General features: G+C 43.8%; 2 protein-coding genes across 2 annotated transcripts; both read left to right on the top strand.

The window, feature by feature from the left end:
* Positions 1 to 10,881: 10,881 nt before the first annotated feature.
* On the top strand, positions 10,882 to 12,064 carry LOC128297403 (uncharacterized). The gene is made up of 2 exons (XM_053033033.1): positions 10,882 to 10,973; positions 11,062 to 12,064. The coding sequence occupies exons 1-2, from the start codon at positions 10,923 to 10,925 to the stop codon at positions 11,434 to 11,436; spliced, it is 426 nt and encodes a 141-aa protein (XP_052888993.1). The 5' UTR covers positions 10,882 to 10,922; the 3' UTR covers positions 11,437 to 12,064.
* Positions 12,065 to 74,075: 62,011 nt separating this feature from the next.
* LOC128310747 (serine-rich adhesin for platelets) lies at positions 74,076 to 141,333 on the top strand. Its single transcript, XM_053047462.1, has 5 exons — positions 74,076 to 74,544; positions 74,607 to 75,005; positions 84,526 to 84,642; positions 135,195 to 135,944; positions 139,637 to 141,333. Exons 1-5 carry the CDS (start codon positions 74,076 to 74,078, stop codon positions 141,331 to 141,333), a joined length of 3,432 nt encoding a protein of 1,143 aa, XP_052903422.1.
* Positions 141,334 to 144,179: the final 2,846 nt, after the last annotated feature.

Genomic DNA, 144,179 nt, shown 5'->3' with positions numbered 1-144,179 from the left:
GGAACTATGCTCCAGTCGAATTCATTGCCTCACGAGAGGCACACCCATGTAGCATGGAAAGGCAACGCTTGTCTTCGGTCGAGCCATTATATCAACCGGAAATTGTTGTCAAATCAAATTACAATATTTTATGTCTGATATTCCATTCGGTTTCGTTCCACCGACCGTACGGGCGAAACAAAGATCGTAGACACCGGGACCGTCGAACTGATAGCGGAGGATGACGACGGTGATGATGATGACGACGGGAATAAATGGGACGCGCAGCGTGCGAATCAAATAAAATGTCCAACAGCAATGGTAATACGTTGAGGCGCAGTTAGCGTGAAAGAGAAGAAGGAAGAAATGGAGGGGGGGGGGTCAGGAAGAGATGCAAAGAACAAATAAAGAAGGAGAAAAATATGTGTGAACAAAAGTCACAATATTCACAGTCTCCGTATCACACCGACCAAGCGAACGCTACGCCAGCATAAGCTGGTGCTGTGTGGTTATGTTTTTTTTTTTGGAGACCGGTGAATTATTAATGATTTTTCCATCCTCTAACTTCAATCCGTTTGGCAGGATCCGAAATTGGCAGCACACGGGTTCGTCGCCTGCTGCCACGTTCGAGAATGTGCTGAGTCTTTCGTTTCCATCGATGAGTCAGCGCGTTACGGGTATACGGTATTGGCCGCCCTACCTATCTTGATCGATCGTCAGTCGATCACTCGGTATCACGGTCCATCTTGCACGGTTCCGCGAGTCCATTACCGTGCGTACGCGGTGATCGCAATCATTAAGATCTTTTAAACCGTAGAACTGAACCGATTTTAAATGCGATCTTTGAACGATCCTGTTGTTGTCGGCTACCAATATAAGGAGGCGTGGTAGCCGCAGACAGTGGCTTCCTGTCGACGAGCTATGGCAAACGGAAGGCTATCGAGCGGTTGCTAGCATTGTACGTAGCTGCATCGTTCACTATGCAAACGGCACCGAGAATGCAGCTGAAAATGCGAAGTAATGCTGCCAATTAGCGATTGTTGTTGGTAGCATTGTACGCAACAAGGTTTTCCCTGTACGTACGTATCTCCTCACGATCATTAAGCCATTTGCATTTGCAACTGCAGCTGGAGTTTGCAAGCATTCGAGCGTGCGTTGCATCTGGTTGAGATCGTTATCGCTAAATCTCTCCATCATGTGCAGGGGTGTGAACGAGATTTGACGTATTTTCCGATCGCTTGGAGATCCTGTTTCCCTGCGATCGATTAGCGCACGCAGTTGCGTTTCGGGATAAAGATCTTAAAAACGCTCATTAGGAAATCAATCAATCAATTATCGCAATTATGATATTTCAACAAACGGCTCGAATGAATAATTACCGGTGTTCGCTTTTTCGTCCGTCGACAACACCGCCTAATGCTTGCCGTGATGGAAAACTACAAACACAGTTTTTTTTTTAGAAGAACCGTGGAAAGGGTTCCACGCTGCTGATGAGCGTACCCTAATGGACTTGTTTCGAGCGAGCTCGTCAATTCCCACACCCTGTCCGGCAGGTCGCACGGTATGTTGCGTTCATGTGTCTCGGCACCCTTCCGGGCACCAGAAGAAAGAACATCAATCTATCCATCGGTGGTTTTTGACGGTTTCTACTTAGAGCGGTACGTTTTGTTTTCACTGTTTTGTGGTCCGATCGTACGCCGGTGAGCTGATCAGCTGAAATTTCTAGGCAAAAGCGAGATGATACAGGCTATCGTTTCTGGGGGGGTTGAGATGATAACTTAAATACATACGCGAGATGAAATCCGATAGGGAGTAGCTGAAAGCGTGAGCCAGCTAACACTCCCGACACGGGTTCATGCATAACGAGACGGACAGGTTCTCTCGCGGGGGTTCGCTCGCAACTTCTGAATCGATCACCTGCTGCCTAGAAGAGGCTTAGGATCGGAGGCCTTCTCTGTTCCCCCGAGCACGCTAATTAGCGTACCGTGGTGGATCGTTTTGAAAGGCATCAATCATCGTTTTGGGGTGTATGAAGCCCAACCAACGGCGGATGACAACGAGGGCAGGGTGAGGGTGAGTGAAAAAAAAAACCGCTTTGGCCCGTGGCAACATTTTGGAAGCCTCCCGCTCGATGGCACGACCGGCCGGCTGAGATTTGTGCGCGAACGGTTCGGACAGAAGGTGGTGCGCTGTTCGATGAAAAATTTTAATTAATTTCCTACCGGCACCGGTGCCTTGCGTTTTCCACACGACACCGGGCGTGCCGGGTGGACCCGTCGTGCAGGCACAAATCGCGAGAACCGGATTACATGCTGGACAAGGGCATTAGAAAGCTTTATCTGATTTGTGCATAATGTTACAGCTCATACGCCCGTACCCGGATGGATGGATTAGTGACCGGTGGAGCGTAACTGACACCACGATTTAGAGCAAATTCAATCTCCTGCTTGAATGCCCTCCGTTTGCAAGCAATTAGTCCCGAAGGGATAGCTGGTAAATTGGTTGTGGTTTGAGTGTGTAAGAGTGTCACTGGGCCACTGGGAGATTTTTATGTGTTTCAAATAAACCTCAGTTTTGTGTTCAAATCGTCCTTTTTTATAACACAACAAGTGTTTTATAAATAGCGTATAATTTAGCTTCATTAAAACAATGAATGCATCCATTGCCAAAGGACAGCACTGAAAACTGGAATGTAAAGAATGCTTTCGTTCGTCGCTTTACGATCAAGGTTCCAGCACGTTCCACCTCTCGTATGTGAAACCGGGAGCCAAACATAGTATTCTAATCTACTCGCAATCAGGCTCGGGTTTGGAAATCGGCACAATAAATCATCCGCACTCTCCCGTTCCGGGAGCATTGGCTGGCAATAAATTCAGCCTGCAACAGTTTTGTTGCCTTCCTACCTACTAGTAAGGCGCACCGTACTCTGGGCTACTCAACGCCCGTTGCACCGCTGCTGGCAGCGAGATAAACCACCCGGACCGGCTCATCTCACACTCTTGCTTCATTTTAGAATCGCGATCGGGTCCAGATTGGGACGCTGCATTCATTAATATGCACCCGGTTAATGACGGTCCAGCCGGTACACACGCGGATGACAACTTTGTAGCTTCGTGTGTAAATCTATCAACCTGTCAATATTCATAACGAACTGTTCAATCTTTTCGGGTATGCCCCTTACGCCTCGGATGACACTTTTACGCCGCTGGAACACGGCCGTACGGCGAAACGCAGTAGCGTCGGAATGTTGGTCCGTTTTGTGCAGGCTGTTACTGTTACGATGACTTTCCTGGCCGACGACCGCGGTAGAAGATTGATTACCGCATGCCTTGGAGAAATGCGGTGGAAAACAAATTTCGAATCCGACTCGCATCGATTTGAGTGTGTGTCACCGGTCCATGCGGGAAGATGCTCATCGGCGCAGCCGGTCACCAGTTAAAAGAGTGAAATAAACCCGAGCGCAGAGCTGAAGCGGTTGAGATGCATCTTGTGGCTGATCTGGCCGAAGGCTACGCTGGGACCATCATGCTCAACTCCCTGTTCAACTTTCTGCTCGTACGATGCAACCAGGCAAAAGGTAAAGGTTTGTCTTAATTCCAGCGCCTCCGTTGCACACACACCGCGGACGTGCGCGCTTTGGATGTCAATTACTTTTCATTTCGGACACGTGGATACGCCGGCAACGCTTAACGGTGGATCCTGTGTAAACCCAGCCCGGTACCGACGGGCAATGGGGGCATGTGTGTTAAAATTTGTCCCCCGGGCGACACTTGCGAGCGGATCGTTTCGAACTGGTTTCGTCTGCACATGAGATGTAAATTAAGGGAATGTGGAGAAAGGGTGACACGACGGTGAGGGGAGCGCCGTTCAGGCGAACACATGAGCGAACAAGCATCATAAAACGGTGACACTTAAGAGCTTATTACGGGCTCCGGTGATGTCAGAAGGATGTAATTTCCTCGTATTATTGAATATTATATAGCTAATAAAAAATGTGAATATTTCGACCACGGTACACCAGGGTAAGGGAAAATTATGGTACCACAATGTTTGTTTGAACGTTTATGAGGCTTCAATTGGTGCAAGAGAATTATATTAATAAAATAATTATAATACCCTTGCAAAACAAGATTTATTTTGGCAACGTAAAACCCTTCAATAGCTGATGATGATGTCCTAATTATTTTACGAAACTGGTGCCTGGAGATGTTATAAGCTAGAATCGATCCAAAAGTTCAATTCGTCTTTCGTAAAACATTCCATTAGTCCTTGCTTTTTCTCCATTCTTTTCTTTCTTTCTAAATGTTTAAACTTCTAAGGAACAGATCCTCCAGAATTGTAGACTCGTGTGCACATTAAACTACTTCTTAGAATGTTTCGCAATTATCGACTACTCAGAACTGACCAAACAAGACGTGTATATAACGATTGTGATGGTATTTCGATGTATTCTTCATAATGTTAGATAGAAGTAACAACATGCGAGAATTTAATTAAGAATGAACTCTTGACCTGTTGTGATTGTATCTCATAGCCTGAAAAATATTTAAACGTTTAAATGTAAACATTAAACAAGTTGATTAAAATGTAAACCGCAAGCAAAACGGCCTGCTTGGCAGTAGTGTTGTACTGTCGGCATTAAATTCAGGAAGAACAAAAGAATAATATATTTTGAGGACAGTTTGGTCATGCTATACCTGATGGAGAAAGGGAAAATTAGATCTAAACATTCAGCCACAACGTGATGGTACGAATGACGTCCAGAATAATGAGCTTTATATGTTCACTTGCTCACTCTACTCATCGTTGACCTGGAACCAACAAATAGTGAGACCAATGACGCTGACATTCGCTATTAATACTTAAACTCAATTACACAAATTACATCCCGCTCGTAATGCTATTTGAATATATGCCACTCGTCTCCCCAAAACTTCGCCAAAGTCACGTTTTAGGCTTGCCGGTTTCATGCGTTTATTTTTGGTTCACTTTTACGGCACGGCTTAGACACTTGCCGGCAACGTCGCGTTCGTCGTCAGCATGCCAAGGACGGATAGGTACGGTTTGTTTTCCACATCCACATCCGGTGCCAATAAAAATAAAAGCGGAACGATAAGCAGGTAAAAACGTGCACGATGTCCAAGCCAACGAGACCGTTCCGCATTACACGGCACGAGTCCTTTCGCTCCTTATGACGTCAATCGGGCACGCTACACGCACCGACCAGCCCGTTTGCTCGCGTGTAAGGATCTCGTTGCATCGTGCGACACGTTCCCCGGAAGCAGCCGTCCTGGTGTGGCCGGGTAAGGACGCTGAAGGTGAGCACTTTGTAAATTGCATCCTTTCCGGCGATGGATGCCGTGTGGCGAAGGCGTGCAACGTTTGGACCGAGTCTTCGTCACGGTCAGGGTTTCGGGCATGTCAAGTGCAAATGTGTGCCACCATTTTTTTTTTTCGTCGTGTGGTCGTCTAACCGAGGGGAGCAGCAAGAGGGGCAGCGTACATGCGAGCTGCCGAGTGTGACCGGATGCCTTTGCCCGGCCGGTTATCGTAGTGTGTGGGTTTCATTCATAAAATTGATACTCCCATGCCGGAGCGTTCGCCGTACTTGGGTGTTGTGTGCGAGTTGGTTTTTTGCAGCGTATGTGTGAACTGTACCGTAGTGTGAACCAACACTGAATTTACCCCTCCGAAAAAAGCGAATTCATGTACGAGAGCACAAACATACGCACACCAAATCGCCCTGTTTACCGTCCGACGGAATGACGTCAATAAAATGGCCGACCCGCAATTGGATGTATTGCATGAGCAGCAACACGCAACAGGGGCGCACATCTAGAACGTACTCGGTGTCCCCACTTGCACTACCACGCTCCGTCGCGTTCCGCTAACCAAAAACCCATCGACGTAAAATTGAAGAATGAAATATCGATTTATGCTGCGTTCACCAGCCAGGTCCTTCTTCGTACCGACGGAACCACGGGTGTGGTGGGTCTCATAGTACCCACACAAGCGTTTTATCAAGGTCATTGCTACTTGTTGATATGTACAGCTAGAATACGGACAAATACACGCACAGCAACAAAAACCCTGGCCTAACTGGCACAGGGCCAACGGCGAGACTGCGCAAAAGGGCTCAAGTTCAGGGATACAGCCAGGAATTCCTGTCCGGCTGGTCCAGATAACCCTGGACTCTGTGTGTATATTTACGTTTATGAGTGTGCGTGTGAAATTACTTAAAAAAAAAAATATTGCAATTGCAACCTGTGACGCAAGCCGTGCCTACCTCGAGGAATTTCCGAGGAGAGCCGTATAGATTAGGAACAACTATTAGTATACCAGGTGACTTTATCTAACAGCCGGAAGCACGTCACAGTCGGAATCGACTGTGGAAGCTAAAAATAAGCGATGGGATGCTTATTCATCGAATTAGCTAAATTGGTCAGGATAAGGTGCTATTTTATAAGTCCGGCGGAAGGCTAAAGATAGCTACTTTGTAATGCATGTGTATAATCGTGAACTGAGCTTACACAATTCAGAAGCACAAAAGAACCAAAGTTGACATAAATTTAATGTAATACAAGAGATAAAAAATACCAATATAAATATATGATTTAGCCGAAGAATGCATCAGTACTACCCACCAAATTCACAATTTAATAATAAATTCTATCCCTGATCATCAAAAAAAAAAAAAACAAGGAACTTGTCAAACAACCGTTTATGAACTTCCTGTGGAGCGGCTAACGACCAAACCAATGCCACATGCCACAGCTAAATTGTATCGCTGCGGTTAAATGCATTTGGGCAATAAAAATGGTCACAATTCCAGGCGAGGAAACAAAAACCCGCACACAAACGCTTTGCCGCCAGTGATCGTAGCTGTCCAGCCGAGTCCCTCGACGTGCATCGAGCGGATTTTGATTAAAGGAAGGCAGCGAAAAACAAAGATTCGACAAATTAATGCACACTATTCCCCGAACGAGCGGAAACATCCTACCGAGCACAAAAACGGTTGGTTCCGGCTGTGTAATCGGGTCCGACTGTACGCTTATTTAAAATCATTTTATACCCGTTGACTGTCCGGGACATACAGCGTTTTATTGTTGTGTATGATTTTCTTTTGAGTGACTGCAGCATTTATTTCTGGAGAGACCACGAACGAGGCTGCATTCAAAGGCTTTTATTGGTTTATGACGGTTTAGCATAGTGTTGACAATTTTTAAAAACTGTATCAATATCGGAAATACCAAATCTGAAACATTTTCACCAAAAGCTGGTGTACCACAAGGTAGCATATTATCTCCCCTGCTATTCAACATTTATATATCAGATCTACCACCTATGAAGAATTATAAACAATACCTATACGCTGACGACTTTGTTATCACATCGTCATCAAAACAACCAAAAGCAATAATAAAATCGCTAAACAACGCGTTAAAATAGTTTAGTAAATTTTGCAATAAATGGAAACTGAAAGTAAACGGAAAATAAATACACCCGTAAACGAAAACTTCCCCAACGTTGTGTAAAAATAAATAATACTGACATTCCATGGAAAAATCATGTAAAATTCTTAAGAATTACCTTGGATCAACGCATTACATTTAAATCACATTTAGAAAATTTTGTAAGTAAAACTGAAAAAAACCTTGAAATGTCTTTACTCTCTGGTAAATAGGAAATCAAAACTGCATCTGAAAAATAAATTGCATCCTTACAACGCTTGCTTCAGGCCTCTATTAATGTACGCTGCTCCTGTATGGAAGAGTTGCGCCAAAACTAACTTAAAGAAATTGCAAATTTGTCAAAACAACTTAATAAAAAAATATTTTAAACTTTCCACCATGGTACCGCACTATTGATCTGCACAAAAGAACAAACTCCCATATCATTACAAATTATATCGATCTGATTGCGCGAAAATGTTACAATAAATGTCAAATGAGTGCAAACTCATTTGTACAGCAATTAGCTGGATAATCTAGGGAATTTAGTAGATAATTTAATTTAGGTAGATTAGGTGTTTCTCTAGATAGTTGTTTGTTTTTTTTATTTTCTACACGTGAGTTTTTTTGGAAATAATTTTTCTCGCATCATTAACTCCAACGACCAGTATAAAAATTCAACACCGGTTACGCTATAGAAAAGCATGTATCATTGCGGAAAGATTATTAATCGAACCCACTACTCTAAATTACCATTGTGACGCCAAATCTAGAAATTGTAAACAATAAAGATATACTTTAACTAACTAACTAACAAACATCGGCAGACAATGTTACACATGTTACAGCTTTTATAATTCCTTATTTTAGATTTCACGTGAAGTTTTGATAACAACTTCATCATCAATACTCCAATACCGCTTTGCAATCAAACCGAACAAACAAACTGGGAAGGTCCTGTGCTATTTTTGTGACCCCCATAGCACATCAATGGCAATAAACAGCTAGACGCCTTGAAACAATTCGTTAGCACCACAGGTAGCTCGTATAATAAAAGGCAAGAAAAACAAATGTTGCGACATAAAACCAATAGCTGAGCAACAAAGGTACCAAAAAAAAAAAAAAAAACACCCAAACTCGATCGACATCCGTTCCGATGGGGTCCGATTGGATGGCACCGATTGGCACTGGAACTGTTGGACCCCATGGGGCTTACGAAGCCGTACACTAACCCAAAACCCAGCAAGTCGAACGCGCTTATCACGCGGTTTTGTCTTTTCTCTATCTTCACGGCGCAGTGCGATCGTTGCCGATTACGTGGCGAGTGCCAGAATCAGCAGTTTTATGAAAAATTTCAGCTCATTTAAAGCCAATTAAAAACAGTCAAATTGTGTTATTAGCCGGGCTGATTCACGAGTGAAACGCCAGAAGCAGAAAGGGAGTGCAACGAGATACGGATCGCGTGACGGCATGGGGACTTATCGTGATCGAGCGATCTTGGACCGATGTCGACAACGTCGGCATAAATATGGATTTATCTGACAAATGTTGGGGTTGTCTTCACGATATTAAGCTCTATTTTTCGAGCAGCTAACAGAAAGATGAAAGAAATTCAAAGCGCACCCGCTCCGAAAGGGTTTTGTTAGGTTACAGTTGTCACACGAGCGCACTCGACTAGCGAAGGGCCATCTATCTCGAAAGATCAATGAGAGATCTAAGCGATCGATCCGAATCCACCCTAAATCCCGACAACACGCGGTTGTGTTTGATGATCTCGGGCGTGTTACAAGATAACCTCCGATTATCTTCGAGGAAAAAACACCCTTTTTTAAAAGCCTCCATGCCTGCAACGGTCCACAAAAACCGTTCCCGGGAAGGAAAAAGGAAGGCTCTCGAAGGTGAGAGCTGTTTTAATTTGTGCGCAACAAGCTTCGGTAAGACGCGTTCCGGTGTGTGATAGCGCGGTGTTGAGCGCGTTATGCACGTCCCAGGCTAATTATGACATAATTTACGGCTTGTTGCGGTTTGCAGCTAACGATCGGGATGTCATTTTTTTTTCGTTCGTTTGGTTCATATTCCACGTCTTCGTTACACACGGCTCTTTATGGCCTTCTGGTTGGGAGTGTCTTCTAGAGGGACACAGGGTAAAACAGAAATAATCAATATTTTCAAATAATCAACACACCTGCCCAGACAGGCCGGGCGGTGCGTCTGGAACGTTTTCTTCGTGCTCGTTCGTTTGATGTGTCTCTCGGACGTAACAAGCTGCCAAATAGCTGTCGAATGGTCGTCAAACGATCGCAGTTGACAGACACGGTTCCGCCCGGTACGTGTGGAGCCTTACAGTTTCTGGAGCAGGTTCCATTTCACCACCGGTGTGCGGTTGTGCGGGTGCCAGAGTTCCCCGACGTGCAGGGTTGGCCGATCGTAAGGTAAAACATCACCCAAATTTGCATACTAATCGTCAGCGTAATTAGATGACGAAATGTTAATGAACCCCGCGGGATGCCTTCCCTCCCCGGTGCGGCCAAACTCGTACCGGGGCCGCGTTATCGGTTGTTACCGGCGATAACTGCCGTTGTTGTCTGTTGTTTTATTGGGATTTCGATGATCATCGAAAATATTTCGATCGATTCCGGCTCCTTCAGCCATGCGGCGGTGTGTGCGCCCGTCAAGAATGCGCCCCAGCACATGCAGGGCTGAGTTCGGTTCGTTTTCTTTTATTTCGTTATAATTACGCAAAATCGACCAGAAATGCATGTTTTTAGCCGTGCTTCATGGTTGGAAGCTATCGTTATCGTTTGTTCGCCAGGTCTTTAGCGTGGATTCCATATGTCCTTCAAGCCGGAGTGCCTGTTGTGTGTGTATTGATGTTTATGCATGTTCCAATTGGGACGTTTTTGAAGAGGTTTTATTTGTGGTATCATTTAACCTCCAAACCGGTGCCAAGCCATTAGATTCGTTAGTTTAGGGTATCATTCCTAGGGCGATGACAGGGGACGGCTGTAGTTCGCCGCTTCGGTTTGTACGTTGTCGCAGCGTGGTTGATTAAATTTACGATGCACTTTGTTTGTTTTAGTGGCGGAAAATGGCAGCGAACTTTATGGAACGTTGGCGTGCATCCGTATATATGCCTGCTGCAGTAAAAGTGATAGTAGCTTTCGCTCCAATGACGGTAAAATTGCAGTTTGAACTGCTGCTTAAGTTGACCGTATGGTCACATTTCGATAAACGTGACATAGAATATATATTTTTTTAAATTTTATTTGTTTGGCTCTTCCTATTTGTTAACAAGCATTATTAACACAGAGTAACTAACCATTTGGAAATATTAACATACGATTAGCGAAAGCAATTTTATTTTTGCGAATTCAAGAGCGCTGTTTATTCAGCTGCAATTGTGAGCGATCTATAAAAAGGTTTCAACCGTTTTAGAGCCAGTTCAGTGATATTTCCAGAGCTGCATTATAAAGTGCACTATTCTTCAGAGAAATGCATCGGCATAATGCAACATTTACTGTGGTTTTGGCGTTGTCCTGCTTGGTAAATATTAACAGTCATTCAAAAGAATGTTTGTTCTTCAAAAAAATACTGTACTTCAAACATGAAAAACATTGCCCCTCTCTTCCAGTTGGTGGCAGTGAATTGCCTTACAATACAAGAACTGCGAGCGCAAATTGCACAACAGCGCATTCAACAACGGTACGGCATTACTACAACTAGTGAACCCACTACCACCTCGAGTAGTAGCTCGAATTCGAGTACATCTACTTCGGAAACTACTACAACCACTGCGACAACAACCTCAACCACAGAGTCAACGACACAAAGTGAAGCTTCCACCAACAGCACTGATACGACAACGACTGCTAGCGAATCTACAACCACCGAATCGTCAAGCACCGGTACAACGAGTGTTGAGGATGGGTTGATAGCACAGTACCGTGACCAAGTGCGACAGCAAGCTATTCAGCGTGCGTTGGCCAGGGCAAGTGCGTTAGGGTAATTTGTTTGTGATCTTCCTGATCGACATCATTTTCAGTGTTTCCAAAAAAAAAATATGCAAAAAGGTATAGCAAATTAGTTTAAATATTATTTACGAAGTTACTTGAATCGACTCAACAGAACAGGATAAATTGTGTTCCCAAATGAAACGGAAGCCCGTAGCAAAGAACGTTCATAATCAAATCTAAATAAAACACAGCATGAAATCGTCCGTACTGCGGAACTCGCACAGAACAAGATGGCGATGGGATGGGGCAATAGCCCATTTCGAGCCGTAAACGTTTAGCAGTGGCTGGTGAAAACGAAATCGAAATATTGCTCCGAGCGGAAGGACACTTGTTGAACGATACGGCTAAGATTGGTTTTACCTGCGGGACGGCGGAAACGCAAATGTGGTGCGGAAAAGCGCTCTCTGCAGCGAATCATAAAAAAAAGCGAGTTGAATCTTATTTCCCCTTATACACCCCAAAAGCCTGGCTGTGTAACTGGGCAGAACGAGTGGAGTGGAACCGAGTGCTCGGTTCCGCGATACATGATGATACCGCCGCAGCCTCGCAAAAAAACACGATGAAGTGAATTTTAATGAATATTATTTATGTACGTTGTTTTTATTTATACACATTTTAAACACAGAAATCAACATCGTATATGCAAATAATAAATAATCATAAAACTGAGTAAACGAAAATTGTTCCCGTTTCAGCAACATTTGCTGTCCGTAACCACCCGGAACCCGGGCTGCAGTGTAAAACCATCATTTCCTTTCGGGCGCTCCACCGTACAATGGTTTCCTTTTTCTTCCGCCACCGGTACAAAACCGCTCATTTTGAGGCTTTTTTGTATGCAGGTACCACAGATTTTGCGCTGAAATCGCTGGTTTAATCTTCGTTTCTTATTTTTCGGGCTGGGTTAACATTCGATTTTCGCTTTCGATGCAAACCGAAGACTGCATCGCATCGGATGTCGTTTGTTCGTCGTTGCGGTGCCGATTTGCCCGGCTGCGACCATCTGACACGGCCCAAGGGAATGATCAGACTGTAATGGTGTTTTTTTTTGTCTCTGTTTCTTAGTTTTGCCGCTCAAAACATAACTGCATGCGATGGCTTTGAAGTTGCTGAAGGGAGCAATGGGATGCACCGTTCGTTATGAAACGATACAAATAATAGTACAAATAACGTGACAGTGCAGCGCCGGAAATGCAATAAATCATTGTTGGAGGGAAATTTCGGTTGGGAGTGAAAATTTGCTTTAGAATGTGATACAATAATAAGTTTTCATTCTTCAATAAATTTTAGATCTTCCATAACCTTTTATGCCTTGATTAAGCATCTGAAAAATTAAACTTACTTGCTTTTTTAAGCAAATGAGCTGCATGCATACAATTTACCACCTTCAATTTGTTTTGCCCGGTTCGTTTCCCCATTTCACGAACCGTTTAACCGTTTCGGATCGAATGTGAATTGAATTAAGCAACGGCAAACAATTGTATGCAAATTAATTAGCATCTCCTTTGCCGCGCTCCATTGCACCGCAAGCCAAAACACATTTGACGTACACACTACATACATTCACTCACGTTACAAAACACCTCGATCAATTCAGCCACACATTCGGTATTCGGAGCCGTGAAGTGTACACTTTTGTTTTTCCTTCGTGTGGCTCCGTTGTGGCTTGCTTTGATGCTTTGATGCAGCTTTAACCTCGTGTCTGTGTCTTTTCCCTCCTGATCCGTTTCACTCAAAGGGGAAGGCATTTATGTCGTAAGAAAAATTTATGACATCACGTAAAAAGGATCAACGGGAATGTGTTCAGAGTGTTATATGCAGGCGTGTTAAACGAAATCCCATCCCCGCCCGTAACCATGTCAGCCACATTCTTTGACGACCGTGATTGAGATGTTGTATGTTTGTTTTTGGATCGGGAGTTCATCGGTTACCTTTCGTCGAACACGGGGCCGAATAAAAAGCATTGGAATTGGAATGTCAGAATTTTGGGACCGATACACGGAAGCAATTACGTATAATCTTCCATTAGAGCTTTTTTAAAACACGTTTAATTTTTTTAATGTAAAACATGTTCGTTGAATTAGCTAGGGGTTTTTGTGAATGAATTAATTATATTTCATTCATTCTTGAAGCATATTCTGTACCGTACCAAACCTGGTTGTAGTCGATGGATATTCGATCGGCTTTCAAAATGTTCTTAAATCGTTTCCCTTCTCAAGAGTTGGTCAATCAAAAGCACGACAACCCGAAAACTAAAGACAAATGGCGACGCATGGCGACGGATCGGGATTGAGCGAACAAACAAATAAGAACCGAAAGCTAATCGAATGTTCGAGCCGTTGGGAAATGGGAAAGACCGTTAGTAGCCGAAAGTGGTCGGTAAAGATTGGCCAATAAAATGATTACCTTAAGACAAGGATTAGTGACGGATGTCACTCCGGTCGGTCTGATTGCTCTCGTCACAATCGGTTCAGTTATCGATGGAACCGAAGAGGGTGCACGAATGCACCGTACCATCAAGGCGGCTTAACTTTCATTCCAATACCAAATTTCCAAACGGTAGGGAACATTTCTTCATTTACTTTCATGTTATTAGTGTTCGGGGAGAGTTTGCGTGATGTGCTGCATTCTTGGCGAGTGCATGTTCTGCTATAATACAAGATTAAGCAAGAATAACTACATGAAAAGATCAATAACATGGCTTGAAGTATATTTTAAAATTCTTTAAAAAATGGCCAAGCCTCATCATTTATAAACCCTCAAAACATATTACACAGAAGCGTTAGCAAAATATTCTAGTTAAGACTAACTGGACTATAATTAGTGCTAACAACTGCCAATTAACTAGATAAGACTAGACCAGTGGTCGTCAAACTTTTTGGAGTAACGAGCCTAATAATTTAACAATACACCTAAAATGAGTTTAGCCTGAATATGAACGGAAACGGTAACGTTATCCTAATGGAAACTAAACTGTTGATGGTTCGGAAGGAATGGATGTCTGTGTCTTTAAACCAATTTTCCATGTAGTACATTGTAAAGGAAGGCCTACACTTTTTAGACAAAATTCAACTAAAAACCTTGGTGAGACTTTTCATCAGTTTAGAACTTTTTTTTCAGTACAAATTTTAATGAAAAATATCTATTCAAAGCACAAAAACATAAAAATGGTGAACATGTTAAATGATTTGCGCTGCTTTTGTTTTGGCCGATGGTTAATCTTGGTTCTAGGTACAAAAAATCAATATGAGGCTAATTTCAGATGATTTGAAGCCAAATAAAATTGTAGGAATTTTTAACTGCTCGTGAAAGAGAGGGATCTTGTGATATAGCGCAGGTGATCCATATCAATCCGTATACGTGCATGGCCTTTGGTGTGATATTATTTATTCTCTGGTTATTTTAGTGCATTTCTCAAATTCATTAGGTTACATGCGCAGTGTAGTGTGGCACCAACCTCGAGTACTCGAGACATGCGTACGCAAAGGAATATAGAAAGATCTCAATTTCTCATCGTTCTCGAAGAAAGTTTCAACAATGTCTGGATTGTTTTCCAATATTCTCATGAATCACCAATAAGGTTTAAATGCAGGCACAAATTTAGGATTTGTTCATCAAAGTGGGATGGATGTTCAACAAACAACCATATAGAAAATTCTAAAGAGTTGAATGCGGCTACCAAGCTGTTCTTTAATAAATAAATAAAAAATACTAGAATGATCACTGAGTGCTATCGCTATCTTTAACGAAGTCGTAGAAAACGCATGCGAATTCATTCATTTTGGCCTCTGGCTTCCGACCCAGAATGTCACGGATCGACTGAGTCCTATTTCCAAAGTCTCTCCTCAAAGATCAAAGCCCTCCTATTTTCTATGTGATCAGAGACATGCAATGTTCTGCTACCGGTTAAAAACATCTGTAATGCTGGTATCACCAAAACTTTTTTTAATTCACCACCACTCATGGATTGCAACAAACTTTAATGTTTTGCTCCAACCTGTAAGTTAGACGGAGTAAAAGAAAAAAAAAACACCAACAAGCAATTAATGAAGCGCCACTTGTTTTCCATTCGATTAGCTACTTACAACATAATTACGCGAAACTGCATACCACCACCAAACAAAACTTCCCGTACAGCAATCAGAAGCAGCAGTACAAATGGGTGCAAAAATCTGTACCGTTCGTATTATGGGTTTGAATTCTTCCCCACCCGTTTTAAAATGTGACCCATTTGCTACCGGTTGCCTGGTGACCGGGACAGCTACCGTAGCGGGCCGGTGAAATGTATGCCCTTCGGCAGCCAATTAAAATCACCGCCATAACCGTTTCGGGGTGAACGCTAGAACTAGAAATAAATTTTTGTAATCAACGCGCAACTGTCCCTGCCCCCCCCCCCCCCTCCCGCCTCTCCATGCCGTCTGCTTCCACGCCCTGCTGCGACAGACCAAATCACCGGTGGCGGGATCTAGTTTGTAACATAAATTAATGAACCGATTTCCGAGCCCGGGAGAGTAACGAGCAAACGAGCAGGCAGCAGATCGCATTCTCCTGTGCGATCGATTCGCGCCAACCCGTATTGCTGATAAATGCAGCTTAATTTAATCGAATTACTTGACCGCGCCTCCCTTGGCGGGCAGCGTCACGAATGCAGCGAAGGCGCTGCCAGCGGGCAGTGCAAATGTATCGCTGGTTGACGGGGTTGTTGCGTTTTTTTTCCATTTGCTACTCGTGCTTCATTTAATCGATTGCGTCGCCAAAGGACCCTGTGCCTTTTTGCACGGCATAATTCTTTCGTGAGGTTGATCCTGCTTATGTGTATGATGCAGCTTTATAACATAAATAGAAGTTTTAATTCGAAGGGATATACCAGAAAAAAAAATTAAGCCAATTGATAGAATTCGGAACCATTCTCACCTGTGGCGTCGTACTCTTGCGTTCATCCAGTTCGACGCATTTCTATTTGCATGAAACTAGCGCGTTAATCTTGTCTGGTGCCACAAACGCCATGTCGCGTAACGGAAGCACCTTAAACGTCTGCTCGGCTTGCGACTGTCCCCAAAAGTGTCGCAGCTGTACGTGGCCCAGCGCAACGGTGGTGTTTAAAAATGCACTACTGCACGCTTTTTTTCTTACCAGCAGCCCGGGTGTGCAATGATTTATGGCGGGATGTACGAGACCCGACACCTGACCAGGGGCGATGAGGTTTCGGTTTGGTAATAATTCATCACCGAGTAGAATGTAACCAGTGCACTTGCTCGTGCGGCATGCAATCGAGACTGCTGTTGTTGCGTAGACCTTTGGGGTAAAGTAGTGTTAATAGGAGCGAGTTAGGAATAAAATACACTACATTAAAACGATCGGTGGGTAAAATATACATTCCTACTGGAGGATCAATAATTGTGCATTGTTTTTGCCGAATTATTGCTAAACTGTAATGAAAAATCGTATTCTCTTCGGTTGTTTAGAACATATCACAGAGCAGCAAGTCACGTTGCATGCAAGGGTTGATTCTGAGGGTTGAAAGAAATAAAAGCAAACAAAAAAAACCCAGGCACTCTGCATGTCGATAGGAAATTTGTTTTGTTCTGTCCTGTCGCGAAACTTTTCAACTTTTATTGCGCTGATCATTATTTGCAACACTTGCGGTTGCGATGGCTCGGAACGCCAAACGCTGCCCAGCTACTACTGTACGCATCGGAACGCATCGGCAAAACAATCCGAAATGGTGAGCTTTCACAGGCTCACCCGGTCGCTGCATCGCCACTGCAAATGTGCATTTGCATTTGGAAACAGTTCCCGCTAGCGTGGTTCCGTTGAGCTTGCATTGACCGTTTTGAAGAATGATTCGCTTCAGTTTTGAATGTGCATGGGGGTTTTTTTTTGCTCCGTACCTACAGCCCAGTAATAAATATGTCCAGAACTGTAGCAGTCATTGGCACTACGTTTTCACTTTGCTAGTCTCGGCTGGAGGCCACTCGGAGTTGGTTTCATTTTTTCTTACGTTACATTCTTATCGTTTTCCTTCGCTTCATTATAATCATATATGAAAGCAACAGCGACCAGACACGTTGGTCAAGATCGAACTCGCTGTCCGGATGCTATTCTTTCGCGAGATCTTTCTGGTTTTGGCTTGGCTCGAATGCATTGAGAACACATCGACCGGAGCGAACGAATTCCAGCGCTCGAGAGGACGCTACCGGTAGCGTTAACTTCTTATGGAGGAACGGTATCCACAAGAAGGGCCAGGCAGTAAAACAAATAGCAACTCGCCAAACATACCTCACAGACCAGTTCGCAAGCAAGGACCTCGGCGAACGGTTGGGTCGGATGTTTAGTCGGAAGATCGTAGAGAGAAACGCAGCGGGGGAAGAGCATCGCAAGTGGAGTGAAACGAAAATTCAAAGATTAAACGAAGGTGCAAAAGGCTTACGAGGTGAAGCTGATTCGCAAATGCAATAAATTTAGCATATTTCCGCTTCGATTGTACATCACCCGTTGCCTTAACGATTGCCTGCAAAGGGTATTTTTGTTTTTTTTTTGCATTCGTTGTTGTTCCTCCGACTTCTGGTTCGGTTTTATGTTTTGGTCGGTGGCTCAAATCAAAGTGCTGCTGTCTTTTTCCACCCATCTCTCGGGGGCCTTCAGCCAACACATCAGCGTGGCTCGTTTAATTTGCGACTTCTGTTTCATTGCCCCGAACCAGGATGGGGTTTCTGCCTTCGCATCAGACCCGATCGTCCACAATCCATCCAGCTTCTTGCCGTTTGGCCGACCCATTGCAGACAGATGGAAGATCGATCGATCGATCGAACTACGGTGTAAGTATGTTTTGGCGTGTGGCGGCAAATTGGTTACACGTCTTACACCCAACAGCTCTCTGGAACAGGGGTGGAAAAATCGTCCGAAAGGTAGGAAAGTGATGGCTCCCGTTTCTTTTTCGCTACCGGCAGAAAGTGGTGGGGCAATATTTTCATTGTGTATGTGTCATGGGGGCTTTTTCCCTGCTGTTGTTCTTATGTTGCTTGTGTAGCAAAGATAAAAGCCGTTTTGTGTTTATTTTTGAGCTACAAGGAACTTCACGTGACAAGCCAATTATTGGCTGCAGCAAGGCCGGTGCGTATGTGTGTGACGTCTGGCGAATGTTATTAAAACATAGAGGTATGAAACTTGTTCTTACTTAGACCGGCTTCGATTCAAATGCGTGTAAAGATTAAGAGCAATCAGCCAAGTCTATCATTCCCGACGACGACCCTCATGGATGGGCAGCAAGGAAAAGCAAAATCCTGTTTCTTTTTTTAAAAAAAGACGAAGATTCTTAAACATGTTTCACATAAAACATATTCCTAATTGGAAAGTAAAAATGTTCACTCGGAACCAGCTTTGGGGGAAGCGTCCGTACATAACACCGACCAAACCAAACAATAGCTTATCAAAGCTTTATACGAAGCATCCCCCCCCCCCCCCCCCCCCTGCACCCATCAAATCCACCCTCTCCTTCCCACTCGGCCATGCTCAGGTCAGATCATAAATTTTCGCTCATTTAAGTCGGGCTTTCGAGAAACCGGCTTGAATCGGTATAGTTGGGACCGCTCTTAAAGGAGCGGCATTAGGTGCATTATTATGCTGCAGGCCACCAAAGGAGTGCGTGTGGCGTTCGAGGCCATACCAGGGCCGTTAATTTGTGCGTCCTCGTAATCCTGCTATTGCTTTCCCGGCTGGGCAAATGGGTGACAAAAACGACTCCTCTATTCTGCTGGACCCACATAGCACGGCTGATCCCGCCGGGGATCTCTCATGGTCCCATTGCCACTGCACCGCATGGGACCGCATTTTATTGACCGTTTGTTTGAGTATGGTACATGAAGGTAAAGAATGCTCTCTTTTAACACCTCAACGTACAAACCGCGTATGATGGAAGGTTTCGTTGGAGAATTAAGATCAAGACCGAGCCGTGTTTTGGTAGTGTGAGCATTAAGTGTAAATAATTGAAAGCAACACCACCATCGCAAGCGGACCTCAAATATGACATTTATGATTGCTGTAAATTATATCGACTTTACCGAATGGAGGGCATTTCATTGTTATGTGCTTATGTCTCCTCTTCAAATATTTAAAAGCAAAAATTCAAGCATGTGTTTTGTTTTGTAGAAACGTTTTGATTTTTCGGGTGAAATGCGAGTTTTCGGTAGGTAACGTTGCTTGAATTGCTGTGTTTAGCCTGCTCGCGGCAGTTTATCGTGAGAATGAATAGTTTGAAAGTGAAACATCGTGGGGTGACACCTTTGAGAGTAAAAAAATATCGGTTTATTTAAACATGTTGAGGGGAATGCTTACGTTCTAGCAAGATTTCTATAGCAGAGCAACAACAAAAAACTAGAATGATCGCGGAAGAACGTTTCGTTTTCTGGTTCCTTCAACACACAGGATATGAACACCATAGTTGTGCTCTTATGATTGAACGTAAATTTTGATTATAGCTTCGCATTCGGGCAAATGAATATAAATCCAAAAGGAGAAAAAAAACAAACAAATGCACCATACCGTGCATGGTACCTCTTTTCTTAGACGATCTTTGCATTTGGGTGTCTTTATCCCTTTCTCTCTAAGACGCACGGGCTAAACCCTCCCGTAGAGTTAAGCGCTATCCCGTACGATCGATTGTTATTTTTTTGTTTGACCAGCTATACCATCGTTTCCATTTTTTTCACACCTACAGTACGAATCTTTCGGTTCCAAATTTTCTCATACAAAACGTTGGTTTCGAATTCGCTCGTACGTCGTTTCCGATTGTTGCCATTGCCGAATGGTGCTACACACCGTCTGGCACATACATCGGAGCTTTGGACTTGGGGGTGCTATCAAATAGTTTGGAACAACGCAACAACAAAAACACACAAAAAAAGCCTCATCCGACGTGGCGCGATGCGACCACACGCGCGACAAAACGTTCGCCGATCCCAGCCGCATCATCAAACAGTACAGTCGTGGGTGATCGATGAGGGCAATGTAGTGAAGAGAGACGAGGGAGGGTGGGGGGAGGGGGGGGATCAAAAGGCCAGCATAATGGCGAGGTGAGACGGTGGTCAACATAATACCGCTAATGCCCATAGCGCGCCGCTCATGAGAACCACTTTCCGAAACGGCGAAACAACAAATTATTATCATCTGAATATGTTTGTATGCGCTGGGTGCACACCTCTCGCCGAGCGAGATCTTTTTTTTACCCCGTCTTTCTCCTTTCGGATCTTCTTTCTATCGTCTATTGTTCAAGTACGGTGTCGGTCGCCCGGTCCGGTACAGAAATCAAATGATGTAAGCTGGCATTTGTGGCAAACCATAAATTTAATTGGTCTAAGAGCGTAGCATAATAAAAACGCGGGATATAGGGTTGGGAAGCGAAAACTACGACAAGAGCCCACCGAAGAGCATTTAGGCCTATATTAGCTCGCGCAATGCCACCCGCGCGCATCGATGGTGCATCATTATGCGGCGAAAACAATGCAGCGTTATCCCGGCCTGCTTAGGTGTGGTGTGATGCTTTGACCTTAAAATTAATTTAGATGTGCACGCTAACACGATCGCATAATCGGGTGTTTTGTTTTAAACGATTCATTTAATTGATTTTTTTTCCAAAACCTTCCAAAAAAGGTAATTGTGATGTTTGGAGCAAAGCAATCAAAACAAACTCAAGTGAAGATAAATTATTTGGGGTTAGTTTTTTTTACGCTATCAGCTGCAGCGAACAAACATTTACGAAAAGAATCAACACGCGTGTTAATCCGGCCACATTATTGATTTTTCCCCCCCTGCATCAAACACGAGGTGATTTAAATTCTCGAACAAGATTATAACGTAAATATGCAGCAGTAATGCGGAATGTGGCAACGTCGTGACCTACAACAAGCGATGCAACCAGCGCCACACGCGTCAAATAAAAAAGGAAACTTATCAGAAAACATCCCGGCACCATTTGCATCCGAATGGTTGGACCTTTGAGTCGCGGGAGGATGATGGCATTGAGCGCTGTACGGAACCGAACGAACGATCGGTACGGAACGTGACTAAGCAAAGCTTGGGGGTAGATTTTGTTTCAAACAAACGAACAAAAAAAAAACGAGCAAACCCCAAAACAAGCCCCGTAAATCGATCCCGTTCGATGTCATCGTGTTAGCCGATATCTGAAATCTACGTCGATGTCGCGGGTGATAATGTGGATGAAGGTGATAATCTGATCGGTTCGGTTCGGTCCGGGTTGCTATTCGCTGAGTGGAAGGTATTTCCTCCAAACCGGACGAACCCGCGGTTAAGTGCGAAGAAATATATGTTAAACATATAATTTAAGAGCCGGAAAGCATGCGACAGCAGTAAAAGTGTCCCTAAATTCCGAAGATCAGCAAAACTGCTGCACGCCAGGACGGAGGGGAATTTAAATATTACGATGCTATTGTACATTGGAGAACGGTCATTGACGATACGGATACGGGTGGAGTTTTGATTTGCACATCGGTCAAGAGATGATTCAGCATGTAAAGAGTAAAAGCGTTATAGCTTAATATAAATGTTCAAGACGTTGTCTAAAGTATGATTAATTTATTGTTTCATATCGAACAAATGTCATAAGAAGAATGCAATTACAATAACAATATTATTATTTGTTTTTTTATGTAGTATTTGTTAAACACTAAAATTGCCATAGTTTTTTATAGGTACGGCTAAGGTTTGGCAGTCCACTTTGACAAAATGTCGGAACATTACAGCAGTATGGATGTGGTGGAATTACACTACTTGTGTAGCTTCAAAACTCAATTCATTTCGAAGAATGGTTATGAGGATCGGGTTAAATAAAAGATGCGAAATTAAAGAAACTCGAAGTTTGTGTTAGCGAGAATGGAAAAGGGTTTGATTACTCATCAAACTTAGTATGTAAACCCATGGTAAGTCAACGGCACCGGCTTCCCACGACAGGATCCGTCCACAATCTTTGCTAAATCAATCCCCACGTCTATCTCTCTTGATTATCTAGTCTATGAGTAAATAAAGCCAAAGAATGCCAGAAATGACAAGTCGTAGAACCCTTGAGGTTGTAATGCCGCTAAAGAAAAAGATCACTTCTTTTAAAGTCGGCCATAACTGCAAATATCTTGGGTTATAATTCAGAATCGACAGCTTCACTGTTAAGATACACGTTTGGGTTCTCGTTGCCAATCTGTCATTCTGAATTCGTAAGGCACTCCTCAACTCAAAGCACAAGTCGGAACAGTTGAATCTGTGATCATATAAAACTTTTATAGCACCAGTACCTCTTTTGCTTGTTGAAGTGGAAATGATTTTAAAGAAAATGTTTCAATACGTTTGAAATTTGTAATTTTGTAATTGAAATTTTTGTAATCATCAATTTTGTCTCCCGTTTTTTCCAAAATTCATTCCATTGATTTTTTGCCTCCAGAGCGTATCTCATATGAGTAAAAGGATAATGCACGAATACTGCGAGTTGTACGAGTAGTTCACTATCTGACAAGATATTAGACTCGATTTTAATAGTTTTGATAGGTTGGACAAGTCATTATAATGATACCGGACTACCCTGTACATACAATCTTGTAAAGACCGCATGGACGATCTATGAATATTATAGGAAATGAGATCGAATGATGGTGTTGATTTACCCGCCAGACCAGCCAGAATAATAGATTAGTTGACGACGCTTTTCGACCGTGAGCGATCTAGAGGACTCCTGCAGCCGAGGAAAAATGCATGATTTAGAGACAAAGCTTGGCGGAAACCGCTTAAAATAAAATGTAAAAAAAAAATGTTAAAATAAAATCAAATGCATGCATTATCCCAAATAACCAAACGGAAAACCGAATTTAAACGAAACGAACGCTGCTTTTCTTAATGCGCTTCATGCCATACAAAAGGAAACACATTTTTCGCATTCCTTTCGAGCGTGCACGAAGCTTCCGTACTGCTGCCTGCATGTGTGTTTCCGTTTCGATAGTGCTGATGCATCAATTAAGACATCGACCGTCACATGAATTCGCATTAAGAACACACTTTACCACCCGTCGCAGACACACGGTTCCTTGCCCCACACCGTTTGATTGCACACACACACCCTCGGTACAGAAAGATGTAGGTGCCAGACGTTCCCGATCGCAAATGGATCCGTGCGCGGCAGATGCAAAATATTATCTTTCCATGTATAATTAATCTCCGGTGAGATAAATTAATTTATATCAATTACATGGAACTCCACCGAGCACCACCGTAGCTGAGGGCGAATGAGGGTGAAAAGAGAGAGAGAGAAAGAGATGCAGAGGGAGTGAGATTTAAAAGCGTGTGCGGGGTCACGCACTCGTACATATGTTATGTTTTGGGGTGATGTGTCGGTATTACCGACCCGACCGAGTGGATAGTTCCGTAGAGCCGATCTTTAAAGTGTCGTGCTGTCCGGCTGCACTGGAATGGGTGCCCCCCAATGTCAAACATACCAAGCAAATCCGTGGTTTAGAGTGCTTCTGTAAAACGGTTTGCAGCAGGAACGAATCGAATTCAACCGACATCTTGACCGTCCGAGACATGTCCTGCTCAGTCTGTGCCGGGTTCATGCAAGTTGCTCGAAAGCGCGATCAATTATTTTGCCTTCTCGCTCATTATATTTCACACCGCTGTTTTAAGATATGAATTATAGATAAGCAATCGCGACGATGCGAATTTATCGCACCCCGTCGTCGGCCGTTGGATGCGTCTGGTGTCGTTCGTGGTGATCCTGCGTGTCTGCGATGCGTAAATGCGGGCGTGGTAAGCAGTGATCGAGGTGGGTTTTTTTAGACCCTGTTGAACAGTGGGATAATTTTTGATTCTATTTGTTTCAAATGCGAGTTTTGTTTTTTAAAATTTCAAATAAAATTATTTTCAAGTTTGCTAATGAACGTTTCACTACCAACTGCAAAATACACCTAATGCTGTTTACCCATCGATATAAATGGATGAATGGACATAAATGAATGTTAAAAAATTAATGAAAACCGATGTCCAATCTTTGCCAGAGCTCCCTACTACTGTGCTAGACTTACCAAAAAACAACACGATCAGCAGGCGTATAGTAATATGAAGTGAAAAACACATTCAAGAACCGGCGATCGTTTTTTGCACCGCATGACCACAGGTAGCAGGCGATTCATTTTCGCGTGACAAAATTTATTTAATTTTAATAGCTTCTGTTTCGTTCCAAATCAAATAATGATTATCGTGAAGCGATCGTGCTCCATCTCAAGGAGCCACCGGAAAGGTAAGAACCGGGTAGAGGACGCTACCATCGTATCGAACAGCACACGATCAGTGTCGATTGGAACTGAACTTGAACGTTGAACAGCGCATTGACGATTCGCCAACCACACACTTAATGGGTGCGGAAACAGCGATCGCGACCAGCGGCGTAGCTCGCAGGACCGTCCATCGACGCACCGCAATCGCAGTAGTAATCTTGACAGCTGCGAGCGGGCACGGCCGATTTCCGAGTGCGATCTCCGGGATGAGTTTGGAGGGCGCGATCGCGATAGTCATCGATAGGGGTTTAATCGTTCCGCCCGTGCGTGGCTCGAGGGTGGACCTTTATTTTTCAATTTAATTGCGTTAATGAATTGCTCCACCATGGGTTTTATAGGTTTCGATCGCGATTGGATGTACGCAGTCTGGCGTTTGTGGTTCGGTACAAGTGCATCCCGTGCTGAACGCCTGCAAAACCTTTGCAAACCATCCAAATGGCTTAGGTACGATCGTGATCGCGCAAAAATCGATCGTGAACTCAACTGATCGGGCGGTATTGTTGAATCGAAATGAATGACACACACGCAACCAACCGACGCTTTGCATTCATTTTTAGATCACGTAGATAAAGCTGGTATTAGACCAATTCGGAACGATTTTAAGCCAATAATTGCAAATTAATCCATTCTATTCTAAAAACAATGTTAAAGTTACCGTTGTTGTTTTAAGACAAATTTTGGTACAATTACTTAAACTGTGTTTTAAAGTAATGTTTTTTTAAAGTTTTTCTAATTTTAATTCACAATATAAATCTTTTGTAATTTCCTCCTGGTTATATCAACAAAGATAAATGATGCTTTAAACAAAGCCCAATCAAAAAATCAAACATAATACCCGCACCGGATACGCACCGACCCTCCCGCAGGCTTACGAGGCACTTTTTCCGACCTGATCGAATGCTACGATTAAGGTCAATTGGGTACGGGATCTGTTCATACTCATTTATCATTTCCTAACAACCCCTTTAACGAAGGGTTGAAACATTTGGGTAAAAAAGGGGAAACGGTTTCATTTTCGATTTCATCGGGTAGATCGTTCATTGATTTGGGCCGTAGCATGTGTGGACGGCACTTTTCGATGGATGGACGATAATTGTTGAGCATTCACGCGCATTAGCTCACTGGCGTGAGCATTAATGTGGCTAATTGAATTTATGCTTCGACACTCTGACACTTTCGGTGGCATTAAAGCTAGTGAGTGTGTTGGGGAAAACCATCGGTCTAACAATGCACTTAGCACATGGTCCCATGTGCTGGCCGGATTGAAGAGGTAGAGATCATCGATGATTGAGACATTTTTTGTTTGGATATTTTCAGACGCGATTGTTCGAACACATTCGATTGAAGGCCTTGAAGGCGGTAATCAATAATGTTTAAAATGCCTAGTCTATTTTCATTGGGCAATGTAGCAATGTTAGCGGACGTTGAAGACACATTGTCGTTTGATCGTTTCTATTCGTCAGCTTGGCTTCGAGCGACTGAACATTGACTCGTTTTGTGGCAAATCCAAACACAATACATAGATTGGTACTGTGTTTGGTGAACAAACTATTGTTTGTCTGTCGCTCAGATCAAATGAAACGTTATATCTATTTCTTGCTGTTTTTATAAAGCATTCAATGCTTTATTTGGAGGATCGTATATCTTTCGCAGTTTATGTAAGTGTCATGTTAGATAGCGAATTAAAATTGCGTGTTCATTATCAAATGATTACAAACATACCTCTGAAATTGTTTGAAGTTGTTCACTTAGCTCGAATAACTGACGTTAATTCTATCTGAAAATTCAGTAATTATCGTTTGTCATACATTTACTGAAGCATTGTTCTGTTGTATGGTTTTTTTGACACTATTATTCGCAGCGGCGGATCAAACGGTAGGCGGAGTAGGCGGTCGCCTAGGGCCTCGCCGTGTGGGGGGCCCCACAAAATTTGTGCCGATTGTGCGATTTTTGAAAATTTTACAACAAAGTTAATTTACAGCAAAAAAATTAATTTACAAGATAAATAAAATTATCAAAAATATCTTCCTTGGTTATATAAAACATTTGTTTCTATGTGATAAATTAAATACAGAGAAGAATATCGACTTAGTGACTTCAAAGTATAAACGAAATTGTACCAGGACCAGGACACTAATTTTCCCGTTGGTCGAGAAAAATTTCTTCGAAAACTACATGTTTGCGAATGTGTAATACCAGGAGAGCATCCACGGAAGAGGTAGCACCTAGTACAGCAATTTTGCTCGAAAACCGCCGAAAGGTATGCAATGTTTAAACACTAACTTTCCCGTTGGTCGTGAAAAATTTCTTCGAAAACTACCAGTTTCCGAATTTAAAGTACCAGGAGAGCATGCACGGAAGAGGTAGCTCCTGGTACTGCGCCGTAAGGTATGCAATGTTTATACACTAACCTTGCAACCAACTTGCAATGCAAGTTTGGTGCATGCAAGAAACTTGCAGCAAGATGGCGCGCAAGATGGCGCCCAACTTCGTACTTGCATGCAAACTTGCATGCAAGAACTTGCATGCAAGAACTTGCATACAAGAAATTGCATACAAACTTGCATGCAAACTTGCATGCAAACTTGCATGCAAGTTTGCATGCAAGAATTTGCTTGCAAGAACTTGCAAGCTTCTTGCATGCACCAAACTTGCATTGCAAGTTGGTTGCAAGGTTAGTGTATAAACATTGCATACCTTACGGCGCATTGCATTGCAAGTTGGTTGCAAGGTTAGTGTATAAACATTGCATACCTTACGGCGCATTGCATTGCAAGTTGGTTGCAAGGTTAGTGTATAAACATTGCATACCTTACGGCGCAGTACCAGGAGCTACCTCTTCCGTGCATGCTCTCCTGGTACTTTAAATTCGGAAACTGGTAGTTTTCGAAGAAATTTTTCACGAAAAACGGGAAAGTTAGTGTTTTAACATTGCATACCTTTCGGCGGTTTTCGAGCAAAATTGCTGTACTAGGTGCTACCTCTTCCGTGGATGCTCTCCTGGTATCGGGAATCTGAAAACAGCTGGTTTTGTATGGAATTTCGTACCAGCCGACGGGAAGTTTGAGCGAGATGAAGGATGCTTTCCGTTTCATCCATCTTCCTCACACTAGCGATCGCTCTCACGGGTTGGATAGTATGCAATGCAATAGTGATGGGAAAATTTATTCCACACTGCAGGTGTCACCTCTTGAAAAACATGCTTTCCTGGTTTCGCAAATCTGAAAACAATTGTGTTGTTCATCGCCTAAAACATCAACATGAGCGAAACAGGTTTCTAAGAAATTTCTCTGATTGTTTCCGTAAAGTAAACCGATTGAAAACTGTACCTTAGGCGAAAAATCGTAGCAGGCGCTGGACTAATCAGGAATCGTAAATGTACGTAAATCGTACAAAATGTGATCCAAGTAGTGGCGTTATGGTTCTCCTTAGCGCATACAAACAATTATATATAGAATAGCTTACTAGGCCCGTTTACAGGGCTACGCAACAGAACTCTGAGATGTACGCAAGGGAGCTTTCTTTCCGAGACTTTGCTGGTGTTGTTAAATCATGTTTGAAGTACATCTCCCTAACACCGATAATGCCGTAGCAAAATTATAGGCCCCCCTTTAAAAATTCCGCCCTGGGCCTCCAAAAGGATTGATCCTCCACTGATTATTCGAATTATTGAACTTGAATCTGTTCATAGAAAATACACTCGTTTTTTAAAAAAAATTCTTGGATTGCTCTTTGTTTATTGTTAGTATTATAGTGCTTGAAACTTCGACAAACAGTCGCTCGTACTGTTTGACCAAACTTGATACTAATATATTATTATTAGTATTAGCCACGATACTGAGACACTACGAGCACTGCAGTATTGATTTTTGCAATTGACAATAAATCACTCATGTACCCCTATTGACTACGCCACATAGGTTCATAGTTTCGTCCCATAAGTACTTTGACTACCGACACTACTTCTATCGATACTGTAGAAAATCCTTTTTTATTTTATTCAACTGCCTTGACGCCAGTTTAAGAGAACGCACCATACAGTTTAAGACAGATTTATGTTGCGTCGGCCATATTAAGGGTCATGCAATTATTACTGTTGAATAAAATAAAATAAATATGGTCCAATCCAATCGTAATACATATATTTTAGCATGTATCACCATAATGGAACATAGCACCAATCTCACAGGCGGAGCAGAAAGATTTATAGCTTTATTTAAATGATTCTATTTCGATTTGATTAATTAATTTATAATTAAAAGCATACATGGGCCACGTGCGGCATGGCACGATTCACTCATAATGAACAGCGACTATAGCACCTTTTTGGATCCCGGTTCGGTCCGCCAGTCGTAAAAGAGCATGATAAGAAAACGAGAGAGAAAAAAAGCACACTCGGCGCACAAGCGAATAACGCTGGACGAATCACTCGCTGGCCTAGCAGCGACCGGGGTGGATGTTGTTAACAATGTTCCATACATTTGTTACCATTTTCAAAGCGATCACAGTCGCGCGCGCGTCCACTAGCGCGGTGTGGCATGCCATGTTTTGCGGCACACCTTCCGGAAAGCTCCCGCAGATTTCGAACCGTGGTGAAGCGAGCATAAATGGAAGCGTTAACGGAAAAGAAGCGGACCACTGCGTCCGATTCCAGTCACCACGGCATTCCATCCGTAGCTTGCATCGCGCGGCCACTCAACCGGGCGGATGTCGTTTGGATTCGTTTGTTTTTGATTTGTTTCGGTTTTTTTTTGCACCCGCTTGGAGACGTAGAACCCGTCCATTCCCGGATGGGGACTGCAAGGCTCCTTTTCTCTTTATGGGTTTATATTTTTACACACGCGTATATTGGTATTTGTTATTCAAAACGCAATTCGAAAGATTTACGAGCGCTAATAGAGCAATAAATTGTCCCGCTGTGCATAATTCAAATTTTAGACTACTCTGTTTCTCTCACCGCGATCGAGGGGTTAGGGAGCAAGTGAGCGAGTAAGACGCTGTTCCGCTTGCTGACAGTCGGGGATAGCCATCCTGAGACGACTGGGCACAAAGGGAGTCGAAGGATAAGAGCTGGAGTGGATAATTGCAAGCCTGAATACAATGTGGAAGCAACATTGTACCTCATGTTTTTGCAACAGTTGGAATTGCATTAGATAAACGTATGCAACACAGCGAAGCATAAAGTAACATCAAATCATATCCAACTGCATTTTCAGCACTTTCTTTTCTAATTGAGAGAGCTCTTGGCGTAATTGATACCCATTAAAGATAGATTACTACTTAAGTAACTGCCCGTAAAGCGTTTTCACTTCACATGGAACGTGTTCAAACAGCACTGATCGCGTACCCTTTCATATGCCTCAGCCTGTGCCGGAAAAGTTATGTTGGAGCACAATCAATTTTGTCACATGTTTCGAAACCTTGTGCACGCTTGCATGTACGACAATTTATCTACTTGTTCCAATGGTCGGTGACACCGCCTTCCTTAACCCAGACGATCGACATGAGGAAAACAAACCAGTCAGTGCACGATACATACACACACACACACACACACACACCTAAAATTCAGGCCACCGGGACGGTGGAAGTAAAAAAAAAACGAGGCACAGCCAAGCATGCTGACAATCTTTAATAAAGCGAGCTTTGCAACGTTCGAAATTCCATCAATTCTATCGAAATCGGGATCATTATCCCGTGCCCGAAATGAGTTCCTCCCTATCCCCGTTCAGACGGTGGTACAGCAAGGAAGCGGGAGTGGCGTAAATGGGAAAATATTTAGCCACAATAACAATAAATTTATTGACTCCAATAATTAATTGACAACATAAATTCTTACAACTCCTTTATTCTCGCCCATGCGAGTATGAGCGCCGGGTCCCTGGCCGGGCCGATGACAACGAGGTGAGGAGTGTTTTTATTTTTGCTGCCCATAACAACTGTTGAACGTAGAGCGTTTATGCTCGAATTCCAGAGGGGCGATCGGACCGGTTTTTTTCTGTATTTAGGTTCGACTAGACGATCATCGCGGAAGGTAAGGGAATGGGTAGGGACAAAAAAAACAACCAAAGACGCTATTGGAATTCAAGCGGAATCTTGTAAAACGTGTGATATCGCACCGGTCACGTAATGCGTCCACTGTAGAGGGTGTGTGAAGAAGGTGAAAATTCCGTCCTATTCTGAAAATCAGCGACTTTAGACGTTGAACACTGCGAGCGTTGTAATCGCACCGCTTTCAGACCGCTGGAAGATTGATGTGCTTTTCGAAAGGCTCCGATATGGTGCGGTTCGATTTTCCGTACACACAACATTCGTTCACATAGATGCACGAGTTATTTAGCACCATAAATCGAATTGCGATCGAGATTGAATACAGGTTCTAGATTCCTTTAGCGTCGGGTGTATGCTCGTTTCTCATCGCTTCGTCTTGCACGCTTGTTACGGTTCTGCGTTGGGGTCTAGCCTTATCAGTTCGCCGGTACGAGGTTCGTCGCTTTTACCATCGCCAGACTTGTTCTATCGAAACGGCGAATAGGAAAGATAGCTGGAAACGCACACACACACACACACACGCCTGCAACATACAATGAATGGTCTGTCCTTCTTTCCAAACCTCTGACTCCCGAATGTCGAACACTTTCAAAATATTTTGATGATACCGCAACCGAGTGCCGTACGCATATTTATGGATGTTTGTTTGTCGCCGACATAAATCCTAAATTATGAAAATTGGCTCACAGCCGTTGCGGAGTTGTGTGTGAGTATGCCCCAAGAAGAAAGAAACAAGATGGACGAATATCATCAAAACTAAAAACAGGGCATCGATTTAGAAGGGTAGAATTCGATTTCGGCATCTATATGCTGTGCTTTATGTCGCGTGTGGTTTGCCGCGGAAGAAAGCCACGGTATGCGCTCACCGCGTGCCCTATAGGTTATTTATTATTTTAATACTTCAATTTTATGATCCCCGAGCGGTATCCAAATCGAAAGTCCCCCGAACGGCGGAGGTGAGTAAGGAAACAAACAAAAAATTCGCTTTGAAGCTTTCGGGCTCGTAAAGTTCGTCAAACGCCCGAAAAGTCCCTTTTGAGCGCAGCCCATCGATCGTCTGCGGGACTGGTCTAGCACGATCGTAAAAGAAAGACGTTGTCTTCGACAACTGCGGTTGCGCCGCTAGCCGATGCCGGGACATCAATCTCCGTGTTTCTCTGTGCAATCGAGCAAGGTGAGTGGAGCTGCGAAGGAAGGGATGGTTTTAATTTAGTTTTGGACGATCTTGTTTTTTATTTATAATTTTCTTCTCGCTAGCTCATCATCCGCAGCTGCTAAACGAAATGCACAATTTAACACATTCACGCGGTGCGGTTGATATCTTGCTCACCAGTGTCAATGTCGGGGGAGAAACACTACAATCACACCCTAGCCTAGACGAAATCCACACGAACGCTGGTGATACAGACAATTTAGGCGCGCGCATCCTATCAGGGGGACAGGCTTGCGACAAATGGTGGCAGCGCCCCTAGGGATGATCATAAATACGAAAGACGAAAAATAAATCGTCCCCCTTTTTTGGGGGGTTCGGTGGACAGGGCTTTGCCCGGCAGCAAAAAAATCCAGGCCCGTGTCAATCGTTTTCCATGTTTCGGTCAAGCTTTTATGTTCCGTGTTGTACGCTCGCGAACGTGACGATGCTGTTAGAGGATTAATTAGTGAATTTTAACTGTGTGCTTTTAAAGTTATTTTTATTTTTAATGACGAATTGGATGTTTTTTTGTTGTTGTTGCTCTCGCTTACTCGTGTTCGGCTACGGAGCGAACTAGCAAAACCGTTGAAATAGTTTGAAAGGTTTAGGACGGGTTCACAGAGTAAAAATCACAGGGAGCTTAGCGATTAATTATCACCAAGCACAGATAAACGGGGGCACGATTAAAAACTCTTTTAACCGATAAATTTGAACATTGGACGGCACGGTATTGTGGAGCAGCTTCAGACCCATTTAGGTTCAAGCTAAATCGATCAGACATCAGGGAAGAAATCGCATCAATCCTCGTTTTTTTTGAGGGGTGCGTAACGTTTATAATCTCTTCAGACAGGATCCCGCACTGTTTAAACGGTCAAGCTCCAAATTCGATCTCATAAAAAGAGACGAAGCGTTTGATAAGGAATAGACAAACCTAGCCTAAACCCAACGCTCTACTGCCACGTCCAGACGTCAGCAGGTTATTTATAGCTTATTCGTTACTTTGTAGCTTTGAGATCGGTAACGCTAGGGTAAGAAATTGATAGATTTGGGCTTTTGCATTAACGATTGGAGAACGCAAATAAAAATGAAACATCATTTGGGTTGAAGTCTAAAGACGTATTGGCTGATACTTTGTCTTCAAATCGACGTTTAGAGTTAATGATTATATTTCGCAGAAATTTTCGATGGGGCACTTTTTTCTAAGCTGATTCGTAGAACGTTATTAAAAGCGGTGAAAATTGATTTATTGTTGGGATTTATTATTCACAAATACTGGCAAGGATTGAATGGGAAAATATCGCTGAAGAACCTAGCAATAAAATTTTGATTGTAAATCCGCAACAAAGTATTACAAGAAACACCAAAAAGTTAACGGTCAAACTATGCGCATAACGCTTGAATACTTGTTGCTTTAGACTGCCTTAAAAAAAACTAGAACGGACGTACTGTAAAACCTACTACTCATTATTATGTGTATAATTTTAAAGAACACCGTTTCAACACCCCAACCCTAAAAATGGCTACGGAAGCTGATTGGATAACTGACGCCAATCAGGTAGCGTAAAACATTCTCATCAAACATGTTTCCAGCGTAAAGTGTCGCAACTGCTGCCCAACTTGATATCCCCAAGCATGGAGACAAGAACCGATCGATCGAACGAACCTCTCGAGCGAGTGCAAAATGGCCATACACACTTGGGACGCTTCGTGCGGAACCTTGGACTGGCGGAAACGAGCGTTTCAATGATGTATGTGTTGTCGGTTTGTTTTTGTCTTGTTATTGCTTCCTGATGATTGGTAGCTCGTTCAGACACCTAGTACGCCTGTCAAGCGTCTGCAGAGGCTGGGTGTCTTCGATAGAGTGTCCGTTGCGATGGTGTGCACGCTGCACTTTCGCTGCCCGCGTCACTTGACCATTGCGGTGCACATTTCTGCGACATCGCGAATTGTGTTGGACACATTTATCTTTCGTGCGCCGTGCCGTTGCTACGGTTGATCGTGAGATGTTTCATTCGAGTAAATGTCCTATCCTTTCTTTTTCGTTACGATTCCACCACGATTGTGTATATGGAAACCGACGTGCACTCAAAGTTCCTTCTTTAGTGAAGAGCTCTTTCTCAGCTGGTTGAACAGGATGATAGTTCATTGATAATAGAGATTTGAATTTACATCATATCCCTAACACCAAAATTCGTCCTAACCGTCCTTACCTAATTTAAAAAAAAATGCAGATTAGTGAAATTAAACATCGTATTTTAGCGTGTATAACGACCCCCTAGATGAGTTATCCAAAATTTTAGGAAAAAAATGTTTTTCTTTTTTTTTAACAATTGGAAGTTTATTATTACATTTAATTTCAAACATTACAATTCAAAATACCCTTTCATATCGTCCTCACTGGTGTTTTCATACACATTTTCATTGTCATTATCCCCGTCATCACTATCTTCATAAATTGCATGATCCTCAGTCCCATCAAGATTGTTACTGATTTCGCATTTTTGAAAGGATTTGACGACAATCGCTTCGCTGACTCCTGACTATGCAGTAATGACCCATTGTAAGATCGCTGGAATGGTGAGTCTTTCTTATTCTTCCTGAAGGAGTCAGATTCGAATCGGCCCCTTTTATCCACTTACTCCATTCTTCTCTTATCATACCCTTAAAGGGTTGTGGTTGCAGCTGACTGGTTAAACCTCCAGGAATAACTTCCAGAAAAGTTTTGTTTTGAGGAAGAATTTGTTTAACTTTTGCTGCTCCAGGTCTTCAGGTTTTTTAAGAGCTCCAGGTCTCTTGTTCCAAACATTATTGAACCACAGATTCATCCTTGTCTTATCCATCCATCCTTTTATTTCAACAAAAGGACCTTCCATCCATCGGAAAAAAGGTAAGGAAAAAAGGTAAAACGGAAAGATTACTACCCTTGTATAACGACCCCTTTAATTGAACTTTAGCCATTTTTGACCAAAAAGGGGTTCGTTATACACGCTAAAATACGGTACATCGGAACATTACCTAATTTCAGAGAATATACTCTGTAGTATATAAATATAAGCCATGTATACAAGCTTGCTCGCCCCGATTCTACCAGTAATTTAGTCAGCATTTAGGAAAATGATTAAATATGTTGCTGCATCATCAAATCATGTCAAAGAGTTTGCTGCTTCCGCCGCTCCAAAATGAAAGCAACTAAATGCCACCGTACGATATGACTGACCGGCCAGGGTCGGAAAAGGACAAGCCAGAAACCGCACGAGAACTGAGATGCTCTTGAGATGCTGTGTACTTGAGCGCACAACTATCTACTTGATCGGTCCGTGCCCCGATGTAGACCACCGTTCGGTAGCGATAGCCTAAAGTTGAGCTGCAGGCTCATCACTGCTGGCCCTCATCAACATCATCGTCGGTTTGCTTCCGCACGGTCATCACAACAAGCAGCCCCAGCTCTTTTATCATCCTGTTCACCACCACCATAACACAGTCACGCACTATTCTACCCCGGGCACCGGAGTTTGTGGTCAGTGTGCGTTGCCTTAGTTCGGTAGCTTATGTAAACAGCGGCTCGATGCGGGAGCAAACTTCTCGTAACCAAATGATGACTTCGCTGCTTTTTGAAACACTCTTGTCGTCCCTGTTATGGAGCCAACTGGTGAGGTGATCGGAGCACGGGAGCACCGTACAAACGTGCTAGACTTCATGACGATGCAGTTGTCCAATATCTTCCAGCATCTCGGTCCAGTACTGTACGGGTCATTTCAGCCACACCTAAGAAGAAGGGCAAACTCACGATGTCGTTGTTGTACGTTCTTCTCCCAAAAAAAAAAAAAAAGAAAAACGCATAACATCATCCGTCATCGCGCCAAACAGACCCGGACACCCTTAGTCACCCGTTTCCCATGTCGCCCAGTCGGTGTTGCACCGGTGGAAGTCGCACCGACCGAGGAGGGTGGCGTGTCTTGTCGCGTAACACTCGAGATGAAGAATTTCGAATGTAAACAGGGATTCACCGGACCACGGGGCACCAGACCGAGATATTTTCGTTTTCTACGTGCGTCGTTGCGGTCGTTTCTTTTTCGGAAGCTTCCCTTTTGTGAGTGCATGTCAGTGGATTATTTCCTACGTGACGTACCCTGTATTTAGTGTCCGGGGGATGACCTGTGCCGGGAGCGCTAAAAGGGATGCAATTTCGGTATGAACCGTGACTGCTCAAGATATTTTGTGACGGCGATTGTGGAAGTGAAGGTATATTTTGGGTTCGTGTTTGTGTTTTGTGTAAACTTTTCTTATGCCACACCGCTAAATTGAGGAAAGATCACCTAATGAAATGGGTACGGTTTTTAAGGGAAAATCTCTTTTCTGCTGCATTTCTTCGGCCCTACATTTTCTGTCAAACGTTGCTGGCAGCTGTTCACGACTCGACTGCTTGCATGGGTGAAACATGCAGTACAATACACCCGGTTCGCTAAACATAGGCTCGATCATATCAGAAAGGTGTCGGATTTCATAATGTAAAAGCGGTTCAAGCTGCCTGATCGGTATGATTTATTGTCGTTTCCATTCACGTTGATATGGTACAATTTCGGATGGAAAGAGTTCTTCACAACTATTATTGTGCGACACCAAAAAAACGGCCGTCTCCCCTACGGTTCGCAGTGACCGTCTTAATTTCATCCAATGTTCTGGTTGATTAAACCATTTAAAAAGTCTTCCGTCGGGCTATGCCCATCGCAACTCACCCATTTAATTTCCGATTACCGATTCCGGGTGGTGCAGTCGAACGGGTTAAAATACGACACCCGAGGCACCTCGCTACGCCGCATTGGCGAAGAAAACTACGAACAAATATTTATATCTTCCCGGCTCGAAGATATTATTAGACCGCTAATGTGACGTGACAAGAGGACATAATTCATCTTCTGTGTCTGGTGCCTTCCGGAAATAAATCTTTTTTTTCTCTCCAATCCGAATGTAAAGTCGGTATCCTATTTACATTTCTTTAGTTTGCAATGAAGCAATGATGCTCTTGTCGCATCTCAGACGCTGGTGATCGTTACACGGCAACAGGATAGAACACAGAAAGGGAGAATGCGAATGTTCATAAATCTGCACGCTTCATGCCGTAAATTTACATCTCTCAAACAAATCACCTTTCTGATGACCACTGATGTTTTAGTATCCCACCCTGAAGGGTTAGCATTCGCTGAGCGCTGCGTACGATTTGCCAGCCGCAGGAGTCAATTATTACGCTTCGCGGTAACTCTTGACCGTGATGTGCAATTGAAAACCCATGCTCATTTACCGATTCATTTACTCACTCACCGAGCGACAGGGTAAGATGCACATACACTCACAGCCACTGCATCCAGTTAATATGCGTAAGGTTATCTTTTAATAAAAGCAATAACTCAAAGAGTTCTATCATAATCATAACTTCAACAAAATACGATACCACTCGCGACCTGACGGAACACCCGAGCCGTACGACCGTTTGATCATCCAGGGCAGGGAATCATGCTGTTGCCGGTGATCATGCTTGCATCCAACAGAGCAAACTAAAAGGTGCCGACAAAACATAACGAAACCATGGACCCCACGAACCGTAAAACAAGATCAGAGCTGTAGTTTACAGAAGAAACCCTACGAAGAAGGACGTGATCTTCATACGCGGGCTGCGTGCGATCGTACAGAACAGATCTCTCGAACCGGTACACCGCCGAAACGGAACCGCATCAAACTCGATGCCGCTGGCTTAAATCTTTGCCTAAAGCTTTTAATTAATTTAAAATAAATACGAGCATTATTAAAAATCATTTAATTTATTTATCTCCAACAGACAGGGTTTGTTTTGTGTGTGAGTCTGTCGCGACCAGCAGACGAGCTTGGTTGTGATACGCATTCAAATGGGTAGAGCATCAAGTCATAACGGATTGTGCTGACAGATTGGAGGAAAGCTTTCGTTGGCCGTGCACCGACCGGAAGGCTTTATTTCCAGATCATTTTCGATCGGTCAACGTATGAGGCTGTTGGATGATAAGGGTACATGGCAGGAGATGTTCTGAGCTTCTTATTTCGTGCCCAAACTGTACGCCCCATTTGGAATTTTAAACGAGTGACTAATTTAATGGATGACTTTAATTTCTTCATCGCGACCAAATTCCATTGACACCACCTGCATCGATTAAAAACTCGGGAGCTATCGAAAAAACACTCCAGGGAAATATTTTCGGGGTTATTTGCTTAACGTGAGTTCCAATTTCCAATCTATGGGCACCGGTCGACTGATTGTTTGTCGGTAGAACGGGCATGGTTAAGGCTACCGAAACACACTGCCTCCCCAAATGACACACCGTTTCCAAGGTAGGTCGATACGATAGGGGCTTAATTGTTTTAATCTTTAACTTTATTGATAATGAATGCGTCTAAGTGATTCCGTGTCCTTCACCACAGATGGCGATGGTCTATTAACTGGGGGATGTGTGTTTTTATTTTTGACTTTTATTCCGAAAAAAAGAAGCATCGGCCACAGTAAGCTCGAACCGATCGAAACTAATCGTGGTCAAATTAGTTCTCGGTCGGCACAGTCTTACAAATCTGACTGAAATTCGGTACGGTGTGCGACGGAAAGCCTTTTTTTTTTGGAGGGACCCCCTAAAGCTTGGACCAAACACATTAAGTGAAGCGCTACCGCTAGTGCGACAGCCTCAACCAGGCGGCTCCGTAATCGGTTTGTGGCGCCTTAGCACTAATAAAGTCATTGAAGTTGTTTCTTCTGGATGATGGGCCAGACTGTTCAAGTGACTTGGAGCAACGACAGCAAGCGTAAAATTAACCATTTTTCAGATAACTGGCCGCATGTTTTGGGTGATTTGTTTTCACTGAACGAATCTTATTTTTGTATTGAGCGAAATTTGAGTAGAATTTGTGATTGAAAAAATGCAAATATTAGAACTCAATTTTAAAGAATTTAATTTAAAATTTTTACTTTTGTTTGATTATTTGATCAAACTCATGCAACAAAAGCTACAAATATGTTTATTCATTTTTAGTAATTTTAAAAATTATTGTCAAAATTTTTGGTAGCTTAAATGGGATTGTTTTCACATATTTTACAATTATTCAGGCATTTAAACTCGGCTTTCCAGAGCTGTTCTGCTGACGCTATCACTTACAATGGTTCATTATTTGCTCATGGACAAGAGCGATGATTCATCAGCAACAGTAAGGCTTGAACTTCTTCGTCGATTACCTCTTACCACATATTTCGGTCTGCGACACAACAAACAGAAACATGTTGCACTTCTTGATTGTTATTTTCTTCGCAATTTACGCACCACATCCGGGCCGTAAAGGACATAATCGTTGGGCGAAGGGGGCACCAACTGACAAAACTCTTTGAGCCGTAGCAGCAGCAGCAGCAACGAGACTAATATCTTTCCCCCATCCGAGCAGGCCGGTAACGAATCTGACAGCTCGTGTAAAGTGTCACCATTTCCACCCTCCAGCATGCGGAACCGTTCGCGATGGTGGCTTCGAATTCGATCGACAGACTTCTGGACTGCTGCGATGAGCTGCTAACGAACTGCAGTAGAGATTTTTGCCACCATCACTTAAGCCAGACACAGGATAAAAGGGTCTACCATCTTCCCTTCCCGGCCGCTTGATCTCGTTGGTCCAAACGTGCTGCCGGGCCCGGTGTCGGTGTGCGACGAATCGCAAAACGTGACGATAGGACGAGCGCGACAGCATCCTGAAAGGGATTTCATGCCACCGGTTTTCGAGATCGTACCTTCTTCTACGGGGCCGGCTACTCGATCGTGCACCGGAACACAAACTGACGGTATAAATTGCGTGTGATGACAAACGACATCTCGTTGGGTTTGGGGTACGTGCTGCAAACGATTGTTAGCGGCCAGATTGCGTTTTGTAAGGGTGATTTTAAAACCGTCTCATCGTCACCCATCGTCACACCAAGGGAGTGATCGTTTCTGGCAACATTAATCACAAAGGAACTTTAGGGATGCAGCGGAATCCGCGATGCTGGAAGGTGTATTGAAATTTTAATCTTAAATAATCTGCCGAATGTTGCTTCTGTCTGCTAAATAGAAATAAAATTATGTTTAATTTAAATGAAATGGATTTTTTTAAGACTTTATCTTTTAATTTATTTCGAAAAATCAATTGTATAACATTTATTGAGCATAGAATCTTTTACGCAAGTGAATGTATATCACATGTGCTCATGTTTCATGAGCAAGTGGCATACCAGTACAAGTTTTGTTAGTAAACTCTGGTCAGACTTCGCACAGCTTCACACGAGATCTTAATGTATCACCCACACAAAACGTCAATGCAAGCTTTCTGCTGTTGTAGTTTCCAATTTCCAGCCACTTGGCGATCGAATACATTCCCGGTCGGGCTCTGCACACCTGGCGCATGAGTAGAAATAGTTAACGTGTCCGTTGACGTGTGGCACCACATGACAAATAGTACATGTCTACGTATGGCCGAGTCCGTTCGATAGCTAAACCAAAAGGCTATCAATTAACTAATAACAAATTACAAGTCGGCATCAATACGGGGTCGGGTGACGTGATCGAATTTTGACCAAACCGCTCCACGCGAGTAGCAGTGATGCCATGTTTACACTACCCTACCCGTCAGGCGGAAAATTGCTAATGCGAAAAACCTGCTGCAGTGTCCAATGTTTTGGTTCCAGTCACGCAACGGTCTAGTGGAAATAGACAAGCGACATTGGAATACAATTACAGGGTCATGCGATCGTGAAATTTGCAAGCTTGCTGAAACAATCTTACACGTACTGAGTTCTTTAAAAGCTTCAATGGTTGAAATATTCGCATCTTTTAATTAGTCGATTTATGTACATAAAGAATAACGTAACATTATAAACCAGCAATCACCTCCTTAAATGCTAAATAATATAACAACATCTGCTAGCTATCTCATCTCAATCATTCACACGCGGAAATAGAGCAATGTCAGTCAATTCTGATAAATGGTCGAAATTCATCTTCATTTAGGTAAACTTGGCACACGCTCGTGTTCGGTACATTACAACTATAAAAAAAAACATATTCAATCTCCGTGCATAGAGAGAATCAGACACAGTCTCGGGTTCACTCAGTGTCGCCCCAAATTCCGACCTCGCTGCGGAATGTGTGATCTTAAAGGAAAGAGGAACTTTTAAGTCGTATCTTACGCTCGAAACAGCTCTCTTATCTAAGCGTACGGCTATGGAATGTTTTTGCATGCCTGCATAAAAAAGAACAGTTAAAACTTCATTCCCATTCGGTTGAAATAACAGCACGATCGTTACTAAAACGCTGTGCTAGTTTTAAAGAAAGAGCACCATTTTGATGACGATTAAGCTCAGCTTGACGATAACGTAATATTGGTTATAAAATGGACAGACATTTAGCTGCAAAATGAACAAAAACTAATCGCCGAAAAAGGTCAATATATGAGGTCGACCAAAAAAGGAAACTTGACCGATAATGTTTGTGCAAAGCAAACAAAATTCCTCCTCCTTCGAGCCCAGAAAATTGCCCCCGCTGTTTAAAATATTTTGTTAAGTGATGAACAAACACGACTGAAAGGGACAAGTTCATCGAACCACCAATTAAGAATGGCGGGATGGCAATTGCAAATGTGCCGATAACGCGTGTCTAAACACAACGTAACAAATTAGCCTCGGGCAGCCCGGCGCATTTATGACACATTGGTGATGGGATCGATAAGACGCGCAACGCATTATCTTACCGTTCCCCCGGCGTCAAAAGGCAGTGAATGGGGGACGCAGAACGATCGCTTACTCCCCAATGCCGGTGCCTGTTACGGGTGAACTGTGAGATGTCTTCGTTTTCTTGGAAATCTACTGCTCCCATCGCATCGTTGGCCTCGAATGTAAACCCGCTGTAAGATTGAAGCCGTTCCGTGAGCTGCCAAAGTCTCCCGAGGGCTCATAACGATCGGACCACATATGATAGCTCTGCTGAAACGTGTAGCCATCAATTATTCGTGATTAAATATCAATTTATCATTATTTTTACCTACGCTTCGGTGTTCGATCTCAACCGTCTGGTGGTGACCGCGCACGAGTGATGTCTAATGAATAACAGTAATCCCTGCGGTTCGAGGATCGAGCTCAGTTGTCCATCAGTGGGCTAGCGAGTTGAGTGAGTATGCGGACATGCTGAGCAATCGGTTGTGTTCATCAAACAACATTTTGCCGGTCCCGGTTCCACCGCGAATGGCCTTCAGCTAGCCTTTGCCAAAAGGGCGGATCCCTCGAAGGATGACGGTGGTGCGGAAGGGACCACAAGGCGGAAGCGTGCACGGTACGACCCACCAGCATTTGGGGCGGGCGTCGAAAGGCAAATTATACGGGTTAATGCAGGGAGCGATAGCTTATTAGCTGGCACGCGTACACCATACCGAACCGATCGACGACGGAACGCACGTCGAGTAATCGATGATCATCGCCAAGTGTCAAGAAGCTGCGCCGGACCAGTGGCGGTCTCACGGGATTACCTTTTACGGCAGTGCCTGGAACGGCAATTATTATTTGGTTCACCCCTACGACGGGAGCGATTCGCGTAATGGACGGATTAAGGTGTGTGCGAACTTTAGAGGTACCGCTGCGGCAAATTGGTGAATCGCAGAAGCAATAAACAATAATGTACTGAAGGGATGCTGAGGGGTGTTAAACACTTCATTAACCTTCCGCGCAGAGTACATATGGTCGAGGCTGTTGGTGGGAAAGCGACCATCGTTTGATCATACAGGAGGCGGCTTTGTGTGCTTATGTCCATAAGTTTTACCGACCGGCGAAGCAAAGAGTAGCAATTACGTGGACACCCGAGACAGCAGCAGAATACTGTAGTACAGGTTTGAGGATTAAGACAGGTAGGGTCATAAAATTATCCTTGATGTACCATTTGCTAATCTTGATCATATTAGGTTTGTTTGAAAATGTTAAAACTAGTCAAATAAGTGATGTTGGCTTTAAGAAATAAAGTGTTGGATATGGAATATGAAATAGATAATCATTCGTTTAACTAAATGAGTTCAGTTTGCTAAAGGATTTCTTTATATTAATGAATTTTAGTGAAAGTTTGAATCCATCTGACCAACATTTGCAATACACGTAACGTAGTGTCTAGTATACTAATACTGAATGTTGAATATTGATCAACTAAAGTGCAGCATTTAATATCGCTCATAAAATCTTCGCTGCCTCCGTTCTTGTACAGCCAGCAAAGTAATGGATTGCATATTCAATTATTATCAGGGACGGATAGATTATCATAAATTTTGCAACTTTCTGATCGTTACCGATAGCTTTACGATCATCTTGGTCTCAAATTTATGACCTGTTTTACTTCAATCATGACGATATGTCTTTGTGTGGCAACTGTTTTTTCTATGAATAAAATCGTAAAAATAAGTGTATGTATATTTAAACTTTTGTTAAACTTTACATGTATGGTTTCAGTTAATTATATATAACAACGACATTACTAGGATGGATTAGCAGCGCAATAACCAAATATTTAAAAACGTTGTTTTAAACCAATACTTTTAATTTTTCACTTTGTTGAACAAATAATAATTTAATCAAACGATTTATGTTATTAAAATACAAGGTTCATCTTTCTTACAAACTATTTCAAACGATAGATAACCCTTCAAAACTACATATGAAAACTAATTTTTCATTTACAATGTCTCTTGTCAAATAAAACTGTAATTGTTAACAGTCACATGAAATATAATTCGAAGTTTCGCGTACCTGTAAAATAACCCCATGGGCAGTACCGGTTCAACTAACAAACATGAGAAGCAAAGCAAGAAAGCTACAAAATGCTTTACGAAACCGGTCAGCCTGCAATCAGGCTTAGAACGTTTAATCGCTGATCATCTGCCGAAGGGCAGGTTTGTGTAACACATTAGTGCTTAATAATCGGAAAAGCTGTGCACGCAATAAAACCCCAACAGGCGAATTGCATTGAATGACCACCCAGGTTTCGTGCAATTAAACGCCACTGTGCCACTCGAGAGTTCGCTGCGGAATGTGATTAGGATTAAAACATAAAGTTTAATAATAGCCCGACTGTTACACAATTCAATTTATTTCCTTTTGTTCGTTCATATCTATTAAACATATATGTTATTATTTATTTCTTTAAATTTCACGAATCTCACGATATATTCTACAGATATTTTTTGTGTTTATACACCTGAAGGATAACACCCTTGTGCTAACGACGCTAGAAGCAACATCGCTAGAGCCGTACAACAAATAAATTGCCCAATATCCAAAAACAAGCCAAAACATACCGATAAATCATATGGTGGGTAATTTTTCACTAATTTACTGCTGCACCGACGTCGTGACGTGAACCGCCCGGATTTATGCATATAAACGAAGGGAAAAAGTCACCAGAGTCACGGACACAGGTTGAGCTGTGCTTGAATTTATTTTTGTCACCAATTTCGTTTCTGCGCCTTTGCGCTATCTCGTTAGGGGAAGCGACGGAAGTAGAAGATAGCTTACTGAATCGACGACTCATCCGGGAAGGGTCAAACGGGTCTAAAGAATGAAGTGGTGGAACCCGCGAGAACCGCTTTTCATTTTCATTTCCTTCCAACATTGATCGGAGTGATCGCTCATTTCGATGTTGTTGTTGTGTTTTTCAACACACTTTGTCGACAGTAGCGACAGCAAATCAAAAATACCCAAAAAGCCGTCCAAAAAATTACGAAACATCTGAAATCAGATAATTGGGTGACTTTTCTGGATTGGGAGCACGGCGAGCTGGTTTCTGTCCCCGATCCCCGATCCCGTGTAGTGGTACATGATAAATGGCAAACCTATCCCAAAAACAAACCCCCTTATGTGAAGAGGGAACATCGCGACAAGCGCAACATACGGGGAAATAAAAATAAATAATAAGACAGGTTCCAACAAGTGGCCCTTCGCTCTGGACCGGCGTAGTCAATCCGTCATCCGAAATCCCTCCCGAGTCACACTCGACAACACGCGACACTGCGGCACGTGCTACGTTCGGTGCCGATGAGCTACAGGAACCAGTACAATTTTAGTGCAGCCAAAGGGCAACGCCGGAGCGCGCCTGGAGGGCTTGCGCGGGACAACAAATTGAGATTGGAGCACATTGGAGTACCGGTTTAACCGTCAAGCTTGCAAACTCCATCCGAGCCGAGGGCAAAACTCGAAGAAAAAGGGCTTCTCCCGGTTGTTGTAGTTGTTTTGTGTTGAGAAAACGGGGACGGTGGGGAGACTTTCATCATCAATCAACTGTCACGAAGGAAATTAGAATACAATGCGCATTATTTCCACGGAGCTAAAGTAATGCACACACAGCATCCCGACGGCCGAGGCACGAGCCCGACGATCACCTGGTAGAGCAGGCTGCAGGAAACCGAGGAGTTAACTTCTAAAAACACGGCGCTGACAGTTGGTGCGACGCAGCGTGTTCAGGAGAAATTCAAAGTAGATGGTACAGCACAGTACGCTAAGCTAATTTGTTATGTGATTAATTTGTAGCTGCTCTGACCTGGCCCTACCCTACCTGCTACGGGAGGTGTACGGTTGCGACGGCGGTGAAATAATGTGCAGCATGTAGGAAACCACGCAGTAGGTGCTCCAGAAGATGCGCACCAATTGTTGAGAATGGGACATTGTGTCTACCGCCGGTGAACGGGGTTTTTTTTCTGGGGCTGGTAACAATAGGACAGATGACATGGAATGGGCACATGATTTTGGAACCTGCAGTGCGCACAAAAGAAATCACTCGGTTGAAGGTGAGTTTTGTTAAAGAAAATCCGTTCGTGGTTGATCCGTAAATTTCAATGCACTCGAGAGAGTGGTGATAAATTGCGCAGGTTCGGACTCTCGCAATCAGTATTTTGGGTAACACAATACGCTTGTGTCACTAATGATACTTTGTCTTGAAAATAAAAAGTTATTTATACTGTACAAAGCGTGAAGTTTTGTATTTTATACTGTCTAAAGTTTTTTGGAGGATACATCTGGATAAATGAAAAAAAGCTCCTTATTCTATTATAAAAACGATGTAGATTTTTTTTAAACAAATTGAAAATAAATCCAATATTGAATGCTCAATTTGGCTCAGCCTTCTAGCAATTCAAAACAAAATATTTCTACAGCCTCTTGTGTGATTTACTGTAAGGAATTGTTACTTCCTGAATCATCAAACAGACAGAAAACAGACAGAAATGCAATGAACTGCACGAAGATGTAGCCATGACTGATCAAAGCGTTTGCACGTGCCTCTGCGAAGGATTGAATGCAACTCGTAATTTCAGGCTCGTCTGCTAAAGCTGAATGGGAGTACAATCCAAAAAAAAAAAAATCTCCCTCTCAAGATGATCTGCAAGTGTGCAATCGCGATCTAAAAGCATACACGGCCACGGGTAGAACACAGCCCCGAACGCTGAAGAACCTTCCTTTCCCAGAACACCGCAGAATCGGCAACAACAGCTCCGGCAGCAACATGGAAAGCGGTAAAATGGTAGATAAATCTTCTGATTGACTGATTGCACGCTATGTTTACCATATTATGGGTCCTTTCTCTCCCGGGGTTCAGTGCGTAGCCTCGTGTCGTACCGGATGAGCTCGGAACACTTAACGAACGGAACGGAACGGTTGTGCGAGCGTGTTTTATGCTTTTCAAAATTTATAATTCATAATAACAATAATTGTTTCCAAAGTGTAATGCACATGGCAAACAAAAAGAAAATGCTCAAGAAACACACCGCACAGCCACAGCTTTCCTCGGTTAGGATGGCATTATATAAGCACGGCTTTGGCTGGAAACAGCGAATGCTGTACGTACGACGATGTGCCTTAACAAACCAAACGATTAACGGTTGTGAAAATTGAATTAAAGCACCGTACCGGTCGGACAGGAAGCGAGCATCGGGTTGTATCGCGGGTAGAGTGTCATCAGCGTTCCAATGAACCATGGTGAGCGTGTGGATGCTTGAAACAAAGGACAGAACGTAAGGAAAAGATGTACTGCAAACCTTTGATAAAGCTTTGGGAAAGAAGAACATGCACGTATGAAAGAAATGTTGTTAATCGGTTTCTTGTTAAATCATCTGTATTTAACGTTTTGTTATGCCTGATGCTTGATTTAATATTTCACGTTGTTTTGTATTATACGATTCCATGCTTTAAAAGTAAATAATTCGAATAATTCGGTACCCACACTTAAAAGCATGTTTGCACAACAAAGTAAGAAATAAACTGAAAAGATTGAAGTTTGAAATTGAATTCCTTCTAATATTTCGTATAAGTTAAAGTATTAAGGTCAATAGGTGCAGGGCCACGAGAATTGACAAAATGCTGACAAATTTGTCAAGTGACAAAATCAGCTTGTCAACTGCGAAAAATCACATTACCGTTGCCGCGCACACAATTGTACTCTTTGACAAAATTAATTAAAGAGAACATGATCGAAGCAGCTTTGGACAGTTGTGACCAAAAAAATAACTGATTTCATATTTTTATTTTTAGTGTAAATATTAAGAGATATGAGGAATAATGAAAAAATAAAAGTTATCATAAAATATCACAATAAATATAGTTCATTCAAAAATCAATTCAAATGCAAAATGAAATATATAATTCCGATAAAAAATAATATTAACATAATGCCTTCATTAGCAAGCGTTGCAATATTTTGTCAGCATTTTGTTAGGATTTTGTCAACTTTTTGTCGTGGATTTTCTACAAAATAAAGTTTGACAAATTTGTTAGCATTTTGTCAGCTCCCGTGGCCCTGCACCAAATGATTTTAAATTTAATCCCCGAAACACCTTACAGTATCAATTCTTTTGTTGTGCAAAAAGGCTAACAATACTAAAATTATTACACACATTTTTAAAATATCAACAAAGGCCTTATTTGAACTGTACTCCCTACCGATTGAGACAAACCGAAGAATCGTATGAACCGTTCCTGAATCCAGTTTCTCCTTCAACAAATCGCAAACCTCAACCTTCGCTACCCACCGGTGGTAGTATGAAATTAAATTAAATAGCGCTATTACCTTAAATAAACTTCAACCCGACCGCGCGTGTCGGTGGGTCGGTCACCCGGCGGGAAAACACTTACGGATGCCGCCCTCCACCAGATCGCAGATCGCACCGGCTGAATGGTTTGGCGCGTATCGCGGCGGCTTCATCGCTTTGCATCGCGGGATTTTCTTTCAAGTGACCATAGTGACCATTAGGACCCGGGCTGGCCGAGCGAGAGCGCTGGAACAAAGAGAGAGAAAGGGGCACCTTAATAGAGCGCAGACAATTTAAAATTGCAGTCGATGGTACCGATACCATCCGGTGCTCGGTATGCAATCGCTGCTATCATCGGATGCGGGAGCCTAGACTTTGTATGTCGTTGGACGTTAGTTCCCCTTTTCTCCCTCGGACCGTGCGCCAGTGCCAGATTTCCTCCTGCAGGTGTTTGAACGCAAGTACCGGGCAAAAGAGCTGCGATGATTGTGAGCACTATTTTGCATCCACGCGTATAGAAACGCGACGGTGCAGTTCTTCAAGTCACCCGAACGCAGCATTCTGGAGCACTCCCGGCTGTTACAGTGGTGCATTTTGATACAAAACGGTTGCGGTTCGCTTCAATCGGAGTGTGATTGGGAAACAAATATACGAGCGCAAACCACTCGGATAGCCCTCACAATTCCGGACAAACGAATGCCGCCAGCCCGTGGTGTCTTATTGTGTTGGCAAGCGACGGGGGCTACCAGAATCAACCGGTCCCCGGGCAGCATTTGCCGTTACACCGTATCGACTGAGTAAATTATCATCCCCCTTTTGGTCAAAGACAAAACCTTTTCACCCTTAAACTGGAGCGCTCGGCCACACAATGGGACATTATTTACCGCGCTTCGTCCTGACAGTGGTTCTATCGGTTTCGGCGTCCAGCTAGATTAAGTCAGTTAAGCATCGTTTGAGTGCATTCATTTTCCGCATATTCCGGCACACAATGCCACGGCAACATTAGCACGCGTAGTGAAAGAAAATGGGACGATGCATGGTGCTTGCGTTAATTGACACTGTAATGAGTGCTAATGCAAGTGCGTTTACGATGGCAGCTCAGGGGGCCAATTAGGGTACGGCAGATAAACATGTGTTTGTTTCCTTGCGATAGTTATGTACAAGGGAAAATTGTTAGGCGGTATTCTAAACTGGGACAAATATCTGCTCGTTTTTTTTTTGGTAGAGAAATTAGATCATCCTATAGCTGGACCAATTATCTCAAGCGGCTTTTTACGATGTAGCTTTACCTTTTCTTTAATTTGCGGTGGTAGCCGGATAAGCTTCCCGTATAATTTGTTTTAAAATAAAAAATGTTCACATATTGAAAGATTTTCTCTAAAGACTTCTACTAAAATTTATTACTTTCTTTTGAATAAAATCTCTTCATTTTTACTGTTATTTTAACATCCAAACACGTTTTTCATTGTATAAGACAATATATTTTAATATAATATTCCATTTATACATATTGGAAGAGTTAATCATATTAGAATCGAAACCGGTAATAAAACTTAACAAACAAACCAGCTCGATGGATCTTAAAGATGCAGAAAACAGTAAATCGAATTAAAAATAAATAATCACGTTGGCGCCATCTCGCGCGCTCTTTCCCCTCAACCGAAGAACCCGTTCCCCAATTGACTGCAACTACAAGAGTCAGGTGTCGCGCGACCACACGACAGGTGTCAAAGTGTCCCGGGGCCAGCGTACGTCCATCTGGAAAGTCTGGCGCCGGTGGCCTACACGGCGCTGGCGCTACCTCGATTGCCGAGGATCAGATGTGTCCTACCCAAGCAGCAACAACCTTCGGCGGAGTCCACGGAAAGTCAACGAATTTGTAAAGTGTCACCAGGGCGCTAGCGTTGTGGTAAATTTGAGGCTGAACGGGGGCCTGCGTTAACGTGACAGAGGCGTACGTTTGGACACCGGTTTGTCCACCGGAGGGAGCTGGAACGAGCGTGGAGAAAGCTTTTAAGCCGCAAATTAATCATTCTACTGTTCGGTTGGGTTGCGGTTGCGGCTAATGCACGGTGGCAAATGGTCAGTGTAAAACAAGGCCATATTATGAAATGCAATACGCCGGCACACGGTGACGCCGTTGCAGGTCCAGGATTAAACGCACGCCACTACATTACCCGTAGGTCTTGAACTGCACCATAGCCATGCTAGCAGAGCTATGGAAGTAGCACTTATTTGGTTCATTAGATGGGTTTTGATGATGATTTCTTCCCATTCCTATTCGCGGTATGGGTTTCAGAAAGTAACTACCATGAAATTCTTCCCATCTCCAGCTGCATCTAACCGAAAACCATTCCTGTTGTTCCAGAAATTCCTCTAGCTAATCCATTACATGGATAATGGCATTGCTTTACGATCGCCACACCAAAACGCTCCATCCACTGGCGTGAAAAAAACTGTTTACTGGGCAAAAGTATACAAAAACACCCTTCGACGAACCGAAACTTCTCGCACATGCGAGACTTAACACATTCCCTTTGCGAAGGCACGCGAGGCACGCAGCTTCATTCCCCCTACGCCGCATTCCGCTATTTTCATCAGCAACGAATGATGACCATCCCATCACTACACTCGGCCTATCTCATCTATCATGAAATCAAAGTTATTCGCTATTTAACACTCCGTTCGCCTCCATTCCACCGTCGGTCGTCGGACGAAGAAAGAGTTTCATCGTTTCAAGTTCCCCTCTTGGCCGTTTAATAGACTGTCGAAACGTGCGAGTCAAGCGCTCGCGCACATTAAGACTGTCCTCATATGGGTGATCGTCTCACTTTGGGCAGCCCAAATGCCCACCGAAAGGGGGAAGTAGGTTGAAGATTCCGCGAAAGTGTAATAAAAACGCGGTACCGTCAAAGGCTTGCATGGAAAAATAAAAGCAATCCACACGCTCGATTCAACCGTTTAGCAGAAGGCATATTTTTCGGCCCGAATGATCTGAGAAGGGCTGGTTGAAAGGGGGGAGGATTGGTTTTGGGGGGCCGAATAGAGCTTTCATGGGTTTGCTGTGTGCAGTAGCTGTTCGTGAATAGTTCGTAGGCAAAGCGTCCATAAATAAGCTTCTTGTGTTGGCCCATTACATGAGTGAGGCGTTTAAGAGCCTTACAGCTGGCCAACCAAAGCCGATTCCGACAGCAGACAGGGTTGTTTCTACAATCTGCTTCATGATGCGGGAATCAAAAAATTATTTCATACTGTAGACAGTTGCTGACCAGATGAGATGTTTTACTAGTAAAACACCGAGAGGCACTAATGTTTACATCGTTAATTAGAAATTACGATATTTTTGCAGTTTTGTTATCTTGAACTTTGTAATTGTGCTAGATGAAGCTGATGCAGATGTCAAACAAATATTTTTTTTTCCAACGACTAAATGTCATCATGACATTTCATAAATCTTTTCACATTGGTATTCGATATTCTCGACGGTTTTGCTTCAGAAAGTTCAGATTCATTAAAGAGTATGATTCTGCACACAGCTTACTCTGAAGATTTATGATAATGTACTGTAATTGTTTTTTGACAGTGTCATGTGCCTCTATATTTTGTTTTCGTTTATATATTTATATATTTATATATTTTTTGGAATCCTAAGCTTTTTTTATTTAATCAGAACGGCCAGGCCGTATTGCTTAAAACTATAGGTAACTTAAATTAGTATTTTAATCACATTAGTTTGAAGACATTACCTTCTCCAAACAGTGGAAGGTCACCTAGAACTGGGTACTGGGTAGATTCCAGTAGAATCAGTTAGTAATTGTAATTTTCTTTCCCAAAGTTTAATTATATAGTTCATTTTATTGTACTCAATCTCATCAAATCCGCTTTTAATCAATTCAACTATTTTTTTTTATTTAAATTGGCCAAGAAAGGTCATAATTAATTAATCAGGATATATTTATTTTGTATTTAAATTTAAATACTTTTTTATGCCATTATATCGACTGCTGCTTTGCTGAAAATTTTTATAGCTAAAACAGTAATACTTCAATGATTTATTTTCGCAAAATATTTTAATAACTCTCTACCAACGAATTATCTATTACTTCATGCTCTCTCCCGATTTTTTATCATCCGAACTCTTTCTCTCAAACATTCTCGCACCGTCACGATGCATTTCGCGGGCGATGGAGGTGATGGAGCCAAAAATTTATGGGCAAAGATCATAAATGCTATAAATCTCAATTGATGTCGATTAAGGCACACATGTACATCCGATTTGGATTAAGCATTGCGCGTGTCTCGTTGAGACGAAAGGCAAGAAAAGAAACAGCCACAACACACATTCAGAACTACCACATCATCCACATTGATGCCACACGGTACGCGGACACTGTTATGACGCGTGCACACCCAACAAAGAGCACGGCCCAACGATGAAACGAAGCGCAGAAACAATGGCCAGAACGCGTGCGGACCCCCGGACGATTGTTTTTAACTCAATCCTTCCGTTTTCCGCTTCCAGCGTTTCCGGTTCAACCTTACGCGCGGAATCAACATGTTTCGCTCGTGCGCATGCCGTACGGCGGGGCACGAGCCTCGGCTAGTCCGCGGGTATTGGCCGCACCGATGCACCGATGCGAGTGATCCGGTTCGCTTGCAATCGTTTACTGTTTTTTTTTCTCCTTAGCTGCTGTTCTCACTTTCACGATAGAGGGATGATGTTGTCAAGTGGCTGCCGGCCAAGTACCAGGACAGATCGCGCCAGCTGAACGGGTGAAAGTGAGTGAGAAAATTAATATTTATGGCTCACTTGTCATTCGACTACGGTTTTATGGACACTTCTTAACAAGGTGCATGATTATGTGAATTGTCGCTGTGCGTTCAATGTTTATTCTAGATTTCTTTCCTTTTAATGTCGTTTGATTTTATCATTTGTTTTGACAATGTTTTTTATGAAATATATTTTCTTAGGCTTTAGTTTTCATGTTGCAAAGTACAAAAGTAAGCTTTCCCCTTGTGTGTTGGTAGAATATTGAGAAGAGAATTCTTACATCTTCTTCGGAAATTTATTTGAGCAAAAGTGTATGTTTACACGCCTCATTCAAGAAGAAATCTAAATAAAAGCGTAAAAATAAAAAGCAACGTTAAAAAAGAAATGATAAACATAAACAAACACAAAGTAAAATATCAAAAGCAAGGAATCAAACAAGGTATAGGAGGAGATTGTATAAACAGCAAGATATGGTTGTTACATGAGCTGGCCCAAGCGCGAAGAGCTGTTAGGCATGTGGTGATCGTTTTCTTATAATTTCTCATTTAATATCTTGTTAATGAGATTATTATTTAAGATAAAGTCAACGATAATGAAGCATGGGGCGAATGGAGTCGCGCAAACCTGGCCGTTCCCGTGTTTTGCCGTAGAAAAGGGTTTCAAAAAGGCTAATGAATATTATGAGCATTTTATTGCACTTTGTTGCATCTTCTCGACGTTGGACACCGGGGTCGGTAAGAACGGTACGGCAAAGGCGCATACATTAGCGTGCATAAGCGGAGCAGAAAATGATCACTCATTACCCACCTAATGGGCATATGTTAATACGCTATCCAGCGGTCCGGTGCATTGTTGGTCGGTAATTGTAGTGCCCCACTGGATCCTGTTTCCATGTGGCGAACGAGAACCACCAGAACTGTGCGCAAACATTAGCACGATAATCTCGGCCAGGTGCGTTCTTGGGGTGCTAGTTGGACGCTGTTTTTAATCTTCCTGTCAGACGGGGAATGAATGCGACCGTTCGGCGTTAGGGGGGCTTAAGGCTCACCACGGAGCATAATTTTGAAAACGAATCAAGCGCTGTTTTCACGAACAAAGCTCAGATGTCTCCGGCGGCGCATTGAAGGTTTTGTGCGTGGGGAGCGCTCATCGGGCAAACGCGCTTTCATCTCGACCGCCCGGCCCGGCTTCAAATCCCAAAGTCCGAATATCTATTTATGGGTTCGATAACATTTTAATTGGGACGAATTAATGTCCCACCAACGCCACCATCCTGTGGCCATCCCAAAAGGGCAGCCATTTATCGATTAGCGTTCAAAAGCGTGCCCATACGCATAATTCCAATATGCAAGGCACGTGCAACGGTGCTTCCACTACCATCCGCCAGGACACCCCCACCGTACGCCACGGACCGGGAAGATGCCTTTGTCAGTTTGATTTGTGCTGCACCATGCCGTCGAATCCGTCGCGATCGCAGGGCTGGATGTATACCTCGCCACGCGCATAGGCCGCAGTTCGGTTTCGGCATCACTTTCCATGAGCGGTTCCTTTTATGCCAGGCTCCAAACCGGGCTCGTTCGAGGGAGGCCACATGCCGTTGTTTCCCTGCTTGGATTGTTTGCATTTCTGTCAAACATCAAACGCCGTTGACAGGTTGAAGATTTATGCAAAAATGATGTTCCGTTTCGTGTGTTTTCCTCGGGCGCAGCTGAGGATCATCGGAAGATACAAACGCGTTTGCTCCATGTTCGGTTACGGACGGCATTTTGAAACTGGGCATGTTTCCATCCAAAATCAGCGTACATCTGCATATGCATACATCGAATATGGATCATTCGTTTGAGGATTCTTTTTTTTTATTTACATGTCCACAGTGCAGTTCGTTTCCAGTCCAGAAGTCGCGGAAAGCTTCCCGAATGTGTGGAACAGTGGAAAAAAGGAGCGATGGAGTGGACTATTAAGAGAAGAATAATTTTCGATTGTGCCCCGTCGGTATTGATAGCTCCCGGTGAACTTTATGGCTCTGGGTGCGCTTTTCATACCCAGGGGCGCCCTAGCGCCCCATTCTCCCGCAATGCCGAAAAGCCCAGTGGGGAGTGTTGAATTTCGCATCTTGCGATCATCGGTTTCGCTCGCAATTTGGCATCGATTGCGGCCAATTAATGTGATGCGCGGCTCTGGACGCGAGTTGATGTTGGCCGCCCGTCGAGGTGTGCTACTGGAATTTCGCCGTGGCACTGTTGCATCCCGATGGCGGGAAGGTGGAATGCGATGAATGTGATTTATTGAGCCGCGATCGGTTTGGCCCGCGAATTGCGAACCATCGCCGGAGGGTTCTTTCAGTTTTTTTTTCTTCTTTTCCATTTCGATGTAGTCCATCGACTTCCAATGGACTTTCAAGATCGTTGATTAAAATATTTCACCGACGCTAAAAGACCGGCGGTACGCGTGCGCTGTCCAAACATACAAATCGGTTTGCAGCCAAGGAATGGAGCTTACGGCCTGTAGGCCTCCCGTGTGCCCAACGTTGCGGTTGATTCACTGATTAGTTGTTGAAACTGGAAATTACGGTTCCGATCGGGTATTGAGAGTCTCGTTCCCTGCTTAAACATCGGTAAGGAGCATGTCTTTTGGTTAGATAGTTCAAAGGTGCCATTCTATTGCGGAATGTGGATGGAAGATAAATAATCATTGTGTAACTTGATGTGTAAATCATGGATTTAGTTATGTTTATTGTTTTACTTCTTTAATAGCAAAAATAAAATGATATGAAATAAATAAGCCAAAATATTAATGTCAAATAAACTAAGATAATATAATATATTAACAATTAAATTAAACATCTGTTCACATAAGTATATAATAAATATATTTTGTTGACAATTCTTTAACATTATTCATAAGCTCTCCAGTTACAATGCGGTAGAAGTGTCCCTTATTCCATAACAGCTCCCGAATCACAGAATGCACTTCACAAATCTTTCGATCGATTTAACTGCAACTGCACCTACGGACACACTCCGCGGGACACCGTACAGTCCATTGGTTTGCTAGGGGTTTGAGTAATTGCTTAGCCACATGGGTCCAGCGCGACTACTTGGACCCGGGGCGAACCATTCGCAGTACCGGGAGCACCGACAACGGGATCACATTAACGTTCACTTTGCCACAGCCTTCGACTCCTTCAGGGCAGGGTCAGCGTTAAGCAAACAAATGCGTAACAAGCGACCTGCACACAAAACATTCAAATATTACTTTGCGAATGCGAATTGCCGGTGCCGTGCTTCTGGACAACTAAACTTGGTAGAAACAGGCAAAAGCAGCGGCTGGAATTAAACCTTCTGATGTGGAAGCAATCACAGACGAACGAAATTAAATGTATAAAAAGTAATGATTTAATCGACTGTAAAATAACGGTCCATGGGTAATTTTGGAAACAGTTAAAAGACGAGGGTGGGCGAATGGTATAAACTCTTGATCGATGATACTAATTATTGCTGGAATTAAATGGTTTTGCAGAACCGTCGTTCATTGGGTTCAATTGATTTATGATCTTCAACACTTAATCAATAAATATGGCTCAGAGCTTAAGGAATAGAAATGTCAAACTGAACTACTTTGCAATAAACTGGGTTGAGCTGAAGTAGGTGGTAGAACATAAAAATAGGCATACACACTTTTTTTTACATTCAAATGTTCTGCCTGACTTGTACAAAAATAAACAATAAACTAATCAATAAAAAAACTTTATTTTGAATGCTATTAAACGGCCCACATATAACGGGTACTAAAATGTGTGTACAGGGCAGGACACCCCGTGGCTACACCCCCAACATAGAAAGAACACCGAAAAAAACACATTCAGAGGCTTTTCTGGATCATTTGCTAATCAAAGATGCTTTCGTTTTCATGCATTCGTTTCAGCAGTACAGACAGACAGAGAAAACAAACAGATACTGTGAAATTAAATGACACGTTGTAATTGATCAATTCACAACAGAGCAAAACATTCGAAAGAATTACTCCTACCAGGAATTTCCTGCTTATTTTGTAGTCGTTAGATAGATTTTGAAATAATCATTTCGTGTGCAAAAAAAAAAAGAAACAGATTGAATGATTGACTGGATTGAAGAATCTTTGCAAAAGAGCCATTAACAATATACTTTCAGCTAAAAATAACCAACAACATCCAATTCTATTTTCGCAGTAAGAGGATATGCTTTGGGTTTGTCCATTTTATCCATTCCGCACACGATGCCATCTCGTGTGTCCTTTATATTGTGTATCTTTCCGTTCCATAAGCAAAGAAAAGGGATTGGAACCTTACCATTCAAGCCTTCGATAGTGGCGCACCAATCAGTGTTTGACTATCTTAATCACACCTATTGCGTCCATCTATTATCCTGTCAACGTATGCCCTCCTTCCTGGCACATAATCATCGATGGATGTTTTCTGTTCGTTGATAGGATCAAATATAATGGTGTAGCTGTTGTTTTCGATTCATTTGCTTCATTATTCTCTCTTTTTTTGTGCTGTATACATTCGATTGAGGAATATAGCCTGCACTAGTGATTTGTCGCAATGCGATTGAAGATGGGGCTATAAATTCTTCGAATACTTTACGAATGCTGGTCGTTAGATGAGGTATGATAGCAAATAAAATAAACAGCGCACTAAGGTAACCAATGATAGCATGGCATAGCACAGTAAAGTTGAGCGAAAATAAGTCAATGAACTCGTAAATCTCATGGCAAGTGCCGTCGGTAAATGCAAGGTATTTTATTGGTCATCAGAAACTGATGCGAATGGAATTAACATTTAAGAAAAAGCTAAAAGTTATAAAAAATTATTAATAAGTTAGTAATTTCAGTAAAAAGAAATTAATTTGTAAATAAATAAGAACCAACAGTAAATATTTCCATCATAACAATTATAAAAACACTGTTTATCAGAAACCCTTGGAATATTATAAAAACTAATCGGATTCCAGATAATTTAAAGGTATTGTAAGAAGATAGTTAAATCTGGAACAGGATGAACCTGCTGAAATGAGGTTGAAAATGTGTCACTAATTTTCCAAACATCAGAAATCGATGGAGAGAGCATCTAGTATAGATTAGATTAATTGATTAATCGATTAGAATTAATCGAGTAAGTCGGATTTCCAGGATTTTAATACCAAACGCTTAGACAAATTGTTACTTGCATATTGTTGGTACAAGCTCATTGTAAATCTTGTCTTGGCAAAACACTTCGGGTGATACTATGCAAGGCTGTCACTAGCAGCATAAATATGCACCACAATCGTATGCAACGCATGTTAATTTTGTGCTATATGTGTTCCCCATACAATCATTCATGTCTTCGGGGACGCTGCACCAACCACAGCGTTTCGCGTCTTCACCGAAACCGGCGATAGTTGGCTGCAATAGGTGCTAAGGGCATTCGGAAGAATTGTACGCCAGAATGGTAGAGATTCGCCTGACGCTGACCATAACGAACGCTCGCCAGTTTGGAAACGGGCCAGTTCCATATTGCCCGCAAGCGAAACGATTGTTGTCGGTTGCAAATTTGCACGCCAGCCAAACACCATCTAGACCCGTTCGCTATCCATCTGCATCGGTGCATTTTTCATTTGTTTTTCTCCCAGTTCAATGCTATAGATTCCACCGGTTTTGTGCCCTTCGGGTGGGGAGGAATTATAAAAGATAAAAACAGTAAAATACGTTCACGGTCCTCCAAATCGCGGGGGCACCGGTTGTGTACCGTGCGGATCGTCCTGTCCTGCCTCTCGGGGTCAGGCTAGAAAAGCCGTCTGGCACTTACACGTTCATTATTGATTTAGTGCCCTCGGGCGAAATTATGCAAATTATTAAAGATTTTATTACGCTCTTTCTGCTGCATCCACCACAAGCCTCCAACATTCCCGACTCCGTCACCATCTGCCCGATAGATCTTTCTTTTGCCTGCTCTGCCGCGTCCACGCGTCCCGCTGCTATCGAGCACCCGGTGAAAACTTTTATCTGATTTTGAGTCTAATAACTTAACCCCCACCGAAATGGATTCCGACACGAGACGCGCGCGCGCATGTAAACATGTTCCCAGTGCATCGAGCGCACTGCCAGCCCTTTCGGGGAGAGAAATCGGGTACGCTCCATCTGGCCGATGACCGGACTACACACATGGTCACCGTGGCAGGCTAGGCTCGGTACGCTTCCCGCCGGGACTATTTGCATGTGGCCGGTCGTACCAGTTCATACGCTTCCCGCGCGAGTAGTCCAAAGCTGTAACGACCGAGCCTGAACATCCAGTGCAACGGCTACCGGCCTTGGGTTGGTTGGGATTGTGTACAGTAGCGTTGTCTGCAAGATTGTCGACAATTTCAAGCTTGTCTGCGTGGCGGAAAATGGACTCAGCAGTTGAGGTGGACAGACCGGGCGGAAGGCTCGACAATGTTGATTGCAATTTGCATGCAGTGGCTGATTTCGAGGAATTTAATTGCTTGTAATGGACATGCTAGCGATCCATTTGCTGCGCATTGTCGAACGCATCGTATTGCTGCGATAAGGCATTAAACGGAGTTGGAAACGAAGAAAGCAGTTCCACGTGGTAATTTAAAACTGTTTTGGGGAGAAGATTGATTTCTGCAACATTTTGATAATATGCTCAACACAATGACGTTTTGAATTGAAAAGTTATGCTATAAATGAAGAAGTTTATTTGATGTTAACATTGTTATGAAATAAATTAATGTCATTATAAGTTTATATTTAAATTAATCGAGACGCAATGAAGCTTTAATCATTCTGATCATGAAAATTAATCATTAACTTAAGTTTTCACTATTGGCAATCGTGGTATGCAAATTTTCAAAATTCACATAACTTAATCGTTAATGAAATAAACGTCATATGCTTTTTGCTATTTTCATCAATACATTTTTTGAAGCTTTCTACCGCATACGGACAATGACTTCGATCAGAAAAAAATAAATAAAACGCATCGCCTACTTTGGCCACAAGAACGTATGCGACCTCCCCCGTAGCTGGTCAACTGCTTGCGGCATCAGAGAAATGCCGCCTTCAAAATGGGGCTGGTCCCGGGCTGACCTGCATTTAACACCTTCGGGTCGATGTTACCGAGACCCAACGGGAAGGTTATCGCTGTACCATGCATTCTTCATTTTTATTCGTACATTTTCTCACCCAAACACACGCACACACACACATACACGCCCGCCACACTCTTTGCCCATTTGTTTCGTTTTGATCGTTTCCAGCTGGAAGCTCACGACAAACACTCAAGCCTAATGTGCACCTGAAGAGTTGAACGTGCGAGCAAACGACACGAAGCAGTAATAATAAGGGGAGAAAAAAAAACTTAACTATCTCAAGAAATCTCCGCTCAAAAGTGTTGTATGCACGCGTGTAACAACTATGTAATTATTTATAAATTTACCTGTCATTTCGAGTTTTATTGAAAACCAACCATGCAAAGAAGGCCCTGTACGGGACGGATGCCAAGTGTACAGCGGAGCGGGTTCTTTTTCTGCAGCCAATTGCACCGGGAACCTCGTGCACAATCTGCCGAAACGGCTTCTGCTGCTGCTGCTGCTGCTCTGTTGCGGCACCGGCTCCGTTGACTGTCAAACCGTTCGTTCGCCAGGGTTTCGTAGGGCCCAGAGAGCCCGGTGGTGGCGACACGGAGCTACACAGACTACTATGCTGGTGGCCAGGATCCAGAGGAAGCAGAACGGGTCGATCGAATAAAAAGTCATAAATCATAATGATTTATTAATCAATGATTAATTTATTGGCAAGAAAGCTTTTGTAATATTTAGTTTCATTAAACACTTTTTGGTTTATTTTTTTTTTCGTCGATCTCAATTTTGCGTTTTCGAGTGGGATCTGGATGTGGCTTTGTTAATGCCTTTTCCATTGACACCCAGCCAGTGCTGTGTGCCTTTTAGGCATCAGTTGAAGCATTATATCGCTAATGAATTGTGCAAGGATTTTAGCAGCTTTTGAGGGATTTTTAAACTATTGTACTGTGTTAAGGGAAATTTACATTATTTTACAGCAAATTATGCAACAATCCCTGTGTTTGCTGTTCTCCGAAGTGTTGAAATGCATTGGAAAAACACAGTGTGGTTCTAGAATGCGAGTCTTTACCAGATCCGGGTGTGTAAACAGATTTATAGATCTGCTTTTACTCCACAGACCAAGCCAGAAACGATTAAGCTGAACATTGTGCGAACAATTTGTACCGTGTTGTATGGTTCTATCTGTTCGGCATGCCGATCGAATAACTTTGTACCACCCACTGGTAAATCCTCACCAATCGAATCTTTAGCGCGAGCTTCTATATACACTCACGCACACTCACACATATATCATCATCTCGTGGGTGGAATCGATCCGGGCCGATAATTAGTTCGATGAGCCAAAAAAGGTAAAATCCTGTTCCTCGCCGGCGGTTGGTCGGGGTGGCACTGCCTAAAATGGATATTTGCTGGCTGAGTGCTGTTTGTATTGTTAAGTTGCTACTTCGAAGGTGTTGCCTCGATCTGCCGGAGTCTGCTATGGTGTGCGAGCGTATTCCACCGATGTTTGGTGTGGTAGAGAACGACAGAGCATGTCGCACATTCTTAGTATCCGAGATTTGTGCAATCGAGACGCGATTTAATCGGATTTATTCGATGCACAGCAAACGAAACGTTGTGTGCGGTGTTAGTAGTTGGTAGTAGGATGTGTTTGTGCCTTTTTGCTGCTTTCAGCGAATCATGGTTCAGCCATGCTGCGACTGCTATTTACCGAGCACGATGCAAACATTTGCTTTTCTATAACATAGATCCTTTGCATTGCAGTTGGGTGGGAGGTTCTAATTGAATGCTGTGGGATGCAGCCAACCTGAACCATTTGATTAAAAAGCGAATGTCATTGTTTTGATGATCACGCTGTATCATTACAGGTTGCTTTGATTTGTTTGCGAAAAAAAAGAAATATTGATCAAATCCCTTGTGTAGGTACAATTTTAAGACTCCTCCCTTTTTATCGATACATCTGACAAGAGTACGCTTTTCAAGTTGTCATAGAAACGGACTGAGTCGTGCGGTGATATGTTTAAACAAGGGCCAGCCCTTCGTGGCTCAACGATCCCAATTTGTCGTCCAATAGTGCGACTAATAGTCAAATGTGCGACAGAAGATTGAAAGTGTTTTTAACCAAGCTTTTTTAAGTAATACAATTTTTTAAAAATCACCCGTTGATGGTGTTTTTTTTTTTAATTTATATCAGAGTAAGGTGGCATATTTAGAGGAACGGGTAATTTGATCTCAGGTTGAAAATCATTTAGCGGTTAAAACATATTCTTTACTTCTTCGACAGTACTTATTTTTCCGGCGCACCTACTGTTATGGAGACCGTTTTTGTAGTCTTTTGCAGTAATTCGCTTAGCTGTTGCTAACGGTCGAGTGTCGTCGTCTGCCAATCCATTTTCCCAGTCGGTGCCAAGTAACAATTTGAAGCAATCGTGTCTTTTATTTACATGTGTACGGTCTTGAGTAGTTTAATCAGATTGTAAAAAAATCGGTTGGCTGCCAGCATCCTAGCGCGTATCACAATATCAATGCTGTTGCTAGTATTAATCTTTGATTCTCGAATGGCGAAACTTTGGACGGCTCCAAAGGGCCTCTCTCAGCGGCGGAGCAAACGGTAAGCGGAGTAGGCGGTCGGCTAGCGCCTCGCCGTGTTGGGGGCCCCAAAAAATTTGTGCCGATTGTGCGATTTTTGAAAATTTAACAGCAGAATTAATTTATAGCAACAAATAATAATTTAAAAGGTAAAAAATTGATCATAAATATCTTCCTTGGTTATATAAAACATTTGTTTCTATGTGATAATTAAATGCAGAGAAGAATATCGACTTTGTGACTTTAAAGTATAAACGAAATTGCACCAGGATTTCCGAAAGTATAGTACCAGGAGAGCATCCACGGAAGAGGTAGCACCTTGTACAGCAATTTTGCTCGAAAACCGCCGTAAGGTATGCAATATTTAAACACTAACTTTCCCGTTGGTGGAGAAAAATTTCTTCGAAAACTACCAGTTTCCGAATGTATAGTACCAGGAGAGCATCCACGGAAGAGGTAGCACCTAGTACAGTAATTTTGGTCGAAAACCGCCGAAAGGTATGCAATATTGAAACACTAACTTTCCCGTTAATCGAGAAAAATTCTTTGAAAACTACCAATTTCCGAATGTATAGTACCAGGAGAGCATCCACGGAAGAGGTAGCTCCTGGTACTGCGCCATAAGGTATGCAATGTTTATACACGAACTTTGCAACCAACTTGCAATGCAATGCGCCGTAAGGTATGCAATGTTTATACACTATCTTTGCAACCAACTTGCAATGCAAGATTGGTGCATGCAAGAAACTTGCAAGATGGCGCCCAACTTCGTACTTGCATGCAACAAACTTGCATGCAACAAACTTGCATGCAACAAACTTGCATGCAAACTTGCATGCAAGTTTTCGCATGCAATTTCTTGCATGCAAACTTGCATACAAGATTGTATGCAAGTTCTTGCATGCAAACTTGCATACAAGATTGTATGCAAGTTCTTGCATGCAAACTTGCATACAATCTTGTATGCAAGTTCTTGCATGCAAACTTGCATACAATCTTGTATGCAAGTTTGCCTTAATTTGCATGCAAGTTTGTTGCATGCAAGTACGAAGTTGGGCGCCATCTTGCAAGTTTCTTGCATGCACCAATCTTGCATTGCAAGTTGGTTGCAAAGATAGTGTATAAACATTGCATACCTTACGGCGCATTGCATTGCAAGTTGGTTGCAAAGTTCGTGTATAAACATTGCATACCTTACGGCGCAGTACCAGGAGCTACCTCTTCCGTGCATGCTCTCCTGGTACTTTAAATTCGGAAAATGGTAGTTTTCGAAGAAATTTTTCACGAAAAACGGGAAAGTTAGTGTTTAAACATTGCATACCTTTCGGCGGTTTTCGACCAAAATTGCTGTACAAGGTGCTACCTCTTCCGTGGATGCTCTCCTGGTATCGGCAATCTGAAAACAGCTGGTTTTGTATGGAATTTCGTACCAGCTAATGGCGATCCAAGTAGTGGCGTTATGGTTCTCCTTAGCGCATACAAACAATTATATATAGAATAGCTTACTAGGCCCGTTTACAAGGCTACGCAACAGAACTCTGAGATGTACGCAAGGGAGCTTTCTTTCCGAGACTTTGCTGGTGTTGTTAAATCATGTTTGAAGTACATCTCCCTAACACCGATAATGCCGTATCAAAATTATGGGCCCCCCTTTAAAAATTCCGCCCTGGGCCTCCAAAAGGATTGATCCTCCACGGCCTCTCTGTATAAATCCCGTCCGTGGGCTGAATTTGTTAGCAAAGCAAGTTGCAAGTTGAAGCAAATTGGATAGGATTTCATAGCACTGCCGCCTGTTGTGGCACCAACATTTTCGCTGTTGTCAGTTAACCTACACTTTGCAGTTTACACTGATCAACTTATACTTTTTCTTTATCGGCCAACATTCTCAAGAGATCTAGGCCTGCTATTCCTGACTTTCTGTTATTTAATATACCCATAGCTGGATAGTCAAAGCCTGCGTCTGGGGGATTGACCTAGATGAAATTTTAGACTGATTTGCAACGGGATCTATACACCACCAGACCGGAAATAACATATATCCAATACTTGGAAATAATGGAAGATCTTTACTATATACTTTGAAAATGATTTTCAGTATAACAAAATAGAAATTTCACCAAATTCTCACAAAGTGCAATAAAAAAACGAAGATAAATTCTTGATGATGAGATTGCATCCAATGATATAGTAATTAGCATGGTAGTAATATAGCATAAACACATCATGTTGTGTTTCATTTCATTTCATTTCATTAACGTGAACGCTAATCTGCTGATTCAACATTAACAAATGCATTTTTTCATTCCATCCTTTGCGTGACCAGGTCATGGTTTGATCCGTTACCAATATTTAGTACACAATCTTTTCATACAGTCTTTTCGTATGATCAGTAATGGGATATGCCATAACATGTACTGATATTGATCGATTTTTGTTTCGGTTTTTGTATTTGCAACTTGAAAGCAAATATTTGTTAAATAGAATTTCAAATGAAAATATAGTTTAAACATACTGCAAAAACTTGTATATAAATATCAAATCATCTGTAAACACACCTGAAACACATAGGGCATGTAATGTTTCACGTGCTTAAAACCCCTTATCGCAATGAAACGTATTTATAATTCCTCACTAGTCAAATGCGTTTCAAAGCACATGCTCGTACAGACTCCGCACTCGCGTTGACGTCAAACAAAATTTTATTTCAATTTACAAATCGCTTTCGAGATGGCAACACTGTGGCAGCTATTAAAAGCCGCTCATCCATGTCCGCAAAAGCTCGACCGGCGTACAAATTCCGAAAGCACGAAACAAAACATCCATCTCACGCACCAGCGAGCAAACATTCGCAAAAGAAGCGTACCTTCGGAAACCACCTTGCCTGTCACGTGTTGCTCATTCGGCCACTTGTTGCCACCAGTGAAAAATAGAAAAGGACCGCCGAAGCAAACGTTTGAATGCTATTTTTAGCCAAAAAGCACTACTATTTCCAGACACTCCTCCTGCGCCGGGCCACATCATTTTACATCAAGGACAGTCGGTCCCTAAACGTCACGCTAATGACGTCCGAAACGACAGTCACGCAAACTGGAATAAAAAACAAATGCCATCCAGTGGTGCTCACATTCGCTTCGTCACACGGCATTCCACCGCAGCAACAGTGTGCCGAGTGTGCCGTTGGTGAAATCCGCGGGAAATCGCCTGGGAAAACTCACGGGCATCGTGCGAGCAACCATGTGCGCCCTTTCGGTGGTGTACGCCTGATTGAGTTCCACGTGATTGGGTCCAGGAGTGATAGAGAAAGTAAAAGGTTATCTAGTCGCATGGATCACCGGAATCACGCGTGGAGCCGTGAACTGCCGACAAAATGCCTTCCAAGGAGCGTCGAAGCACGCCGTTCACCGCAACGTGTGGTGGCTTTTTTCCGGAACAGCCACCGAAGCGGATGCCAGACATGTGCGGTAAAAGTTTATTTCCGAATGAAATTGGTTTAAAAATAAATCCATACATCCGCAATTGAAGTTTACTTCGGTTGTGTTGTCGTGACCCGGTGTAAATTCGATTCTAAAATTCTTTGCTCAGTAAGTGCATTTGAATTCACATTTGTCTAAAATGCTAAAATATTTTATAACTCTCCGGATGGAGCAGTTGAACAATTAACTTATAAACCTTAATTTCTTTATATAATCTTTACATCTTTGTAAATCAATACATTTGAAACGTTATGGTTACGATTATGTCTAGATTATTTTGGATGTTGCATATGTTATGTTTGAAACTGCAATTTAACAGCAGTATGTCATTGCAATTAAGAAATATTAGGCGCTCTATATTAGAAATATTATTGCTATAAATATGTTAGTATTTTTGGAATCAGTCTACTAGGTTGTAACGTCACCCGTAAACTTAGCTTCGAACGATCGCAACGAGCCATCGGGTGACAGTTGCCTCGTTACTATTCTCGGGTATCAGACCCATTTACACCCACCGGCTCTACCGGAACACATCTTGCCGACGTCACGCGTTTGTAACAAATTTGCGCGCGACACTAACCGACTCAATGGCGACACTCAATGTTTCCCCCTCGAACCGATAGTTCAACCTAAACAGAAACCAAAAAAAAAGTTAAGTTAAAAACAGTTGATGGTTGTGGTAGTGTCAAACGCTTTGCATCCCACCGTAGGCCGGGACCTGGGTGGCAGTGTAGGCCGCTTACATGACCGAAAAACCGGGGCCCACTTTGCCGCAGCGATAGCCGGTGCCGCCGGGTGAGAGTATTTCCATCCTCCGCCCGCGTGGACGGGTTGATCAAATTTGGTTCGTCCGTTGGTGGAGGATTTTTGTGTCGTGCTCCGGTTTCCGTCCACCGAGCAATGCGGTGCGCTGTCTTCACACTTTCGTTTGACGCTTCAGTACGGTTCGGAATTGCGCCTGTAGACGCGGTCAATCTGCCGCGACCCGCGTAACGTTTTGCAGATGGTCCGGCGACCCGGCACGGGCACGATTCTAGCAATGGTCGCGCGTAATTGGTGTGACCACGCATACACACGTCTCAAATCTTGTGCCGGTCAGCTGCTCTGGAGGTCACGATATTTTCCCGCCGAGTGCAATTAATTGTGTGTCGTTTCGTCGCACGAGTACGAGTACAGCTGTGAGTGATAAGAACAGTGAAGCAAAGCGGTGGAATTTAAGCGACCAGTCAGTTCATAGCCAGCGTGTACTGCACAGCTCTGCAGTACATCCAATCAAAGCATTGCAGTGATGACAGCCATCAAATGTGGCTAAGAGTTCCATTAATTGTTCCTCTCGCAGTACACCGTTTTCCGAAGTTTTGCCCAGTTTATTCGTGAATTACAGTTTAAAGAACCGGCGTGAGTGCTAAATCCTGCTGGAAGTGGAAAAACCCACCATTTTCGGTGTTACGTGCTGGTTTTCCGAGCGTTTTCTCAGTTATCAACCATGCATCTGAACCGTGCCACAATTCTCAACGTTTGCATCGAAAAAATACCTTTCATAGTGCAATGCTTTAGATGTTCAGACATGTGTTCTCAGCACATATCAAAAGTGTACGTAAAGTCACGATTTTGTTCGCTCGTTCGCTAGCCGATCCGTTCAAGTCCGTAGGTTTCATCAAGCGGTCGCCTATTCCGTCCGGTTCGCATGGTAGTAGTTAATCATAGTCGCACATCCGGTCGTTGCGCACTGTGGTGCGGTTTCGCTGTGATGGCGATTATTCATCGTCCATTCTAAGCAGATTCGTTTGTACCGAAGGAATTGAAGTTATCTGCATGATTTTTGCCGCTTGGCATTTGCCGGTTTGTGTCAAATTTGTGGCCTACTATTTGCCAAAGTGATAATGATTCAACGAGTGACGAAGTGTTGTATGTTTTCGTGTGATCCTACGTTGGATAGTGAATCGAGGTGAAAATGATATTGCTATCAAATAATACACCGAATATTGCGTGTGTATTGCACCTACTCAGTGTTTGTGTAAATAATGATATAAAGTAAATGAAGGAAAGAGGTGGAAGGTGTTAAAATTCAATCAAATATTGATATTAGTAGCACTCAAAATGGAGCTTTCCGTTAAATGCCTCACCGTATAAGATGTGGTGAAAAGGCTAAGATGGGTCGAGATAAGGAGAAGGAAGCCAGCGATAGAAAGTAATCCGTGGATTATATCGAGAATGAATTCCTGATATACGGTAAGCTTGAAATAGGAAAAATATATTTATTTAGAAACAAATAATTAAACCAATTATTAAGAATGATAATTGAAAAAAGGAAAGAAATTAGCATTTAATTTTACTACGAATTAAAATGATTTTGTGCATCATCTAACTATTTACGTCTACAGCACATTTTGTTGAAATTTAATTAAAATCATGTAGACATTGGATTTAAAAATAACAGCATTAAAAATAAGACATGTACAAAAGGATCGCCAACATCGTCCTGTAAACCTGTCTGGGGTTTCTTGTTTAACATTTATTCCATTAGCGGGCATCCTACAAGCCAATGTATCAATATTTTTTTAATTGATAAAAAGCTCACACTCCTACGATATTATTATTATTAGAATACGTCTCCCTACGCATGGTGTACCTCATGGAACCATGAACCCATTTGCTATGTTTACACCGGTAGGAGTAATTATTACGCCTTCTAGGAGAAACAAATCACCAAAAATAAAAGGCAATACGGAAAATTTTACCAAAAATTTTATAAACCAACAATCGCAGTGGTGTATCTAAGTATTGCTGTGTGATAAAAGCAATCTCCGCACGACTGCAGGCCGCATGCTCATCGATTGGAAAATAAAACCTGACCATCTTCTCCATGCGACCAAGGCAATCCTTTTTTTCAATACAGCTCCCACCACAATCGTTACCCATATCGGCCCCTATACTGGGCGTTCTCTTCGACAAGGCGCCATACGTTTCGTATAAACTGCACCAAACTGCACTAATGCGGCAACGATCCCCCGGTCAGATAAATGGCCCAAACTCCTACACGCATGTGTTGCACGCGTGGCTACCAACGGCCCACGCATCTTTCGTGTGCCGAAATTTCGCCCACTCGCAACACCGATGGCACCCCGTCCCGTAAGAGAAGGCAAATAATACTATAATAACACCCCAATAATCGCATCCATCGCGGGCATATCGAAATTGCACTACGGTCTACTCGGCCCGCGATAAGGATGCGTGAAAATGTTTGTTTTATTATGAGCTTCCCGACCCGGTCGATGAAGGCAGATTTTCATGTGTATTTGCATTTGGTCGACACCGGGAGGAGTTCTTTTATGCTATGGGGGGTTTTTTTTATTTATTTTATTACATTTTTAACATTTTATTACTCTGTTAAGCTTGTTTTCTTATTGTTCTTTTGGGTTGTTTGATCGTATTCGACTTATTGATGTGTTTTGGCTCTCTTTTTTTACGTTATCCTTTCGGACTCTTGCTCGTACCTGAATTTGTAAGGTGGCTGCTACCCTTCCTAGCGAGTATTATTTACTTCCCGATGCAGTTCCTCCGCGTAGTAAAACGCCCTTAGTGTATGTGCATCTCCGTGTGTAGGCCTATTCATATACGCCTGGACACTACGAATACGCTCACGGTGTGTGGGCAGCCATTTGCCGGGTCGTACGTGTGCCCTGTTTGTGACGACCCACCTAATATCGTCCCACTTGCTGTACAGCCTCCCACTGTACTGCCACCCACCAGTGTAAGCAAACTAAAACGATGGCCGGATCTTTTGTCGCCCGTTCTTTACCTTATTTTATATACTGCTTTGCCTTTTTTTTTGTTTGCCCTGCTGCTGCTTGTTGTTGTTCGACTCCATGCTCCACACGTTCGCACCTTTCGTTCACGCATACGGGAAGTGTCTTCGATTGCTCGCAGTTGTTCGCCTGCTCTCGTACGGGCCAGGCATACTTGTCGCCCCGGTTATATTGGCCACCTACACACAAACCATACGTTTCCCTTCGTACGTCAGCTACCCACTCGGCGCAACTTTGTCTCTCGTTCTAACACTCTCGAACATTCAGCCAAGGGGTCTCGCTTACACGTTTGTCCGTTTCGGTAGTACATTTCGGGCGGGATTCGCCATGATTGCGGGTCCTGGCATCTTCCTTCCGCCACCCCGAGTGGCACACACTCACATACGCGTTGCTACCTACTCAATATCAGGGTACATATTGTATTGTATTACCTTTTCAGCAAACAACCGCTCTCGCTCTAGTGCTCGCCGTTCCAACTCTCGTCCGTATCATCTAGTTCCGCTCACGCTTCTGGCACGCAATTGATTCCCTGGTTTCAGCGCGTAAAGCGGCACGTTTTTCCACCGGAACGTCGTTTCATTCACAATTTTTTCGTACATCCGCTCGACGCTTGGTTCACGCTCTCGCTCGGTGCAGTCCTTGTGCACCTTGGAAGACAGTACGCGGGGTAAAAGCGCCAAAGCTTAGCGTGGTTTTCCCCTTTTCATCTCGCACTGCCACATCTAAGGTTAATTAAAACAACCGTGTCCTGCAAGTTTCCCACAGGAAAAGTGAACGATAGTGTTGGTGTTGAGCAAATACAAGGTTGGCAAAATAGTTTAGTTGGACTATCGTGTAAATGACCACCAAGTGATAACGTTGTATCGTATTTTGAAATCGGAAGGAATCTCCCACGGGTTGTTTGGTATGTAGCTTTATATCGTTTTAAAGTATCTAACAATTAATAAGATTTGAATAGTAAATTTTCAAAAATATGCACAAAAATCTAACGGGTGATGATGAACGATTTTTTTAAACTTCACTTTTATTAATAAAAAGGTTTAAACTGAAGTAAAAAAATTATTCGCATTATGAATATCTCAAGAGCACGAATTCCACTCCATCTCAATTTTAAAATAAAATCTAAAGATTTTTTTTAAATAAAAAATACCTGTATGTCCTAGTAACAACTGCCTGTAAAATCAATTACTTATGACCGCGCTTTATAGCCGAAAAATTGAGCTTAAAAGGAGCAAAATTTCCTGCATCCCACACGCACACACACACACAAGCGCGATTCATTCATAAATTGTGTTGAAATTCTTCGAGCTGTAGTTGCCCGCATTTTTACGAGCTACCAGGCGCCTCCAGCAACCTCTTATACGTAGAAGGCTCTCGACCAATCCACAGAAATGAGCTGCGGTTAGAATGGTGCAGTGAAGAACTTTTGAGCCTGCTCCAAAGACAACATACCGGCAACTCACAACACAATAACCGCCCATTGTTACCAAGGAGTAACGACGTAACGCCCACACGTACCAACTAACCTCTGCACATCATCATCGAAAGTCCTCGAAGGACGAGAGAGAAAAACTAGCCAAAAGAAAATTGTGTTAGCCATGTCTGAGGTGGTTTTCAATTACTTTGTTTTTGCTACTCCTTTTCATTCCATTCAAATTCTGCCGCTGAATTCGTGCTGCAAACATCGCTTGGTCCTGCTTTCACGCGTTTGCTAATGGCCGTGCGCGCGGTTACTTTCGGTAGCGTCTTCATCAACCGGGAGCACCTGTTGCTCACTTTCTCCATTCGTTCGCTCACTGCATCCTACATTACCATTACTCTCACCGCCGGCAGCATCTAATGCTCAACATGTTTCAACCCTCCGCAGCCCACTCATGTTCGCGTTCGACCGGCGGCCCTTATCGGTAGTGGCCCACTACTGCTCTTCTCTTTTGCGGCTGTCGGCTAGTTGTCGCTCTCATGCCTGTGCACATTTTATCACATGGCGCTGCTCCTCGGAAGCATGTCGTCCAAATCGTTGCGCATCGATAATACACACGATCTGCTGATAGCGTGTCGATTTGGCCGCATGAATGGAGCACGGTTCGAACTTCATTCATTAATCGTTCGATTGCGTTCCCGTCGGCAGGACGCAGTTTGATGGGTGCGAGTAATACAATGAAAGGATTTCGTGATTAGTGTTAGGCATTAACAGTGGAAAGCGTGGCCCTCTGCACAGAGTGTTACTTAGTGAAATTACCGCATTAATCGTAGTAAGCATAGAAATGTTGTTCCTTGTTCAATTTTGTTGTAACAAGCATGCATGGTTGTGTATGTGCGCGCAAAAGCAAAATTTAAAAGTGTGACGCAGTGTTCTTTTAGTAGCATTCTTGCTCTACGTTGGCAGCCAACAAACAAAGATCAATCTGGCAACACGCACACCCCGAGAGATTGAACTTGAGAACACCAGCACAAAATATGATTGCAAAATGTTGTTGTTTGGTGACGAAATTAACTCAAACACACGACGACACATGCGAGGGAGATGTCACACACTGTCAGACAATGCGCGAACAAGTGTTTAGTGTGCCGGGCCGGATGTGTTGGTTTGAATTGTGAACGTGTTCGAAGATCGCGGTCTTGTGTGTGTACGTCGTGGGTGAATTTTTGCAAAGTTATGATCGTGAATAAACACCCCCACAGAGCACCTTTCCGCGATCATCACCATTTTCTTGCTTTCGTTACTTATCGTACAAAACCCATACACTCAAGCCGGCTTCGTTTGACATTTTAAGTTTTGGCAGCACGGCCGCTCGCGTGCGTGGTTGTGTGCGCGCATGCATGGCATGATCAACCCACAATACACACCACCGCACCAAAATCGGATACTAACGTCGGATACTAATAAACCCACCAACGTGCTACGTGCTCCCCTTAAACACCCACCGGGCGCGGCACATTTCCCCTTTCCGTTTGCGCGGCACGAGCAAAAGAAAATTCGTCACCGCGCCATGAGCTGTGCCGCGATCTCATACTTTTCTTCGGTGTGATGTGTTTTTCTTCCTGCCCCCTCCTCCACCCCCGGGGGTCGCATTTCCTGTTCGGCAACCTACGGAGCGTTGCCGATGCGCGCACGGTGCGCAGCTGCTTTTGCGTTCGCGGCCAGCGCAACGTGTCCGGGAAGTTGCCACACTTTCATTCGACGATCTCGATCGGTGGTTCAGTTTGCGAAACGATCCGATTTGAAACACCTGAGTCCGGTCGCGTCTGCCGTCCACGGTGCGAGACAGTTTAGTGCGGGAAAAAAACGGTGGATTGTCCGTGCGATTTGGCGAACACCGTCCGAACTTCGGTGCAAAAGTATTAACGAATTATTAACGAACCCTTTTACGAGCTGACGGTTTCGATCGAATGGTCACAAGTGCCCGTGAAATAAATAGTGCGAAAAGGTTTAAAAGCTGTGAGTAAGTTTTAACGGCATGCAACACCCTGTTTACATGGGTTTGTAAATAATGTTTAATTTCGTAAATAAAACTGGAGAAAAATAATATCTCTACCACGAATTGTGACATGAAAAAGTGCGAAAAGAATTCTTTGCGATTCAAGTTGTTGTTTTGCCGACGGTAAATCTCAATTCTCAAAATAAAACATCTGTTTAGCAGACTTTTTATTACGATTTCGTTAATTTATTCTAACGTTATTTTAATGTGTGATCACCCTAGTGAAGTTACTAAGTCTTTGTTTGTTATTATTTTGTCTCTTTACAGGTTTTATTTTGTGTGACGATAGTGTAAACGAAGAAATTTGCCAAGTGCTTTAATATCGACCATGTAAAAGTGTTCTGCGTAAGGCTACCTCATCGAATTGCACCAATATAACGATCATACACCATTTTCAGTGCTTTAAACGAATGTTGCTTTGCAAATGATATGTGAGCTTATGCAAATGAAGTGAAATTGTACGACATAGTGAAGTTGTAGTCCGGTGTCTCAAACCAACAAACACCAAACCGTGCATCGTGCAGTGAATGATGGTGATTATTTCATGAAAGTTATCCAACTGTTGCAAGTGTTTTTTTTTTATGTTATCACCATGAATACGTGCAGTTCCTTCGTGTGCCGGTATTTAATCGTGCTTTTGCGCTAATGGAGTGTTTATCATTTAATATCGTTTGGTTTTGTTTAGTTTCGTTCCGTTCCTCCGCCCATTTTGTGCATCGCTTTCCATTGTGCCGTGCGTGTCAGTGCATTGACGGCAGAGAAAATGTTAGCTATGCGTCGGGAAAGTGAACCCATCTACGGTAGTGTAAGTGCAACAACTAACCTCAATCTGCTGCATCACCACGCGCATCATCATAACCATCACCATAGCCACCACCAGCAGGTGCACTCACCGTCCGAACATTCGCATCCTTCCAACGGTGTTGCGGCAACGGAATCATCCCCTAGCGCACGTCCGTCCGACAGCGGTACGCAGGGTGGTTCGGCTGCCATTGCCGGGGCGCCGGATCACACCGGACAGGGAGCGTACCACGGTCACACCCTTGCGCAGCAACAGCAGTTGCAGGATCACCAGGAAACGGTTCAGCTTCACCATCACCATCACCACAGTCATCGCACGGCGTTGTCCCCGGTAACGGCGGCCAGCTTCGGACACGGTGGATTCGCAACGCTTTGCAACGGCGCGTCGGCGAACGGGCTGTATCCCGGGTTCAACAGCTTCGGACTGAACCGTACGTATTCTACCGTGGAACCATCCGTCGGCTGTGTCTTATCGTGCCCCCCTCTTCAACAGCACCCAACGGTAGTTCCGTGTCGTCCGGCCGCACCACACACCCGGCAGCGTCCAGCCTCGACGAGTACGTCGACATACTGCAGGTCCAGCAGCTGCTGCTGGAGAACTCTACATCCGCCGCCGCATCAGCGAGCAGCACGACGGTGGCGAGCATAACAACGGCCTCCTGTACCTCCACCACCGCCACTACCACCTCCTCATCCCCTTCCCACCCACCCACCTGCGTTCCCGCGTCCCTGTCGCACCACATCCCAACCGTGTCCACCGCGGCCTTCTTCTCCCCAGCACCCGTGCCGTCCACCTCCACGCTAGCGTCCTCGGCTAAAAACCGTCCAAAGGTGAATCTACAGAAAGCGGCCGACTTTTCAGCAGCGACAGCCACCGCTAACCAGCTTCAAGGTAAGTGTTTAACGCCCTTCTACATCCGAATCCGGAGCATTGCGTGCTGGCACCAACTCGCTGGTGACGGAAGATACACCACCACACAGCACACGTGTGTAAAAGCGTCCAGACAATCCAGGTTTCCCCCTGCGGTAAAGGTCGTTTTTCTTTTCCCGGGTCCCGGTTTTTCCCCGGCTTGGTGCGCACTCGCGCCCCTCGAATGCTGTTTTGCGCACGCAAGCAAACACAGCTCCAGTCAGGCCCCGTCAGGCCTAAGTCAGAGGTCCGGCCGCTCCATCCGAGCCGAGGTGCGGCTGCAAAACGCGCTCCGGTCGCATCGTCACGTCAATTTGTGCTAAATTTATTAATAAAACTAGACACTTTTATCATTAAGTCCATTAGCGTTATCGTTTAATTAAAGCTGTCGTCTTGGTCACTCGGGGCTCGGGCGGCCAAAGTTTTCAGCTGTTGCTACAGTTCTTGCACGAGGTGGGATGGGGGAGGCTTTTACGCCTTACCCGCCACGCACTCTAGGCCGAATGTCTGTTACTCGGTTGACTTTTTGGTTGTTGTCGTTGTCGTTGCATGTTCTTTGCTTAATCGGACGCGTCGCGGAGAGCAATTTTTCGCCGATTTGTTACACGCAAGATTGGTGGACCTGAAACTGGGCCGTTGATCGTGGTGGTGATGGGTACTGCTACACGACAGCGTACACGGGGACTCGACTGGGATTTAGGCAGTGCCGTTCGATTGCAACATAATTCCAACGGACCGAAAACAAATGTTGTAGCAGCTGCCGTAGGACGGTATGGTGGAATAAAAATTATTTCGAAAGCAATTGATTGGAAACGCAGAGTTGCCGTATGCGCTGTCTATTCGTATTGCATGCAGAACGAGAGTAATTTGATATTTGCTTGCTGCGGTAATGAGCAAGTCAACGAACGTGAGATACTTTTAGTGGACACGATCAAGTAGTGCGACTCAAAGTGATACTTAGTAGCTCGTCAGTCTTCGCTCCCTGCCATCAATACCGTATTTTGGCGTGTATAGCGACCCCCCGTGTATAACGACCCCCTAGATGTATTATCCAAGATTTTTGCAAAAAAAAGAATTTATTTCTTTTTTTTTTAAACAATTGGAACAATTTTATTGTTACATTTAATTTTGAATATTACAATTCATAATACTCTTTCGTATCGTCCTCACTGGTGTTTTCAAACACATTTTTATTTTGTCATCATCCCCGTGATTACATGATCCTCAGTCCTCGCTGAGGATCAATCGCTTCGCTGACTCCTGACTATGCAGTAATGACCCATTGACAGATCGCTGGAATGGTGGGTTTTTCTTATTCTTCCTGCAGGAGTCCTTTTATCCACTTACTCCATTCTTCTCTTATCATATTCTTAAACGGTTGTGGTTGCAGCTAACTGGTTAGACCTTCAGGAATGACATCCAGAAACGTTTTGTTTTGAGGAAGAATTTGTTTAACTTTTGCTGCTCCAGGTCTTCAGGTTTTTTAAGAGCTCCAGGTCTCTTGTTCTAAGCATTTTGAAACCGCAGATTCATCCCTGTCTTATCCATCCATCCTTTTATTTCAACAAAACGACCTTTAATCCATAAAGCTAGAACGGAAAAGTTACTACCCTTGTATAACGACCCCCTTAATTAGACTTTGGTCAGTTTTTGACCTAAAAGGGGGTCGTTATACACGCTAAAGTACGGTACATTTGTGAGTAAGTGTGCTTTTTCAGACACCGCAAATCGGTTGCCCAAAGATGACGCGAAACTCTTGATCGATCTATTCCATTTGAACGGTTGCCATGCACGCGATGATCATCGCTCCGGATGATCCCACTGTCTGCAGCAGAGTGTCACAAACTCTTTTTTTTGCTTGTGATCACTTACGACACAATTATCTAGGCAAGCGAGCGACTCTTCCCGATACGACCGGCACCGGTGGTTGTTGTGTCCGGTATATCGGGAGCATACGGAGCGTTTCGAAACGCTAGGTTGAAGAAATGCATTATCTCTGCCCACGACTTTGTCTATATAATTTAATGTAATTTCAATGTTTTTCGACTTCGGTGCACCTTCTTCTGGTCGTTGAAAATTTGTCCTGGCACTGGCGCTGTCAGGTAACCTGTGCTGCAAGCCTGTTTCCTGCTTTCGTGCCACTCCATCAGCATGTGTGTGTGTGGCAGAGTCGCCACCACTCTGCCGACCATCGGTGCCGGAGACACCACGCCAGAACACGGGGCTACGCCAGACACTCGTCACCTGTTGAATGCGTTGGCATCCTTGGCGCTGATTGCATGTCGCGTCGAATGTTTTATTTCTTCGCTGCACCGTGTGTGTTATTTCAGATTTTTTTTGTTGCTGTTATTTGCTTAATACGCTCTCCTTTGCCTAACTGCTGGGTGTTCGTTTTTCTTATTTTTCGTTGTTATTAAACCTACAGTTGCTCTTTGTCCCTTGCTTTGCCTCCACCATGCCGGTACCGGTGGCAGTGCATCGTCATGCGGACACACGAAGCCACTAAGATTCGACCGAGTGGTGTTCGATTTTTATTATTTATTAGCAATCTGCAGACAGCCACGAGTCGTTTGGCACGGGACACTCCAAACCGAAGCCCTGGCCACGGCCTGGCCAAAGCCTACACACAAACACAGACGTCGCACACAGACACACAGATTTATCCGCACAAGATGAGGCTTGCGCGAATTTTCCGGCCCGCTTAATACGCTCTGTAGGGCTCTCACTTGATATCGGCGGGAATTGCTCATAGATGGTATTTGATTTATTACCGCAGAGGCAGTCAGGCAGCCAGTCACCCGAACAACCTTGCAAGCCTCACGCGTATATGTGTAGGATCACTGCCCGATAACTGGAATGTTTCAGCTGAGCAGCAGATGAACTTTTTTTTCTGCTGACCGTGCGTTAATACTCAAGTTGAACCGTTTTACAAATATAACAATTGATGCAAACCTGCGGAGTTGTTAAAAACAAATCATACTTTATAGCATTTGAGTAGTACTGGTTTTAAAACACGCTTACATGTTTAACAGTTTATTCGTTCATTTGTTTGCATTTTTTTTCACTTAGATGCACCCAAAGTGCATCATTTCATTTCATCAGCATCACAAGCGGTACCGTTCCGCGGCGTTCGTTTCGGTGGGTTGCGGTTGCTATTAAACCATAAATTATGCACGGTACAAAAATCACGCACCAAAAATATGCATCCTTTAGCTAAAAATGTATCGGCTAAAATGCGCAGCATAAGCACCCCGAACGGAGCTGAAAGCAATGAAATTAAAAGAGACAAATTAAAGAATCACAGTGCACAAGCTGAACGATAGGCAAACGGTTTCTTTGCCACACGTTTATTCATTCACTCGCGTCTGGCAGCGTGTTTAAGGTTCGGCAGAAGCGAGCAGAAAGTGTGACAAAAACGCATAAAATACGCGTTTCCTCTTCACTGGTTCATGGTTTGTTTTTTTTTCACCGTGCGTTGCACGACATAGGCCTAGCTGTGGGCCAAAATTTCGCAGTAATTTATTTTCACGCACGTTAAACTGTCCACCTTGTTTGTCAATTGGTCTCGTAAAACAGCAGCATTTTAAAAGACTATAAAGAATACATTGATGCAATGTCGCGTGTAAGCAAAGAACAAAAAAAAACAATCCTGCTGCTTTGGCGATCATTCTTCAACCTGAATTGTTAGCAATGATCCCATCGTACCAAAAATGCATTAATTGTAAATGTATAGGTAGCTGGTGCAATTCGCGAATGGAAGATCGTGAAAGAGTGACATTTCTTTTGAAATGGATTTGGCAAAATATGAACAAAGCATTATACAGATTGCAGCGAGTTGAAGCCGTTACTCGATCAGCTGATTAATCACTTAAATTACAAGTCATTAATCAATCTGTTGTGTTAACATATTTAAATAAATTTATTGTTAGTTATTTTTCTTCTTTATGAATAAAATGTTATTATGGTAGGTAGCAATAATTAGGCAACAAGCTTCTTAAACCTGAAACAGATCTATTGCATAAGGATCACTCTCACGAGATAGTTAGAGTATATGAACCCAAGTATGAACAAAATTGGTATTTAATAGTTGGCTTGTTATTAATTATTATTGATTTTATCAATAATTGTATTTTATTACTTGCCAATATTACAACATTTCAAAAATTTATAATATCACTTATCCTATACGCATGTTTTTTGGGAACGCTATTATATAAAGAAGAGGAAAAAAAACAAACGTTAACGTTAACATTAAAAAAAACATTTCAAATTGGAAAAATTATGATATAAAAGAAAAAAAGATGTCTACATCTTAATTGACGCGAGCGAGTTTTAACAATTCGACTCACGACAAAATTATGCAAGTTTAACAAACAAAAATTGTAATGTTTAAATAATAAATAATTACATTGAATAAAACATTTTCAAAGGAAATCTAACAGCAGTTTGAATCGAAAAGGACTTAAATTCCAGAAAACACTCTAATGAAGAGTTTATATGGGTATGAGCTTACTATTTGGGCTAAGCATACTAAAACTATGAATCATTTTATTATTGAAATGTATAAAAAAATGTATTGAAAAATGGAATGTATATAAAATGTTTTTTTTTTTAAGATAACAGAGAGTTATAGTTAGCCAAGACCAATAGAAAAGTTTAACTATCGCCAAAAATTTGGAAAACCAATAATCCCCAGTACCAAAGTATAACAAAAATTTTCTTGTTACTCCAGTATCTAAATACGAGTACAATAAAAACAACATGCCTCAAAGAGCCAATGTAAATATGTCAAGAATGCTCGAAAGGGTACATAAATTTTCAATTACCTGTTAAATAAAGGGTGATTTAAGGGTAAATTAACAATATTTTGCTGGCTGGGCGGTTCACCGAACAGCGAAAAATTCTTAGCATAAATTTGCAAAGCGTTGTTTTAGGAAAAAGCGCTTTTCTACATTAAACATTGGACATGAGCGAATGGTGAAGCATTAATTAACTCCTGCGACAGTAGCTTCGTCATTTGTCGGTATGTTCAATAGAAGTTTTACCAAACAATATAACCTCTATGTGGAAATTTCTTCGCTGCGAGGAAGCTAGAATTTTGGTAACTTATTTGAACTAGCTGACTGTATTTCTCCTTTTAAAAAATACGAAAACAAATATTTGTTTTATGTTTTATCAGCATCTACCTGAATGTTCTCTAAAACCAACAAAAATGATCATATTAATGTTAAATAGTTGCAATAGGTTGATTGTGAATACGCAACTCAACATTGCAGATAGATCTACAGAATGAAACAGAAGCGAAAGTCAACGAAACGGAAGCAAAAGCATATGTAAAAAGTCTCTTTCCGCATCGCGTGTTAACTTTTTTTTCCCCGTTCATGCACAATTTACGCAGGGAGTTTGCGTTTTCACCCTTTTACCAAGGGTTTGACTTAAACGAATATTCCGGGCGAAACGGGGCCGGGTGTGCTTCCAGGTCCGTGATTTTAAATTATTGGCGACAACGCACGACAACGGCATTGACTCGCGCGACGACAAGAAAAGTGACAAATAAATGTTAATAAATTTTAAGCACAAATAACGTGGCGTGCCGCTGGCATGTGCCGGGGACCGTGGCGCGTACCATCTTCTTACCGTAACAGTTTTCGCCTGCCTACAGCGCGACAATTTGAGCGGATCAACTCTCGCGGCTGGCGAGAGCTGATCTGTTCTCCATTACCCTTGCCGTTGCGATCCTGATCGATCCTGGCCGTGTAACGACCGTGCACCGTGAAGATGAAGCAACAGTCCGCTGGTCAAACGTCTGCTTATGTTTTGTGCTGCTTTGCACTCTTCGCTCGGCATCATCGCGACATCGGGCGCCGTAACGCGTCCACGGGTGCGCGATGGTGTGGAGGATTTTGCTCCGATTTTGATTGCCTGTCGTCTGGCGTTTGCGACTGCAGCGGTCTGGCGAGGCGGTTTCGCCATCATTACAACCGCACCACTTAATGCAGCGCGGGGACAACAACGCTGACGTTTGGGTTTGACTCGTAACTCGTCTCGGGACTGTTTGCGCTCGTTCGGTTTAAACCACGCCACGCAACGACCACTTGATGCGCGACGCAAACGCGATAATGGTGAACGCCAGGTTCTGGCAAAGGTGCGATTTCTGCTGGACATAAGTAAATGAAAATTTGAAACGAAATTCGATCAGTGGGGAGAAAAAAAACTGTGAAGTTACGTAGACGCTGCAGCACACAGCGCTGAAATCAGGCACGAGCTCGTGGGCTTCTCGTCGCCATAAGATGGCGACAAGTGTGTGGTCAATCTGTTATCCCGCGTGTCGTGTCGATTCGCGGTGCAAGGTGTCAACCGTCTTGCTAGCCGGTGGACGACAACGGGCTGGCTGACGTTGGATGATGATGTCGCGTTTGTCGTTGATGCCAAACGAAACGGCACCGGTCGTCGAAAATGTGTGCTGATAGTGGAAATGGGATTTCCATCATATCGCGGATGCATTGACCGCGTCCACGTCAGTGCTAAGCTGCATCGAAAGGGAATATACCTTCAACCAGCGAATCAAAACTTACCTTCCTTGCTCAAGGGAGGGAACAAGAACATATAAACACACACACACGCACGCACGCACTCACGGGGCAGCGCGCAACAGGCACCGAACCAAAGTACCATTAAGCTGACGGCAATCAGCACGATGGCACTAATAAATTAATACAGCGAACAAGTGTATTAATTAGGATAATCACCGACACGCGGAAAGCCCGTGCCGATTGCTTAAGTGTGTTTTAATTTATTTATTACGAATTATCGGTGCGCCGAGGGCTGACCTTGCCGCCTCTGTGCGTGCATACCAGCAGGATTGGAGCCCTTACCACGGGCTGCAACTGGGCAATGGCTATAAGAATTGGAGGGTTTGTGGAGGGTTTCGCTTAAAATGAGTTAATTTTGATGCTTTTAAGGTTATCGGTTATCTTTCGACTGGTGATTACTTTTTAACGATTAGTGTTTTCTGCTATGGATATTGCAAAGTGATCATTATGGAATACAAGTAATCGGTGCTAGCTTACATCGTTTTGCTCCTTCAACTAAATTGAAGGACAAATCTCCGTTTTTGCCTCAAACAACTCCTTTTGAGGCTCTCACTCTTTTGATAACAACAGAGTTTTTTTTGTTTTACTCTGGTTAAGATCTACAAAATATGTGCTATTTTTGCAAACAAACAAAGTTCAATACAAATCTTGAAAACAAAATATTTAAATTTCCAGTAACTCAACTTGAGATATACAAATTGAAATGGTAACATATAAAGGTATGTGAAGGATAGAGGTCAAATAATAGCGAAGATAGGGGTTCGCCATTTTGGATTTCATTTGACGTTTGGTCGCTCGTGTAAGATTCCCTGCGTCTAGCCTACTTTGTTTACTATATCGCAAAGTTTCACAATTAGCTTGGTCGTTAAAGTTTTCCTTCCTTTTGAATGCCTTTAGTTAAAACAGCAAACTGTTGATGGTTTTATAAAGTGGTGTGTGGTCATCACCTATTAGTGTTCTGAAGCAAGGGTTGATCACACGGTACCGGACTTTCACGTCGTACTATGAACCGGGAGATATGATGAGCCTCATCCTCTTCCTCATATGTGAAGAGCCTCACCTACTCGTCTCTCTTGTTTCTATGACCGACCCGATTAATCAACAAAACTACACACAAAACATTTGAATGGGAAAGGACGTCCAAACGTCAAATCACGTGTAACGAACTTTTGGCTACTTGTCAAATTGCTCTACATTACTCGACCTCTATCCTACACAGAACTTGGTAACATATTATATTTAGTACACTTAATGAGTAGTCACATATAAATACGCTTTTTTATGTTTTTGTAGAAAATATTTCCTCGGTGATTGTCAAAATAAAATACAATTTGTTGCATTCCGAGTACAATCGGTTCGCGATTGTAGCGTTTAATGTTCGTTCTAATTGCGCCTGAAGTTTATGCTATTTGCGTTAATTGTTTATTACAGTTCTTGTTCTAATATCTTGATAGAGGAGCATGCGGTGAATATCAACATAAATAGATTTTGGAATGTTTTTAAGACTGTATAGCAGATATGCTGCAGGGCTAAGATATGCTTTCACTGCACGTAGAAGGAATTGTTTTTTTAAACTAATGTTAATTGTACCATAAATTGAGTGCCAAACAGCCGTTAGTGACCGTTGTTCAAGAATAACAAAGAATATTACAATCTAATCCATTGTGCATATTAGAGATCGTAAAAATATGACAAGTGCTTTTGAGTTTTTTCCATTCTTCTTCGACGTGATTGAATTCCTTATGTAAATGTATAACGATCTTAAGCAAGCGCTCATAATTATAAGTACCCGATATAGTGATTTTCTTTCAAATAATGGCATGGAAATCATTTAAGAGTCTAAGAATCACTCCACTTAAGTGAGCATACGACGCCATCCGCAAGGGTAAACAAAATAAATCCATCATCCAGCAAGCTCAGAGCGATCCCATAAGAAGCAAACGAGCTGGAAATAGAACTAAATAGAAGTAGTGTAGCGCATTATCAACGACCACTTCCTAAAACGGAACTCTGGCCAAATCGGACCACGTACCGGTGCTCCCGAAGCCATAGGAGGAACGAATGGTACCACAGTGCTGCAAGATTTGAAGTTCACTGTCTTGAGCTGTCGTTAGTAGAAGGAAGAAATGGTACCTCCTTTCGAAAATACAGCATCAGAAACAGATTGAAAACAACAGAAAACATCACGGGAAAACCCACGCTCAACTGTCAGGCTGCTGTTTTAGGAAAGACGAGTATTACCTTGAAATTTACTCCTTGGCAGCAGCAGCCAGCCCTCACTGCGGATCGGGGAATCTTTACCACGGGTTCGAATGGTCCTAAAGTTGTCTTGACCATCAGAACCGAATTTGGGATCCTGCTTCACAGCAGCCGGACGCCGCCAATGGCGATTCAAACCCGGACACAGCTCTTAATGACGTGGCGATGGGAAAGAAAAACTATTCAAAAACCAGATTTGCTGGGAATACGCTGTTCGCTATCGGGTTAGTAACCTTGTCTGTGAAAAAAAGACGGATCCAATTTTCTTGGGGTATATAATCTGGATAAGAGTTGAATGTACCCTGGTTCCAGAAACTGTGCTGCTTCTTGAAAATTCTTCGCTATCAGTCGCGAGATCAAAACAAGATGGTAGAATTTTTCGAACGGCGCCATTTTGCTTGAGCTTATAGCTGCTGTTTCGAAATTGTGTCTTCCTAATTCGATCACATACAAACACACACAGAGTGGCCATAAACCGACAAATACCGTGGCGTAAGGTATCATGGACTACTGTAACACATAGTATCCTATCCACACTTTTCCCTTGAGAACAAATCACGCCGAATCATCACTCCAATCTCCTTTCCTTTCTCTCTTTCTTTCTTTCTTTCTCTCTCTCTCTCTCTTTCTTTCTATATCTTTACTTCCAGGCGAATCGCCCTCCAAAAGACTGCTCTTTGATTACCCGAGCCCATATTTGTATGGTAATTATCATCCGTCGCCGAGTGACGATCTGGTCGCTTTATGGTTTGGAAGTAACGGAACAGGTTAGTGCGAATCCATTACATCCCGTGGGTGCCATTTTGTTGGCACTGCTTGGCAATAATAACCGATTCTGTTTGCTTGCTTCGTTACTGACACAACGTGACGCCAAAAAGAGCTACGAATTGAGCCCGGGAGTAAAAATACATTGCCAATTGAACGTGAAGCGGGAATAAGTGTATGTGAGTTTATTTTTGTATACGTCACAGTACTTTAAATTGAACTCATCAAATTGAAATCTTAGAAATGATTAAGTAAACAATTATGGAATGTCAAGCATAATGCGCCTCCATTACACCCCGAACGCGAAACTTTCCTATTAACTGGTTTTCAGAGCAAACGTGTAAAGTTCACTGAATTATGTTTCAATTGAAACGTGACTTTTTTCCACCTCATTTGAAAATAAAAACAATGATTTTATTGCTTCGCTCAATAACCTATAACTTTCTAGTGTATGAAAATTCACATTCAAAAATATTCTTATTTAAAAAGGTGAATTTATCAAATTGAATTGTTTAACCAGTTTAAAATGATGCCAGATGATAGTTTCAGAGTTCTTTTAGAGCCATTACATTTTCAAATGACGATTATAATCGTTAATATTTTATTTTGCAGTATGCAAAGTTTTGGTAAAATCGTTTCGAAAAAGTGAATTTAAAAAAATGTCAATTGTTCAGCATTTGAAAGGAATCTAAATTGTTTTATTTTGAGATACAATAATTTTAAAAAAACATGCGAACTTGTGTATGCTCAAAATTTGAGGAAAGTAACGACAAAGCGGAGCGGACACGAACGGACCGGACCAAAATCCTATCCGCTCGAATCCCCCGTACGCAGAAATGACTTTCCAGCTCCGGGTAAATACAGCCATAGAAAGCTAGCAATGGCAGGCCTAGTCCTCTTGTTTTTGTTGTGCCGATAAAGAAGAACGACAAAGCCAAACTTTTGTATGAAAAAATTTGAAATTTAATTCTTCAGATATTTCAACTTCGGAAGATATTCGAATAATAAATATTATCGTAGCCTCGTAGCGTTTCTGGTTGTTCGTAGATGAATTGCATTGTTATTTGTTGAAATTGCTGTGGATTTATGGAAAATGAGGAGCACTGTTGCGTTCAAAACATCATCGTTACGTTCATCACAGCAGATTTCTAGATGTATGTGATTAATTTTGCAATTTCTTGCAATCGTTTCGCCACCGTGCCAACCGTGGTCGTAGAAATTGCGCATTTAATAGCAAACGAACGTTTTGTAAATGGTATGCGGCGCGTACATATGCGAAATCGCTTCTCAGTTTCCCACAGTGTACACCAGACACCATCGTCACCGATCGTAAATATGTGGCACGCTATGACCGCACCTGATGGGGTCATAAAAATTGTACACCTTCCCGCGCAGGAATGATGAATTTTGCATTTGATATGCTAATTAAACGCCATCGCCAAACACCCGATACTTCGAGCGCATCGCACCAGACGAGCAGCGTCCCGTTGGCTGCGATTGGCGATTGGCGGGAGCTGTAAGCTGAACCGCACCATAGCCGCCCGGGCGTCCCGGGCATCCATGTTGACATCGTGTCTGTGGTTCCCGCCGTTTCGCATGCCGATAGCACGTAAACATAGTGTGTAGCATCGTGTAGCCTGCTGATAGTAACCTGCGCAAAATGATGCACTCTTTCCCGCCGGAATGGGTATCCTGTTTTATGCTGTCCGAAAAGAGAACGGTGGCCAACCGTGTTCGCGCCAAAGTCGTTCTAATGTTCTGAACGGAAAAGAAGCGCGAAACCGGATGCCAAAACAATCCCAGTTCCAATTACGTGATGGCGCATCGGTGCATCGCTATATTTTACTCAAACCATGCCCCCGTACTGCGTTTCATCCCAGGCGGCATTAGAACGCCTGCCATGGAAAGAGGAGATTTATGAATGGATAAATCTTATGCTGCGACGTACGTTGTCGTCAACGAGCGCAAATGACGCGGGAAAAATGGCAAACAATTCCGACACCGTCGTACGCTGTGTTGTTGACGTTTCAGCGTTCCGCTTTCTTGTGCGGGCCAAATCTTCGTGCGGAGAGTTACTTCCGGTCGCACCGGACGGATCAAGCGTGGCCCGCAAGTCAGTCCGGCTGTAATGGCGCGCGCGTTATGTTACAGCTCGTTAGCAAACGCCCCGTGCATCTGCAATCTACCACCCAGAAGCAACCGTGCAACGTGCTGGAAAGTTTTCTTGATTGCTTGCGAAAGCTAGGGACATAACACATACGCAAGAGCACATACACACGCCCAGACTTTTCCTGACAGAAAACGACGAATGGCGCGAAATGATAACACGAAAAGTCGTCGTCCCATAATGAGCACCAGAGTGGGTTCGGGGAGGGGGCGGGTTTTGTGTTGCAAAAGTAGCAACCAATGCTTCCTTGCAGCAATGCCTCCCCGTAAGGCGTAAACTTCTGCTGACAGAAGCTGCGTTGGCGTCGTTGGGCCACGTTCGTGCCATGGCTACCGAGATGGTTCTAATTTCGCGCCCAAACAGTAGCGTCCGGCTGCAGCGTTGTGTGCATGTTCGTTGTGGATCTGTTTGGGTTTTTGCGTCCGAGGCAATGATCCAGTGTTATTTACGTTCTCTTGTTCGTCGTCGGATGCGGAATAGATGCACCGCGCGTGGTGTGCACTGCGAACGGTAAGATTCAAAAAACGGTGAAACATAAAACCGTTGGTCGCTTGTGCTTTATGACGGTTAACATCTTAAGGTGCTTTCGCTTGCACGGGTGCAAGGTAGAACGGGGATTGTTTTGGGATGCTTCCCAACCGATCAAGTAATCCAGACGACATGATACTTCTTCCCGAATGACGCAGCACCAGCAGACGACCGAGATTGTTGTGAAATTATATGCTACAGCTAATAGTTTTATTGTACCTACTACCAAAAGTTAACTATTCGATATGGTGCACTTTTCCTTCTGAAGTAGATTATATCAACAAAATTTGAATTTAAACAATCATGCTTGATTTGGGTTGAAACTCATCGAAAGAGCACCATGAATTATTAGCAACTCAAAACGGAATAATACGGTATCCCTTTCCCCGATAAGCTCCACGATCGGATGAAAACTGATGTCTGCCTGATGAATGAAATCATAAACCAATAGGCCTGCCTTTATTGCCCGCAGCCCGAGTGAGTGATAATGATCGTGGCTTATTAAAAATTCAACGGTTCCATTCGGCACCCGGGCCGGGACGCATGCAAACATGAATAATTCCTTCGTCCAAGTTTAGCACATCATCATCACGGGCTGAGCCTTTCGTCTAAAACAATCAAAATGAAGCAAATTGATGTAATCTTAGACGCATTGATTTATGCACATAATACTGGCCATCGAGGTGCGGCACCATTTTTTTTGGGGTGGAACATTTCTTTTCCCACAGCATCAAAACCTACGGCTGCCAAAAAAAAATGCCCGAAAGGAATTGTTTTTAAATGTTACTGTATCGCTAGAGATTGTTTAATGCAAGGAAAGTAATAGCTGCGAGTTGGCTTTTGATGCAACTTTAAGCAAATCTATTTCACCCTTGCTTCAATACATGCGAACAATCAATTCATGTTGTTATTTAACAAACTTTTATCGATTTTTCGACCGTTTGTGGCATGCACACCATCAAACTCGATCGGCACTCTCGGCGATACCAAACTGAGGGATGAATGAAGTCAGATCAACTCAGTAAAGATTAGGTTCCGAGCGCGAACGTAGCGAAAACGTATCAAGCGGATTATCTATTCCGATTCCGAAGCCGACATCGAACAGATTTGAAGGCAAATGTCAACGACCATAAATTAAAATGGGAATAAATTTTCTCCTCCGCACCGCAAGCGACCCAATCTATCCCACCCGCCACTTTTCCATTCACACGAAGATCCACAGTTTGTTCGGACAGTGTGTTTCACTACAGTTTCCCATACAGCAAAATCCGGCCCGAAAGGTAACTGCCTAGCGTGCATGCGGTTCGCGTGAAACAAAAGTACACATTATCGTTAGTTCCCACCATTCGATAGTTTTGGTTTTGGGTAATCTGTTTGTTTTCCGTTTATCCGCACCAGATGAGCCCACATTGTTGAAATATGATTAATTTTTCTATCAATAAAACTGACACAAACGCACAGATGTAAGGTGGAGATCGAGGTTGTTGCGAAGAAAGCGACGGCAACGTCATAGATTGTCACACACCAAGCGATCCAAGCTTCAGTAAAGATGAGTCCGTGTTAAGATCTTTCCTTCCCTCCTTGCTTTATTCGTTATTAATAACGACCGCAGTGTTTCGGACGGGCTGCACTGCTTACGTGCCGTTGTTGCTGTGGCCGTCAGTGCTGTTGGGAATTTGCATTACATATTCAGGCATGTTTCTTCTGGCCCGGGAAAGCAAAAAAAAAAAAACGGTGTACCCTCCAAACAACAACATTGAAACCAAATTTGAGCAGATCTAGCAGGCCGCACGTGCGTAGGCTAAGTCTCTATAAATGTGTCCAATGTTTCATCATTACAAGGATTTTTACAAAACTCCTCGTATAAGTCACAAATCCGACCATTCCCCCTTTAAGTGGATCATATTATTCATCGCTCCAAATATGGCACAGTGGTAACAATCTGCTTCACGGTTTTATTTTCCACTCATCTCGCTTAACATGTTGTCGTCGGGCCCGAAAATTTATCAGTTCAACTTTTATTGCACCAACATTAGGTTTTACGTGTTTTTTTTTTCGCTTCACGAGAGTGTTACCAGCCGTACTCGCTCGTTTAGGGAAAATATCGCGCGCGTGGATGAAGGAAACTGTGCCTTCCTCTCAGTGCTGAAACTTATGCTGAAGGCTGAAGTGTTTCCCAAAGTGTCAAAAATTCATGCGATCAACATTTTTATGAGGAATCGTAAAAGGTGGTCGGTATTTTATGTTAATTACCAAAACACAGGCGAAACATAGAACCCTGAATGCCTGCCTAGTTTGCCTAGAATGTGTCCGTTTGTACATTGAACTAATTCAATATTTTATAAAACATCTTCAGCGACATTGTGCTAGGTTTGTTAGATCCGACCTGGCATAATCGTACGCATCGTTGTTCATCATGCATAAAGCCGACGGCCGGCGGGTAAAGCTGTGCGTCACAGTCGGGCGACGGGCCGTAAAACAGGAAACTACGTATTAATCGCATTATAAAACCGATAAAGTCTTCTAGATTATGCTAATGATACATTATGTTTATGAGTAGCTGATTGGAAAAATAAACAAAACGAAAAGAATTGTTTTTATAGATTAATTAACCACGTCGCCGTTGCACGTTCAGACACACATTCAGGCACAATCGGTTTTATGGTACCGGAACGTGCCGAGTACTTTCCAACCGTGCCCATACACTTGCTGTGTAGTGCCACGAGCCTACACTTGACTAATGAAGATGATGATCTTTTGTAAAGTGATGCCTCGTCGTTCCACCGACGGTCCAACGGTGGTCGAACGGTTGTCGAAAATCGTGGACCAATGTTTACAAGGGGATTCATTTGAATGGAGTTATGGTTAAAAACGGAAGAGTATTTTACAACTCTCGATCGTGCGAGCGTATGACATCATGCAAGAAAGCTTTTCAGCGTGTTGCTTGCAGAGTTTCTATGAATTTGTAGATAATCAGATTTAAATATCTGCGTTATTGTTATATCTTTTGACGATTAAATTCGAAGTTTATGCTTACAAACCCTGCATATTGATATTGGTTCTAGATTCGCACACTTGTTTTATAAATATGTACGAACGCAATAGTTAACATTCAAATGCGTTGATCGATAGCATCTACAAATGCATTAAATTCAAACAGTCCACAAACTATTTTTTGAATTTAATAAATATTATTCACAGCCAAGCAGAATAATGGATGGCATAATAAAGCTTTCGAAAGGATCCAATAATCTAGAATCAATTTAAAACCTACGCTCGACTACAGTAACGTTTTAATAAGCATCCATAAACTGCGATGCAATTAAATCACACCTTTGCTCTCGACGCATGTCCTGCACAGCATGTCCAACGTGTTATGGCAAAGCGAGGAAAACACTCCCAGCAAACGCGCGCGCACCGAGACCGTACGGCGATGGGGGCCGATTTATTTAAATACGCTGCAAATCTCACATTATATTGATTTTCAGTGTAGTGCGCACGCTCGGGTCAGCCGGTGCTATCGGGAAACATTTTAATTTTGATTCAATTAATTTCAATATAAACAACGTACAACGTCCGAGTGCGGCAAGCCGCAGCTCTCCCATCAACGGGCACGGATGCTGTGCGCGTAAGGTTATCTGGTAAAGGATATTAATTTCCGATCACTCGATCGGTTCAGTTGACCATGACTGTTGGCGGTCTTGTAAGAACACATGTTCACTACTTTCTATGCGTCTTCCATCTACATGTTTTCTTGTTTTTATTTTCTTATTTTGTCTTCAACGTATATCTACGGTCACCTTTGCATACCCTGGCATGAGCTCAATCGAATACAAATTCAATCGTACCGATGTCGGTGGTACTGCTCGATCGTGCAATCTGATACGTACGCTAAGGGATTAACTTTATTCGTATTACAAATCTCATTAAATTTGCACCGCTCCTTAGCTTTTGTCCGTACCGCGAGCGTCCGTCGGTTCCTCGAAGCCGAGTGTCGTGCATCGAATGCGAAACAGGAAAGTTGTGGAGTTAAACGGTTGGAAGCGTGACCCATTTAAGATTCCTATTAGTGCAACATGATGAGAAGCACGTCTAAAGTCTTCGTTGTTTCGCGGAATACTCGCGCAAATGTCGATGGCACTCTGGCAATTAGCATTTCTTGATACTTAGGCAGTGAGATTTTGTTTATTTCGTTTTTTAAATGCAAAAACAAATTCGTAATTCCTGTAACAAATAAATAAACATATAAATAATTAAAATGAAAGTGTTCGTCTAGAGCAGACATGTCAAACATACGGCCCTAGGTCAAACATAGGTCTTTGAATCCGGCCCGCAAAGAAATAACAAATACATGGATTTTTATGTCGATATTTATATTTCTTAATGAATATTAAAAAAAAACAAAAAGCGTTCAAGATTCTCACAAAATCATATCAATAGTGTATTAAAAGTAGCTTGCACCCACACAATGAAACCTAATATACAAAAGTTAGTCGAAGATCAGAGAAAGCAAGTGTCAGGAAAATCAGGAAATTTATAATGTTAAACATTTACATGCGGAAAAATATAATGTTTAAAGTTCTTTACTGTTACTGATACTACAATACGACTGGATTTAATTTTCTTAATTTAATTCTTAATTTAATTTAGTAACTTCTTCCTATGATTACTTACAATGGAATAAATGTACCTACGAAACATAGTAACTTAGAACATAGAAATGAATCTTTTTGTGTAAATTTTTGAATTTTGAATTTTTGAATGTCTTTGCAAGAGTGTTATGTACATAAATATTAAGTATATCCAAATATAATGGATGGCATATATGAATTATGCCGTGTGTAACTATTATTTTAAATCACGAAAAATGTCCAGTCTGCATGTAAAGTGAATAGTCAGGCAGGTTTTGCAACACAGAAGTGATATTTTTCGAGTTGGCCCGTAAGATCATTTTTATTAGCAAACCGACCCGCAAGCCAAAATGAGTTTGACATCAGAGAGAGTCTAGAGTATAATTGCAATAATAATTAATGCAACATTGCTTTATTTATCTTTTTCTTGGTTGAACATTCTCAAATATAGTTTAGATCATCGCATCATTAATCGAATATTTCTGATTCAGTACATATTTCAAAACATTCCAAATGGAAGTCTTTATTTCAATGTATACAATTTGCTAAATCAATGTGCTGTATGATGGTTTTAGAAGAATAGCTGAAAAAAATAGTGGAGGACCTCAAGTGGATTCTTCGCCCATACTATGTTCCTATGTTGCATAAGTAGCCAACAGTTGTAACTCTACTGCTCATCTAGCTAACTGGAATACGATTGATTCTGTTTCGACCGGAAATGTGTGGGATTTGTCATTTAACGTCACCCGACTTGAAGGGGGAGCCTGGCTTTTACAACACCAAAACGTCGAAACCAGCTAAAAGCTTCCGACCCTGCCAGTGTGTTAACCGTTCCTAGCTCGTTCGAGGTCGACCGCAGAAAAAAAAACACCCATATGTTGCGTAGGAAGGGACTTCGATTGTTTAAAAGGGACGCCGCTTTTGTTGCGCCACGCGACATACACAGTTTGAAACTACAGCACCAGCGCCACTATTAACCACATTGAACAGGAGGTCGCACTGAGGGGTTACGTTTTTCTCCTTTCCCACAACGGTGCTGATTTCTGCCATTTCTACCGGGTCCGACCAAAAAAGCAAATGGCCGCCACCCCAAATGTGAAACTCCACGACAAGACGGCAAGTTGTGTAAAGGCACGCGTCTGCACGACGCCAGCGACTGGGTACACCGGACCCGAACAGCATCATCCGCCCGCGCAAACTTTGTCAACTGTGGTCCGAAAGTGGTTCCGTCCAAAAACAGCGATCGCCGGATCATCCGGACCATTTTCGGCAGAGGTTGAACTTCTTTCCTAAATTACCAAACGCATTATGAGCGTCTGATCGCAAACCCGTACAAAATGGCTCGGCATCGTTGGGAAACGGCCACGAAAAAGCTTCATAACGCGTCCCGACATGTGCGGATACGTTTAAAAAAAAATTGTTTCATTAAAGTGCGAAAAAGATGGCAGGAGAATGAAACCAAAATAAGCTACTTTCAGCGAAAACTGGCTCGTGAAACCAAATTTCTTGCTTTCATCACATTTTATTCCACGGCAGTTCGCTTCCAAGCCGGGACATAATTGCGTGGCGTCGAGGTATTTAAGTGTTTTGTAGTCTAAATGACTTGTTTTCTTATGGTATAAATTTACATTCCCAAATTAGTGGTTTAAACGTATTTGGTTAAAAATAATTGGACTATAATTTGATAAACAATTTTACGCTTTTCATAGCTACAAAGCACTGCAATGAACTGAATTACTTTATTTCTCACAAATTGTTCCAAATTATTCCAGATCCCTCGTCGGTTAATGCATTAAAAATATGTTTTAACTTCAACTTATCACTTAATTACTTTCAAAACAAACACAAATTTAGAAGCTATCATCTATGTTGAACAAATCAAATCACATCCAATTCTAATTCCGGGCCAGTACACAACTACGTGACGTGATTATAGTTGCCTTATATAAATATTAAAGTAGAAATTAGATTTCACAGTACTAATGTAAGCTAAAAACCAAAATTTAATTTATATATTACCAGCAATTTTGACCAGGTCGTAATAATGCTATGTTAAATTTTCAGAAAGGCAAAGCCATCAATTATCTTATAGAGATAAAAATGTCAAGCTATTTACGTATCTCTCTTTTATCAACATAATCAATTGAAGCATTAATTCTATCAATTACTTTAACATATTCATTTCATGAACGATTTAAACTTTAAGCCCCTTAAACGCAGAACCTTAAGAATGATTGAGAAATGAAGGTCTGGTATCGAACGCTTTTAAAGTAAAACTACATGCCACAGTTACTTCCTTCATTAATGTTGCAAACGCTTAGGCGAAGATTTATTATTCCATTGCTAACAAATCCGCCCGGAGGTGCAACCATGCATGGTGATCGAACCAGTTCTTCGGTTCGAACACCGTTCCGTGCCAATGAGTGCAATGTTAGCGCACGTTGGTTTTGTTCCATCTAATGCGCGCTTAATGCTGTTCATTAATAAATTGCCACCATTTTATTAAACGCCACGGCCGAGTTTGTCAGTGACAGTTTATGGTTTGGAAAATTGTGCTGGTGTAGGCAGCACAGATATCAAGGACATCGTTGTGTTGCAAGGTGATCGGGGTAACGGGGCGGTGGGAATAAAAAGGTAAATATGCACCACCGTTCATTGATCAAGTCCCGTCGACATTGCACTGGAGCGTCAGGTGGGTCCATCCGTCGCCTAAAACGAGCCCTTCGTAGCGCCGAGTGTATATTATCCGTTACGCTATCCCGTGGGCGTCACATTAAGGTCTGCGTGTGCTGGCAACCCTTTACGCATCGCCCACGCAACGCAACCATCAAACGCACTGGCAGAGTCGCGCCACGGTTTTATGAATGAAACCAGCATACGCAACATCACACGCTGCGTAAGCTTGCGTAACCCCCGTGCCCGGTTAACAGGCAAAGGGCCACGAGCAGCCACGAGCGGTATCAGTCACCCATCAATCGGTGGTCATCGTAGTCCGGCAGTCAATGAAACTGAACGCCACGAGCCTTGGAGCCTCATTTGCATCACCAAAGCCTGGCTCGTTGTGGCTCGTGGTTTCGCTTTATGAATGAACCATGAAAGTCGTTCGAAAGCCTGTCAGCCTGTCCAAGGATTTACAAAAAAAAAAAAACAGTCAAACGCGCCACTGTCCACCAGAAGTCGTACAGCGTCACCCGCTCTTGATACCTCGCACGTCCAACAGCATAAAGCTTTTTCGCTGCTAGCATCAGGTATTCTTGCGACGAAAGTGTACCACTCGATCGGTCGAATCGGCATACGTATGTGCAACCCATCGAGGGTGCCAAACAACCACGTTTACCTTCAGAATCGTGCAACCACCAGGCACGGTGTGGGGCCAACACCTCACCACCGTGCAGGCAGGAAATTCAGGGCACCACAGCAAGCCACAGTTAGCTAACTCATGCACAGAGCGCCGAGCCGTGTTCTTTGTCGCAAAACCCTTTAACTGAACTTCCACCCACGGTTCGGCTGAAGGTCTCACTTCAGCCCTACAAACTGAAACGTGTCACCTTTGAAAGCTCGCTCCGCACCAATCGGAGGTCCTCAGACATTCGGAGCTCGTTCCGTTTGGAAAAGCATTGGCGCGGGGGGGGGGGGGGGTCGCTTTTCCCTTGCCTTTGCCTCCAATTGCTAGGGTACCGTTGTATAATTTATTAAATCACCTCACCTTCCTCGGGCCCACCGACTTCGCTCGTCTCTCGCCATTTCCGGACACTGCCATGCGAGTGCATCGTTAGACCACCTACGTACCCTACCGAACCCGCTTAGACACAGCGACACGGGCAAGCTGGTTGATTTTCATTCATGAAAAATATTCATTCATCAGTATCAAATCTTCGATCGTTGGAGTAGGGCACGGAAATAAGATGCTGGCTGGCGACAAATACGGCTGTCCTGTACCGTATGGGCTTGGGTGGGTTTTGCGCGCTGCACCGGCTTTTATTACCGCTGCTAGTCGTTGCTAGTGAATGAAATATTTAAATTCCACTTGAGACGGCTTCACGGTTTCACGTTTCTACACTTTTGGCTTTCGCGCCCATAAAACACGGGGGGATAGAAATCAAGCGGGACAAATGGAGATACAGCGAGATCGCTGAGCATTTGCTAGTTGAAAACAACTGATGGGAGTTTGGTTCGTCGTATCCCATCATTTCAACTAAGATCTAGCGTAAAGGTTACGTGATGGTGTTCTTATCAAATGGTAGATTTTAAGAAAGATTGTAAGCTTTGCATCATTAATCACTAGCCACATTGTAGTGAAATGAAACACTACTTACTTGTGGTTGTTTATAAAAAAAATTAATAAAAGCTCTAATTTGTCAAGATATTTTCAAACGAAACAACGAACTCAATAAAGCTCGTCAGTCTGCAGAATATATAAAGAGTATTTTCTGCTAAACATGATACGATCACTAGTTAATTTAATCATTTCACCTGCCATTCCAAAAGCTACAAAATTAGCGTATTGATTCAAATTCAAATCGAGCACCGGATTGGAGAGGCTGTGATCGCGCACAAACTCTAGGGAGCTAGGCATGCGACCAGACTCTAGCACGCACGGTTAAGCCACCATCTTAAGCTTGCCCTAAATGGGCCGATCGTTTGTCAAATCCACCCGCCATGTATTGAAAACCGAAACACCTCCGCAAAAGTATCGATCACGATCATCGGTTTCCCATTTCGTACGGTTTGGACTCGCTGTGATGATGATGATGGTGATGATGATGATTTCCCCATAACCTGATTTAACCACGGTCCGGAAATGGATGTCGTCATCTGCTCACTTCTAACGCCAATGCTCAGAGTTGAGGATCGGCAGTAAGATGCACAGTTAAATATAAATTGTTTCCCACCTCAAATAGACAACTATTTTCCATATATTAAATTTTAACAGTTTAATTTTACAAGATCCTGTTTTCCTAACACATTCCTAAGTTTAAAAAAAATAAATCAATCACATAAAAGTTGCAGGGTTTTTCTACTAAGATTTCATAATATTGTCATGTTGAAACTAATGGTCTTACTCGCTGTAGAATGGAGTCCGTCTAAGCTTTTAAACTTTCGAATGTATAATCTGAATAAAAATCTTAATCCAAGAATAGTGCAATCCCGTTCCCATTCGCATTTTTTGTTGCTAATGTTTTAATTACTACCCACCATCACAACACAGGCGCAACAATTTGCCACGGCCGCAACATGCGAAAGGATTAAGTCACCGAAAGGTAGAAGAAAAAAAATACAAAACCATCCAATAGACACCGATATACCAATTCAATCCAAGCGCCATCTACTGTTGCTCCTACGCACCACTTACCGGCTGCTCACTGCACGCACTCTGCTTCCCTGCGGAAAACGGTTACCACCGGTTGCGGTAGCCGTTAGTCCTCGCGGTTGCGGAACTCAGGGAGCCACTCATGATGGATGTGTTTGTATTAGTGCCGTCCGACGCGGGGACGCGTGCGCCTGCGCACAAGCTTGCAGCCCGTGCTATGGGTGGCTATGCTAGTGGTTGTAGCTTGACAGCGCGCGTGTAGGTGTACACGTGCCTAGCTGTTTGTGAGCTGGAGAGCTTTTTTGTCCCAGCGACCTGTTTACTACACCATTGACGACGATGCTGATGGATGGCGACACGGCGAAGGCACCCGGGAGGGGGAGGCCAAGCGCGTGTGGAGGGTTTGGTTTCATTCACAAATTCACCCTAACGTCTCTTTCGCCGCCACACCGCACACTGCTAGCCGCTGGAATGGATCGTGGCCGGTACCACCCACACAGCAAACGGCCGAAACGGCAAACGCCAGTGTGTGCGGCGGAGGGTTGAGTTTCACCGGAGGTAATGCGGCTATGGGGGATGAAGTTGTACTAATGTTAGTCTACGCGAGTGAGTTAGATGCAGCTTCGCACCTGACCGTGGGGGAGCAAGCGAGACCGATGCGCTAAAGTGTTTATGAATGAAACCCACACGCGTGGGGATATCCGCGAAGGATGGTGGCTTTCGCATGGAGCGGCCCAGCAGCGTTCGGTGACTACCCTAATACCTCTAACAGCCATTCGGCTGTGTTGGTGGATGCTGTGTATCTTGTGACACGCCAAAGGAAAATAAGGGAAAAACGCACACACAAAAAAAAGAGCGAACCGTTTGCGTGGGTTGACCGGATCTCTAAACGCAACGAGAGGCTAGAAAACGGAACTGGCAGCGGTAGGGTACGGTTAAGAAGCAGGATATATGAGGAAGTTTATTAAATTAACGAGAAACAATCACGGTGGCGTCTCTACTGACAGCAGCCCGTACCAGCCAAACGACAAAGTAAGTGATGCGAGGCTTCCGAACAACGTTTAAATGGACCCGGGTCGAACAAATACACGCACACACACAGTAACGAAGGCGTAGGAGGGCCCATCGCTAGCGCCAGCGGAAACATCGGGAATTTTTCAAACAGCAGCAAAGTCTCTAACATGCTGCATGCTGACCAAATAAACCAATCCAAGGTGTCTTGGCTTTAACGTTACTGTCGATAGTCGGCTGCCAGTAACAGCAGCTTTAAGGTCAACGTGCAAGGATGCTGGGGGATAGGGCGAACTCTACCCGGTTCTGCGGTGTCGCTTGGCAGCTTTGATGTAGCGATCAGCATTACCACGCGTCGATGAAAACCGAGTTTTTGCCCTTGTTTTTTTAAACTGACAGCACATGGAAGCGCTGTGCCGTTGTCGGTTAGGAAAATGATTTCGTGGAAAACTGTGCCAAGGCGAAAGCTTTCCGTACTTTGACCTTTTCGTGACATCTGGGCTGGGCTTGGTGGGTTTGGATGGACGGGGAAATGAACGCACCGCAAGATTGAGGATGATGTTTGGATTGAAATTTATCGTCATTTTACGAACGGCTAGCGATGGCTCCGGTGGAAGGGATCCGGTTGTCCGCAACAAATTGCTTGCGGGTAGAGTTTACACACCGCTAGGGATTCCGGTAGGCCATTCATGTTGTTGCGTTTGGCTGTTTTCTCCGAGCAGCCAGCAACAAAAACAAAGCGAAAAAAAAACACCCTCCCACACCGGGTTTAACCGTCTGATGTATGTACTTTACAGAAACGAAATTGTTATTCTCGAGTGAATTATCCATTATACTGCGGGCATCAGCACAATCCCAATAGTCATCATATTTTACTCGAACATATTTTTCAATTTTGAATTCATTCCGAGAAACGGGCTCGGGTTTGCTCGCACACGTGTTGATTCAAAACGGAAAACTTTGCGGAAAAGAATTACACCCAGCGTGCTGTCCACGAACTGTACTGCCTACCTTTTAACGTTTACCGCGTCGCCGGGACGGCCGTTCGCTGTGGTTTCGGTTTAATTATAAGAACGAGCCTACACGATATTCAAATTCATTCACAACTTTTTGTTTTTGCTAATCACACTCCATCAAGCTGCTACCGCTACCAGCAGCCACACAAACGGTGAGATGAAGCGTTTCGAATTTCATCATGCGAAGCTACCACCGTTTGAAACCCCATTTCGGGTATTAAACAGGTAGCTGCGTGGGACGATCAAATGAAGGTCTTCTTACATCGCGCCGGAACAAGCCTCCCAAAGCGGCGGAAAAGTTGATGATGGTGGGCATTGGGACATACCCAGCCCAGATGTACGCTATAGCCGGTGGAAATATCATGGGAAATGAACTTCAAGGGATAGGCGTTTTCCTGTGTTCCAGCTGCCATTTAGTGAAACTCATTTCCGGGCCTTGCCTCCTGCTAGCTGTCATCCATCGAACATCGATTTGGTAGTTGTTGAAAGTTGATAGAATATTAACGGAAACAATTTTACCAATCACTTACGAATGTGTTTCACTTACTCACATTTTGTTTGACTCGATCGGATAGATACAGCTTTAATATTATTCGGGAGAGCAATCAACTGAAATGCAATTGAATGTCTCATTATATATGTACGCAACTATCTCCCCGAAGCAATTCATTACTATGCTGCTTTAATGAGCATTAGCAAAGATTGAATTTTAAAGAGAACGTGTTTCACACTCATTTGCATCGGGAAAAGCTATCCTTGACAGTTGTTTAAAAAATATTAATTGTCGTGCATTCGAAATCACCATTAAAGTTAGTATGAAAATCAACCATCAGAAGATGGCAACCTTCTCACGATACGATTTATGTGCTAAATTGTGTAGAAATTGATTTTTTCTAAGAATCGTGTAACATATGGTGCGGTGCAGCACATTTGCTAATAAACGGTTGCGTTGCGGCTAATAAACCGTTTACACGAAACGATCGTAAACATACGAATGAGCCAATGGCCATGAAGTTGCGGAAAACATTTTCCCGTTTCTAATTTTTTTTCCGCTGACTGTTCGAGGGAACGCAATTATGATCGATTTTTTATGATCTGCAGTACCTTGTGAAGCAATGCTGTAGCGTAAACGACGCATCTTTGCAAAGTTGCTGGTTGCATACCGACATTGATGTCGCGTTGTGACTTTGTACCATGACATTTATGAATTAGCTCGAAACGACAAAGACAACATATTTGTCAATGTATTACGATAGGAAAAGATCCTTTAGGAGGCATTTTAAATTTCCAACAAGTTAATTATTGTTAATTTATAGGTGTTTAATAAAAATTGATTAATTTTGTATAATATTTATATTTCACAAACTACAAATATTACACCCCAAATTATATATTACGACTTGTAAAATAGTTCTCTTAAAACTTTTTTATTATTTTTTCACATTCCCAACTCTGTTGATAAATTGGTTTGTGTAACACATTTCGAGGTTCATTTCCATCAGTACTTATTTCCTTTGCCTTCCTCCTTTCGATTTCATTCCATTTTTTTATTCCTCGAAGCCGCCTGTAGCATTCCAGTCCAGAGTTTCTTACATCAGATGCTTTTGAGCGCTCGTATCACAAGCCGAAGTGATACTTGACACTAATGGCACGGCTGGCCAGTCGATTACACCGGGTCTCGTGCTTTTGCAGGTCGTATAAGTGAGAACTAATTTTTGTAACAGATTTCAGCACACACTTTCTCGCTCGACTCGCCCACACCTGCCTCTCCTGCGCCCAGTTGAGTTCTTCATCGTTTGAAAATAAAAACACCTGAACCGGCATCATTCGAAACCAGTTCGGTGTGTCATGCTTAGCGTCCGGCGCACTAACGCCGCACATTATCTTAAGCGGCTGCATCACGAGCAGCGCAGAGAAAGGACGTCTGCGCGCACATGTGCAAACACATTTGAATAATTAAAACACCACCGTTACCGGTTAGCTAAAGCGTTTTTATACGTACGCTCTGGTGAATGGTTAAAAGAAGCGACATGCCGCGGGACACACTGGCCAGATATGACAAATACCGTTGAGAAAACACGCTGCCACTCCAAATGGTTTTATCGGTAAGCGCAGCTCCACGATCATTTTGGGCAACGTGTATCAAACGGACTAAACAGCCCCTCAGTTGGCATTTTAATGCATATCCTGCTGCCCCGGCGAATCTTTCCCGCGCGCCCCCCGCACACCGTGTGTGCCATGGACAGATTCGTTCGTCTGTGATTAATAAAGAAGAAAGAAAAAAAGATCCAGCATCCAGACCGCTAGTGTGGCAAACTTCTTAATTCCAATCCTCGCGTGTACACGCGCTTGATAACAACGGCACGACTAATGGGAACACTCGACGGCACTCTTTCGGCGGGCTGTGTCGAGTTGCCGCCGATCGATTTTAAGCTATCGGCACGAAAACCGACCGAAAAATGGCCCCGTGAAAATGAAAGCGAAAGCTTAAAAGCGATTCCTTGCAGCATCGGATCGCTTGGGTCTTTGGCGCTACAGCTGCATCGGTCCGGTACTCGATATCATCGGCTTAGGTGGTGATAGGCACGATAGGAACGGTATAAATCATTGAGCTTTTAAATCATCCGGACTAATGTTCGCCACTGGTTGACGTTTAGCTCAAGCGTTAAACTTAAATGATGTTATGGCGAGAGAAATATTAATTATTGGAAGCTGGATGGTTAACCAACGACAGATCAATTAGCTTCGGAGGTATCATCATGTTTCCAACAAACGTCTTCTTTTGGTTAGGAGGTCTTGGTATGTCTTTATTGGAATTCCATTAATTTTATTTCCATATAGTTCGAGTGTCAAGGTCCTGATGTGATTTCATACCGATCGAGTTGTATGAACACTGAACACAAACTCTTTGAGTAATCATTTGCTCAATTATTACATTATTTTAACAACCACTGGATACTCATTATACAAGCAAGTGGCAGGCACAACCTACAGAGGAAATTTGTACGACATTTGAAAATTACAATATTGAACTGGTGTTGAGTGATTACCTTGTATTCGTTGAGATTCGACATCATATAGAACTAAACAAAAAGTCGATATGATTCAAATCTTGGTGACTGGTAGTTCACAAAGTTTTGTCCAAGAAGTTCTTTAAATTATCCTGAAACCATTTGGGTCAAATTGCTACTCTGGTGGTTCTAGTGCCCTCGCCCTGCTGAAATACGTAGTGATCATTTTCATAGAGACTTCGAAGGATGGAAGCTGCAGCCTACTCCGAGGCTGTCCCCGAAACCGTGGAATCTTCAAATAGGATGTTGTTCCATGTTGGGATGATCATACCAGTTCCTCATTTGAATCCTGCATCACTAACAGTTTTTTGTTTTAGAAAAAAAATCTAGATCCACCTCTCAATCCTCTTTGATTCCAGTCAACCTCTTTTTAAGCATTTTAAAGCTTTTTTGTTTGTGTAGTTAAAACTGACATCAACATCATTCGAAAATAACAACAGTGCGCGTAACTAATGAGACATACCTGACGATAAATATGTGTATTCGAGCTTATTGATCACGGTGTACAAAATCATTAATGACACCAGAACTGGCTGGATCTGAATAAAGCATTTCGAAGAGCCGGGTTATTCATGAAAGCTCCCGGTCGATCATTCTCCGGAATAGATATGTATTATATGATATGCGTTAACTGCGGCAGTATTGTTTAACCACAAAAATTAATGTATTTAGAAGGCAACCAGGACCAGTAAAAATGACTAATCCGGTAGTGATAGTGTCAGACAAGGAAGGAATCATATACAAAACCTATTCAATCAGTCACCACAATAGTCTAAATAAAACCATCTACACCAGTGCGACATATCTACGATCGTCTGAGCATGATTTCTGACGTCTGGATACAACTGACCATAATACCGAGACACCTTCGCTAGCTGTCCGGTTCGGTTCTAATCGTTGTGCGACTCACTTGCCCCGCTGCTTATTTCGTTAGCTCCGATCGTTTGATCTTCGAATGACAATTAATTATGATTAATGGATTGGCTGGTGAACGGGGTTGTTGGGCTCAAGGTTCAGTAGAGCGTGCGATAGAATCATGCCCGTTACTACTCTTCGTCTTGTGTCTGATTTTTACTGAATCATTTCCACAGCAATCAGTCAGAACGTTGCCTATGCTCGCTCGGATGCGCTCTCGTCTCTTGCCCCACTGCCCAGAACCGTCGATCATGTTACTAACCACTTCGCTAGACTCCACTGTGCGTTAATTAACGCGCAGCAGAACGATCGTACGAAGTCGATTTTTTACGATCTCAGCTGGAATGATGGCGTAAGAAATGGAGGTGCAGCTCCGGTGTCACCAGTTTGCAACCATATTGTGGAGCACATTCTCCTGCGTTATGCTTCCGGCAGATGGTTTTATTTGATTTTTTATTTCAAATTTTGAGGACGGTTCGTTGTGCGGGAAAGTCTAAATGCCCCAAATTCTGCACTCAAACTCGCATCGGTGTTGTTCTAGCTGGCGGTGGCATTAATTAGTCATCCAAATGGCACCGAAGCCGGTCGTGACATCCATCCCAAACAAAAACAGGGATCGTCTCCAAGGAAGCGAAGATGCACGCCTTACGCCCGGCAGCACGCCGATGTTGGCGATGGAAATGGGGACAATATTTCGAAAGTACTTTACACCAAACAACACCCGCAGTCGGTAACTTATGATGGAGAGCGTACATGCTGCCGGCCCATAAACAGAAGTCTCCAATGCAGTTGAGCACATCCATAAATCACAAAGCACCAAACGGCACGGTAACGCACGGGATGGAAGAGATGGTTTACGGGTCCGTTCGACACTGACTTTCCGGTGCAAAAGCGATGTTCTCCCGGCCGGTTACCTGAAGTTGTGTAATGGTGTTCTCACTGCATGAGACGCCGATCGTTGCGAATCTGTCTGAAAGGTTTTCTTCTTTTTTTTTTTGCTGTCCGCTGTTTGCTTTAGCTGACAATTTTTAAACAAGATGCATCTTGCTCGTGCAGGCTGTGGCGCACATTAGAGACCACACTACCGCGACCGGCTCCCGTTCCAGCTAATCCGAGGAAATGGGTAACATTAAAAGACTTCCCCCCTCTTGGCTTGAAGCCCCGAAAACGGAAAGAAGTCTTGCGCACATGAGACACGAGCAAATGACCACCGTTAATGACACCGACAAGCTGTTCGTTCTGTCACCCATGCCCGGGTGACATCGGGTGCCGAGAGAAGAAACATGACCAGCGGAGTAAGATCCTTCTGTAACGCTGTTTTTTTTTTTGCCGTTACTGACTACGAACCTTCCACAATGCGGGAGAGTTTGGTCCACCCGCTTATCTTCATGACCCGGTTGTATGACGGGGTAGGATGTTTCTAACCCCAAGAAAGCTATTAAAATAACGTTCAACCATCCATCGTTACGGACAGGGCCGACATAGCGTCGTAAGCCGTTCGTTGACAAATCGGGCTGGGATCGAAATTTATGATGATTGCCACGCATGCAACAGTCCTCCACGCACCAAATGCTTCTTACTGGGACATACTGGAACATACTGGGTTGGTGGAAAGATTATACGAAAGTATAATCTTTACGGTGGAATACTTCACCACTCGACAAGGTCTCATATTCTAATTGTTATATTTCTGAACTCTAGCACCAATTAGAAAGATTGTTGTGAGCTATCTTCATTAGCAACGTTGTCCACAATTTGGTGTATTGAGATTATTTGAAGCCTTTTGCTATTGGTTTTTCTATACTTCGTAGCACGTAGCCTGTCACAAGCCGCACAATAGCTACATTTTTATCGTTTACTTAAATAAGTTTTTACAAAAAATAGCCCTCCTTAATCGCCATAAATCTTCAACTGCAAGTTTCACTGACCTCCTTTGCAAAGCCTCGACGTGTAAAATGATTTTTTGCATACTATACCGTGTTCACACTCCTACGTTACGAAAAAGCGATCGCTTCCTAAGCAGATCCTAATGAAATCTTTAGAGATCTTCAATAGTTTGACACTTCATAAAGTCGTTCGGATCGTATCGAGGCTGATGCGATCCTGCGACTAATTGCTGAAATATGGCACCACCCGCGCGTGACAGCCCCATAACGGGAATGCCGCCGTGAAACGTAACTCGCACCAACCAGATCGCACCATTTCGCCAAGGTCCAGCCCGCCTCGGAACGGGGTCGACCGGGTATAATTAGTATGTCAAAAATAAGAATATAATGCATATTCGCTGTGATGCGCACAGTGTTACATTGGGAGTGCTCGATCGTAGTCTCATGTCACCTATCCTGCTCTATTCCCGGAGGGGTTCGTTAAATAAAAAAAAAAACCTTTCCGACCTATCCTATCGGTATACATCAATCGACAGTGTGACGGCCAGCGTCGGAATGGCTTAGCGTATCGTCGACTACTACCAATAACGACTACCGTACGAAACCGAACCACTAATTTATCACCATTTGACAGTTGTTTTGATGTCATCAGTCAACGCACTTGCTCTCGCACTCTGTCATTCCGTGCGGCATCATTGGTCACTCGTCTCGCACTGTACACTGTGACAAAATAACGCATTTTCCTTGCTGATGCGGATGTGGTCAGTTTGTGTTACTTCGTGCGTGACCACTCGTGTGCCGGCTGTGCCGACATATACTACAATCCGACCAACGACTCACCTGTCGCAGCGAGTGCGTTTAGCCGCAGTACAGTAGAGCGCTATTTTTGCGATCCGGCGCGAAAAACGCCCCAACGCAACGAGGTGTTTTCCAACCGACCGTGCAACAGCACTGCGTGAGTCACCCTGTTGCGCTCAAGTGCAGGACATACCTCCGGAAAAACGACGGCCTCGAATCCATGCCAACGTCACGTTACCGTTACCGTACTGTTTACAGATGTCGATCATATGATGGAAGCGGATTATTTTTAACCCTGAAAATATAGATTCGCAAACACAATCAGTCCACATCCCCGTTCCCAGTTCGCTGTTTGCGTGTGCGAAACTAACTCTCGGGGTTCTACCAACCAGCTATGTAGAATGGAAGCATACTAATTACACCAATACACGCTCACCCATTCGAAACCGACGTACGCCCGGTACCCATGTCGGTCCGAAAATACTTTGGCGCGCGCGTCTTCCATACGGGCAAACGGCACCCAAAAATGGACACCGGAATCCGGTCTCGAATTTGGAACTCTCGGAAGCAGGTTGGTGAATGGGGATGATCAACCCCTCCCGATACAAAACAAAAAAAATCCCCCCGTAAACATACACGCGCCGTCGTGCCCTGTTGTTAATAAACTATTACGCAATTGCCGAACGGGTTGCCTGCCCTCCCTGGTGTTTGGAAGGATGCTGCCGGGTTTTAGGGCGTCACGTCACGGAAGAGAATTAGTTTATTTATTCATCGTAGCGTCACGATAACGAGAGCGAGCATGCCGGTTATGTGCGGTCTGTGCATGCCAGTCGCGGCATGCTCCGGGAGCATCATCGTGCTATAATTAGGGAAGTGACAGCAAGCAATCCATCGATGCCAAAACTCGGGATCGGAAAATGTCAGCCTTCTTTCGTCACCGTGACCGTGACGCTATGAAGTGTGCAAGTTAACTCAAGATCGTACGCTTCCAGGATCGGCAAAAGGGATTGGAAAGCTGGGGAAAATGCGGGGTGGGCAATGTTTACGATGTTTCTAAAATACACTCCGCTAGCGCGAGCTAGCCGGTAGCTCATCACCCGGGGTCTATTATTTTCGAATTAATCATCCGTGAATCCGGTGCCAAGTGGATCATGAGCTATTGGAGGAAGCCGAGAAGGACTGCATCGATGCGGACTGTACCTCGCAAACGTGACATGCAACAGGTTGGCCTTTTTTATTTAGTTATGATAAGGGGTGAAGGTAGCATTGTCGAACATTTTTTCCTTTAATGCGTGTAGTGAAATCTAACAAAAAAAAAAACATAAACAAAACTGATGATACAATCAGCCCAACCCACAACAACCCCTCCAAGTGACGTCGATGAGAAGCATTACGCCGCACGTCCACGTCCACTGCCGACCGCTGCGCTGATGACCGTTGTTTATAAATATTGCACGAAAATAGAAGTGAAGTTTGACGGGTTTTAATTTTCGAACGATAAAAATACTATCCATCGTCAATGTATCGCTCACCTTTTGCTGTCTGCCTGGTGGATGGAGGCGAGGGAGGGGGAGGGGGGGGGGTCAGTTTGGGAATCTAGCAAGAAGTAATCCGCCGGCCTGGTTCGAAATGCGGTTGATGAGTTGTGGAATTTAGCGTCTACGTTTCTCGTAGCCACGTTACAACGGTTCCATTCTTCTTTGAGTGAATCACCAGGCTAGAGGACTGCTGGTGCTTCGAAGGTAAAAAGGGGATTATTCAGGCATAAATAACGCTTCGTTGGGTTGTGAATTATGTTGACAGAATCAATCCTGATGGAGCGGTTCTAAGAAATGTAACCATGCGCTTTTAATGTGGGTTTAAATCTAATCCCCTACAGCAATACTAAGGAGCTGCTTATCCACTTCGTATATATTGACCGCAATTACATGCATTAAATTTGGCCTTTGGGCGCTAAGTGATGAAACAATTAACGGAATTAGTACATCCCGCAAACGTAAACAAGGTGTTCGTATCATTTGTAGCAAGCGGTTACGCGAATTATTAAAAAAATTCTCACAATGTTGCAGAACTTCAATGTTGCTGAAACATGAATCCGTTGGGTGATCGTGCTGTGCTGCACCACGGTACCCAGCTTTACGGGTTCGTCCTTCTTCACTCGATGAAAATCAACAAGTGTTGCGGAACATTAATCTTGTCCGTATGGTCCGATCAACAAGTGAAGTGTAGCAGCAAACTACCACCGGGCGAAGGTGCTGCGCCGTTCGAAGGAAGCGAACGATAATAAGCAACAGTTTCGGTCGGCGTACTCACTGTATGACAGGCTAGGGAAATATTGTCCTCCTTTGTTTGATTGTTGTGTCTGATTGCTCTTGTACTTATTAAACAACTTAAACTTTGTTGTACCGTCTGTTTAAAACTGAAGCCATTCAAGTTATGCTATTGAACTGTTGTGAAATAAAATTAATTATGCTTCTTATTAATATTATTTGGAATGATTTCTCTACTTAAAAGACAACTTTTGTCCGGTCGTTTACATTCGTCACACAAACACACCAGAATTTCACGCCGTAAACACTCTTAATGAAGGCGGGAGCACACACGCGGCTTAGAAGCGGCAGACTCTCTATCACCGCAACCACCATCACCACCACCACGGAGGGGGACGGTTTCGCAGTGATGACTAAAATTAGAAAATCATTTAATTTTAGAAATTTATTACACGGCCAGCTGAGAAACGCTACGCCGCGTCCAACGTGCCGTGGAAAGTGATGATGACCGGGATGTTGAAGGGTGGCACGCTTCCCGGCACTGGATTGAGACGAGGAAAAGAATTATTAATACGGTACGGTGAAACATTTCCATATGCGGAACAACCGTCAAGTGTTTTTGTCGCCATTGTGCTGCGTTCATTGGTGGCATAGAGCTTGGCATGGGAAACTTTGACGTAGAGTTGTGTAAAGTTATTCTTAAGCGTAATATTTCATTGAGAATCATTAAAGGCTACAAGTACAGCTTATCTTAAATATCCAGCCCCGGATTATGATCATACGCGCGGATGTTTTTTTATCGATCGGTCCCGAATGCAGCGCACGAAGCAATCGGCTCACATCATTCGTACGCGGACAAGTAAAAGTCGATGGTTTAGCAGTGATTGACATTTATGAGTTCGGTTCCAACTCCCCACCAGGTCGGAACCACGCGTGTCTGGTGCGTTTTGTATCAACCGTTCCCGCCGGGGTGTCCCGGGGTGTCAGTGATGATTTCTTTCCCGCTCGTATGTCAACCGCGTGACAGGTTGCTGTCAGTGCGTCAGGTTCGTGTTCCGTTGCATTGATCGCACGCAAGAAAATAGGCACGCGCCAAACGCTCACCCCTAGCGTGAATTGAACCGCGCCGCAATGGGACGGCTCGTGAAAATGTGAGTCTTCAAACTGATAGTGTGTGATGGAAAAGCTGAAAATTTATTTTTCCTCACCACACCGGCACAGCTGTACAGTGCGGTTGATGAAAGTGTGTGTGTGTGTGTGTGTGTTTTTTTTTAATAACTTATTCTACTTCTCAAAAATTCCCTACCACCTGGTGTTGCTGGTGTAAAGCAATCTTTCGTTAAAAGAACGAGAAATACTTCGGCCACCGGTAATTGACACGTCTATCACCGATCCGTAGGGAAGCTAAAGAAAGAACATTTTGTCCCACATGGTACAGTTTTGTTCAATGCGCTTTAAGCAGCATAATTTCACGCGAACGAGCAGCAGTTTAAGATTGAACTATCACTATCCCCCACCGTGGAGGGTTTTGGTGGTTTTCTTTTTTTTTTTGCTTTTCTGAGTCCACCGTGTACCGTCGCTGCTTGTGGCGCAACAACATTGCAGCGAAACGCAGTGAATGCAGCAGTGAAGCATAAAAATAGGACCATCACCATCACGTCGGCTTTCCCACTCCCCCCCTCTTCAGAAAAATGGATCGCACGGGGCGTTATTTAATTAAGAGATTTTAATGTGTGAAATTGTTAATTTTCTGTAACGGATGACGCGCACGACGATCCCGTATCGGGTACGTTCGCTAGGGTAAGATGATCCTTTTTTGTATGCGTTTGCGGTTCGGCCATTCGGGTTCTGGGGCGGTGAAAATATCGCTATCATCATAAATGCAACATAATTAGTTTCATTCATCGCGGGTATATTTTATTCCGATGCGTTTGCTAATATCGTTTCCCTTTTCTCTCTCTCTCTCTCTTATTTACAGGTAAGCGCACAAATGGCACACCGTCGTGGAGTACATTATATCCGTGTATGTATTTAAAAAAAAAGTTTATTTTTATACTAAATTGTTCTCCAATAACATAAATATTCACCGGCACTAGAAAAAAACATCCACTATAAACTCTTTTCTTCGTCAACGCAACGGAAAAAGATTTTATATTTTTGCTATATATTTCCCCATACAAAATTGCTCTAATTGATATGCGGGTTCGGAAAGATTTACGACTACACGATGTTAGATTATTAACGTTTCACCAGCCAGGTCTGCGTAAAGCAATAAACAAACCACAAAATCGGCGTTCCCCGTTCCCAGCGGCATGTGGCACGCTTTTAACAACGAAATTCTCGGGACCGATCAGGAAAATGATTAAGCATGTAGCAACAATTTATGCTGCTGTATCGTTCCCCTCAAATGATTTTGTCACCTTTCTTTCGGACGGATGTTTCGGTCGCACGTAACGGCGTAACGGGATGAAAGTGTTACATGATATATGGAAAGATAGTAAAACCCGTGTGCGTTTGATCTGTACAAGAAATGTTGGCGCGATATTTCATACATTTGACACTATGTATGAATTCTTCAAACAACAAAAAATGGAAATATCTTAATGTTCCACCAAAAAATATGCTCGATTTTTGTAGCATTTTTATACGATCATTAAGATGGTACAAAAAAGTTCCAATAATTAAAGAAAGAAAATACACAAACACTATTCGGCACCGTTCCCCATAAATCAGTGGCCCAAAGTTTGAGGAAATGGCCCAGTGAGTCAGTGTAATTAGTGGCGAGCGAAATGGAACGATTAAAACCAATAATCGGCCCATAACTTATCCGACCGGCTTCGACACTGGTGTTTGTTTGCCGGTTTGGCAGCACGCAAGTCCCAACCCCGAGGACGCACAACACCGCCCAGGGTGGCCAAATGTCAGGCACGCGTCGTCAAACAATGCGCCATCGGGAACCCGTGCGGGTGACACCTTGCACCGACAGTTTCCTCGCGCAGACGACAAATAACCCCACGGGAATCTAAGATTGTTTGGCGGCTTTAGTTGCGGTTATGTCGCAAATAAATTTCGAAAAAGTATAGACAATCTCTGCCGGCTGTCGCGCCCCGTTGATCGACGGCTTCCTTGCCCGGGCATGATCCGAGGTCGGTGCGCATCGGTATGCTGGCTGGCGGGCGCATCGTACAGCCCTCCAGAATTTAGAGCTTTCAAACAATAAACAAAATCCTTTAAAATATGACTTCTTCAAGGCCTTTGGCCACCGTTCTAATCGTAGCCGCACGGTGTTGATTTTGTCGCCCGATCGTACAATAATAAACTCGTGACATGCGTGACATGTCTACCGTTGCACGCAGACAATACCGTACCGTTTGTCTGGTGGTTGAAGAAAATATCTTGAAAATTTATGTGCGATAAAGGCATCTGTCACTACTCCATGCGAGCGGGCACACACCGTCACGGACGCGTCACGTTCCCTTTCATCTCGGGACCGGGACGCGATGCCCGTTGAACCTGCGAGTACTTTATCTTCCGATGGCCTTTTTCCTGCCTTTTCCCATTTTGCCTTGCCCGCTCGCATGACTGGCTATGCGCAAAATGAAAACAACACTAATTTATGATGCGTCGTCCACGACTGATGCGCACCCGTAATCGAGAGCCGCTGAGCCGCGGTGTGAAATATAATAGGATTTATTTTTTTTAATTCCTTTCTACCGAGGTAAGCACTGATTGGGGTGGGATGTGTGTGCTTGCCGTGTTTGAAGACACGAATGTCTCCAGTTACGGCCGCGACGCTCATAGGGATGTCATAACAGGCCGCATAAAAAGGACCAATTAATTATCCGGATGGATTAAGGGCAGTGCAGCTCGCGATCGGCCACCGTTTGCTAGGGTTTGGAGTACGAAATTAGCAATACTTTCCAGTAAAATGACATTTAAACAGGATTATTTTTCCTTACAACTGCAAGAGTTTTGAAAATATTTTCTAAAACTGAGTATTTTTCGGAGTTTTTTCAATTCTGATCGAAAAATTATCTTTATGTTCCAATTTTTAAACTTCGTTTTGTCATTTCTGCTACAAATAGACACAATGCCAAGCGTTTACGGAAAATCATATGTAAATGATATTTAAATATGGAGTTCACTTTCTGGTTGGTTGGCTGTACATGTTATTTCAATTGTTGGATTAGTAGCCCTTAATTTAAGAGACACAACCGAATCATAAATATAATTAATCAGATGAATAGTCGATCTGTCCTTGCCTAGGAGATAGATCAAACAAGACGAAAATGCATGATATTTTGCATTGCATTTCATATTGAACCGGGATTTTAATAGATTTTGCATAATAAGTTGTAAGAGTTTTATAATCCGATCTAAAACAAATCTCTAAGTTTAATATATGATTTCAGAATATCAAAAACGTATGAAAAATACAAAGAATAAAACGCACTACATCTGACAAACAAACAATTATTTATAAGTAAACATATAGAAATGCTGATTCTTTGCAATGAAATGTTTTGATCGTTGCGATTTAATATATGGTGCCGTGACCAGGAAAAATAAACCAAATGAAAGCGTTATCTTGAAGTTAGAAAATTTTCGTTATCAGATCGTTCATAATCTATTAGCCTGTTTCGACACCGATTACAGATGTTTGACAAATATGACAAATATAAAAAACTAACACCAAAATAAATACTTTCGTAATTCGTAGCATGGGTAAAATAATTCAATGGTTAGGCATTTTCCATGCGACCACCGGGATCGCAATGCATTCCAGAACAAACCTTATAATGAGCGGCACGTCCGGTTGTAAACGGGACGTACCAACAGCTTACCAAATGCTAGCGATCCCACGCAAACAAAGACCAAATCTAACCCACATGTACGAAAAATTTGGCATCAAACGAAGATTGTACGAGTCTATCGAATGCACCTACAAAACGCGACCTACCGCAAGCGGACGGATGCAATCTTAGCATTGTTTGCTTAATAACCGCCAACTTTGAACGTTGCTGATTGCTGTTGAGGCAGTAAAACTTCCAACATCCGAAGTACAGCACGCGGGCTGGCCGGAAAATGGGAAAAATCAACAACGCAACAGCAGACGGACCGCCGGTCACGAAACTGTCAGACACTATCCCACACTGTCGCTGACTTTTGAAGTAGGCTGTTGGTTTAAGGGCCACTACAGCATGTAGGAAGAACACTCACTTGTGAAAAACTCAATGCATTGCACAGTTCAAACGGTTATGGGCGGTTCCATTCCGGTTCCGGTTCCGGTCCCGGCACAATAGGAATGAAGTATCTAACACTGCACAAGGAAAAACATGTGTGGAATTAGTTTAATAATAATCCCATTCTTTCATGTACAGAGGAAAAATCTTCCTACAACTGAATTCGTCTTCCTGCGTTGCTTAAACGCAGCATTAGACTATTGATGCCGTTGTAGGTTGTTGCTTCCGTTCGATAGAATTTTTAAGGCAAAGCGTTTTAACGTATTCTGCATATGATTCACACAAATTTCTTCTTCACGCATAAACTTTCCATCCGTACGAGCATGTATTATTTGCAATTCAGATAACATAAACGCGAACCGATAATACTGCTGTGGGGTTTAACCCACTCATGTTCGTGATATCATATCCCGGGGAAGGGATTCTCGAACATCTCAATCAAGATACACTTGTTTGCAACGATAACGGCCGCTCTGATGGAGTGTAAAACATTTCCATTGAATACGAATTTTCCATTCTAAGGTACATAAGGCGCAAAGAAACGGATTTTTGGGAAAAACACCTACGCCCATTTTGTTGTTCATACTAGAAGGAGGAGAGAGTATTGCCTGAAGGATAAGCCATAGAAGTCCAAATTACGTTTAGAATGAGAAATACTCTTTACACATCCACGAGGATTCCTGCTCCAACAGCCCTCGATTTCTGTGTATAAAATACTTCTGGCAATAAAACACAAATACATTACAAATTCTACAATGCAATATCTATTTACTCTCCACAAATGATTTATGTATGCGTTTGTGTATTGGCTGGTGACGAAAGGTTCTTATCGATATAGAGAGTTTTCACCACTACAGTGCTAGCTTTCGCTTACCCCTTGAAATAAGAGGAAAAAAGTATCAGCCTGCTACGTACAATACGGCCTGAAATTATGAATGAATTGTTTTTGCAATCGATACAACCCTTGCCAAGCTGTTGCTCCCTGACCCGGTTGCCATGGGTTCTGAACTTTATTGCACAAGCATAATAGCAGGACTATTATACACGTGTTACTGTGACCTTCACGCGTGAAAAGCGTTGTTGAAGTGATTATTTAAATAATATATAAGGCAAGAGTTATCTCAGAGTGAAAATGTTAGAAATTTCGAATGTATTACACATGTGCTTAATCTGCCACGCCCCGACTGGCAGCACTGCCCACGCTTCCTTTTTACGCTAGCCCATTTCGTTCCGCGTTGCAACCCCCGGCAGGATCGCACTGTACCGATAGCGTACTCATGCGCACAGTGCACTATCACCGAGACTACACTGGTACAGCCACTTCACTACCAGGAAGATTGGTTCGTCCTCTGCTGGTTCTCCCTTTTAGCCGCTACCCGTGTGCGTGTGCTCCCTCGCAACTTCAGCAAACCAAGTGTTGCTTTAGGCGTAAAAATTTTATGAATGAAATGACGTCAAACCGAAAAGCGCTGGCGCATTTCCGTCGAACCACTTGTCAGCGGTGCAGGGGGAAAAATCAATAATTTACCTCTTTCCAGCCCTTTGCCATGTTTGAACTCCCCACCACGCTGGCACGCTACCGCGATTAAATCCCGACCTGACCATACCGCTGCGTTCTTTGCTGAGGAAATGGAAAGGTTGAATGGTTTGCCGGGTTTTGTCGACGGTGCTGGTTCTGGTTGTCGCAGCTACGGGTTGTCGCCTGTGTGACGGGGTCATGAAATGACGCTTGTGAATGCATACACACCGCACGCCTGTGTCTGTCCCTTTCGGTATCGATTTTCCCGACCCGGCACCAGGCAGACTGGTGTCCCGGACAAATTATCTTATCGATTAGTTTCTCTCGAGCGTTCCACCTCTCGCAACGTATGATGTGATTTTATGGTAAACCTCTTTTTGTGTTGACCGTTCCAAAAGCACTCTGGATAGGGTAATTTATCACGTATTGATGTTATCAGAACGGTTTACGTCAGACAGTATGGGAAATGCGATAGCATAGTCCAATCTGGATGCACTATGGAGGTTCGACCCGGTCCGCAAGGTTGGCCGGAAGTGCCTGTTTTATTGTGGTCTACGTACGTACGTTCAATTTAATAGTTTGTTACGTAAGAGATCGATTTTCTGATAGCATTAGCACATCAACGCTGGATTGCAACTATTTGGAATGTCTGCCCCTCGTTTTGCCGACGCGTATATTTGCCAGGTGTTCTAGGTGATGTTAGACAAGTGGAAAGATAAGTCAAAAACCAAAAACAATCGGGCTTTTCTCAAAATTTTAAGCAATATAAAGCTAAAGGCTTTGGCCTGCGGTAAATAGTAAAGAGTTTGAAACAAAAGCTGTTCGATTGATATTTCCTCCTCTACCTTCTATGAAGATTTTCCGTTATAGGGTATAGGAGATTCCTGAGACTTCCCTTACTTAACTACTTGATCACAAAGATGCATCAAGACCGTTAACCTAGGCCATGTGTCCCATGCAAACAAATTGAAGTTGAAAGATCTCTTTCTTGGAGGTACATTGCTTTGTAAAAAAGTAATAGAACGAAATGAAAGTTAAGAATGTAATAAGGAACGACGATTCCTGCAACAATGTATTCCAAGAATAATACACTTAAGAGCACTTGACCTTAGTACCTTAGACCATATGTGATTACCAACAAGTACTAGCCTGACCAAAGGCCCGATGACAGTTAGTAGTTGTATATGTCTTACCAAAAACATCGGATGGTAGCTCCACGGTTATCTGAGCTTCCGGAAATCTAGCTATCATAAACATTGTCGTCATGGTAACACTAGCTATTGTAGAACATTGCGATATCGTATGGTGCTATGAATCAAACCCACGAAAAATGAAGAATAATTGTAAGGTGCTGTTTCATGGAAAACTTTTTCAAATAGACATCTGTTAAATTGATCAGTTTGCAGTAAGATGCTACTTCTTACTACTGGTGGCAGTTTTTGGATCATAAATTGCTTTTCCCGGTCCTTTGAACTGATCCAGTAGACGTTCAGCTAGCTACCGGATAGCTACTTTCCGGTCAAGGCTTTCCTCGCCGTAAGCAAAAGATGCATTCATTTATCATATGAACGAAAAACTGCACATTTGATAGACTAAAGATGAAGATCACCTTCGCAACTGCCTCCAACCATGTGTGAATATGTCGGAACGCATTTAAAATACACTCCCGGGTTTCATGTTCGGTGCAATAAAACATATGCTAGCGTAACAACAAACAAAACCGTCCGAATGCAGATCCTCCACAATTCATCCGATAACGAGACGGTAATGTACGGAAAGGTTACTACCGAAATGGAACGATGTTCCGACCACAACACCAAAGACAGATCAAGCCCCTGCAATGTAAAAATGTGCCCGTTTGTTTGTGTTTCCGTCTGTTTTGTTTTTTCTTTCAAGTGCATTTTTCAAGACGTGTTCGAGAGATCGCACAAAACACTGTCAGAATCTTCGCTGCTAAAGTGGTTTGAATTTAATTCACACCCTTGCCGGTCGGAGTGATGGACTGTGAGCTTGTTGTGTATGATATCTAGACGCAGCAACTCGTACCATCGTACGCGTCGCACTGCACCGCTAATGTCGCATCATTTGCTCGGTTCCCTTTTTTCCCAGTGTTTCCGTCTACGGGCAGGGTGACAGCGTTTAAGCAGCGAAAAGACTACCGTTTGTCTTGACGGGTCGTGAAAGTAGAGGTAAAACCTTCACGCGAACGTTAGCACCGTGTCGCTGTCTCGGTATGGTTTGCGGGGTTTGCTCCATACCCGAAGCAATTACATGAAACATTAAAATCTTTATTCACCACATTAATAATTTTTAACAGACCAAGCACTCACAAACACACACACACGCTGAGCGTAAGTGCGTGCAGTGTACGGGTACGGTGGTGGGTCGCAAACGGGCGGGAAAATCGTTTCATACAAAACGACCCGAACTGTCTGTCGACCGGTGCGAGGTGAAAAATGAACGGGAGTGTTGTGACATTTTTTTAAGTACACTTTGGTGTCCTTCATAGACCGGTACCAGCGCAATGGAGGGATCGGTTAGAATATGGCCAACCAATGCTGTACAGCTTAACGAAAGAGAGAAGGAAACGTGAGAGCGGTTTTATAACAACATATTTCATGCGTTTAATTGGTTTCTTTATTTTATACACTGATCGGTCCAAATACACATCTTTTGTAAATAATTCCCATTATACTGCAGTGATTTTTAACCATAAGTTGTAAAACTATTCTCCATCTTAAGGGGAAGCCGTTTTTCCTTCGGCGTTCATTCCAACGAAAACAGCAACCAACTAGTCCTTCACAGTCGATTTCACTCGCCAACACATCATCAATTAATAGTACCTCGGGCTTAACACGACTCGCCGAATCCATCAGCAAACTGTCCACGTCGGAACGGGGATAGCTAGGCGCCATTTTTCATCACAACCGAACGTCCACCCGACTGCGCGGCATTCCCCGAACCTAAGCTACGATCTGTCTTTCCGCGACGATAGAAAAGTCCCTGTCACACGGTGAGGCAACAGATAAAAGACCAACGAACCATTCGGTGGCGGCAGGAATTTGTACTTCTTTCCCAATTCCAACCCCCTTTCGCGCTCACAACAAACGCACTATCGTGTTGCTGAAGCAGAACAAAGCGAACAAAAAAAATCCTTCGTTCCGTAACGAAAATGGCACGTAAATGGATTACTGGCCTACTGTGTGTGTCTGTTCCTATGTTTTCATTGATATTAGGAAAAAACAAATTGAAAACACGAAATAACAAACCAAGCAATAGAACTAGCGCTCACTCGACCTAAGAATACAACGCGTGAAAGTGTCCTTTTCGCTTTCACTTGCATCCCGCGGTGACACCCAACTGCACACGGACACGAGAAAAACACGGACCACGGTAAACAAATCATCGTTACATCGTCCGTTACAACGTCTGTTTCTACGTGTGTCTTGTTTTGCTTTTTTTTTTCGTTCTGTGAAAGTGCAGAGAATTCTAAATGCGAAGCAAAATAAACCACCCGTATTGAGCGACGGTGGGTGGATGCAAATGCAGTTCACGTTCGGCCTAGCGGCTGAAACATATCGTCACGCACGACGGCACGCGGCATCGAGCCGCTACGTTGTTGTTTTTCTGTCCTTCTCGGCCCTGCTAGCTCCAGTCCGGGTTTCATCCCGGTTTTTCAAAAACATTCCCACTACTTAACAGTCTCGGCACATCGGCCGCGTAGTTCGTTTGTTATGGTGTTTGGCTGCGTTAAGATTGAAACAACAGCTGATCAATTTAGATTAATTCGTTTCAACCACAGTGGGACAGATTCATGCACTATCCGCTTCTTTCGCCAGTGGGAGGCTTAACGTGAAGGCGCAGCTACAGAAGTAGGGATGCAGCTTATTTATCTTTCAGAGTTAAATTCAGATATGATTTTTCTTTCGCTTCTTCAGGAGAGATGTTTCTCGGTCAAATATTGATTATATAGGCTTAGAAATCAGCTAGGAATCAACAATACATAAAAAATGTTTAATGTTTATTAATTAATTCGTCCACCGAGAACGGTTTAACGAGGATCGTCGTTTGGAATTACAATAAACGCAAAGAATTTCTACATTGGGACATGGACAGCGTAAAATCGGACTGAAACGAACATTGATTGAAACGCCTAATCATGGCTTTAAGTGACGCGTTTTTACCGTATACTGTGTTAGCGCGAGTTTCGTGCAACATTTGCCGATATCTAGATACTGATCGCGGAACAGCAAACGAAATCCTACTTACTAGCGAGGGATCATCTATTGTTGCCACAGCGGCAACCGACTCTTGTCACCCGATTAATATTTAAATGAAGACAATCGCGTAATTTAACAAATGACTTTTATTAAGCGGCGCTAAAAAATCACGTCGACGTCTCGGGTTCCATGGGTAGAGTACCGGTTGCCGGTCGAGTCCTTTCCATCAATGCCACTCGGTAATTCCCCCTTGAAATCGGGAATCCTCGTTTCTGTACCGATCGCGATCTCTCCTAGCGCCATCTCTCGTCGAATCCTCAGTTGGGTCGTCTTGGGCAACTGTCAGTTAAATTGAACGTTGATTTATCTACATCTATGTTTCCTAGTAGTAGTCCTGCAATAAAGATGACCTGAGCTCTGCTGCGCCTGACCTCTAATGTTTCTATGCCTAAAAGAAGGCAACGCTGTTTGTAAGGTGGTAGCAAGGATCCGTCTGCCCAACCTAGTTTTCTTATGGCGTATCGTGTGAATATTTTCTGTTTTGTCTCAAGTCTTCTTATAGATATCATAGTATACGGACAAGTCACAATTGAACAGTATTCCAATAACGGGCGAACCAACGAACAATACAGAGATTTTAGACAGTGTGGGTAATTAAAGTCCCTCGTCGATTTAAACAGTAGGCCTAATGTTCTATTTGCGCGGTTAATAACGTTGGCAAAAACTGTGTCACGTCATCGGCTTATAGAAGGTAGGTATCGTCAGGTAACACAGAACACAGATCGTTGACATACAGGATAAATAGAAGTGGTCCTTGTGGAACCGCTGAGGTGCTGGTGAAAGGATGAGAGGTGTGTTGGCCAAATTGAACGCGATATGTGCAGCTGAGGAGCTATGAGCTCAACCATGCCGTGAATTTAATGAAGAGCCCTAGCACATGGAGCTTACGGAGTAGTATTTTCATGGGATATACTATCGAAGGTTGCCCTTAGGTCCGTCCAGATACAGTCCATCTGTATGCGTCCCTGGTCCACACAGTTCGCACACTCTGATACAAATCTCACCAAATTTGTCGATGTGAAACGTTTGGATATAAAACCGTGTTATTCCTTTGCGATGTAGCCGGCTGAAGCACACCAGGATCGACTCATGAACCATTATCTCCAATACTTTAATTGCACGCGCATCAGGACCCCTGTAACGTGATGCTTGTCCCCTTTCTTATACAATGGTACCATCCATGATGGTTTCCAAATCGTAGGACCAATCCCATTTTCGATGGACAGCTTGAATATTTGCAGAAGTATTGAACAAAGAGCATCTGCACAAGATTTTAGCATTACTGCATGTTCAATTGATATTATTGCACACAAATAATACTTCCAATTCAATGTTTTCGCTTTTTTATTATTTTTTTCCTGCGTGAATCCAAATCCAATAGTTTCTTCTAACTCCACGAAAAAGTCCCTATGCTTTTGTCTGTATATCTCTCTTTAAAGAAAAAAATAATATAGGTACAGTAGAAAAGGTAGATTATATCAAAATAGCTTGAAAGTGACCAAAATTCAACTATCCTCGCTACAGAAATAGAGTTTTGTCATAAAACAACAGCAAAAAGTTACACTGTGGGTGGAAGTACTTCAGTAAATGTAAGCATATGCCACTATTAATAACGGCTCCATTGGACGAATTTAACAAAAGTCATCGAACACCAAACAATCCACCAACGAATGGGGTAGCGTTTTACCAAATTTGGTAACAAAACACAATTAGGCCGCGTCATTCTTCGGTAAAAATAAACCCAACGTACGCCACACTGGCCACCGATTAAAACAAACAGGCCGATCTACCGCTACCGTGTCTGTATGTTTTACCGGCCCCACATTACACGATTTGCCCGCTAGATCATGTACGTCACAGACAAGCGTCAGATGCGAAATCAAACCTCAACTCCGGCCGCCGTTGTGTACGCTTACTTACGGCGTGTCCCGGAATAGGACGCCGGTACAATTCGGAAGCGCGTGACTAAAGCACATTAAAGGATATTATAAGCAAAGGAAAAAGGTTCCGCTTTTTGGCGCCTCCCATACACACACGGCCTATTTTTAGCGCCACCGTAACCGGCGACGTAATTGTTGTTTCGTTGGTGGTATACTAACTGCCAAACATACCCCATCGTGGTGGGGATCAACAAAAGAAGTAAACGGTTTATGCTAGGAAACATGATTCACAGAGGATACAATACTGTTTCTTGCCGTTCACCCATATATGTATACTACCATTTTGTGAGAACGACCCGATTGGACAGCTGACGCCTTTGGGGGATAGTTTTCTCTCACCCTTTCAGCCGCATTCCATGACCGGGTCGGTTAAGATTAACCTGCGGGTCATCGAAGGATGATGTGCTAAGGTATTCGGTTTCTCGTTTTTTATCACTCTGTCGCTGGCCCATTTGGCACACCACGACCAAACCGGAGCCCCCTGGGCCCGGAAAACACGCAACGCATGCTTTTCGCAACCGCGTCACAGCGCGTGCCACGCGCGTTTGTGCCGAGTGACGCCGCTAAGTAGGAAGTGGCTAATTGTGGAAAATTGTTGCTTTTGTTTGTGACGTGCAACATGGGTACGCCGGTGCTGGAACAAAACGCACAGCCACCGCCACCGTTCTTGGCTGGGTTGGGTCAGTGCTCTTTTAATTTTGGAACACCCGTGATCTCCTGCGCGGTAAAAGAAAGTGAAGGCTGGAGTGAACTTCCTTTCCCGAATGCGAAGGGCCGTCGCAATTGGTGTTGATGACGGTGATTAACTGCCCCGGCCAACAAACAAACCGCTACAACCGCTTAAGCACAACGCTGCACATGAGTTTTATTTTTAGCGAACACAGGAACGTATCCACTACGTCGGTGGGCTATTTTTAGCGATCTACCACCACCGTGCGGTATTCCATAGCGGAACCGATGGGCAGATGATGGGTGGAACTCGGGGGATGGAATTGTTTGTTTAGTGGCCGGACGCATACATAGCCGCTGCTCGTTTCTGCACAGTGCGTACTTACCGTTGACACTATGTCATTGGATTAGGAAGAAGGTGGTTGTTTATGATGGAATGTTTTATTTTGTTCCATACTATGGTGTTTGATGCACTGCTATTAAGCAACATATCTTAATCATAATTAATCCTAATAATAAAAAGTGTCCTACAGTGCGTGGCAGTGGAAAAATATATAGAAAATTATGGTTCAGCATTACTACTGTTATTAACTTATTTATTGTAATATATTAAATATTTTAAGCTCAGTTTTGTTTATTCGGTCATTTCGAGCTTCAATTTACTCGATATACTCTTAATTTTTATAAACAATATCCACAAGCCAAAGTCATAGAAAGAACACGTCTTTCGAACGTAGTCCTTCGATATTGAATGCCTTATTCGTGGTTTTAGTCGTCTAAAATATCACATTAAGCTGAAATATATTAAAAGTTTATGCCTCAACATCTACAACATTGAATAATTCATTGGTATAGGGTTCGATTGTTTACAGTTGTTGCCGTTAAATTTTGTCCAAAGTCACCAATTTTTGCAGTAGGCATCAATTTTTGTCTCGTGATCACCAATATTGGATTTAACACAACATTCTTCCGGATGTATTTCATGAAAAATCCCAACAAGAACGGACTTCCCTAATCAAGATATTAAATGTTTCCCCTAAACCCACAAACCGATCATGTGATCCTTCCATTAGCCGATAAAGCAATATCTTCCATCTTCGGCCAGGCTGATAGAAAAGTGAGAAATCGTTAAAATTATGATAACAACAAAACAGCCCCAACTGACGGCTGACGGCGCCAGACACACAGCGGTGTACGTTTCGAAATGTGACGGTTGCGGCCAAATTGGTTGAAAACGAGGCGAGAAACAGCACACATTAAAATATCGATCCTACTGTCGCCCTCGAAACTAGCCAGCATAATTAATGCATTGTGTCAAAAGTAAACATATTTATTTACAACCGCCCCGGAAAACGAAGACACAAGAGAGAGAGAGAGAGAGAGAAAGAAAATAAAAGAAAGAGAAAGAAAGTACCCCCATTGGGCGGGAGGCACCGTTGCCAATCTTCGAACCGGTAACGATATCTCAAAACACCAAATTATTCATCCACACGCTCGCGGCCTTAGTTTGTGGCCTTAAGCTGTTTCAAAAATTTTGGCTATCGCGGCGCTATGTCGCTGTCCCTGTGAAATAAGCGATACTCCATCGGAACTCCGAAACAATACCGTTTTCTGTTACCCAAAACAAAAACAAAAAACTTGCTCCCAGAACCATGTTCGCGGGGGGGAGGCGCGATCGTGACACAAGGCACCCGCACCCATCAACACGGATCCTGCGATCGCGCAAGATGAAACCGCTGGCGCAACACTGTACGCAAATGTGTTAAAAGATTTATCAATCGCTGTCATTCGAGGAAGGAAACGATCAATAAAGCGGCAGATGGTAGGATCGGTAAGCGGGCCAGTAGTGGCAGCAGCAGCAGCAGCCGTGCGCACCAGGGCTTGAAACAAAACTAAGAAAACAAACAACCAATTTTATCACCTCATAATCCTGTCGGCCAATGCCCGCCCGCCGTTGGCAGGGTGGGAGGGGGGTGGCGGCAAACTGAAACCGGAAAACCACGGGAAGACACGTTTGGGTCGTAGCCCCCAAACGCATCGTTACACCGCTGGCCACCCCTTACCCGTGCAATCTCGGGCAGGGTTAAAATCATTAAATCTATTATCGCTCAAATATTTTAAAGCACCAACAATTACGATAATGATATTACTATCTTCAATAAATATCGAACCCCACTACCATATCTCACCGCCGTGGTGTTGGCAGTCTCCGTTCGGGCCGGGTCGAGCGGTCCACAAGATCGGCATGCTCGCACGATAAAGCGCGTGGCTCTACGCCTGCATGCTTCTTTTTTTTGCCGCTATCTTACACTATATGCGGTGCAATTTATACATTATGTCGGGCCCGTGGCGCGTCGTTACTGGGACGCTGTGCAACCCAGCGAATTGTGCCTCATATGCGCGGTACGAGATTGACCGAGCGAAGAACGAAACATGCATGCGTGTATGTGTGTGTGTGTGTGTGTGTATGTATCAATGTACACCCCCATACGGGGTGGATGCTTGGTACATTTGCTTTTGCCCCATAACGAGATATGTGTGGCTGGATAAAAATCAGCAGTAATCGTCAATGGGTTGCAGCAAAAGTTGTCACGCTTATGGATGGTAACGGTTATGGGTGCAAACTGTCCACTTAGATGAACATTTACTTACCTTACCAAACAGCCTCAACAACGGAGAGGCTTCAAGCGCCTCGTATTGAGTGAGAACCAATTTATGGTAATTACAGATAGTCTCCGGAATAGAAGGTATCTGATGTGCGTGGAATTAGCAGATACGAAGATTTCCTATATTTATCGACAGCACAGTAACTTTATTGTACAAATTTCAAACAAATAGGAAAATAATGATTGATCATGTTTTCGCATCATTAAAGAGTTAAGATATTTGTGTAAACTTGTTTTAAATTGCTTTTCTAAATGTTAAGCATAAACGATATAGCTCCCTGATTCGGAAAAAAATGAAGGTACTCGAATCTTCCAAATAATAGTGTGAATATCTTGGGAACTATTTATACTTCAAATTCATTTTTAATTAATGGAGTTTTCAGTGAGTATTTGGAGAATGTCCAAAATTATATTCCAGCAGAATCGTTTCGATTTAAAATCATCCTTGAAAATGAGACTGATGATCTTTTCTTGTCGAGGTTTTCGAGTGCTTATTAGTATCCCTAGAGCCTGACTGATAACGCAACCTCGAAATAGAAAACACTCCAACGTCGCACAACGTCGCCTCGCCAGGCGTAATCCAATCACATTTGCCATTCGCTTCGTTCTGAAAAATAAAGCCGCATCGTGGCCGGACCGACCATATGTTTCGCTCTGAGCCAAGCTCATATGCATGCTGCTGCAACCATCATCAGCACCGCTGCAGCCTCTCCCCCCCTCCCCCCTCCCGGGGGGGGTGCGGGGTTGATCGTTTTCCATGCATGATAAAACAAGCTGATCGGCGCTGCAAGACGAGACGTGCGCGGCCTCGACGATGCGGAAGCGTGCACGGGGATACCCGCGGGAAACCGAAAGCCAATCTACATAACAGCGAACCATTTTTCTCCGCACCGTGGCATAAATCCACACTCGTTCGCCATGCCCATGCCACCTCCATCGCCTGCCGCCGTCTGGTTTGGCATCCACGGGCAAGTTGACAGCATCCGGCCGGCACGGTACGATCCGATGAAAGTGCGCACCACCCCGCTTTCGATGTCCTTTTGGCCGTGGTCGGTCGCGGTGACCGCCAGTGACCGGCGCAGGATCCATTGTTTACCGTGCGTACCGTCACCTGGGCCGGTCACCCCGTGCGGAAACCCACGGGAAGGATCCAATTTGCCAGTTTTTGGTACCATCTGGTACGCCAGCGTTACGTTACAGCGCCTTGCGCCTTGCAAAGCACACTAGCGCGAAAGAGAGCAAACGATACGCATTCGAGCGAACGGGTTGGGAGGTTCGCAGGGGTGATTACTAAGCTGGTCGCAAGATGGTCGCTGTTTCGGTCACTCTCGGTGCACGATAGGCGACCCATCAAACGGTGGCCTTTCGTTCTCCCCTTACGCATCATTTCTGACGGACAGTTCCGCTTACTTACATCGCTGCATGTGACACTTAGACGCTAGATGTTACCAAGAGTTTTCTGTTGTTTTTTGGTCAAACATATAGAAGAAAAATGTTACAAAACAATTAATTTTACATTAAAGCAGAGAGGAATATTTCCCTAGAATGTAAAACGTTGGTTCACTTTCACTTTCTTTCTCAGAATAAACTTTCCATATTCCAAATAATTGATTAAAATAACTTAAGCTTAGTGTTATTTGACACATTAATCAACACAAGATTTTATTTCTTTTAATATTGGACAAGTATTGATACTTTTCTCTGTAACATGCTTTTCAATAAGATCCAGTTAAAATACATCTTGACAATTGATCGTTCTTGTCCAATCACCAGCACGATATAGTCATTTAACATAACTTTTACATTATTCTTCCATACGAATATAATTCCTCACCAAAGTCGAATACGTCTTGTAAAGAATGAGACTTTAGCCATGTGCATCTTGTACAAATTTCTGGCACAGCAATACCGTCGGCAAGTTTCTTTTGATCACTCCCCTTAAAGGACGCTCATCGCGTCGGTTTTTCTTACTTCATTCATGTCGGTTTTTCCTGTTTGCCTTTTGTACCTTCGATGCAAAGTTCCACGAGTCCATTTACATAATGTTATTACTGTCATCAATGTTATAAGGTTTTTTTTGTTGGTCCGTTTCACAAAGCTGCAATAATTATGAACTTAACGCATCACTGTAAAGACTGCATTGGCAAAAATGAGAATTAAGCAAGATTTGTTTCTATCGCAGCTTAAATACACAATTTCTGTACATTTGAACAGTCTTTAGCATTTTTGCAGCACATTTTTAAAGGTGTATTTGATGGAAGTAACACCTAAGAAACAGTTCTAAAAATCACTTTTCCCAACCATTTCACAGCAAAAAAGCAACAGGCTGCTGTAACAGTAACAAAGCCCCCCAGCCCAGCAGACGATGCTCCGCTTTTCCATGCGTTTTCTCCACCGTCTAAACTAAACGCACACGCAAGAAGGATAGAAACTTTGCGAAGAAGCGAAAAACTGTGCAAAGAGCGGATCGAAGCAGCACACAGAGAGAGAGGAAAGCAACAACAAAAAAAGGGAAATAATCAACAAAACACAACACAGCACACACAAAAAGGAGACGCGTGCCGAGTGTCATTGCTGTGTTGACGATGATGACCTCAAACGTGTATGAGAGAGCGGTTGGATACGGGCAGAGGAGACCGATATCGAACCAGGGAAAAAAAATCCGACAAGAGAGATGAAGAGAATATCTCAAGGAAAGAAATGTTTTCTTCGAGCTGTGTATATCCACTTTAAACAGTAGGGGTTGAGAAACTGTAGGGTGCGATGGGGATGTAGGATGTGCAGAACAGGGGAGCTACCTATACCACCCCAAACGTTCCGATACGTTGCGTAGAGTTATCGAAGTGTGAGTGGCGGAATCAACAACCCCCAACAGACACATCGAAACCGCACGCACATTACAGAACGCATCGGGGGGAGCCAACGGAAGTCTTCACGACAGTCGCGATGCTCACTGTATACTCCCCGTTTGCTCTATGTGTGTGAGTGACGTCTTACAGCATTTCCCCTCTCGAAAATGGTAACGGTCGGAACGCACGTATCGCGGCAACCCAGCGATTGCCCTGTCTCACGCATCATCCACAAGCGTCCAAGTTCATTCATACCGTGTCGACCAATTGCGAGCCGGCGCAGTAGCAAGCGCCCCATCGATTGGTGCGTTACGATCGGCCCTTTTCGCCCTCGATCTCCCGCTCTCGCGACCGCTAGAAAAAAAAAACCCGTTCGACAACGCGGCACCTGGCACTGTGTGCGTGTTGGCGAGTCGCGCTAGATGCATTTCATTCATAAAACTCAACCGCTACGACCGAGCGCGCTTCAATACATTGCGATCGTTCCGCGCGTTCAGACACACGGGCGGTGGGTTTTTTCGCTTCCCGCAAACACACAAACCGAGGCCCCCTCGACGATTTACATTCGAATCGAATCTTCGCACGCCCGCACGCACGGGTACGCCTTGTGGTTTTTTGGGAAAATTTCCGAGTACCGCGACGCAGCAGCAGTGGAGGAAAAGCGTACAGGCCGACGCAGCAGCAGTGCAAAGGTTTGTCGTGCCTCCCGTGGTGGTGATTTTCTTGGTTCAGTTCGCCCCAACCAGTCGGTCAGTGCGAGTCCGTTCGGAAGGAAGGCGTTCAAACAGTGAGGCCCCAACACACGGTGAAGTGAAAACGAAAGCCAAACAACCGAAACGTGAACAGAAGCGATCCCTTTTTCGGTGTGTCGGCCGTTCTTGTAGTGCGGTTTTAGTGTGTGATAAATCCCGTCGGTAGTACTGCACCAGCAGTTCGGTGTTCGGAGAGCCACAAACGGTGCAGAGACAGCATTCTTTACAATTGTGACTTGAAAGCAAACGTAGTGGAAAGTGTATGCCAAGCAGTGGTAGAGCAGAAGATGTTTGGTGCCATGTGTTAGACTCACGCAGCTGATCAACTCCCAGAAATTCTTACACAAAAGTACAAAGTGTCAAATGTTGTGCAAAATTGTTACTACAAACTAGCAACTCGCCGTGTTATTTTATTGAAAACATTTGCCTGAAGCGCTCCCGCAAAAGTGTCCCGCGAATGAGTGAGTGAGGAATGTCCTTCCCGTTTTGAATGTACCTGGCATCTCTTGGATCAAGAAAAAAAGGGATGAAAATTTAGAGAAAAAAAAAACATAACCCAAATCAAGTTCAAATCCCAACGCGCTGTTAGAATAACGTTTTAAAGCGGCAGATTCTGCAATAATCCGGCAGTGAACGTGACATAATAAAATGGTTCTTCTAGCTCGTGAGAGAAACGTTTCCAGTGCGAATAATAAAATTCTTGTGCCATGCAAATATATAAGCAAGTGTTAAACTGATCGCGATACGCTAGTGTGTGTTTGTGCGTGTGTGTGTGTGTGTGTGTGTGTGTATGTGTTTGTTTGGTGGAAAAGGAAAATAAGTAAAACAGCAACAGCGCAAACGGTACAGACAGAACGCGCCCAACCGTTGAAAAAGGGCAAAGTTCAGCGTCAGTGCAGTGCATAGAGCAAACGACAGGGCGAATCGATCCCGGAAGCACCGTTGCTTCCACGCTGAAACGCATAGTCGTTTCAAACTTTCTTCTCGTTCCGGAACCGTCTCCAGGTAATGCGTTATGAGCGTGACTTCGATCTTTGGGATGCAATTTTCGTGCTTTTTCTTCCTAAAAACCGATAAATTGCCAACTAAATGTAGACAATTGGCGCAGAACATTTCATCGCCCAACGTGGAATCGATTAATTTCTACCCCGAACGTGCACTTACCACCACACCCATTTTTGGAGGAAGCAGAATGTTGCGCTTTTCATCGAAAGCCCAACACGAAAAAAAAAATGGAAAACCTTCGCCCGGCCACGAACTTGGGGGGCGAGCGTTCTGCTGTTGCTAGGACGAAGCAGAACGTTTGCGCGGCGATGGCACATAATGATGGTGATGGGTGATGGGTGAACCTGGCGAAAGGTTGCCCTTAGCAACCATCCAAACCATCACACCGGCCGCTTGGGTTCCGTTGGCAGAATGAATGAAACTGAACTTATGAATGAAATTGAGCCGAGTTGGCGAACCGCGAAGACGCCCATCCCGGCCCCGATGATACGAAGCCGATACCACCGACCCTTATCTCTCATCGGCGTTTTTTTTTCTCCCTTTTTCACCACCCATTTCGGGAAAGCGCACGCAGTCGCAGTGAAGAATGGGAAACCGTTGGAAAGGGTAGGGGAAGCAGATGGAGTTTCCGTGGCGAGAAGGGCTAGAACTGGATAACAATTTTGCAGAAGCGGCACGACAAGCGTGACATAACCTCAAGGTCGACCGTTCTGCGCATTCACGCGATTTTTCACACTGACACACACACACACAAGGGCGCATAATGGCGCCCGGAAATTTCCCTCGATTGCTGGAGTTAATTTCCTTTCAACAGCCCGCTTCCCTTTCGTTGCACACATCTCTGTGAAAACAGGGAATTTTATCTTCCGTTGCAATTGGTTTATTTGAAAGCAACAAATTTTGAATTCAAAGAAAAATGCGGCTTTTAATTTTGCTAAAACGTATGTTTTCCTTTGTGGCGTTTTTTCCTCTTCCGTCTCTCCCAATTCAACCCAATCCTTTACAGCATCTGAAACTTTGACGGAATTGCGCAATCTTTACCATTATCAGCTTGGGATGGTTTTTGTTTTTCATTCTCTCTCGCTGAAAGTTTCTTGTGTCTTTTTGAAAGACCCTTTTTTCTTCATTCCTTTCTCAGTCGCTTGTTTTTGTTCGACTCAAACAAAAGGGAAACGATTGCACGAAAGGAAAAAAAAGGCCGGGCATTTTCATTCATAAAAGCGCGCCTGGACCTGCTGCTGCTGGTTTTCGTTGTTTTCGATCATATCCTTGTGCGGTTTCGTTACGCTGTGACGTCACGGAGTGAGCCTTTGGGAAATGAGAATGAGAATGTATTTTTTCCGACCCCCCATGATGACGGTGGGACCGATTTCGCTTTTAGATGCGATATCGCCATTGTACTGCTGCAAAATGGGTTATGTGTGTTTATTTTTATCGACGGTAATTTTGCGACATGAAACCACTGAATAGCAGGGTTTTATGTATTAGCAAGTGTTTCCAATTCCATCTGAACGTTTGGGCATAATTATGGCACAGTGGAAGCCCTTAACGTGTATTTTGTTACGCGTCGTTAAGGTACAGGAACGGAACGGAACGGAATGCTTTAAACGTTGAAGATGCCATTTTGGCAGCTCATTAGATGGTTGTTTAAATGCTCAAACAGTCAGTCGGCACACTGCAGCCGCAAGATGACACAAAAAGTGAAAAAAAGAAGCGTTTTGTTGCTTATTTTCAACTGCAATGGAAAACTCGGCCCAGACACAGAGTCATCCCGCTTGGAAATGGGAAAATGTTGACAGAATACGCAAGCCGCATACCCAAACGGTAATGATATGTGTGCGTTTGTGCCCGGTTTTACGATACGGGCAAATGAAGCGTGGAACAAAGATTAAATTTCCTCGGCGTATTTTCACCGCCAAACTCCCCCCCCTCACGTGCTGGACCATCCCATCCGCTAAACGTCATCATTTAGCGAACCGAGTCCCAGAATAGAATGATCTCTCCGGTCGGTACAACCACCACCCGGGACGCCCGGTTTCGCTCCGGTCGGGAGGGTTGTTGGAAAATTTCAGCAACGCACAGCTCGAATCAGCCGCACAACCACAACACGACGCTAAATAAATCACAAACAAATACCGCACCGACCGCACATGGACCCCTTTGGCTGGGCTGGGCGATGAATCATGTACCGATTAAACTGCAAAATACACGCGATTTGTGATAATCAGACGGTCAGTTTGTCTGCGCTCAACTGTTGTTGCGTGCCGGCGGGATTTTTGTCCAGTTTGATGCCTTTTTTTTTAGACTGTAGATCGTTGCTTATCGAATGGGTTTCCCTTGGGAGCTATCATCGAATGGATTTTGTTTTTTTGGTTAATCACTTAACGTTTGTTGAGGTCGTTAGCTTTTATCGTTATAGTTGAATTAATTTGAATAACAAAACAATTATATAAATTTTAAATTTGAAGAAAACCTTTACGCAATAGTAGACAATTAAAAGCGAACTTTACAATAGAACGATTGTGCAATGGATAAACTTCACCACCACAATATTCGCAATAGGAAAACATTTCCGACACACAACCTCTCTATGTCAGCAATAGCTTTAGCGCTGATCGTTGATATGTTTCTCGGGTTTTGTCGCTTTCTCACGCCTACCCGGGCAGCTGCTGGTCATCGCATCGATTGGGACGGGAAGAGAGAAAATCGTCTCGGAAGCCACTAGACCCCGAATGTGTTAATGATAATTAACAAACACTATAACGACAGGACGCGGAAACACATCGGCGGCAGCGGTGTCCGACTGACAACAAACGATGGGCAACATCGTTGCCGGCCGGTAGCAAAAGGGGACATCGGCTTTTTTCACTCGATCCACCCATGTTTGTACTTTCAATTTCCACCAGCCAAGTAATCACTGGTTAAGGAGAATGGAAAGAATTGATAGGGCACGCCTGGGATTTATGAGGCGGCATGGTTTATCGTTCATGTTTTCTTCTGCTCGTTGACTTTGTTTCTCGCCTAACTTCTTGATTCTTTTTTTTTTTCTTTACGGTTTCAATATTGAACGCAGTCGAACGGTCGAAGGGCTGTTGCGAGTATGTTCGATTTTCCTTCCGGAGCAACAAGTTATTTTTCCTCGCTTTGGCGACAATACAGAATTATCCAGTGAGAGATGTTGAATATGGGACTATTGAAGGAAAACCAATATGTCTGCAATGTCCTGCAGTGATAAATAATTTTCAATAGGCTTATTACGGAAAGAATTCGATGATACTCTGCTTATTATCTCAGAGTCCTGCCCGTCTCTCATTTACACAGTTACATGTGCGCATGTTCACCCAAAAGACCCGGTAATGGCCAACATCTAGGAACTTGTCGACTAGTATTTTATTTCTCTCCACCAAAGGACATTTCGTATACGATGATACCAAAGATTTATGATTAACAGCATAAAACGAATTCATTTCCTCAGTAGGGAATAATTAAATATTTTAATATTACGATGTGACGAGCCAGTTAATCGTTAACTAATATTACTTTAAAGAAAACTTATACATGGGAAAAACACTCCCCTACTGCACGAATATGATAAATATGTGAGTCGATAGTTAAGGTAAATCAAAATTATCAGATAAAATCGTCCTATCTCTCGACAATGAGAACCGGTTGAACCAACCAGTTTTGTACGATCAGATAAGCTTATCACCTCAGTTCCATGCCATCGAAAGGAAACGAATTCTCACTCTCAGGTGGTACCTCCCGATGTGTGAATATTGATCGTAACCTGTGGCTAAACATGTCCTCCCCGAACGCGCATCTTACGCTCCTTCCCCCCCCCCCCTTTGAAAGGGACCACCGTACCGGCACCATGAATAGCAAGCACAACGGCAACAAAAAGAGAATCAATCTGTTTCACTTAAATCTTATCTTAATCTCGGGTCGAAAATCTCATCCATAACCCCTCCCGGTCCCCAAGGGGCAGACGACAATCTTGCAACAGGGAATGCCGTCGGCTTAAGCACTGTTCGCCCCGATGGTGTCTACCAGCCGATCGCCCTCGGAATCTCGGTCTGTCACATATTATTAAACAATACAATACAGGAAGAGACTCCAGGCGCAAGGCGTCGGAAGAATGCACACCACCAACAAGACATGTTGATGATTTCATTTGCCAGGTCGATGTCGATCGGTCGTGGTGGATCGTAGCCGACGTTTCGGTCGTTCGCGTTGTTCATAATGCTTATAATCTCCACCCGGGAACGCGGGGGGAGAGAACAAAAATCTAGCGAAGAGGTGTAAAAGCCCAAAACAAGAACACCCAGTCGAAGGAGAGCACACTCGAAAGACAGGGCCCGGGAAACCCATGCTCGGTAAAGAACCCTGGGCATGGGCTCGAGCAACCCGACCCGAGGTGACCGATAATAACGAATCGGAAAGGCACTCAAACACACGTACACTGCACCCCCCCCCCCCCCCTTTGGGTAAGCTGGCAGGAATGCCGTACCCTTCATCATCAACGCCATCATCAACGCCAGTTGTCCTCCTAGCGGGTGGAATAAAATCTATAAATTTAATACGTTTATTTTGACACTTCTATGGCGCGAAGGCGCGCGCGCGCGCGGGCTCGTTCGTCTGTTTCTCTCTCGCCGTCGTTCTTGTTTCTAGCCTGGGCCACCAACCGCAACCACTCCTGCGCTCCTTTCGGCAACCGAGCAGCAACCTCTTGTCATGTCCTCTTATCCATTCTTTTTGCTGGTTACAATCCAAAAACCACTTTTTACCAGCGCGTCCGTTGTTGCGTCCGTTTTGGACTATCGAACCATTCTTCGTTCCGTTTCTTCTTGATTCTCCGTTTGCTTCCATGCTCAATAGTCGCTTGTTGCGTTTGTGCCATTGCCACGCTCAGGTTCAATCGTTGCTATTGATGTTTTATTTTTATTGTATAAACATTTCCTTTATGTTCTATAAATTTGACTGTTCATTGTAACATTTCTGTCCATGCCGCTGTGTACGCGTCGTCGCACACACCTTGAAGAATAATTTCTACATAAGCGTGGTGTCTTTAGAAAAAAATCTTTTCCAAGATCAGCAGCTTCTACCCTGCAGCGGAGAAAAAGGTCTGTTTTATCAATTCCAGCGGCCGGTAGCCAACAAACCAAAATCATCTCGATTAACACTACGTCAACCCCCATGAACCAGTGATCTTTCCCTCCCCCCCCCCCCACCAATCGACTAGTCAACATCTGTAATGGCGATTTAGAAAACACAACCTCATGCCGAAATGTCTGGATCACACGGATTAGTAGATCAACACCACACTACGCCACACTTCCTCTACCAAATTCGTCAAGATCACGAGTGTCATCGTTTTTGACAGCGTTGAACAATTCACCATCTAACCCTAACTGGGCACATTAGCAGCATCTTCGCGGGAACGGGGTACGTTGCCGTCCAAAAACCCTGAATGCCCCGCGGACCTCTGAAGGGTGCAGTATAACGTTAGATGAACAAAACAAATGTTGCGTTGCTATCGGATTTACCCCGAAGGCACCGTACCGGCCACACTGCGCTAATGGCCATCCATTTATGGTTTTGGCTGCGTTGCGGAATCATAATGCTTGCCCATGTGTTATGGTGCACACACTTGGAAAAAGGCGGCACAATTGCAGCGCGAGCTGGCAGTAGACAGCGCGGCCGCGGCTGAATTAGTTGCTCGTAGTGTCACGGTGTCAATTGTTTAATGACATTTAATTAATTAATTTTCCCCTCACCGGAGCAAACCACGGGACGGGATGGAAGGGGAACATTGCGGGGAGCCTTGTTTGAGTTCTAGTTTGAGTAGGGAATAGCGGAATTGATCTACATTCTGGCCGAAGTGATGTAGATCCGGGAGGTCATTGTGATCGTATGGCGATGCTGTGAATAATATTTGCAAAACAATTTTCAGCTATTGAGATCGATCGTATGATTGAATGTGGATAGAGTTCTCATCTTTCTTCCCTTTTCCCTTTTCTCTTCCGATAGGTGGCGTTGCCCCTGGACCACCAGCAGCTGCCATGATCATGGAAGGGCTAGAAACGTTGGTTGCGCCATCGCATCACACATTCCTGCTGACCGAGTCGGCGGCCGCAGCACACTTTAACGTGCTGAGCTTCGATACGTGCGGCCTGTTCAAGACGGGCACCACGACCACCTCGCTCGGGCTGAACAACAACAGCACGACGACACCGAACAACAATCATCACCATCACCTGTACCACCCGTACCATCATCAAACGGCGGTCAGCACTGCGACGGCCCTTGCCCACCATCAGCCCCATCATCACCATCATCATTCGGCAACGCAACAACAGCAGCAGCAGCAACAGCAGCAACAGCAGCAACATCAGCACAATTCATCCGCCAGTACGATTGTTTCATCGTCGGCTGTTTCATCGGCGATCGCCAGTGCTGCCAGCTCGACAGCGATCACCACGCACACGACAGCGACGACGAGCGTTACCGCCTCGCATACATCCCACGGTCACAGCCACCATCACCATAACCATCCGCATCTGAGCCTGCTGAGTACCGGTGGGAGTGGCAGCGGTGCGACCGGTGGCGCCGGTCATCACTCGAACGATAGCTCGACCCTGCACTCCGGCACCGGTGACGATCATTCGCAATCGCAAACAGACGCACAGGCCGGCGATCTCAATACACCCGTAACCACCTCCGGGGACATCCCGTCGTTCTTTGGACCGTCGACGGTCGTAGAACCACCGCCGATTACCGGTAAGTTTCATGACCATCATCACCATCTCTCCCAGACTTTCGTTGCCAACGGGACAATAGCATAAGACATTGGAATCATATCTAGAGCACTTATTTCCAACTACGGACTAGAAGCCCTAAACATATCTAACGTTCCTGGAAATGGCCTCGAAAATCATTAAGCCCAAGACTCGTCTCGTCTCGTCCCGATTCCTTCAGTTAGAAAACCTGTTCGCGACTGACACATTCCCCTGCCGGAACGTGGTTTCACACTTATAAAATAAGAACGCTCAAACCACATCAAAAAACCATTCATTTCGTCGGCATCACACCCTGCACCTCTGCCCCTGGCTCTCGAACCACAGCCGCGCTGTGTGGTCCTTCCATCGTGCGCGGAGGCTCATTAACAGCCCAAGATTAATCAGCGGACGTTTATATAAATGTCCCAACTACCGAAAAACGGTAGTGACCGATTCCGCACCGATTCTCCAAATCAGATTCATTTGTTGCTGTGCTGGCTTTGCTTTCCCCATGCCGCCAGCCCGGTGCTTCGTGGTTGATCGTATGGCAGCGTAGAATTAATGGCAACTATCGGAGTGAAGCTCACCGGTTTAGTAGATCGATCGGTTTTGAACGTGAATCGTGAAGGCTTGGCCACGCTACCAAAACCGCAGTAATCCGGCAATCACGAAGCTGTACGATACGCAAACAGGGCAGGGTAACGCGTATCGGTCGGGTGAAGTATGACGACGGGGATGAGCCGTCCAGTCGATAAATAATAATCCGCCGGAAACGAAACGAAGTCAACCGGGAGTGTCTGGAACAGGATGGCTATTGCTTCAACAGAGAGAGAGAGAGGTTGAGTTGCGCGACATTCGAAGATGGTAGCATAAATCAGCATTATGTCGGATCACTATGCTCCCGCTGGCGGTACGCAACGTACGTAGTAAAGGTGGTAGAATAACGGATCGCCTACCGTAGTAAAGCCACAAACTTATGCCATCAGACGAATTCTGTTGTGCAGAAATTTACCTTCGGCGTGCCATTGGCCATTGGATGACAATTAAATGCACAACTTTGACTTTGATTTTTATTGTGCACGAGCTTTCTGCAGATCGGGGCACGGTTAGCACCATTTTCTTTGCTCTCTAGCCCTATTGCCCCCCGCGAATGGCCGAAAACTCAAATGAAACTTTTTGAAAGAACAAGAACCTTCAACACGAAGAATCGTTGACAGCAGTTAGAATTAATGTTTGTTCCGTATCGCCCATCAACCGAAAGCAACGGCTATGACATTGACATTCGAATGAGATCCCCGATGTCCCGCGTCAAACTTTGAAGGTGTTATACCCTCGGCAAGAATGCGGTACGTGCTGGCTCGCCCAACTTACGGTTCCGTTCAAGAAAAGGCACTGAAACACACGTCGACAGATCCAATCCCTCTCCCCACGGGTACGATACGTGCCTTGACAGGGCAAACGATGAGCATGTCAGTGATGCTAAGCATTACCTCGATTTGACACTAATGCTATCTAACAAGCCCCGTGCCTCGGAGCCTGTGTCGCTTGAGGGCCAGCTCACACCTTAACTCCACGCCCCGTGACAAGGGTGACTAGCACTGGACGGTGTAATTCCTGTCCCAAAAATTCCCCCCAAAGGCGAGGTTCACCAAACCTGCCAACATAATCGAACACCGCGGGGCCAGTTCAAAGGTGATCGGCGATGGACGGGTAAAGCAGAGAGAGAGAGAGTGCGAGAGAAAAACCCCAAATCACCACGCTAATCACTATTTCCGGTCACCGGTCCGATCACGTCGTTGGACCCGACGCGAAGCGTGCGTGCGTGCGTTAAATCGACATCATCATCACAATATTGACTTATGCACCCTCTTATGCGATCCCGTCGCGGCCGTATGCGCTGTTCGATCGTAGCGATCCGCGGGATACCAGCCACCCGGGGGGGATCAGACCCCGAAAGCGAGCGAATAAAAATATGCTCTCCCTTTTTTTCGCTCTCTCTCTCTCTCTCCCTTCAACGATCGATCGATCGATCGATCGTCGAGGCGAAAGTACCGAAAACATAAATTACGCTATCAGCATAAATTAACCGGCCGCCCGTCGTTGGTGATTGGGGGTTGATTGCATTCACGGACGGCGGTTACGGATATCTACGGTGTTACCCTAACTGTGGTGGCTGTAGATCAAAACAGGCTGCACAAGGATCGTGCAACTGGATCATCCAACGAGGGCCTTCGGGTCGAGGGTCTGCTCAAAACATGCATGTACAAACCGCTCTCGCTGAGCACATTTCATCATATGCCCGAAGCATCCAAAAAATGATAAAAAAACTTCAAAAACCGGGACGGAAACTCGCTGGATTTTTTTTCAAGCAGGAGATTTCGTTACGAACCGCCTGAATCCGGTAACGGTGGCGCATCCCAAAAAAAAACCAGCTGGAGCAAAACCAATTCCCAAAGCGTCTCGCAAATACGGCAACAAATATTAATTAGAACCTTCCAGCGTTAATTAGCAATTTCTGCTGATTTATGTTAATGCCCGGTAGCCCGGTAGCCGAACCGGGCGCTGACTGAGCAACGTGTCGTTCCGGCGTCTGTTGGATCGTTTGGCACGTTGCGCTTGTGGATGTGCAACATTTCGTACCGCGAAACACACACAAAATGAAACCCAATCGTGTATGATCATAAAATTATCCTTTAACAACCCCTTTTTGGACAAAACCTAGAAACGTTTCACTGCCGAATTCTTGAAATTGACTGCCGAACGGGAGAGAGTTGAACAGGCATGTGAAAATGAACAACGAAAATAAAATGTTTCTGCCACGTGATGATATGAACCTGGTAGTAAAATTGCATGCTTTGCTTTCTACAGCATAATTCAAAGTGATCAAGAGTTGGTACAATGTGTGCTGTAGCTTACATACAATGATTTATTAAATGGTTTAAGGGTTTCTACCACACGACGGGGTTTTTTTTTCTCGCACTGGTACAAAAAAGGTATTCAACATATTTCCGTTCAAACTGCTAATGTTGTAACGCTGATCTTATCTGCTAAGTGAAAAACATAACCCTCAAAACTTTTCAATGGTAAAGCATAGAAGAAGAAAAAACTGTCATCCAAATCCAAAGGGGGGAACCAATACAACACCAAACCAGAACAGAGGAAAAAAAACCAGAACAAAAAACACCAATAATGATTGCGGGTGCGATTAAAATTTATGGTTAATTTATGCAAACCATGATAGCATAAAAGAAACGAGCTCACCTCGGCAAACGCGAGTCTGTGCGAGTAGGACGCCGAAATACAGCCAAAGAACAATCGATTAAGCCACAAACCGAAACATGTGATCGAAGAGAATGGGGAACGTTTGTGTTTTGATCGTTCCATCGTTCCTCCGTGGAAATAAAACACCCAAAACCATATGGCGGAATTGATCGTGGTTTACCGCTCCAGCTAAAGGTTTGGAATGAAAATTCTGTACGATTTGTTTGCAGATTGTTATAAAATTTCTTCCGAACACTGACACTTTGAAATAAATTCGTACCGTTTGCATATGATTCACACAAACCAATCACCAGGACCACCTTGAATAATCATTCAACCACATTTAACCTAACCTTCCCGCAAATGCGAAACGATTCATTCTTAACACCATTTCTTTTCCGCTGCTTTTCTGTGTCGTTGCGTGTTTTGCAGGATCAATCGAATCGGACGATCTCTCGCTGGAGCCACAGACGGTGTCCAGCCCGTGCGTCAGCCTCTGCAGTCCCACCAAGCAGGAGCGCAGCACACCGCAATCGATCGCCAACGAGGAAGAGGCTAGCAATACCAGCAGTACCAACACGATGTACCCATCGTCCGGTTCACAGCAGCAGCATCAACAACAACAACAGCAGCAGCAACAACAACAGCAACAGCAGCAACAGCAACAACAGCAGCAACATTCACTTCACGGGCAGATTCGCGTTGCCGGGTTGGCCAGCGTCACGGGTGGCGCCGACATGCATCACGGCAGCAACGACGGTGTCCAATCGTCCGATGCGATCGAGAACAAGATCTCTTACCGGGGCATATTCACGTCGAGCGCTAGCCCCAGCATGGGACTGCAGGCGGGCAACGTGATGCCGGGATCGGGTCAGATGTCACCGACGGCCGGTTTGGGTCCGGCCAGCTGGGGTTTGCCGAGCCCGGACAAGAGCCTATTCCAGGCGCCCATGTTCGGTCTGCTCGGCCCGCAAGCCACTAGCGCATCACAAGGTGTTTCGGCTACCTCACCATCGATCGGCCAGCACCATCAGCACCATTACGGGACGGGTGGTGATGAGCGAGGTCACAGCCACGGGCACGGTGCCGGTACCGAGCTGCTCGGCCTGAACATGGACTGTGCGAGCATCATCCTGAAGCAGCCGCCGAGCTACAACAGCTGCGTCGGATCGCTCGACATGCAGCAGAGTCAGGACATGCATGCGTACGGCCGCCAGGGCCAGGCAGGTTTGGGCATGGGCCAGAAGTATCAGTGGTTAGACTCGCCGGTAGATCCGTACGTCGGTAGCCCGCAGCACGGATCGGTCGTCCTGCCCGGGCCCTCCTCCACACCGATCTCCGTCGGGCCAATCATTCCGAAGCAGGAACCCTATTCCACACCGAACGCCTGCACGTCCGACTCGAGCCAGCTCGGGGGGCTGACACCGGCCCAAGCCGCCCAGCAGGCCCAGTATGCCGTCCAGCTGGCTGAGTACAACCAGGCCACCAGCAAGGGCCACGAGATCCTTTCGCAGGTCTACCAGCAGAGCACAATGCCGCTGAAGCTGGTGCCGGTCAAGCCACGGAAGTACCCGAACCGACCGAGCAAGACGCCCGTGCACGAGCGTCCGTACGCCTGCCCGGTAGAAAACTGTGACCGACGGTTCTCGCGCTCCGACGAACTGACCCGACATATCCGGATCCACACGGGACAGAAGCCGTTCCAGTGTCGGATCTGCATGCGCTCGTTCAGCCGATCCGATCACCTGACGACGCACATCCGTACGCACACCGGCGAGAAGCCGTTCTCCTGTGACATTTGCGGTCGGAAGTTTGCGCGCTCGGACGAGAAGAAACGCCACGCCAAGGTGCATCTGAAGCAGCGCATCAAGAAGGAGAAGAATTCCGGCAGCGGAGGTAGCAGCGCCAACAACAGTGCCTCCAGTGCTCATCATACCCACCACGCTCAGCAGCAGCAGCAGCAACAACACCACCATCAACAGCAACAACATCAACATCAGCAGCAGCAGCAGCTTGGACATCACCCGGTACATCCAGGGCTGCACGCGCATCATCTGCTCACGCATGACGATCTCACCGGTATACCGATCGTATCGTCCTCATCGAACCCGGCCAACAACAGCTTGTAGACCGAGCTTTCGTCGATCGATATTATGCGATTGAATGATCCCCAGATTGAGCTGGTCCACGACGATCCGTTCATGGGCTACATCAACGAAGATACCACCGTCGAAGACACGTCCGAACCGAATCGAAACGGAGTTACCGAACCAGAGGAGATGGAGGAGGAGGCGGGTGAGAATTCCGAGGATGAGCTGGATGTCGGTGAAAACAGTCGAACGGAGGCTATTTCTAATGTCCAAAAATCGCCCACCTCCAGCTCTCCCGTGCATCGGCCGGTGGGGCAACAGTCCACGCCGCACGGCAGACAACCGTATGTGATTGTTTTACTGATGGAGTAAGGTGGCCCCGGCCACCCGTATACGATGGAAATAGCAAACGCAACGTGCCGAAACTGACGATTTACGGTGCAGCCCGAACAACTTCGCTTCACTTGCAGTGCCATAAACCGGGTCAGGTGTCAGCCATCTATGCAACAAAAACAGAGAAACTTCGCAGCTCCAGCAGAAGCAAAAAACCAGCAGCACCAGAACAAGTGAGACCATTTCCAATCCGCACAATACCGTTTGACGAAATAGTAAACCCGGATATATCACCACATGCAAATGCAATAGCAGCCCTAAATGATAACGTAACATAAGCAAATGGACAGAACATGATCGAAAAGCTCACGTTTTTTATACACATCTACCTAGACTGTTTAGAAGCGGGAGAACGCACGCGTTTCGTGAAATTTACAATTCGCATCTTGGCAAAACAGTATTTACACGTCCTAATTCTAGCACCTTCAAGCTCTCAATTCTGCACCACCGAACAGTGATCATTGTGTGGTTACGCACCTTCTCCAGGCACTCGCCATTGGAACTTCCACACGGTCAACTCGATACGCACTTGATGGCATTTTTTTGGTATTCGTGCAGTGTTGAATGTTAAAACTCGTCATCTTACTCGCCCGTTAAATGTCACTTACTTTCGTCGTTCATTTCATCGGAAGTGTGCCCGTGGCGTCGTTTGGACACCTAGGCGTTACTGCGTCAACCATTGGGGAAAATAATATCATTTTCTCAAACGGGCTTCAAAGGTGAAATGTGGTGCCAAGCTATCACCACCATCGAAACCCCCAAAACCGTTTTCTTTCTTATAATCTCTATATCTCTTAGAATACTGTGATCTCATTTTTCGTATAGGAGCAAACAACGAAAAACAAAGCGAAAAACTCGAAGCGAACAAAGCGGGAAGCAAGGAAAGGAAATTATAAAAAAAAATGCAAACAAAAAAGAAAACCCTTACATATACATATATTTTTTTAAAAAGAAAACACTGAGCGGCCTCAGAGCAGATTGATTGGAACAAGATTGGAGCGACAAATCGAGCTAAGCTGCATACTTTTTAAGTATTGCCTTGCAGTAGGTAATCTAACAAATTGATTAAAATTTTACATGATCGACGCGCGATCCGCGCGGGGGAACTGTGCGAACTCTGATCTGATCTGGGTTTGGGATTGTCAAAGGTAAGAAAGGAAGAACGATGAAAAAAAAAACACGATTACTATTGCGCATGATGTGATGATGAAAATCATCGAAAATCATTATCAATGTATACCTTCCACAAACCTCCGACGCCTCCCCTGTCTTCTTCCACTACACTAACTCGTGTCCCAAGGTTAATCTTCGCCTTTACGCACTTAACAGCACCATGTCGGCACACAGTGTTCCCACTAGATGTGTGGGGCTGTTCAGCATCTTCAGCAGACAGCCCCGCGTTAGTGTTTAGTGGTATTTTTATCGGAAACTTAAAACATTTTTGAGTGTTGAATTGCTGTACCATCAAAGCCAGTGGCCGAAAGGCGCACGTGTATGTACTACATGCAGTGTGTTCTCTTTCTCGCTCTCTCTTTCTCTCTCTATCTATTTCTCTCTTTACGATAGTTGTAAGACACAAGTGAGTGCAAACAAAATGGGTGTACTAAGGCGAAGAATCACACAAAGCGATACCAGTAGAGAAGAAGGCGAATACGATGTAGAAGATTAAAGAATTACATGATCTTAAGCTTAAGGGGTAAACCATACTTTAGATGTAATAGAATGGAAAGTACATAACTAAGGGATGCTAATGGTGTTGCAGCAAACAGAAGCAACCCGAAGCAACATGATCGTAGTTAGGATGCATTTGTTTTCTGTTGTTTCGTATGAAAAGAATATGATTCTCATTGAAAGGCAAAAGAAAAGAAGAAAAAGGAGAAATAGCTCTTAGCCTAATAGTATTTAACACAAAACCACAAACAACTACTAAAACGGAACAAAGGGACGACGATTAGAGAGAGATTTAATGCACGTTGTTGGGCACGGTTTTGCGGCTCCCGTTGTGGCTCCCTTACTGTAAAGTCCTTTTCGTTTGTTTGTACGTTCCCATTGGTTGTTGAACAATGTTCGGCGTGGATGTTTACAAGTCTACCAGTACGTGGTGTGGTCGTTCCTTTCGTTATTTTGCATAGATTTAGGCTACGTTTAACTGATAGTTTAACTTGCTCATCGCATTTGATCGTGTCGCTAACTGTACTGTGTAATTTACTAACTGTTTCATCATAGCAAAACATTTCATGCTCTGGAAGAACGCGTTTAGGGGGGGGGCATCAAGTATCAGCAAGCATGGCCGTCCCGCTGCTGATGTAAAACAAAGAATAACTGTAGTGCCACCCAATACACCGTGCAAATGTGCTGCCATATTAAGATATCCTTTACTGCAAATGAAACACACACCCCTCCATTGCAATGAAATTTTCCAATGTTTCTGTTTCTGTTTCCTTTTGTTTTCGATTCAATGTTTTTTTTATGTATATTTTATTCCATCCGTT

Source organism: Anopheles moucheti, chromosome 2 (assembly GCF_943734755.1).
Source record: "Anopheles moucheti chromosome 2, idAnoMoucSN_F20_07, whole genome shotgun sequence".
In the NCBI taxonomy this organism is placed as follows: domain Eukaryota; kingdom Metazoa; phylum Arthropoda; class Insecta; order Diptera; family Culicidae; genus Anopheles; species Anopheles moucheti.
Note: the sequence above shows the minus strand (reverse complement) of the source record. Positions and strands in the feature narration are given on the sequence as shown.

Coding starts and splice junctions, on each gene's coding strand:
- LOC128297403 (XM_053033033.1), top strand. CDS start 10,923: ATGCATCGGCATAATGCAACATTTACTGTGGTTTTGGCGTTGTCCTGC. Junction 10,974..11,061: donor TTTTGGCGTTGTCCTGCTTG/GTAAATATTAAC, acceptor CCTCTCTTCCAG/TTGGTGGCAGTGAATTGCCT.
- LOC128310747 (XM_053047462.1), top strand. CDS start 74,076: ATGTTAGCTATGCGTCGGGAAAGTGAACCCATCTACGGTAGTGTAAGT. Junction 74,545..74,606: donor CAACAGCTTCGGACTGAACC/GTACGTATTCTA, acceptor CCTCTTCAACAG/CACCCAACGGTAGTTCCGTG. Junction 75,006..84,525: donor CACCGCTAACCAGCTTCAAG/GTAAGTGTTTAA, acceptor CTTTACTTCCAG/GCGAATCGCCCTCCAAAAGA.